The sequence below is a fragment of the Sinohyriopsis cumingii genome, chromosome 15 (genome assembly GCF_028554795.1).
Source record: "Sinohyriopsis cumingii isolate HCF-2022 chromosome 15, ASM2855479v2, whole genome shotgun sequence".
Lineage (NCBI taxonomy): Eukaryota > Metazoa > Mollusca > Bivalvia > Unionida > Unionidae > Sinohyriopsis > Sinohyriopsis cumingii.
In genome coordinates this window covers 93,390,433-93,528,352 of record NC_142975.1, presented here as the reverse complement: position 1 = coordinate 93,528,352, position 137,920 = coordinate 93,390,433, and the positions used below count along the sequence as shown (strand labels likewise).

The following is a 137,920-nucleotide window of genomic DNA, read 5'->3' as shown; positions in this document are numbered from 1 at the left end:
ATATATCAGTCGTCGATTGGATCAGTGTTAGGATGGGCTGAAGTTGCTCCACCGATACTTCCACCAACACCTGATCTAAAACAGTCTGATTTCATCACAGACGAAAATAAATTTATAAAGAAGCCAGAGTAAAGAAAAGATATCTGGGAAAGGGAATAATTCATTACTTTTGGTGACACAAAAATACAAACAGAAAAGCATTGTATTTTTTTTACGACTACGAATTTTACATTAATTGTAAACGAAAGATACATTAATAGTTTTTCAGAAGCAATTATGCCTGAATTTATACGCGTATTTGTTAGTTTAAAAAAAAATTATTTGCTAGCATCACTCACTATTATTCTGATGAATTAAAACAACAAATAGAAACGATGCAGCATTTGAATCATGTTACAGACGATATTGAGCACATTAGTTGGCGAATTTGTGATAATGTGATGAATGCTAAAGAGTATCATGAATATGGACGATCCAAATTCGTTTCAGATAAGGTATTTCTTGATCACTACAAAATAATTGAAGAACAATTAACAACATCTGTAATACCTTCACTTGCAACAGACAAACTAAAAAGGTCAATCAGCGGTCTTATCAACCAAAACTTTCCTAAAATACTTGAATAATGTAGAAAGATAACATCACAGCACGATAACATTCTCAGATACAGCAATGGACAACACGGACAAGTGCGTCAAATTTCACCAGGAATTGTAAATATAACCTCAAAGATCGCGGTCAATCTTATATCTGACGTAATTGATGGAAGATATCAGATAAACACAGAAATATCAAATCAAGCGCAGAAAGGATATATATTATATACCTTTACATCGCAAGTACCAACCGGATATCTGATTGTGCAACATCCGATCAATCCGGTCTATCTACGATGTCATAATCCGCTATTATCAAGAATATATTTCAAACTAACTAACCAATCCGGCAACTTGCTTGATTTACAAAATTAAACTCTGAGTCTGAATTTATATATGAAATCTTAAAAATCTACGATTTTATCATGGAAAAGGGAACATTGCAACCTGAAAAATGACACAGACGCGTGATAGAGATCAGGCACTTTTTTATCTCCCTGATTTTATCAAACGGGTGGATATATTTTTTACTGACAAATCGACTAAATCAGCGAGAGAAAGACTAAAATATGATATACTTTCACTTTCATGTCCACAAATAACTCTAACTTTCATTTTCATTACCACTGACAGTTTCTGACATAATCCTTCTTAATTGTCTTATGCAAGCATTGATTGTCTTGTTTACCTCGTATTCACGAGACAGTTCTAATCTAATTTGTTATCTTGCGAGAGACAGAAAGAGGGACGAATTCCATCACTGCACTTTCATTTACTATAGCCAACGATTGAAGCATCCCCGTTTGAATTTGCTTTACGAACCTGTATTATGATGGTAATGTGTATCCCCCTTCATATTTACGTTATTGTAATGTTTCAAAATCAGAAACACTTTTGTCAGGATTTAGTTCATCAGATACATTTATGCCGTCATGTTTTAATTTTTTAATAGCAGAAATAATATCATTGACATTTTCGTAATTCATTATACAGTATATAATATAGCTTTAAATTATATTTCTCAACTATGTGATATAAAACAATTGTGTAAAACGCAACCTCTAGATTACCGAAGAAAATATTTCACATACCTTTGCTGCTTACACTTCAGTCTAAACTGACTAGGATTTCACGATTCTCCGTCTTTATAGTTATACACATATTTCCAGTGATTCACTTGATGAGTCATTGAGTATTTTCATGATGAGTTTTTGGCGGAATTCACGGAATAATCATTTTAGGAACTTATATGATGAGTTATTTTGGGAACTTAAATGACGAGTTATATTTGGAACTCATATGATGAATTATTTTGGGAATTCACGCTATGAATCACTGGAAATATGTGTATAACTATAAAGACGGATAATAGCGACTTCCTAGTCAGTTTGGACTGAAGTGTAAGCAGAAAAGTTAAGAGAAATATTTTATGTCAATAATCATATAGACATTTAAATTGTGTGATCGCGCCAGCTAATAATTATTAAAAAATTAATCGGTAACAAAGATAACTGCTTAATGAATCTACCGGATGAAAACTTAGCTCGATGGATTTGTCTCCGTTGTTTTTACCAAGGATGTTGTCCTTATCTAACATTATTGGAACATAATAAAATGAAATCCATTATTCATCCTGCTGAGAAAACGATGATTTGGTTATTTTATCTGCTACATATTGAACTCAGCTTAGGCTAATAACAAAATAGTTGCCAGTCGCGTTTATTAACTGAAATATTATTTCTTCACCGGTCTCAGTATTTATGAATTTGACTGCTCTACTCGAAAAAGGTTTATATTTTCCTGTATTCCCACGTGCAGAAGTATCGCTGTGTGTAATAGCTTGAAGGTTGTGTAAAGAGGTATTTTTGGTGATCCTAGTCACTATGTTCAATCACAAGACCGTTTTAGATCACCCGGTGAAAAGTCTCGTACACAAACCTGTGACAGTAATACCTCTTCACCCCAGCGCAGAATGTTAGATTACCAATATTATCAACAGTACCAATTGTTTTTTAGTCGACAGTTTAAGGTTATATCATCACGAGATGCTTTATAATTCTCTCCATTATATAAAATATTATTTGTCTAAAATATAATTTGTCTTTACAAATCTAGCTATAAAATCTACAGAGTTTCTTATAACTTCATGAAGAGCAGAGTCAACGTTGTTATTTTGTTATCATGCTATTGATTTAGTTCTCTAGATCTTTTACCACCAAGTTGCACACACAACAGAGTTTTCCCTCTAACTTCAACACCACACCGTAAACCTAAACTTCCTCTTCTTACGCTTTGTAAATGTTGTCCGTAGAATTCATTTACACAGGATTTGTTACAAGGAGTTGAATACCCTATCATCAGAGACCTACATTGATTTCTTATCTAAGTCATTGTATATATAATATTTTTTATTTAAGTACTTTACTAAAATATAATAGGAAGAGGCTGGGAGATTATCTACAATACAGCCAAGGAAAACTTTGTTTCCTGAATCCAGATTCGATCCTGACAGAATAACTCCTGACTTGCGGAGGTGAGCTCTGGCTGGTCCGACGAATAAACTGATTAATAATATGCGGAATGCTAAAAAAGAATCTCGCGACGACCGGGCATCTCACTTGTTGTCAACATTCAAAATTATACGCGATGACAAAATCATTGACAAAGGTGTCGACGAAGTCATTGATGCTACAATGACCGATGAGCGGGCGGCAAAGATTATTAATTATCTCAACAATCAATGCTCTGTTTTCAGAATAAAATTGATTGTGCTAGCAGAACATATTCCGCTGAGTGGATTATCCGTGACAAACGTGACCCTGTCTTTGCTAATGAAAAAACCGCCGTGCTAAGTAAAAATTCCAAGCCAGGAATGCTGACTGGTATTGATAAACCATATTATGCTCGTGCGTATCCTGTGACCGTGGTTATTAATGGAATGTAGCAGCTAAATGATAACTCCAACATTAATGATCTTGCGCCATTGAGATTTTCAAACTAAATTGTGTTGCCGAACGAGTAATATAGCATGTTACAAACGCGATGCGTGGAAATGGGTTAACGGATATACGACGTGAAAAAATAAACAAATGGGCTGAGTCGGTTAAGGATACTGGAGGAACAATGAATGCTGTCGCCGAGTTAGGAAGTAAATTAAAATTTCCAAAAGAAGTAAAAACGATAGCTGGAGACATTTTATACGAATCAAAGAATAAATCGAAGGGAGCTCCAATTGAAATTATTGATCATAATGCACAAGCCTGGACCAACGCAGTAACAATATTACCACGAGATCGAACAGTAAGAGTTTACCCCCAAGGAAATCTGGGAGGGGAAATATGCTTGATTATTTTTTCGCGAAATAACTAGAAACGATCTTGTGACAATATGGCTATTTAAGAGTTTAGATGATGAAAAATATGATCAATTTGTATGACCTAACGGCAAAATATATCGTAAAGAATCTCTCCACGAAGAAATGAAAAATCTTGCGCATAACTTTTCAACAGAAAATACTGAGCAATTACTAAAAAATTGTTTTACAGTTCCATCTGTTGCAGTTCACTTTGCAAGAGAGAAAACTTCGTGGAAGCCAACATGATTTGAATTTGTTGAAGACGTGTAGCTTTGCTGCTGTGAATATGGACACGGTGGATTGTGGAATACCAAGTATGATCACAACGACGTCATTTCCGTGGATATGGTCTCGTGTTATCATGGACGTTTTCTTGGTTACGGAGAGTGTTCTGGGTATTTTAAAAGATTTTGACACCCCGCACACCAGATGACTAGAGTATCGATAAAAGGACCCCTACCTGATTTTGATCTAACTGGATTCACCCGTATTGAGTCATTCAAGTTTGCTAAAGGTCTTCATCATCTTTGTTATATTTGGTTTGGTAGACACTTGTCAGAATAATGTTGGGCACCAATAGTGCTGTTACGATATATGCTCGATTGTAAAATAGTAACATCGTTGAGGCAATTATATCATACCTTGCTCAGACGGAAGTTGGGTTACCACCACCTGATGAAAATAAAATCGCAAAGGATCCTGGTAGAAGAATATTTGGTAACTTTATTCAATGCGGAGCATATGATCATAAACGACATTATGCACGATTGATCATAGACTATGTTGAATATGATTTTATAATCGCCGATGCATCCAAAGAGAAATGTATTTGTAAGTCGAGAAAATGCTTACTTGTCTAACGGAACACGATTAGATGCAATTGTTGGTTATATTGATGGTGAGAGACCTCAGTTTACTCATTTAAGATCCTCAATGATAGCTTATGTTTGTATTAATTTATTATCGATGATAAATAGATTCCTTGCCAGTGCAGTCAGAGTTGCAAAGGATTCGTTTTATATTGAAAGAAAATATTCAGAATTACTGAATCAGTTTACCGCTCATGATGTATCATGGGGGAATGGAGAATAAAATGTTATATAATTATTCTGAATCCGCAGATGTTGAAATCAAATATATTTAAAAAAATAATCAGACATCAAAATTATCGTCTGCGGCATCCGTACATGATCCACAAGACTGTTTATCTAAATGGAGGGGGTAGTTCTGGTAAAACAATTCGAATGATTGAATTATTTCGACATAATTCAGACTCCATGGACGCTGCGATACGCAATTACAATTCACTCATCTCAGGAGTTAACCATCAGTGATACGCGAGTTTGGATTGTCGATGATCGTGTCAAATGGGTAAACTTAGTTTATCTCGCAGTGTCTCGAGTCAGAAGAATATCTCAGCTGCGGAGAATTGTCATAGACGCTACAGAAACCATAACTGATGTTCTCGATTAATGTCGAGGTGATAGTGATATAGTAAGAAAATAATTAGTGTTTATAAACAAAGTGACCACAAAAAAACGCGACTTTGATCTCGATGTCGAATTTGTCATAGCGCTGAAGCAGCAGCAGAATAATCATTATGCAAGCTTTAGTTGTATAATGTTGCGGCGTATTCAAATAATGATCAAAGACAATTTACCGTGGATATAAACAATAGTAGTCTTGGTCATACACGCGAAAATGTGATGCTGACCTGTCTTGAATGTAATCGACGTAGGGGTGCTAGTTAAGTGATAGCGGTGGTAAATGTGTGTCTTCGGGAATTTCTTGTAACTGTTCACGTGTAAATCCACGTTGAGGAGCAGTTGAATCTAATCTGTTGATTGCGGGTTTACCCGTAGATGTAACCACACTGGAAATGTTATGTGTGGTAATACTCTATATAGGATCAGTCGCTCGTTTTTACCACGTTCAAGTTCACCTGGTTCATATAAATACTTTACACTAACATTACCCAATACTGGTTGTTTTTGTTTAAAACCACATCGTTGTACGGGTGTGTGCTATTTTGTGATCGCGCTAATAGGTTTGATGTTGGTTGTTCGAGCAATTTCATTATTTCATGCAGCTATCACACGTGGTAAACTTTCAACCCATTCGCGAGAATTTTTGTTTTGAATTATTTCCTTCGCATACTGATATCCAAATAACCGCTCAGCAAGTGTTCGATTAAATTGCTCAACAACTGCCTTATCACGATGAATTGCATTATGTCTTCGTCGTATTTTGACGTTATGTTGATTCATCAACGATGGTACTGCACCTTGAAATTCTCTGCCCGGATCAATTTGTGGCAGTTGTGGCCATTGTAGACCACCACGTCGAGAAATTAGTTCAATCGTAGAAGCTACATCAGAGGCTGTCTTTGTTGATAGCGGTTCTGCTTCCTTGTATCTACTTGCAATATCAAAGACTGTTAATGCGTATTTATATGTTAGTCAACGTCTTTGTATTTTAATAGTATCGTGTGGTGAAAATAAAATATCAGCCTGATGAACTTCATTAGGAACGATAACATCAAAATGTGCATACTCAATTCGTTTAGACGGTGGTAGGTAAATTTGTTTAATTGCCTGTCGTGCTAACCATTTTTCAGCAGCAACACGTGTAACATTTGTTGATTCAAAGAGCTTACTAATCGCTGGTCTACCCTTCCATTATATCCTTGTCTATAATTAATCGACTCCATTATAATAATAATCGGTCGGTTAATTACCAGCTCCTAATAAGAGCTTACCCTTCATCGCAGATCTCACCAACCAATTAGCTAATGAGTCTTTGAAAGTTATTTTATGGAATGTAACGCATGAATTAATTTCTGCAATATGTCGCTGCTGAATATCCTTACCTTTATAAGCTACATTATGAGCTTTATCAATAGCGTTTACTGGATACTCTCTGGGTTTTGGCTGATCTTGGTTATCAAGTCAGATATCAAGTAGGGTAACAGGACCACAATAATTATATCCTGCAAGGTGTTTTTCTCCTGGGTATGTTCCCCGTGGTGTTCCAGGTAACTTTGTTAGCTGCACGGCAATATCACCTCCCTTTTTAATACTGTTTGGATCAGGAATACATTTAATTTTTTTGTATCACATCGTTCACACTTACCTGTATCTGCTTGTCGTTTGTTTTTTATTGCTATAGTTGTTAGTCCATTTATGGGGATACGCGCCCTGCATTTCACACAATATAAATCCACTTTAGACAACGACGTACGAAGGGATAATTAGCTCGAAGAGTTGAATCGATTGTTATCGAGATCATAAAAACTAGGACCATACTAACATCCGCCGTAGCAACATTAACTCAAGACAATAAAACTATTGTGAAAAACGTGTGTATATCCGCAATGGGCCTTTGAAACATATAACTAACCGTGATATATTCAAATAATCAAAATACTACCGTACCCTACATTATACTAACTAAACACAAGTATATAAAAATAAAAAAATAAATAACACATAAATACTTTTAAGACAAATTAATAAATAATTAGCGAAACCAAAAGTAAAAAAACACTAAACACTCAAACATGTCCAAGCCAGAACCAAGATATAACACTTCATTCATGAAATATAAATCGGATAGGAGAAAAAACTACCACTCAAACTAAATGACCAAAACCCCAACACCAAACAGGACCCCTAATGCCCCCTTTGGAATCCACCACAAAACTACGCCAAGCAATCAACCCATACTATATAGTGGGAGCATAGACACAAGTCCAACCATCACCACTGACACTTATGTCAGAACATTAAATGTTACAGTCACAAGGCTGCCGCCCCCCCCCCCCCCCAGACGAACTCACCCAAGATAGCTGCATTTCAACCCGCAAGTAGCACTCCAATCTCAACTCCTCCCTTTGTCTCACCCGTCACCTTTTCCCAAATTACACCCGGGTACAGGACCTGAAAATATTGACCTTAAAGACACACTCCCGATTCAAGGTAATGACTCAGCAAGGACAGAAATAACACAAGTCAAACCCTCGATAGACGAAATCAACAAATTCTTTCATTAACATACACAGGAAAGCCACGAATACAATCAAAATTATCAAAACAAACTTGGATAAGGAAACTGATATCCCCACCTAAACCTACAAAATCCAAAACCCAGAAACCAACTAAAATCATACAGCAATATAATCAATCTCAATCAGCAACCGCACAATTTGACACAACTTTAAAACATAAAAAAGTAAGGAACACCAAAACTAAGGACAAGAAGAACAAAGGGAAATGGCAGAAGTCTTGGAGAGTTTTGATAGTCAATTATGTAACACAAAAGTTAAAAAAACAAGTGACTAAACAAAATTACTTATGTAAAGGGAAGCTACCTTTAAAATAACTAAACAACAACACAAAACCCACAACAATCCCACTAACACTGAATAACCATGAGCAAAATTTAACCAAAATAACAATAAACAACACTAACGAAAAGGAATTAAACAGGCAAATCCAAAATCAGAATCCACAAAAACCAAACCATACATTACCAAACCAATTTTAAAAACATCAGACAGATAAACAGGGGATAAATCAAACACCAAACCAGACCCAAAACCTACCCCTGAAACAGGGCACAACACAACGTATAGGCAAAACTTACACCCAATCGATCACACAACTTTTTCTCAAGCAAAATCATTAAATTCCTCAACTTAAACCAAAATAACATGGCAAGCGCACTGCCATGGAGGGAAGTTCTCACTCATAAGACGAACACAAAGTATATAATAATCAGATGCAGCACAGTCCAACAAGTAAATAAGTATAGGGAAATTAAACTAATCGCAAAAACAACTAGAGTTACTATAACTAAACAGCACTAAAATAAAACACGTGAATCAGGAAGCTTACACTAACTACAAACACTAGTACTGAGATCAATCAAAATGCAACCCAAAACAGTACAGTAACAGTATACAAAAAGTCCTCAGGCTGCCCAGAGAACAACAACTCAAAACAATCAAACACCTCGAAGAAGACTTTGCATAGTACGGGTTTAATATAAGCAGGGTATACAAACTCAAGAATTCCCGAAAACAGGAACCACCAATTGCTACAATCGAATTCAATAACACCCATAAAAAACCAATGGTAAGATTAGGTTGTTGTTGTTGTTGTCGTGGGGCTTAACGCCATCTTTCAGCACACGATAGGCTATACATGGCGGCCAGTATTAATGGTGGAGGAAGAACCCGGGAAAACCCCGGAAAGAACCACCGACCCTCGAGGAGCTACTGGCAAGCTTTCTCACATACCCACATTGGCTGAATCTTAGACTCGAACCGCCGCAGACAGGTGAGATGGCAGTGATCCGTAACGAACAGCGCTTTAGACCACTCGGCCACGTAAGATTAGGTACCTACTTAATGCTATACAAACTGGAAGACTAAGAAAACAAGCAACACGTTTGCGGAAACTGCAAATGGTGGGGCCACGTCACTAGCCCTTGCAAAAACAATTCAAAGTACAGCCACTGTGGGGACACGGATAATGGGTGGTCCAAGAGGAAATAATTAAATGCGCTAACTGTACATGACCTCACCACACCACCCTAAGTCATATGAATACCCCCTAAGTACTCGTGGATTTGCTATAGAACAACATAAGGATTCGAACCACACATCATATAAAGAAGCAAGACTAAATATCATTCAAAATCCGAAAACCCCACCCCCACCCCCAAAACAAAGAGAAAAATAAACCAGGAAATCTAACATAAGCAAAACAGCACCACCCAAGCCAAACACACCCGCGACAATAACTTATAGTATGCATTATAATAATAACCAGGCACCCAGGTATAAACGAACCAATTACCCAAATCCACTAGCACACCAGAGGAAAGGAATAATCAAGCCACCAAATCATATAGGTACTCTAAAAATGTTGTCCTCCGGTTCATTAGTGAATGTGCGAATAGCATTGAATAAAATATAGAGAATGATCATGTCTGAATCGACATGACCAATCAAGTGCTAACCAAATTACAAAGCAAACTCTTTAAAAATAAAAACTCGAGATTATAGTAAATAATACCCAAATCATAGCAATAGTAAATATCAATAATCAATATATATTTCACTCAACGTCAATGTTCGATACAGTGGCAATGGAACTACCGCGGGATCATTAAGAATGTATCCGAGCTAATCCAAAAAAAAAATAAACTCAATCAAACCTAAACCTGATATTATCTGACTACCAGAAAACCATTTAACTCTGGCCTTTAAGATCACCCCAACATTACAGCATCCTCAACTGTACATATTAAAAATGAAACAAATGGTAAATTAGAGGGTGGGGGGCTAGCAACATATATTACTGTCTCACTTACAAACACCTCAGCAGTTACCCCAGATCAAAACCAAGACGCACCTGAACAAATATAAATTCAAACCATCATGATTATCATTTGCCAGCAAACTATAAAACTGATAAAGGTATAAGACCCAGGGTGAGATAATCCAACAGCAATCAATCACTATACGAAAATGACAAAGAGGACAATCTTATATGAGGGGGATTTTAACGCCCATCACGTAAGATGGAGCGGAATAATGCAAAACTTGAGGGGAAAACTACTTGAAAAATGGACAACCAATCCAATCTAGTTATCTGGAGCAGGAACAAGATTTGACCATATCAAAGGTGCACTAACAGCAATCGACCTCATCATAGTCACTCCTACATTGGCCCAAATCTCATATTAAGAACTTGATCAAAGCATCACCCATGGAAGCGATCACTTCCCTATCCTACTTACCCTCAATATAATGACACAAACATACCCAACTAACAACATACCAAAGTGGAGGTGTGACAAAGCCGACTGGGATAAATTTAAAATCGCCCTCTCTACAATGACTCTAGCAGATTTTTATAATGATAACATCAATCAATACAATCTAAAAGTAATGAACGCCCTAACTGAGGCAGCTAATATAAGTATACCCAGAACAGGACGACAACTTAAACCCACTGTCCCATGGTGGAACGACTAATGTAAAACGATTTTTAAAAAACTAAACTTAAAAGGGTTTAATCGATTTAAATATACAAGGAACTGCAATGACTTTAGGATTTACAAAGGTAGGGAAAAATAAATGAAAACAATAATCAAAAATGCAAAAGAAAAATTCTGGCAAGTCTTCTGCTCTAACATAAACTTCAAAGCCAACGCAAAACAGGTATGGATCAAGATAAAAGCAACAAAGAGGAAAAACAAGCTACCAACTCCCAAACTGACTGGAAATCTAACCAACAAAGCAAAAGCAAACTGCCTGGTATCACATTTTCCAAGCATGAGCAGCAACTCCACCATACCCACAAATTCCAAGAGCGCAGCCGAAAGATCCACCCTGAACCGATTGTTCAGACTCGAAGCAAGCATCACGCAAGCATTTAATGCAAAACGAAAATGCAATAGACATCTAATTGAAGTATTTCTTGATCTAGAGATAGCATTCGATTTGGTCTTGAAAAATGGTCTTATTGCGAAACTTAATGTATACGAAATAACTGGCCGCATACATAACTGGATAGCAGACTTCCAAACAGATCGGAAGATACTGACAAAAGTAAGGGATCAATATTCATGTATATATAACCCGAAAACGGTACGACACAAGGTAGCGTGCTTAGCCCCACTTTATTCAACATCACGGTAAACGACCTTGACACTAAGATTAACAAAAATAAGGTAGATATATCCCAATTTGCTGACGATAGTGGGATTTGGAAAGCAGGAAATCCAAACAGCAAAACAGTCATACGGCAAATACAAGATAGTCTTAACCAAATAGGTAGGTGGGCAGATAAATGGGGTTTTGAAACATCCAACACAGAAGCCATTATGTTCTCGCCACACAATAGAAATACAATAGAATACCCTAAGCTGCTCATACAAGGGAAAATAATAAAATTTGTCAAAACACCCAAATTCCTAGGAATGTTCCTTCATGAAAACCTAACATGGAAACACCACATTAAAGAGCTTGCCCAAAAATTACAAAGGTATCTAAGTCTATTAAGCAACCTCAAGGGAATTACAGTGGGGGTTCAACCAAGAAACTCTTTTAACAATATATAAGGCACTTAAAAGAGTACAAACATATTATGGATCCTATGTCCATGCATTCGCTAACCAAACATCACTTAGTAAACTAGATTCAATACAATTTAGACGCTAACCGTTTGCACTGGAGCACTAAACTCAACCTCCCTAGAAGAGCTCCAAATACTGACAGGAAAACTACCACTGCAATTAAGAAGAAACGAAAGAATATTAAGATATGCCTTATGAGTTTCGATCCATAAAAAAGACACCCAACCAGGAAAATTATCCAACAATGTAATCACGATCATTAACAATCTGAAACAACAACCACCCGGTGCAAAAATCAATTTATGAACTAACTACAGATCTTATCCTACCCACTTTACAAGCTTAACAATGCTGTTACCCCGACCCAACACCATGGACGGGAGGTAACCCTAATTGTAACACAATAGCCCTTACTTATGGCAACAAACAAGATCACTTACATGGTATAATGACAACAATATTAACCGAGCTAGAAGGAAAATACATAGGGTATACCAAGATATACACCGATGTCTCGCAAATTACAAAACCAAACAACACTGCTGCGGCAATATCAATCCCTGAAACCAATACAGAATTCGGAGCTCGATTACCGACACCTGCCCATTTACACAGCCGAATTCTGGGCCATTATTGAAGCTCTAAAATGGATGCAACTAACAAACACTAGACAAGCAGTTATCATTAGCGACTCCCTTCGCGTCATCAACTCGATTAAATCAAACCACTCCATGACAAGAAGCATCTTCCTGAAAGAAACCAACCACTTAATCAAACAACTGCTAAATAACAAACATATAACAGAGTTCATGTGGGTGCCCTCCCGTATCGGACTAGCAGGTAATGATAAAGCAGACTAAGCAGCTAAATAATAACTCAATGAACCTGACTCCATAGCAATGCGTTCAAGAATTAAAAAAGATCATCAGAACTAAAATCAACAATAAGTATCAACAACAATGGGATAACAGCAAAAAGGGATGCAAGTTATACTCCATACTAATACATACCAAGCCACCACAACTCGTTAGAAGTCAGGATCAGAATATTATCAATAGGATACTAATAGGCAAAACTAAATTAGACAGCAGCTTTGGGAAACATTGGACGATCAACATAAACTTAAATGGCAAATGCCCACATTGTACACTACAAGAAGATTTAGAACATGCTTTTAACACCTGCCATAAGCATGGAACCCAAAGAACTAGGTTTAGGACTAAACAATATAAAATGGGTCCAACCCGACCTAACCAGATTTCCTCAAAGAACAAAACTTAAATAGGAACATTAATTACAAATATATTATAAACTTCCTCACTGGCATTGGGAAAAAAGGGGGGATTTAAACAAAAGTGTATGACCCTCTAAACAATAAATAAATGTCATTCGATTAATCACAACTAGGGTACAGGCTAACAAACTAAATCTAAGGAACAACAAGACCTTATGTTTTTGACATTTCTTAGCGACCCGCATATTCGGTAAAGATATCTTTCTTAACAAAATAGATTTAGCCTGAAAATAACATCATATAAATAACTCTATCCACAAGCTAGGATAATAATCAAAACAAAATAAGTCAAAACCTACCAAAAACTAGTAGAGAGGCTAACAAATGTAAAATTAAGGAATACATAAGAACATATGTCTTTGACAAGTCTTAGCCACCCGAATATTCGGCAAAGATATCTGTCTTATCAAAATAGATTTATCCTGAAAATGAATTGACATCACATAAATAAAACAAAATAGGAACAATTATCATAATTAATAGACAGACTTATAAACCTGAAATTAGGGAATAAATAAGATCAGATGTGTTTGACATGTCTTAGCCACCCGAGTAGTCAGCAAAGATATATGTCTTAATCAAACAGACTTAGCCTGAAAATAAAATAACAAGATACTAATAGCTTCATCCAAAAATCTGGGAAAATAAATCAATCATAAAGATAAACTAGCAAGTACTTAGCACAACCCTAAACCCACACATATAGAAACAAAAAAACTGCAATAACCCTTAATCTAAATCATAAGATAAATTATTTTCCTTTTTTGAATTTTGTTCCTTTCTTTAAACAACAATTAATTATTTTTTCTGGGAACCTTAATCCTACAACACGAAATTAAGGACACTAACATATTTTCCTACTGCAAGGTGAACGCAGGTTATATGTAGTACAACAAAGCAACTTCACTAAGGAATAACCTCTCCTCGAGGCACTAAAAACAATTAGAACATCTAGATAAGACCCACAAAACTAGAATATATAAGGTGGTCTAAAAATCCCAAGACCATCAGGCCCCGCTGCACAAGGCGGCAAAGTCTATCAAGATAGGAAAACTTGCTATAACCCCAGAATTAATACCTAAAAGGAGGTTCAAACACCAATAACCGGCTACACAATGCGGCAACCAAATACCTAGCGAAACTAGTCAGGACCCTAAACATAAGAACATATGAGGTGATCCAACCCCAAGGACCATCAGGCCCAGCTGCACAAAGCGGTGCATCGTTTAGCCTAGAAACGTTTAACTAAGCATGCACAAAACGGTGAACCCAAACCAAGAACCACTCCACACGAATGAGACTCAATATATAAAGTTTAAATAACCCTACACACTATCACTAAGCGATCACCGGTGCGGTACTATCTTTAAAAAAAACGGCATAGAATATCTCTCCAAAAATCCGTCAAGACGACAAATCATTAATCTCATGGCAAGACAGTCAACAAATGTATATCCTGGATAAACCAAGGTGCCTTCCTATTTTGCAGGCTCCTCCCTGACTGAACCTATCTCATAGCCACCCCCGGACATTAAATTAATAAACTTGCATATCACATGTTAATGACATGAAGGGAAAGGCACTTTTTCCTCTCTTCGTGAACATTTAGTTAACCTTCCACAAGGGAATAAAAACCTAGGTGTCACGGTGTAACGTCAGCGTGGCGACCAATCGCTACTGGCGTCACGTACTGCTTGGTTGAAATCTATCGCAGCTAATGCAGACTGAATTGTTACCTTTAAGTCGAGTGTGTGCTGGGTCTATCCCCACTCGAGTATATCCTTACATCAGGTCGCTAGGGTCTATGTCGCCAGTCATATTGACCCAACACCTGACGGATCAATCAAATAGTGCCTTTTATGCACAATAATGGCTCGAGGATGAGGCTCTAATTCCTTCCCCCGGGATCAATTATATAGTCTGCTTATGGACATTGACCATATGTGGATGCCCGGAGTTGCGAAAAGGTCTATAATTTAAAGGATGATGATGGTCCACCAGATTGCTGTATAATACCAATTCCTATTAGCTTGCAAATGGTCTGTTTAAGCCTATGATCAATCGAACACAAAGCATGACTCTGCAGGACTTAAATTACAAACGTACTTACATCGGTTAGAGGTTATAGTTAGGTCAGCATTGCTTCTCTGGTGAGCTGTCATGAGGTCAGCATATGTACCTCTGCCGCCCCCCCCCCCCTTCAAGATGTGAACATTTGTTAAATTTTGGGGGACAAGGGCAATTAAAATTGGACAATTTCATCTGCAGTAATATTGTTAGAACCAGTAAAAGACGTAGGCTTCCAGTTCAAAGTATGCAATGATATTGAATTTGAATTAAAATAAGCATCAATTTGTTATAATAAATGCTTGTGAATAACCTCAGATTTAGCAGGATAAAAATGGAAATAAAAATTTCAAATTTGGGTATTTTTCAAACAAGGCAGCCCAGCACAATACGTCGAAAGAGACCCTAAATAATTCAAAAAGAAGGGACACACAATTAAAATTATGCAAACTGATATTAGAGCGATTAGATGTCATTTACGCACAATACTATCAATATTAGCTGAAGCAAACGAAAATATCTGTTAGTAAATAATGAGACCCGGTTCGCGTCGATCCTTTACACAAAATACCTTAAAGTGAGCAAAGACAAAATTGTGTTATCATTTGTGCGATTCTGATTTTGTTGTTTGTCTTAAATGCACATAAGTAATTTACTTTAAAGTTAGTAACACATGGAAAGAGCAGTTCTTGTTATCCATGTTATAATTATTGTCTGTTTTTTATGTCAAATATTTGTCGAAAGATTAAGAATCGGTCGCCAGCCCTCTGATGCGAATTGTATTCCCAACCATATTTTAAGTGGATATCTCGCTATCCTTTCTACTTACTTCATCTATGAAGATTCCATGGTAGTTATATAATCAACCCCAAATACTAGTGATTCCGTAAAATATGGAAATGACTTTGCTGTAAATTTTTCTAGCCCTCCTCGATACTTCGAATGTTCATTATATTTATTTGTTCGACTTATTGTGTTTAACAATGTTAACTAGTTCATCAGTCGATGAATTCTCAAACAATTCTGTAAATTAAAGCAGTATCATTCTCAAATTTCAGTATGGATAGCTAATTATAATTCATGTTCGAAAACTAATATTCCTAAGGTGGTTGTATACAAAAAATGATATATATAGTTCTACATTCACCTTACTGAAACATGGTCTTGTTTGGAACACGTGCGCAATACAGTAAATAATTTAGCACTTTTGCTTCCCAGCAAGGAGAAAGAAATATTAATGAAATGCATGCTCCACAAACGAGGTACCGAAATTATTGAATTAATCAATAAGGACAACATGATTAATTTGTACCGGATTCTTAGCCACCTCATTCTCATTTTCCTATGTGTAAAATAACGCATAATTAGTATTTAAAATCTACTTACCGTTTCTGTTTTTGCCTATATTTCTTTCATACAAATATCCCTCTTGCTCAGACTTCGCTCGAGAAATAGAACATGTACTTACCTTCAGTTTTATTCATCGAATGTAAGCGTCTAATGTTAAGTTCGTTTCACTGAAATTCAATTTTGATAAAGTCAGCAAACTGTCAGTGGGTAGAACTAGATATTCTCTTGACAATTACTAATAGCGTTGAGTCTATGAAGTCGATAATTACACTTCTGAAGGTCCTGTACTTTCTGAAATCGGTATCTTCGCTCACCAAGATTACTGATCCATCAATCATGTGTCATGGCTTAATAAAGAGTCGGCTTAATAACAATGCATATGTATTATGGTGTATATTGTGAAAACATATACCGACCAATTACGTCATTGTAAGGAAGTACGGGAAAAAACCCACACATGCCATGTGACCTATTCACCCGGTGTTCATAGTCAGGATAGGTCACCTTCCAGTTCATGTTAATTCCAAAACAGAGAAATGACTTTTCAATAAGTATTGCATAGTCCCCTCTTCTTAATTTGAGCGAAAAGTCAAATAATATTTGTGCAGTTTTACGTATTCAAGAAGCATAATAAGGTGGAATTTCCCGTTCCAACATTCATTATAATATAGCAGCTTTGAGATAGTTTTAATGAATGTAACTGAAAGGTGAATATCACATCTTTCATATCTACACTGACAACAAAAAAAAAATCTTCCCGATACCATAAAGTTATATTGATATTTTAAAAACATAAAAATCATTCAAAACGTAATGCACTGTTGCATGTTTCCTTTCAGGGGAATACTTAACTATTATAATGGATCTGTTTCTTGGTGGAACGGAGACTACATCAACCACGATAACATGGGCATCATTCTACTTGGCCACAAGACCTGACATACAAAGTCGAATATTTGAAGAAATCAAATCGAATGTTGGAACGGAAAGACTGCCATCTATCCAAGGTAAGCAGAGCTTGGTTTTATACAGAGGCATTTATAATGGATGTCATGAGAGTGTGCAAGATTGTTATTATTAGCGTACCGAATGCACCGGTGACTGATGCTCGCATTCGTGGTTATCACATTCCAAAAGAAACGCAAATTTTCCCGGATATCACCTCGGTTCTATCGGACCCTGACATCTGGGGAGACCCTGATAAATTTAGACCGGAGAGGTTCATTAGTGAGGAGGGAACACTATTGAAGCCAGATGAATTCATACCGTTTTTCACGGGTAAAGTTTGACTCAGATGTTGCATTTAAACTTTTGAATCATCTCCTTTTGCCTTTCTTCTTCATTTAAACTATAATTGGTTACTAAAATGAATAACTATGTCACAAATGAATTATAATAATGTTAATAATAACTTTAGTCTTAATGTGAGCAAACATACCCAACACGTCCTTTGCTAATCATCGAAATAACAACTCTTATTACATGGTTCCAAAATTTTCTATCAAATCAAAACTTATAATGGTATAACATGAGAATATATATATATATATATATATATATATATATATATATATATATATATATATATATATATATATATATATATATATATATATATGGGTGTGTATTTATACATGTTTTCTGTATCAATGATATACCACGAGATGCATAAATTATTCATTAAAGAAAACGAGGCTTGCCTAGTTTCTCCATGATGAAAAATGTATACTGTGAGCGGTATATCATTAATGCAGCATATATACTATACATATTACTACACATAGCTGCCCTCTATGTGGAGTTCTCTCTCTCTCCCTCTCTCTCTCTCTCTCTCTCTCTCTCTCTCTCTCTTTGGTCAATTTAACTTAGAAACATCGTCGATGACACAAGCTAAAATCCAAGCTAAAATCCTCTAAACTCTTCTTTTTGATGAATTTTCGAGGGTATCTTGCTACGATGTGAGAGACAGAGAGAGAGAGAGAGAGAGAGAGAGAGACGGTCTTAGAACAGTTTCAGATTTAGTTTATAATAGGTTTAAGAAACAACAAAAACAGGAGGAACAATAATAAAGCATTAAATGCGTTACTGTATGTATGCCTTGTTACCAAAACATTTACTGTATATTGTCGGCAGCAATTGCAACTTTATATCATCGTTTATATAAATACTGTAGATAAATCCCAAGGAATGTGTACATCTACAGTTACGACGAACAATATTATTGTATGTTACTACGTGTAAGTTCAGCTTCAAGGTTTTCATTCAGCCTTTTTTCCCCTCTCACTCCAGATTTCTGCATATTTTGTCGTCTATGTATGAGAGGGAGGGTGGAACGGAAAACAGCAGAAATTACAATTAGATTGTGTACCATATTAAATTCATTTAGAAAACTGAGATTATTAATACTTTTTATCGTTATTTTCATACGTCAGTACTGATGAATGAGTATAAATTTATCATCAATCTAGATTCAATATGAAACAGTTGTAAGATTGTTTATATTGCGCTATGGGTAGATGACAATTTGATGTACCAATATTATTGGTATGTTAAACTGTTTAATACCAACACTTTAAAATCCATGTTATTTTTAAAGTGTGTGTGTGTGTGTGTGTGTGTGTGTGTGTGTTGGACAAATGCTGCAAACAGTGTTGTTTTTATTAGGACTCGAAGAAAACAGTAATATTCTGAGCAAGCAACTAATTTACTTGTTTTTCGAATTCCAGGGAAAAGAAACTGTTTAGGCGAGTCCTTGGCAAGAATGGAGCTACTTCTTTTCATCAGCGCTCTTGTCCAGAGGTTTATATATTTCTTTAAGTTCAATTATAATTTGTCATTTTAGCATCCAGTTTAACAGATTCAAGAGATGGTTGATCACAAGCGTTGAATAATTCAAGATCATTTGTTCATCATAGATGAGATCCTGAACAGTGTTATATAATCATGATTCTCTGAACAACGTTATTGCATGATAAGCGATCACTCTCTTGACGTCAACTATTGTACGTAGTGTCATTAAAGGCCTTGTTGAAACATCAGGCTTTGCAAAGGTTTCGACATTTATTTGGTCAATTGCCTTCATCTGGTTAGCTGAAATCTAAATATTTGAAAGTTATCAAACTTGCGCCCCACACAAAATGGCAAGCGTAACTTAAATATCGATAATAAAGTGAACCAGATATATTTCCTAGCTATAAACGTTGTAGCTGTTGCTAGTTAAACATGCCCACACTATTGTCCCTTTTTCAGTCTCCCAGTTTAAAACATGATAACCCGTGATTGCTTGCCTGACCTTGAATATTTCCTCAGTAAAGTTATCTAGATATCCACTTGAAAATATAGTTCATTCTTGTGAAATATTAACTGTTTTGCCCATAATGAATTTTGGATTTCCTCGTGTATCAGTTGTCACAAGGAAATATATTGAAGCATTCATCTAAATTACCCAGGGGTTCTGTAATGCTTTTTCCCATTGTCCCCAAAGCGCCGGTCCTGTATTTCCCATGTTACATTTCCAATGTCCCTAATCGTGCCCACGGCCTTTTTGACAGGGTTTTCTATTGTCCCTAAACAGCCCCTTTCGCTGCTGATGGGATATTCGATATTACTCATGTACCTATACCATTCTATGTTCGGGCTTTAAGGAAGACGTGACGACGTGACGACGCATGTTCAAGAACGTTTTATTGTAGTGTATCATGATATAAGTATGTCCCTGTATTGGGTTTAGCATGTTAGGTTTTGTGTATAACTATATATATACAGCAAGTAATTTCCTCCTTCCGTGTCATATTTTTTTTGTACGTCGATTCTGTCGCCACATAATCGTTGGACTGGGATTTACTTTTGCACCACAAAAAACTTTGTATCAAACATCTTAATTGATTTCTTTCTGATGTTCTCGTCGTGCAAAATTTTTAACATGATGAGATTTTACACACATATCTCGTTTGTTTAGTGATCAAAGCCTCTACAAACCTTTACAGTTATTACTTTTAAGGCCAATTCCAGAACAAACTGAACTGGATTCAATGCAAAGTTTTAGATTTATTTACCATATTGATGCTGAGAGGGACTTGCATATTGATATGCCTGCAATATGATTTAAGAGTGAACCGACAAATTAATGAAAGTCTGGGAAATTGCTGTCCGAATTGACCGAAAATGTTGACAGTATCATCGTGAGAGAAATAGGTTCAAATTAATATATTTCAATCTTTAAGAATGAGCATATTTTTTGTGCACTTTGTGATGAGCACAACCAGTTCTATACATCTTTAACTTCAAAGAGATGACTTTTTTTCTTGATCGTTTTATTGTCAATTTTAACAAATGAAAGAGATGGGGGATCACCAAAGTTCAATCATTAAGATCATTAGTTCATCATTGAGGAGATCTTCAACAGTCTTATCTAATCTATATAATCTGTAGAACTTAACTGCATGATAAGCAGTTGCTCGCGTTATGGCAACCATTGTAAGCAGTGTGGCTAAAGGGATTGTCGAAAATCAGGCTTTGCACAGGTTTCAACCTCTATTTGCTCTTTTGTTCCGTTGCTTGCCTGAAATCTAAAGATTTCAAAGGTATCAAACTTGTACTCCATACTAAAAGGCAAGCCTGTTTTAGATGGAGATAACTAAATGAGACATCTACCTCTGTTTCATATAATGCATGCCTCTTTCAGTTAAATTTGTAACATGGTTGGAAGAAATATGTTAATCAATGATGTCACAATATCCGACAATGATCTAAGATTGTTATCAGGCTTGTCCCGAATGGACAATGCTGCTTGAGGTGATTCACAACTTTTATCTAGATGTTCCATCCATTTCTTTGCTGTCAAAGTAACTGAAAACTCGATGAAGGTGGCGAAGATTGGGATGCAAGTTAACACTGCTTCTTTAAAAATTGTATTGCCATATTTAATCACGAGGTTGTTTCTTTAAAAATGTTTTCCATTTGTCAATGAGTATTACAGGTACACTGAAAACTGTGTGACTCATAGCAAGCAGGTGTGTACCTGTAGACACTGACAGTATATTTTGATGTATGCAGAAAACTAATCAGTAATGGGAATATTGTAGTTCTCAAAATTAAATCATCACTTTGGCGATAACCGTACTCTTGTCCCTGTGGTGATATAAATTTACTGGCACTGATATGTTTCAATATCTTACTAACAAATAAAATTGTTATTCTACCAATTATTTCAACGACATAATATTTTCTGCCGGCTGCACAGTGCTCAGTGAATCAACATATTTATTTCATTTGATGAAGGCTTGTGATTTTTTTCAAGGTCTACAAAATCTTTTTGACTTTGTACGCATCATCCTGTTTGTTCTACAGAGGAATCTTGCTTGTTCAACATGCACAAAATATTGTCCCCGCTGCAGTCTGCCATCATGAAGTCAACAGTATCACACCGGATTACTTGCTTATTTTAACATTTAGGGTGTATTTTATACTCATTATGCAATAAATGCTTTTTGTGTAAGTAGTTTGCAATGTACCCAATAGTTTAGTTTTTCAACCAATACTTTTATTTCCTTGTATAGGTCTACTTTACCTCACCAAACTATGTCTTTATGAAGACTTTTTCTTTGAATATTTCCTTGAAATCATCGTGTATGTCATCTTCTGAATTTTGTTGTTCTCTCTAAGCACACGAGCATTTTGAAACGATGTCTCTCAATATCAAGATACGTTTACATATGCTTGCATGTCAGCACTGTATGTCGCTAAACTGTTATCAACGTGAATAGAATATACTATTTTAAACGGAAATCTTTGTATTGCTTGCTTGTGTAATGTAGGTAGACTGTACTAGTAAACATTCTAAAAATTTGCCATATTTTGTGGTACTGTTTCCTCGGCGTAATTTGCACCAACGGTGGATTAACATTTGTATAATCTCGGGCTAATGCTTTTATATTGCAACAGCCGATTAAATGTTATTTTAAAAAATCAAGAGACGATTTTTTATACTGATCGATTATCTTTAGGCGTTATCAACAAACCATCAAGACATCCGTCTATAACAGGAAGACGATAAGATTACTTAAAAAGCATGAAATGCCACCTAATCACGTAGCTGGGATCAAACCTGGCACGTTTGATAAGATACACGTATTATGTCTACTAATCTATCGTGACTGACCTTGTTTTGTTCATTGAGGTATAAATTTATCTATTTATTATGCAATCTTCACCGTAACAAAGACACCGGGAGGAGTGAAACATGATACTGCACTTGCGCATTGACGGCATTCGTGTATGCATGTGAGAAGTAAATGGTAACCTGAGATGTACAAAAAGCGATATCATGATCACCCTGACATTGGAGGACAGTGAAGGCACAAACTAGAACATTGTGGCTAAATTTACATCATACCTATTATTTGTGGCCTAAGATTAGCATCAATACGTCCAAATTGTATTAGATATGTTTATTGTCTCTTTTTCTCCGGGATATCGAATGCTTTTCTTACGATTAGTGCTATCAAAGTTGTATTGTTGTTGCTGTTGTTGTTTAGCTCAAGATATTCAGGTCAAGTAGTCGCCTCTTACGTGGATATTCCAGGATAGTTAAAAGGAATTTAGTGCATTGTGCATAACAAGAGCTGAGTAAATATGCAATAAAAATCGATTTTATAATTGAAGTTACCTATTGTTTTGTTGACTCATAGTAAGTGCCTTATGTATGTGCAAGTTATACCTTCATTAATAATCCAATTCATCTTATAATGTTTAACCTTGAAGTGATATGAAATGTGTGAAGCTTGCATGCAAATGAATGTATGCGCATTGACCTAATTCAATTACTGTAACATTTACATTTTGTATATTAGCACATTGACCTAATTCAATTACTGTGACATTTACATTTTGTATATTAGCATATTGATCTAATTTAGCAAGTGCTACACTATGATCTCTTAGCAGAAGTATAGACCACATATTCAAATAAAACGCATCCTGTTTTTTTTGTCGTGGCATTTCATGAATATTTTACTTTATTCGGTTTTCCTTGTTTCTTATTTCAGCATATGTGTCTTTTTTTGATAGCTTTAGAGTCAAAACGTGAACAAAATCCAAAGCAGTGTCATATATAAATCCCAACCATGAAATTTGTACACAAAATCGACGTCATTCCTTGACGCAGATTGAGAGCTAATAGACGAACTAAAGACATTAAAGTAGATTACAGTTTAAAGATTCTTCCTTGAAGACATTTAAGGAAGAGATGCTACTCACTCAAATTTGATTTATCAACTTTCTCTCTTATTCCATAAAAAACAACTAATTTATCAATCATGCTAATACGAAAATTGCCACTGTTATATTTCAAAGTTTATTAGTTTTTACATTAGTAATAGAATTAGAACATTGAAGTTTTGATACAACTTTAATGTGGGGCTCCAGAGGAGTTCAGACTATCGAAATATAGTTTATTCAATTCTGTTAAACGTGGAAAAGAAGTAGAAAGGTAATCCATCTATTCACGGATTTGGGAGAAGCATTTTGATGTTTAGAAATTAATTGTTATTGTTATTTATCAAGAAAGAGTTATTTGACCTGAATATCAAAACAATTTATGTAGTCACTGAAAAAGCAAACTGTCCCGATGCATGTGTATTAACATTGAATTCATTTTAAAATGTATCCTTAAGAAATAAGTTTATATTCAGAATCCTTAACAGTCTGAATCATGTTTTTTTTTATATATTTATATATCATTGATCAAATTAATACGCTTGGGTGTTTAACACATTGCAGACATCGTAGTGATATGACTGACATTTCGTTTAAAGCTACGTTAAAAATCTATATCACATCACATCACTAATTTGTGAAAATATGTTTTCGTCTCTAAGTGATTAATATAATAAACAATACATTATGAATACATACGTGCTAAGCTATATCCTTCACACGATTGTATGTAAACTAGCACACACGAGAATTAAAGTTTTGCAATATGTAAAAAGTTAGCGTTGCGAAACTCAAGGCCTAAGTATCTTAAATCCGAATGATAAATAGAAAAGCAAGTAGATGATTATTGGATCCGTAGTAACCTAGAATCATTCAAACAGTGACAGAACCCCATCCCCCACAAAAACAGAGATCACACAGTATTTATATATGAGAGAATAACAGCACAAAGCTTATATAACTCTGTCCACTGATTTCCGTAGAAATCAATGTTATCGTTTGGGACAATTACACATTTTCCGTTCACTGCATGCTCTAGTAAACAAAGCATGTATTTACAAACTGAACGTGACACACTCTTGCAGGAAATAAATTGTATTGCTTCTAAATTAACGCTCAACATATATTTCCACCTCTCTCTCTCTCTCTCTCTCTCTCTCTCTCTCTCTCTCTCTCTCTCTTACTTATCAAGAAAACTCATGCATGGCCTGCTGTATCTATACGCTACGTCAGCGGAACTTTCGAAGTTTAATTCATACCATGGAGTGTCATTTTAATGACTTTATGTTAACAGGCGGAATTCCACTAAACAGAATAATAAGTCAATAAATAAATATTCTGGTTGAAACATTTCTGTTTTTTTTCTTCTTCTACAAACGCGGATTTTCCAGGAAAATCGAAAGAATGCACTTTACTACATTCTCCTGCTAGTGGAATATTATATATAGATATAATAAATGTATGTATGGATGTATGGATGGATAGATGGATGGATGGATGGATGTGTGCGTGTATGCGGATGTTAGATATCCATGTAGGTACACATTGCAAACTATTTTTAAATGACGTGAATTTGCTAATTTCTTAAGTTGTGATAATGCATTAAATAAATTGTACAATTCCCGAAGAGAATATAAATACAGTGAAATAGAGTTTATGTATCAGTATTGAGTATAATAGACAGCAACGTATCTAGAGAGATGTGTGGAGTAAAGTTTTAGGATATAACCGAGTCTGGGTATGAAATGATTTGTAAACATTATACTATGATGACATGCCCTTACAAGGAAAAAATATATGTCTCAAAGGGGTGGAGGAGAGCGAGAAGGAAGTGGAATTAGCATTTAAATTAAAGAGGGGAGTAAAAGTTTGTAAAGGTGGAAATAACAACTTAGCAGAATTGGTGTTTCCGACGCAATGTATGTATTCATAAAAAAAGACTTCACAATAAGTACATTTGTTGGCATTATCAGGTTTTCGCTATTCGACACGACCGATAGGACTCTGAATTAATTTCAACCTCTTCCATCCATTCAAGTGTTTATTCACTTAAAACACATTGTATCAGTATAACACTTGTTGAACGATTACAATGTCATTATTCAAAAGTTCACTGAGCTACCAATATTCATTGGAGAACTCAAATTTCTATCAAAAATTCCACACATTGGTATGGACGTTGATTTGTCCGTTTACGTTCTCAGTCCGACCGTATATTTGACAATATATGAGCTAGTCCGTTTATATTTTCACCCATCAGTCTGTACATGTTTCCATCCTTGTATTCGTCTATAAGTTGGTCTGTCCCTTTGTTCCCTCAGCCATCCGTTCATCAATTGTTCATCCATCCGTTCGCTTTTTTCAGATCAGTCCGTCTGCCAGTCTATCTCTTCGTCTGTACCTCCATTCGTGATGACAGCTGTTAATCCTAATCAAAAAGAGATTCTCCTCTATGTCGGTCTATTTCTCTGTGTTTCTGACCGCTCGTCGTATTTGTATTGATTTGTAGTTTTGTTTGTCTACCATACTAAACATCTGTCAGTTGGACTCGTCAAAAATGTTTACTGTTTATGTTACCTTCAAATGTTTGTTCAATTAGAAGATCTATCCAGTTTTGCTTTATTTATTTGGCAACTTCACTGTTGTACGAAGAAAACATGGTTGTTACACATTTAAACAGATGGAGCAAAATACAACTGCTGTCTATAAATTTGAAGAGGAAGCTTATATTTCATCATTTACGTATCTGCATTGTACCTAACCATCTACAGGTGTACATGTTAAATTACTAACATCGTGGACACACTGTAATAACTGCAAACGTGTACAATAACAACAATACGAAGTCGAACAATTCCAAAATCAACGATAATAGCAATAATAATAATAATAATAATAGATGAAATTTGAAACATTGTTTAAGTGTGAACATACATCATCGAGTCATATGCACAAAGTTTATTATTTGCCATATTCCATGGATTTTGTTTCTCATTCCTTTCCGCATCTTTTTAAAAAAGCGTATATTATCAAATAGATGTAGTGGATTTTTTTTTACAATATCCAAATATGGCTTTGTTGTTCTCTTGTAAAAATAAATTGAGTTCGAGTTTTATAAAATAAGCAGCGGTGTCATTACATGAGCTTGTGATTTGTTGTTGATTAGGTTTGAACCCTTCAATACATCATGAATTTGCCATCGCGGCAAACGCTGATGCGATGAGCCTGAATTCCACTGGGCGACGAACTTTCAATAGATATATTGCAATATTGTACGGCATACATGTTCGTATTCAAGCATATTTTAGTTTAATACAGGCATATATATATATATATATATATATATATATATATATATATATATATATATATATATATATATATATATATATATATATATGTATGTATGTATGTATGTATGTATGTATGTTTGTATACCACATACATTAAAAACAACAGGACATTTAAAATGTTGGTATAAAGCAATCTGATATAGCAATCCTATTGATTTATCAAATTGAGATCCACCCATGGCGTAATAATACGCATATATGAACTTTCTCGCCAACGTCTGCAGTTGGTTCTAGATCAATGATGAATCTTCATACATTAATCATTCTTTACGTATGCGAAATAAATATAACAAGTAAGTAATAATCCCCGTTTCCAAATGAATTCAATGTGGTACATATTTTCATTACAATCATTTCTGCATTTTGTTCCCCCTTTCCCATTGTTGCCAAACGGACAAACTATGCTGAAATATGGGGTGAGTGAGAAAAATAATTTAGGCTGGATTAAAACCTTGAAACAAAAATTACACCTAGTTACATTCAAGAATATGGTTTGTCGCAACGATATCTATGCACTTTCATTGGGATTTTTCTACGGTGTTTATCAATGATACAATATTGCAAACCATGTCGATATTATAAGATAGATTTATCAGTTATGTACACAATACTGTAATGTATTAAAATTTTGTTGTTGTTGTGTCTTAAACATAATATAGGGGCCCCAAGGGGTCTAACGCGCTCTCCATTACGGATCACTGCCATCTCACCTTTGTCTGCGTGGGTTCGAGTATCAGACTCGGCCAATGTGGGTATGTGAAAAAGCTAGCCAGTAGCATCTCGTGGGTCGGTTGTTCTTCCCGGAGGTTTTCCCGGGTTCTTCCTCTACCATAATACTGGCCGCCATGTATATATAGAACGTGTGCTGAAAAATGGCGTTAAATCCTACAAGAATAAACATACTATAATCTTCTAAAAATCGATTATTAATAATTAAATTTGAAAATGTCCAAACACTGACTCTCTCTCTCACACACACACACACACACACACACACACACACATATATATATATACGTTTATCCTTTATACTATCGTTCATGTTTAAATCATAAGTGTTATTCTATTGATTTAATCATTGTGAAGAAAGGTAGAAACTAAAAACTGAAAACAATCAACTTATCAATATGCAAAAGTGATTATGAATAGCCATAATAAACATACAGCTACATTTTGTAGCAGACACAATCTGGAATGTGAGGCGTTCATTCATTCATATATATATATATATATATATATATATATATATATATATATATATATATATATATATATATATATATATATATATATATATATAATATTGTACAATATGCATGTTCGTATTCAATCATCGCTTAGAACAGGACAGGCAATTATTAATAAATGTAACAAAGTAGATGAAGTAGAATATTTAATATAATATAAATTAAAATATTACAATAATAAAAGAATATTTAATATTATATAAAAGACCGAATCCGGTTGAGAAAAGCCACATTAATGTGCTCCTGAATATTTACAATTGCTATTCCATTATAGGCTAAATGGTAATACTCCACATCTGCGATAAATTTTTCAAACCAAATAAGAGATTATTCAAAAACAGTTTCCAATACTCAGGAACATTGCTCTGGAATGGTATTCCAGCTGATATTAAATATGCCCACACTATTTCTTTCTTCCAAACCCAATATCCCAATGGCTAGAGAGATGCTGTTAGAATAAATACATTCCTTTATATGATAGATTTGTACTTCAGCTAATTGTGTTACCCTCTTCAAATAAAGTTATTATTATTAGTATCATTATTATTATATAAATGTTACAAAACGTTGCGGTTATTTTTGTTTATAAAAGTATCTTCGATATTTAGAGAAAAGCAAAAAACAGCAATATTAACCACACTACCTTCCTAAACTAAATTGTTGGTTAAAAATGGATAATATAATTAGGAATGCACGGTTTATTAATGCTGTTTCTAAATTTGTTTTACTAAAGACTGGCGTTAACAACTAATCTATAATATAAACATTCCAACAACAATGCGTCCCACTTTTTGTTCGACAGGCATGTGCACATAGGTGCAATCAATGTCATGGACTGACCAGAATTGCTGACTGTACATTACCATTTCGTATATAAGTCAGTGTTGCTACGGTACGCAGCAGACGATTTGTAACTTCGAGTTAGTCAAGTTGTTCAGTTCGATGTAATGGTGAATGTCATTAGAGATATATGTTGTGAATTTAAGATTGTGAAGATATTTGCAGCTTAAATAATACAAACCTCACCTATTTAATTCATTGTGTAACTCGGATCTGTTCGAATTGTCTTGGTTGTAAATTAACATTGGAGTATCAGTACAATGTCATCACTTCTCTTTGGACTTGATATACTTTCCACATCAATTGGATTCCTTGTTGTTAGTTTTCTCGCAATCTTATTCTTTAGAAATCGCTATCATGGCAAAATGCCCCCAGGGCCCGCCTGGATACCTCTGGTGGGTAATGTGATGGAGCTGACTGCCGACCCCGATTTAAGAATATGTCTAAGAAGGCTACAAAAGAGATATGGTGACATCTACAAATTGTACCTGGGACCCATTCCAACGATTGTCGTCTGTGGTTATGACGCCATAAGAGAGCTCTTCATCAAACGTGGGGTAGAATTTTCGGACAGACCAGCTGCCATACTTCCGACAATAATTCTTAATGGCGGAAAAGGTCTCTCTCTCTCTCTCGATAGATAGATAGATAGATAGATAGATAGATATATTGTTTGATTCATTGAAAGCTAGATGCATACACTAACAGGTCTCTCTCTGTCTCTCTCTGTCTGTCTGTCTCTCCCTCTCTCTCTCTCTCTCTCTATATATATATATATATATATATATATATATATATATATATATATATATATATATATATATGTGTGTGTGTGTGTGTGTGTGTGTGTGTGTAAGGACAGAATAACACATTTCATCGAGTTGGTGAAAACTCGGGATTTTCACGAGTGTCAAGGAAAGTTTATTCTTTATAACATATTGAAATAACATTTTCTTAGGGATCACGAGTTATGTCCGCGGTTTGCCGTTTATGTTTTCCGCGTCTTGTGATTATTCACACAGAAAATCTAAGTTAAATTGCACATCAAGAACAAACAATTCACGCTTTGTTTGGATTTGAACTGTATATAAATCACTTGGTGCTACAGGAAATATAAACAAATAACTCTCATTCACAATTCAAAGTAAAATAGCACTTTAAGAAAAAATAATAATTCGTGCCTTACTTGAGTTGGACTGGATTCGTCTGTATCGGGAAATGGGCATTTTTACATTTTTTACCAAGTCAGCATCTAAGAATAACTTCGATTTTCACGATTCTCTTGTGATCAGCGCGGTAATGAAATTATTTCTCTCCAGTGAAATATTAAGAATATTTTGCTTGGAATGTAAGGTAATTTACGGACTAGTTCAATATATATATTTGTAATTCAATGTAATTAAATCTTATATACCTCGATTTATTTCGTATTGTTCCGGTATGATTGTGTAGATACATGAGAATTATATGTACTGTACGGGCAGCTTTTTCAAATTCTTAAAACATAGAGGGGATTTGCTTTTGCCAATCACCAAGGCATTTAATTTTTCGCTACCATCCATATTGCATGCAAACAAAATTGTCAAACGATCTTTGGCAATCTTACATCCCGGTGCTTATGCTCCTTTGAAAGACAAAAGTCTCATCAGGTAACGCACGCCAGTACAACCCAGTTTCATCGGCATTGAAGATGTCTTTTGGTTGGTAGTCTTTAACGATTTCTCGTAGAACTTCAATTACCCATCTTACAGCTCCAAAGACGTCTGCATCCTGTTTTTCACCGTGTTGTCGTTTAAATTGAATTCCGTTGTGCATTTTACATCTTTTCAACCATCCATTTGTAGCTTAGAAATCATGCAAACCCGAATAATTAGCCAATTGATTAGCTGTTTCAAGAAACAGTCGTCCACTTATCGGAATCTGTCGACTGCGAGCTTGAGCAAACCATTGTAACAGCGCTTCTTCAACATCTTCGGACTTGCCACCTCGTCTGCGCTTCTGAGAAGGATTGCTGTTACTTTGTCAGTCTTCAATGACCTTCTCCTTGTTCTTGTGGATTCGCGAAATCACACTGTGACCAAAACCGAACTCAAGTGCAACAGAGGCATGACTTATGTTGTTCACAACGCATTTTATGAACTCAAACCTTTGAACTAACGTCAGGGATTTACACTTGCGACTAGTCATTTTAGACTGTAAAATAAACGCTCATAAATTCAAGGTTGAACATCCGATGATTGTCTATAGTTGAAATCACGGTTTAGAGCAATGTTTCCCATGCTGTACTATGATTGTTCCCCACGCTATTGCTCCTTGGTGGGCGGGGATATACACGTATCTACCATATCTACCACCTATGGCGTCCTTTACATGTCAGTTATTTACGAAGTCGCATTTACCGGCTTAAATGTTGACTTCTTTGAAGCTCTACTGTAGTGGATTGGCAATAACTGATCTTGACTATACATTGTGCAGTTAACTAGAGTAAAATTGTATTGAATAATGTGCCACGGGCAGAAAATGTATCGTGCTATTATCCCGAGTGTGCATTTAAGCGAAGTGCAGTTATCCGAAATTTGTTCCCATTGAAAAGCATTGGGAAAAAACGGGACCGGCGTGACTATGTGCAGTTCTCTGGATCGTGCAGTTAACCGATGTGCAGTTAAGTGGAGTCGACTGTATTACTAGGATGCCATGAGAGTGTGTCCGATAGCACGGTTGCATCATTGCGTTTTGATGTATGTGTAGACGTGATGGAATATGGACTGATGCATGGAGGCAAATAGGTGGGTGCCGTTTACCCACGAACCTACATTCAAATCGTTGAGTACGAATTAAAAGGTATCTAATCGATACGATAATATTATTGGTATTAAATATTGATTATGCCTGTAATACAAGTCACATGGGTCATGTATGAACATTTACTCATTTTAAATTAAATATAAATTGTTATTTTAAAATTTAACAATAATTTTATGTAAACAAAATCTATTCGATCCAGATTATTAATTGGTCTGCACATGAAATTTCACCACGAATGTTCCAGACGAAAATTATCTATCACTATGGACCTTTAGAACTGTAGCCATAAACTAAACTTGGGTCAACGAAAGAGCGCGTCGAGTGTGATCGTCACAATCGATGGTTTAACGAATTTGTTTATCAGTATGATTAGCTTTCATTGTGACATCAGTAGTTAATGGGGGCTATATAGGGACAAGTCGACTTATTATTAAAATCCCCCAAGATTTATAGGGAGAATGTGACTTACGATTAAAATATACCCTGGGGCGATATAGGGACAGGATGTATAGGGACAATGGAAGTTGAACATGTGGAATTTTAACATGGTTGGAACTAATGAGGAACAAAAACAAGTATCGGGCATTTGTAGGGACAAGGAGGTAAACGAACAGGTGGGTGACGTCACGCTACTAGCTATTGGCAACAAAGTGGCAAGTGGATGACCTGAATAAGTGGTGTTTTAGGTAAACACATGTATAACACTTTTTAAAAAAAAATAGGCAAAAAAGCCAGTCTTTACGAGGCAAATTAGTGGCCCAGAAAATAACTTTGCTTTTCTTCTTCAAATTCCTTCTATTACTCCACCAGCTGGTACTAGTTGTAGTGATTGTTGTGACTGCTATGGAAGTTGTGGATGTGGCTGTAGCTGCCGTCGTACAGGTTGTGGAGGCGTCCTCACCCCAAGCTTGACCTCATACCGAGGCCTTAGCATGAGGTGAGGAAGTATTATATTTTCCTTATCCTTTTCTTTTTTCTCTCCTCTTCCTCCCTCTTCGAATCTTGCAATTTCCTTGATTGCCTCCATGGCAAGCACATCCAAGAAGCGCCTGGCATATTCTAGTTGCACTTGGAGTTCAAGCAATTTTGCAATTATGTTACTCATTCTTTGTAGTTCACGAATCAATGACGGGATGCCAGAGTGACGAATGTTTTCGCGTTATATTTGTGAAGCGCGGACGTGAAGGAGAACATCCCCTGTTAGCAAAACTTACAAACCCACAATAACAGGGAATGTGCGGACCTTAAAGAAACACTCACTCACTTTTTTAATTACAAATACTAACTACAAACAAAACCTGACAGACTATATTTTGACAAGCTACGTAAACGAGCTGCTTATCGACACACTTCTGTTTTTACATAAAACAAAGAAATGAATTGCTTATAGGCACACTTCTATTATTTTAACATATAACAAAAAAAAATGAAGTGCCTGTTGACACAGTTCTATTTTTTAACTACAATTGGAAATTCAACTAGTATCTCTTTTCTAGAGTATTAGGTAGCCCTGAAAAGAGCTGTTTGAAGTCAACCTGAAGTTATGTCAATCGTTTGTCGTATAAGATTGCTTCCACGTTCTGGCGGCAAGCTTTTTCGCAGGATAGGGCCGGATTCTTCGGAAAGAAAAGCAGAACTCTTTCTCGTCTACATGGCAGTCGCCAAATCCTCTGTCTGGTTACTAGTGTTGCTGCTGCTGTTCTCTCTGTTCTCTTTGCTTATGAAGTCTGTACTTCTCCGTCCATTCTTCATTTTCTTTCTTGATTTCTTCTCTGAAGAGCTCTCCAATCAGGTCGTCGGTCACTTTCAAGATTCTGACATTCTCTCTCTTCAGGTTTGGGTATCAGGCTTTGCCTGACACGATGTAAATTCACGTAAGCTTCGTTCCGCTTGGCTAGTGTTAGACACATATTCATAGGAGGATGAGTCAACAATGGATAGTTAGATTAGAGACTGCTTCGCGTTTTATCGCTCTAGCGAGGACACCATAGAAATAATCCCTACAATTCTATTATTTTTTGTTTGGTCGGAACGCTATGATTGTTGATTTCAGGATGAGGGATAGAGAGAAGTCAAAGACCATGTATATTTTTAAAATATCAAAAGACATACACAGTTTGTTTTTAAACACAACATTTTTATTCAAATGACCTTCAGTTAGCAATCAACAATAAAGCAAACAAATTATTTTGTGCAAGGTTGACAATGTTGTGAAGTGAAGTGAGATTTCCACGAATGGAATGCATTGGATCAACGATGTACGCTAAATAAAGACAAAAGATAGCCATCATGGTCACAAATCCAACGATATACTTTGTCATCGTTTCTAGAAGAGTGACGATCAAAATAAGTCACTAAATGTTCTAATGAATATACAAGACTGCGCTGATGAAGAAAATACACACAATATTGTACACACACTATGAAATCTCTGCCTTGTAATTTTACATTATTGATTCGTATCGTCTGGGCATTTCTTATCATAAAGTCTATGATGTCGTCTTCGAAAGGTGGCAATCCATACGGATCGAAATACTCCACACAACCATCACGGGGAACGTATACGTCTGTCCAGTGGGTTCCTAGGAGATTATTGTCATCAATGTTGATGACATAATCTTCATGGTCTTGAGGCTTGCGATGAGGCAGTTCATCTTTAGCACACATGACAGGATTCCAAGAAGCAATGTCCGAACTGAGGTTCAAGATATAATAATATTCCCAGGTATCCATTTTGGTCTTGTTGATTTTTTATACAGGCACTTATAAGTCATCAATTGAATCTGAACCGTTCGCTTGAAAATCTATGACAAGTAACCGTTTCTTCGCTTCGTCTCTCTAAGACAAGAGAGGATCGATGTGACGGATCTCGGGAACCAGCAAAGGAGGAGAGAAATGATCAAGCAAGTCTTTATATAACTGATGCAACACTGCTTCTTTATAGGATAAAAACGTCCCTCGTCGCTGCCTTGGTCTGGAGCAAAATCAAAGGATCACAAAGTGTAACCTTCTGCATAATCCTCATACGTAATACCGTTACTGGTGTTGGTCCCTAACTGTCCCGTGGCTTCGTACAAAGGTTAAGTACGATCTCAAGTATTTCTTCTTATAGTCACTATAGTCAGGTTCGAAAGGTTACGTACACAAGGTTTTCTGTCATCTCGACTGACTTCATTCTTGGACTCATTGTAGTGCTGACACTCAAAAGGATTTTCCGCGAATGTTCCATTTAAGGAGGCATGGCAAACATATCCAGTTCCGACATGGAACAGACGCAATACTCTCGGTGCATCATTTTCTTCCTTTCTTTATTTCTCCCCGTGATTTGTATTTTGTAATCAAAGTCTCTGACAGTTCTTCTTTTCTTAGCTTTTTTTAGCTCTGAGGGTGTGAAGGCCCCTAAAAGGGTGTCTACGTCGTCTCTTTCTGTCTTGTCCTTGCTGTGGCATCAGGGTAGCAGAACTGCCTGACTCTGCACTGTCCATGCCATTTATTGGAGTTTTCGTTGACCCAAAATGTCTTTGCCCATTTTAAGCTTGCCTGCTTTCAAGTAAGCTTTTTTGGGGGTTTCTGTTTATCGATGATGAAACTTTTGAAAACTTCTTTGACGTGTGTCAATTCGGCTTCTTTCAAGGCGTGCAATCCTAGTGTCACCATCGGTTTCAAAACGGAGACCTCTGAACGAAAGGCCGATTTTATCATATCCAATAAACCATCTCCTCGGTGTTGAGCGACTCCTCGGTACACTTGATACGTAACTGATAAATCGTTTTCGACAATGGAGTTTCACCGTGATTTCCCAATTGGGGAACGGACTATTTTGTCCCAGATCTCGGGGTGGTGGGTTTTAAATCCACGGGTGAAATGGGCGTGTTTGGTTTGAGTGGCATCGTCATACGCACGAGTCAGCCAAGGCGTTCCTAACTGTTTGGATAAGATTTGCACTCGCTGTTTATCTCTAAGGCTTTTTTAATCAAAACCGCATAATAAGCATTGAGATTGATGGTTCGATGGGCTTTACTTTGTTGAAACACATTTTGTGTGATGTTAGTGACACTGGCATTACGATGATTCCCTTTGTGCGTAAACCAAAGTTTGATCTATTCTCCGTCTTGTCCTATCATGTCGTCGAAGATGACCATATGTGTTTGACTGGTGTCAGACACAATCTCGTCGTCTTCGCGAGGAATGCCCTCCACAAACACGACGGAACCGGCTTGACTTTCTCGCATGAGACTCTACGCCGATTAGCACTCTTTGTAACACCACACGATTCGCTGAGTTGGACGATCGATCAAATGATGTTTATATTCGATGAAACGTTTGACGAATTCGGTTTTACCTGAACCACTATGTCCGGCAATTAATATATTAAGGGATGGCGAAGATACAAGGCCTCCCAACTGGCACGATATAAGTGTTCGTCGATGACTCTGAAAGTGGAGGAAGGGGGGGGGGCGAGACAGCAGAGGTATCCATTCTGCAGGGAATGTCACTTGTGACACGAAGACAAACAAGGCAAGAGTTTTTATACTTTTTCAGGACACGTTTTTTCACAACATGTTTAAAATGGAACAACACGAAAGACAAAAATACATAAAAGCCAAAGGATGAAGTACAGCGACAAAATTCATATCAAGGCGAGCACAGTGGAATATATACAAATCACATGCTTTTGATGACCAACGTATGGGTCAGTGTGTAATGTTCTTACAGTCTCTACATTGTGGAGAGTCACACAGGGTCCTCCCAGAAAGGTCTTTCGGGAATGTCAAAGACCGTCCTGTCCTGAAGGGAGTGGTTGTCCTCGGTGTCGGGTTCTTCTTCTTCTGACACTATCACTGACACATGTTAAAAAGTTACTTTTTTTTACTGGACACTTTAAGTTCACATTTTTCTTTGAATGTCTAACACATATATCGTCCAGTGTAAACCACTTATTTTGTCCAATCCTCTAAACCTCAACTTTTCCAGTCACGTACATTTCTTTCAGTGAGATTGAGTCATAAACTATACACACATCTCCGTAAGCATCCGGAGGGACTAAAATTTCACGAAGAAACATTTCTTCAGAGGTGGTGAAGTTTGTAAATGAAAGCACCAAGCTTGTAACAAAACGAGTTTCTCGAGGACATTTAAAGGAAACACCATCATGTTTTATGTTTGGTACAGTAGAGAACGTACCGAGCCAACGATGAATCAGGTGTTAAATGAAATCACAGAAGGCACGTGACTAAGAGACACACCACACGTCGCCCCAATTCAATGGACACAGCTCTCGTAATAAATGTTGGTAATCCTCAACCGTTTGAATACTCTGATTGATTTCCTTAACGGAATATGTTGCATCACCACTGATAAAGATGTGTCATGGTAGGCCACTTTTATACCTCCTTTTGTTGGAGACAATATGTGTACTTTCTACGGAGAGATGATTGTACTCTGGTGTCAAATCTAAATGGTTTAGACACTAACTTGCACATCACACTCTGCTCAAAATTTCCCTGTTGAACTAAGCTTATATCGTGTAAAAGATTTTGGTAATCATCTAACTCTTCTTCTGGAATTCGTTCAGTATGACTACCTTGTAGTAAAAAAAATGAGCCACAACAAAACAATCCTTCTTGCCACGTCCAGTTTAAGAATGTCTGATCGCTGGCACACGTTCATCTGAATCAGTCCTCGTAGAGTATTCACGTACCAGTGGTTTAAACTTTGGTGATGTAACGGATGCAATTCTTCATTGCGTTTCACTTGTATTGTGACCATCTCTCGACTTTGCAATGGTGCTGGCTTCCTTGAATGGATCGATCCCTCCGTGTTCAATGAACAGTTTTAGAAACTTCCCACAGCAACACCGAAACATTTCTACGTCGGAATAACATTACTCTCACAATTCTTCCAGAAAGCCGATGGGGTTCGAGGCGTGAATATAGTACCAAGCATAGAAAGCTTCTCGTTGTTTGCTGCGCATGTTGTCGGGGTCGTAGTTGTGAGCCTCGGGTAAATGGGGTATAACAGTGTGTTGATTGGCTTCGGTATTGAAAACGTGCTGAAATAGCCCTTGGCCATTTATGTCATTCCAAACGTTTTTTTGGCTCCATCCAAAGTCACTTTATGACTTTCGGTACTTTATTCCGTATAGTATCTCAAAAGAAATTATCCATCATAGCCCGATAAATTGTGAGACATTACCGTGGCATGGTGATGACAATCTCCATAATGTTGGATGTCCTATTGGCTCCGCATCTTGTCGATGGGGTCTAAGATCCACCGGGAGAAATCGGATAGCGTGTTAGTTCCCTTAAATATTTTTTCACGTCCTCCAGGAATCATGTTACTCTGAATGAAATGAAAAGAGAGAGGCTCTTGTATGCACTTCTCGCATCTTGGATGAGCCACACAGAAATCAGGAAGTGAATGCCGTCTCTTGCATGCTTTCGAAATCGAAAAGAGGAGATTCCCTTTCTTCTTGTTGTCATCTTCTTCCTCTTGCTTGCAATGGTATGTTTAAATGTAGCACTATTGATACGTATTCCTTGTCCACAAGTAGGACACAATCTCAGCAGTTGACAAGCAATTTTCTTATGTGAACCGCGCTACTTTAGAGGTTGTTTGTAACAGGCAGGGCTGATAAAAGTGCGCTGACAAGCAGTACAAAGCACTCATTCATTTCCTTCGTCCAGACAGGATTGACAGGCCAAATATCCTGAACATTTCGATATGCAATGCTGGTGTTGCTCTCGCTTGCTATAGCCATAGTCACATTTTTCATAATAATAGCTGTATCCAAGGAATGCGGTGATACGGGTAATGGCATCGAAACGTTCATCGCGAAATGTTTGCTACGAAACAACAGAGGTCTCCGCACTTCTTGAGGATGCACTTTCAAGGTTTAGAATGGAGCCAAGACTTCTGGCTATTTTTGCCTTTCTGGAATGCAACCGGGAGTCTTTGGATTGTCCTGCTTGCTGTAACAGTTCTTCTGCTTCTCTTTGTTGTTTGGCTCGGTTTGATCTCGAATGTTCTCCCATATCTTTTACATTATGCCTTGTCGTTCTGGTCGGCATACGTTCGTCCAACCACGATGCCACAGAGTAAACACACCCGGTGTTGAATATTGTTAATTTGAGCAAGACTAGTCTTGATGCAGAGAAGGTCGTCCACCAATAACAACAATTTGTGTTGTCCGGTTCCTTTGGGAAGAGACACGTGGGTCTTTAACAGTATCGCTTTTCCATCGGTGATTGTTGCACGTGTTGAATCTTGACATTAATTTGAAAGGAGTTAATTCTGCTGGGCTGATAAACTCGATCCAAACGGGGAACTGCAAACTGTCGTGACGAAAAGGTAGCTTCACGTTGCTGTTTCAGTGTGGTTAACAAAAAATCCCATATATCGCCGATGACCTCTTCTGCTTTCTGCAGCGGTACGTCGGACTAAAACTTTAAACTTCACCGCGTACGTGTAGGCCGATGTTCAAAATGTCGTATACAAGCACTTTTCCGTCGCTCGAATGTGTTAGTACTTTAAAGGCTTTACTGGTGGCTGTGGTGGACTTTGGTTGGGTGTAGACTCTCTGGGTCTGGATTCGAGCTTAATCATGTCATCTTAAAAATCCGTGTTGTGAATTTGAGCCAAGACCTCAGCTACTGCGCCAGGCGATACATCACGTTTCTGCCTGTAACTTTCTTCTCCTTTCTCCACGAAAAAATGCGCTCGTTCCATCTTGACTGCAGAAGGTCATATGACTACATTTTAAACGCTTTGAGTCCCTATATCAATGTCCGACTAGTGTCTTTCATATATAAAGGGTCCATGTCTTCCTTACCAGTACTCATTTCACTCTCGATCCTACCAGAGCGATGGAAGAGCCAACACAAATCGAACTTCTGATCAGAGCTTTAAGAGGTGTCATACGAAAGGTTTCTACAGACAACCCGACGGTTTCCTTCCCCTCCTTTCAAGATAAAAATCAAGATACATGCAATATTTGTAAAAAGAGAGGGCATTGGTCTACATAATGTCCAGATCGTCAAAAAGCAATACAGGTGTCAGAAGAGACAAAAGTCAAGATACCTGTTATCATTGTCAAGATAAAGGACATTGGTCTTCAGAAAACCCTAAGAAACAACAGGAGCAAGAGGAAGAGAGGAGTTCTGAACAAGAAAAGGAAGAGGTACCCTCCCAAAATGAAGAACCATGACAACTCCAGCAAGACAACAAACAAAAGAGAAGAAAAAAAGACGAGACGAACGTTAGGAAGAAGAGGCGAAAAACCTATGAAAGTGATGAAATTCAAATAGGAGAAAGTGAACAAAGATGCAGAAGAAGTCTATGAACTTTTTCAAGTGTTGTTTTGTGAATTGGATTGCAAATTTTGCACCAGAATACACCAGACAGAAAACGTTATTGTCTGTTTGTTTGGCTTTTTTAAATAAGGAACTGCACTCACGCATTCACACACATTTATCATAGGCAAAATAAGGATTTTGAGTTCTAAATGATTTTGGCAAAATGAATACCATGTCTATTCAAGAGAGGTGAGTGGCCTTGAAAAGAACCGTTGGGTGACTACTTTTTAAAACAAACACTCAGGAATGGGACGTAATCAACTTTAACTCCCTTATCCGTTTGCCACGGCCAAGGCCTTTTTCTGGACTTTGAACAAGTCAGTGATATTGTATAAATCACTAGGGTGGATATATCAGGGTTGGGCTGTTTGGGTCGGAAAGATCGTTTTCTATTGGGTCGTATTAAGAAAGTGTGATACATTTGTTTCAGACTCCTTAATGCTGCCAAACTGTATAAAAGTAGCGTCACCGTTTGGCTTTCACTGTTCTTCTTCTCTCTTAGGTTTTTCTTTCTTCACTACTGATTCCTCTTATTCCTGCCGTTCACTTCCTGCTTCTTCTTCTTCTCGCTATTGATGTTGAAGTAGAAATGTTTGTTCTACTTATTTCTGCTACCGTACAATTTTTCAAATTCTTCTTTCTGTCTCTGTTTAAAATCTTTGACGTGTGGTAAGGAAGGAGAAGGTGTCGAAGGTGCAAATATCGGAACAAATTCTTGGGAAGAAGATAGAATATCCACTAAATGCCAATTAAAATCGGTCTGGTCTGGAAGTATGCCTGTGTTGACTTTGTGAACTAATGTTGAATTATCTGCCCTCGTATCGTCGATGCTGTTGCACACCTACTTACCCATGTATAGCGAAATCATCATGGACAATCATCCGGATCACCGATATAAGCATTTACAAAATAATTATTTATGTATGGAGACACGGTTGTCTGAAGCGAGTCCTCATTTACGGTCCAGAAGTCAGAAGAAAGTTGAGGAAGAGAAGAAGACCTATGTGATGCACTCTCAATATATATAAAACATACAATTTAATTATATCGCGAACTACAGTCCTTTCCAGTGCACTGGATTCAGCAAGGGATCTCGTGTCACAGGGATTAATTAAGATGCAACGACAACGAACTAGCCAGATACTAGTTGTGCACTGTTCGCTGCCAGTTTATTGTATATATATATATATATATATATATATATATATATATATATATATATATATATATATATATATATATATATATATATAGTTACCTCTTCGTGTCGTGGATATTGGTGCTCAGTTCTTCAATAAAACTTGGATAAGACTTAATATATGGGTAATATGCGACCCATGTTTGATTTAAAGATCGGCAACCTGGACTTAACAATTAGACCACACGGCCACGTACGTTTACATTATTAATAGAGACAAAATCATACTCATGTTGTGGCCGTAGATTCTTCGTACAGGTTAGATAAATTTCTTATTTCTTTTTACGTGAAAAAAAACTTACGTTTTCCAATCTATCCTTTTGAGAATTCCTAGCTCACGAGTAAATATCAACATTTTTAAAGTGCCTGGAGACTAATGCAGATATAAATAATGCAACAGTGTCTAAACATATAAACCTATACTGCAACATTGTCTAAACCTATAAATTTATAATGCAATAGTGTCTAGACATATAAACCTATAATGCAATAGTGTCTAAATATATAAACCTATAATACAATATTGTCTAAACATATAAACCTATACTGAAACAGTGTTTAAACTTATAAACCTAAAAAGCAACAGTGTCTACACATATAAACATATACTGTAACAGTGTCTAAACATATAAACCTATAATACAACAGTGTCTAAACATATAAACCTATACTGCAACAGTGTCTAAACATATAAACATAAAACGCAATAGCATCTAAACATATAAACCAATAATGCAATAAGTTCTAAACATATAAATCTATAATGCAACATTGGCTAAACCTATAAGAAATCTTAAAGTACCCTTTTAGTTTGTAATCAAGTCAACATTATATACATATATATATATATATATATATATATATATATATATATATATATATATATATATATATATATATATATATATATATACAAACATATATATACATATATGTACATTTATATATATATATATATATATATATATATATATATATATATATATATATATATATATATATATATATATATATATATGTATATATATATATACATATATTGATATATATATTGATATATATATATAGTGGATTTTATTACTGGAAAAAAATGAGTACAAAAACATACCTTTTGGGAGCCTTGGCGAGCAACAAATTATAGCTGTTGAATGATTTGAGAACAACGCTCAAAAAGCTTTTGGAAGATTTGACAGGAAAAATAGAAAGTATGCGACGATTGAGTTTTGGAAAGAAAGACTATCCATTATCCGACAAATATCATCAATTTCATTCAGAAAAAGCACAAATGTATTTATATCAAACGAAGATTCAACACAATATTTATTTAATAAACCTGCAAAACAGTGTACTGAAGTGATTTTAAATACTATAGCATGCATCGGATTCAAAGCCATTAACTTGGATAGCGTTAAAATGTAATTTCTCAAGTGACGAACGTTTTTGTATGTGACCAAAATACAGGAAACAGCATGCGTGCTTTGTTTCGAGTCGACGGAGTGAACACAAAATACATAATATAGATATACGTACAGGCTTTTAGACCAAGACATATTCATATCCAATATCAATCGGATTAGTTTACCCGGACTCTGAACAAAACGCTTCTGGGTTTTGGACTTATTATGTGGAAAATCCTTTGTGCCTTCCCTATGTTTAGCATGTACAGTATACCGTATAAATGGAATTCAAAACAAACTAGGAGTTTTTCATGTTCGATTCTGTAAATTGAAAAATATCGATGTACAGACGTCAATGAAATTCGTAAAACACTTCAGGTTTGGGTATGCGGTATAGAAAAATGGATTGAACATGATTAGCAATCACCAGATTAGCAATAATATCAAATGTGTATATAATGAAGAAAATGATGGGCCAATGATCTTCTACGAAACAGCAGTAATTATATAAGATATATTATGGACATGTTTACAATATTTATGTGACTTTTGTATTACATTTTCCAGAAATATCATGAAGCAAATAAATCCCAGTGTTTATGCTGACCGTTCACGTTATTGTCTCTCTTCCGTATGAAGAGATACTGAAAAGTACTCAGCATATATTAGCGTATTGGCTCGCATATCAATCAGACAAACTGCAAATAGCCTAGATCCGAATTTCCATCACATAACGCACAGGTATATAAGAATCTATGTTGCTTCTTGATCTTGCACTTCTAAAAAGTGCACAGATCCCTCTCCGTTGTCGCAATATTTGACCGCAGGTCTGGGTCTGAGCAGTGTGAGGTTAGATCCAATCTATAAACGAATATATACAGTAAATGTAAATGTAGAAGTAAAATTATAAGTAAATAAAATCGATAATACTCTCTTACATCCTTAGGAAAACAAGGTAGTACATAAAAATATGACGCTTGTGTACTTTGTGTGGAAAAAAAAAATATTTCACATCCAAAGTACTTAAGTTCACCAGAATATGTTTATTTTCTGGGTTTTTGTATTGTTGCTTCTTTGTTTGTTAAAACATTTCATTCATATCTGATAACTTCTTATGAATATCCTATAAATAGTTTTTATAAATTGGTAAAATGAGTTATTTGGGGTAATTGTGGTAGTTCTTCAATCTATTGAGATTACTACCCAGCTTGTATAACCTTAAAAAATTATTCAGATAATTTTCAGTTAATTTAAACAGTAAATTTGTTTGTTTCTAAATTTCAAACCTTAGTAAGGAAACCCGAGGAGACGGAATATTTCGGTTTGTTAGATATGGTTGTCTTCTGTACAGACATATACAACATTTGTTTATCAAACAAAAGCTCAAAGAGTAGTTATTGCTTGATTGTTTTACAGGTATCATAGCAGTTTCTGGAGACGTATGGAAGAACCAAAGGAAATTCATTCTCGTGACATTTAGAAATTTTGGACTTGGAAAGTCCAAGCTTGAAGAGAAAATTCACACGGAAGTGAAGTTCTTTCTATCTGAAATAGAAGGATTCAAGCAAGAGCCGTTCCAAATGATGGCCCCTATTCAGACAAGTGTCGGAAATGTGATTTCGCATCTCGTTTTCGGTGGCCATTTTAGCCACGATGATCCTAGGTTTAAAACACTTATGGATGGATTGAATTCCTTTCTACATTACGTCTCAGCTGGATCTCCAGTTATGTTCATGCCCGTATTAAGATTTGTCCCAGGAGATTTTTTTGGGATCAAAAACCTAAGTCGAAAAATTCAAGTGGTCAAAGACTTTGTGAATGAACTCATTGAGGAACACATGAACAAATTCCATGAAGGAAATATCGATGATTTTATCGATGCTTTTATATCAGAAATGAAGAAACAGAGCGACGGAGAAAAGAATATTTTTACAAGTAAGGAAATATTTAATATTTAATCAAAAAAATGTTACTGTCAATTTAAAAAAATAAAATAACAGTATAAATTAATAACCTTTGTCCTATACGACCAGGTGTACTTCTTAGTAGGAACAATACCATTTATGTACCAGAATAGTTTTATTTCCAGAACATCGTCCTTTATAAGTAGGTGTTCTTTATTCGAAGGTGGTGGTATCCATTACTAGTTGTCCATATTAAGAGAAACATTTCCCTTTCGGAGAAGGAGTTATAATTAAAAGATTAATTATATATGCTAGTGCATGAAGAAGAACACTCAGATGTCAAATCCATTAATGATACCTGTTCTATCTTTCATGCTTGTTCATGGGCGCCCGAAGGAATTCAGCGTTGGGGGCTGTTATTGTTGTTGTTGTTGTTGTTGTTGTAGAGTTTAACGCCATTTTCCAGCACACGATAGGCTATACATGGTGGCCAGTATTAATGGTGTAGGAAGAACCGGGAAAAGCCCGGAAAGCACCACCGACCAACGAGAAGCTACCGGTAAGCTTTCACACATATCCAAATTGGCCGAGCCAGAGACTCGAACCCACACAGACAGGGGTGAGACGGCAGTGATCCGTGACGGGGAGCTCTTTAGACCACTGGGTCACGGGGCCCCTGTAATAAATATAATTTGCATTGTAATGTTAAAAATTTAAGGTCGCTAAACATTCTCACGGTTGTGTCAGTGACTAATTCATTTACGATTGATCACTGAAATAAGAAGTAAAAATATCGCATGTTTCGATTGTTTTATCAACTGTGTACTCTTGGAGTGAATTAATGTGTGTTAAATTTGTCGCATGTACTAAGATTAAATTAAATGATACTTGTTGTTCTACAATGAAAAATATTTACAACTTTACCAAACTAATTCCATCCTGATTGTTGAATGCTTGACACCTTAAATATCGTCAGAAAAATGCCAAGACGAAAACTGTTCATCCTGTGGACTCTTATATCACCTTATTTTGGGTCAATGAAAACAGGATGTCGATTACCTACAGCTGATATTTAATTTACATAAATCGGATGGTAAGTGCGTCAGTAATCAGATTCACGCATGTGAACACGTGTTTACAATCACAAGAAGATGAGGAGACACGTGTTACATTCTACTCAGTTAACAACAAGCATAGCGACAGGACAAAGGCAGTTTCAAAATTTTCATTACACAGAATATACATTAATTAAACTGGGTCGATTCGGGTTGCCGTGTTCGTTATTGAACTAGAACGTGAATGGGCCGACTCTTCAATGCACATAGCGGTCCCGAATTGTTATAATACAATGCTTCAGAATACATATGAATATTCATTAAGCCAGAGCCAGCAAACGAACAATGAGAAATTATACCTTAATGAATATTCATACGTATTCTGAGGCATTGTATAATAACAATTCGGGACTGCTCGGTGCATTCACGTTCTAGGCCAATAACGAACTCGGCCTACCCAAATCGACCCAGAATTAATTAATTTATATTCTGTATAATAAAAATTTTGAAACTGACTTTTTCCTGTCGCTATGCTTGTTGTTAACTGAGTAGAATGTAACACGTGTCTCCTCATCTTCTTGTGATTGTAAACACGTGTTCACATGCGTGAATCTGATTATTGTCGCACTTACAATCCGTATTCTGTAAATTAAATATCAGCCGTAAGTTGTCGACGTCCTCTTTCTTTGAACCAAAATGAGGTGTTCTAAAAGCCATTATTATATGCTCATATTTTCTCCGTTAACTTTACATTGTCAGAATCGTTCAGTATTACCCGATACTGAACTCGCGTGCCAATACACATATAGCATTTACATGCTTAAAGGAACTACTTTCTGTTGTAAACAAACAATGGACGCAGAGGCATGCACTTTTGATTTGTAAGCAAATCATGTACACTCGCGAAAGAGGCGCTTTACGTTGGTTTAAATTTGTTTCTGAATGAACTAAAACAGATGTTTCGTGCACTGCCACATACCAGCTGCTTTGGCACATTCCGCGATAAATTTGTTGATACAATGTTTTGGATTTAGGCTAGCTACATTATACAACACACGGAAGAAAGGGTCTTTACAATTAACATACAAGTGACAAGTCATATTCTGTCTTTCTTAGCTGGTGATAAGAATGGCAAAAAAAAATATACTTACAGTTTTACATCCTGAATTTCCTCGAAATGTACTTTCATAGTTCTGTATATCTGAATTACACGAGCCATGTCATAGGTTCTCAATCTTGATTACAAATTTCGACATTATACTGTAATTTCGAATGTAAGTACATTTACATCCTCCTTACTGCCCTCAAAATGAAGTAAACATTAGATTCCACAGCGTTGTTTTGATAATTGCAGTTGAAAGACTTCATATTTTTTCCACGTTATGATTTCAAACATTCAATGACCGAAACAGAAACATATTCGCAGATGTCAACACGCTTCTCACTCACTTCTTCAATCTCATGTGTTTAATGTGGAATTTTACATATAATACCAGTCCATAATCAGGAAATTTCGTAGAATCAAAAAAAAAAAAAAAAAAAAACCCACCAAAATCTCTTCATTCAAATGGAAAAGTTGTTGCATTGCGCATTCATTCACAATATGACTCCAAATTTCAATTTTAACTAGACACGCCATTTTCTTCCGAAAGTTGTGTCGAGCGCGCGACTAAGTCCAATTTATCTGGGCGGAGTTATGTGCGCAGTAATAATGTGGGTGTTGTGCAATGATGAATATGCGCTTGTGTATTTAGTTTGGAATGCGTCATACATTCAGTTACATTGTTTCGTATAGTGATTTTTTAAAAATATAATTAAGCATTAGGTAGAATAATTTTTCTTAAGCTTATAATAAAAAGGTTACTGCATTACCGTCGCACATGCTCTGCTGGGCGGACGCGACGTAAATACAATCAATCATTTGTATGGGAAAAAAATTAACTCGTTTTGTCGGATGGATATAATGTATTTCCAAGGTCGTGCAGTATTTCCATTCCAAAAACTCGTTCATATTTTTCCATTCAAATGCAGTAACCTATAAATAAGGTGAACATTTTTCGTGTCCACGTTTTTTCTGATGATATTTAAGGTGTTAAGTATTTAACAATCTGGATTGGATTTGGTAAAGATGTAAATATGTTTCATTCTTGAACAACAAGTATTATTTAATTTAATCTAAGTACATGCGCCTACATGACAAAGTTAATATTCAAATTAATTCACTCCAAGAGTATACAGTTGACAAAACAATCGAAGCATGCGATATTTTTACTTTTTATTTCAATGATCAATATCAAAGAATTAGACACTGATACAACCGTGAGAATGTTTAGAACGTTTTATTTTTAACATTAAAATGGAAATTATGAATATTACCACATTTATTTTTTCCGCTTTATTGATCTTTAATCAGGTGATAATCCTATCAAAACTTGCATTGCCGGAAAAGAGTGTACTAATCGTCATGAATATAATCAAACATTTTGAATGAACGATTTACAGAAGTTATAATGATGTAGTGTTTAAACGTACATATTTCCTAGGCCAATTGATACCAGTTATCTTTTAATTGTTAAAATAAAGACTAAAGGTCTGAATTATTCTCAATCAAAGGCTGAATATCAAGTAAGCTGTAAAAAAAAAAACTGTGTTTATATTTCCAGTTCCGACCAAAATACATCACTGAGTAAACAAAGTTAGTATAACTGTCATGGAGACCGAAATTTTGGTACCAAAATGATATAATCTGTATTACAAGCTGTGTTGGAATGAGTTATAGGAACCACAAGCATATGTATACTGCTTTGCACTTACTACTCTTGAACCCTCCACACAATAGTCAGTACTTATGGCTGCATTGATATGGTCATTTCATTTTTTGCGAAAGGGAGAGGAGGAGGACAGGATGTATATCGATTTTTGCGAAGATGAAATGCCGATTCATTTTGTTTTGTTTGTACTCAAAATGCACATTTACAAAAGAAGGCGATTGTTCTCGCGCTTAATGAAACCCATCAAATTTGCATAATCACATGTGTCGAAGGCATACAAGAGTAAATTCAATGATCGCGACTTGAAACTTTGGTCCGAAATGAACATTGTTTGCGATTTATTTTTCAGTACCAATAAGTGTTACAATGATATACAAGATCAATGGTAAGACCGAATTTGTTGTGAGCCAACTCGGTAATGGAGCAAGTATTTAATGTGCAGATTTCATTATTTAATTTGCATTAGGTGATTCTGTAATTGGCCGACTTTGTTACGAACCGTTATGGGTCAAGATCTTCAGTTACCTATTATAACAGGCGCTGACCCGTCGTTGAAGAGTATGGAACCTAAGCCTATATTAACTCAGTGTATTGAAAACAAGCCATGCTTCTCTGGTAAACCCCTAATCTAACATAGCACCCTTTTATTCTGGTTTCTTGTTTTGTTGTTATTTCCATTTTTGTTTTTAATTTTCCTTTTCTTTTCTTTTTTTTTTTTTTTTTTTTTTTTTTGTTGTCTATTATAGCAACATATAATATTTAGATAGGGATACGAGGCATAGGGATGAAGGGATCGACCTCTATTTTGGAAACAGATATGGCCGAGGCCATTATTGAGCTTGCAAAATGACAAATCCACATTTGGATCCTGGGCCCTTCTAGCAAGATTTAATATTACATTTTTGTAGATAGGTCTCCTAATAAACAAATAAAAATCACTATTATACTAATTTGATCCTTTCTTTTAAGTTAATCCTTACATGTTCACATGAATATAATTACACTACATTATAGCATCACGCATATAGCATACAGAGGAATTACATTAACCCCTGGTAAGGATCACTAAGTAAAGCAGCAAGGCATCGAAAAGCACCATGAAAGTACAAACCTTATGAAACAACATATGGTCCTGAACAGTAGTTAGATCATTAATCACAAAAATAATTTCAAAATGTTCTAAATTTATTTTGGTTATTTCAGTAAGACACACAAGGACATACTCTGTTGGGTAAACATGCAGACATACAATTCTTTAAATCTTTCGGACTAACGATCCATCATAGCTTGTCATCTTATCCATAGGTGGAGGGCGCAGAGGGGTCCACACCAATAAACATCTCTTACAGGCTATCTCACCTGTCAGTGCAGATTAATCTCGAAACAGCGAAATGATTCCTTTATAAATAAGCCGATCTCTGAACGTATTGATATAGACAAGGATTTATGTGTGAAAATTCATCCATACACTATCAGATTTTTATAAGTTGTATATTGATGAAAATACAAAATGAACAACTTATCGTCGATACATATTACAAACGAACATACCTTTCCAATGTTTTCAGGACTACGTGGCTTTGGCGATAGATGAGTAATTTCTGACATATAAACATACTTGTAAAAGGGAACATAATTTCTTTTTATGTTTGTCTTTCAGAAGAATATTTAGCGGCTATAGTAATGGATCTATTTATTGCGGGAACGGAGACGACATCTACCGCAGTCACATGGGCTTCATTCTACCTGGCAACAAGACCCGATATCCAAAGTGGGATCTTTGAGGAAATCAAAGCAAGCGTTGGAACTGAAAGACTTCCATCAATGCAGGATAAGCAGAAACTGGTTTACACCGAGGCTTTCATAATGGAAGTGTTGCGAATGAGCAGCATTTTTATTGTAAGCGCTTCGCATGCTCCTGTGACGGGTGTTTCCTATCGGGGTTACCACATTCCCAAAGGAATGCAACTTTTTCCAGACATACACTCGGTTTTGTCGGACCCTAACATTTGGGGTGACCCTGAGAACTTCAGACCTGAACGGTTCGTCAGTGACAAGGGAATTCTGTTAAAACCAGATGAATTTATTCCGTTCTTCACTGGTAAGGCTTGATTGGTATTTTTAAAGATCTGAATCATCCCATTTTGTGTCATATCATTGAACCATGAAGAACGATAACAAATCGATCTTTTCAAATGGTCAAAATAACGACCTTTATCAATCTTGGGTATAAACCTTTATATATCTTAAATAATATTCAAGATAAAATAAAGAACTTAATAAATTGTCTGAGAAAACTGTTTTCAAAAGACACAATTGTATTGCAGGAATCGTTGGTTTGTTGTGTTTCTTTACGTGCATGTATTGGACATTTTGCTGCAAAATGCTTTAGTCGCTTTGCTGGGCAAGCAGATCAGGTTCTACACTGTTATATTAACATTAGCGTTGAACAACATGCAGGTTTAACAATAAGCCTTTTAAAACTTTCTCAATTTCTAGGGAGAAGAAACTGTATGGGAGAGTCGTTGGCAAGAATGGAACTACTTCTTTTCGTCAGTGCTATTGTCCAGCGTTTTGAGCTGATGCCACTAGAAGGACAGATACTTGATATTACAGATGTGGACGGGACTTTTAGAGGCATTCATGCACCTAAACCTTTCTACATTCGCGCTATTCGGAGACATGACAAAGCATGATCACGAACAGTTTCTTGTATAGGTTCAGGATGAACGACTGGGTCTGGATTTCCTATATCACGTTGTAACATTATACAGAGTTATTAAGTTTATTATTTCCTCGTTTTCTATGTACCTCCATTATTGTGACATAATTTATTTGACATGGGGAACCTATTGTCACAGCATGAACAACTTTTGACGAGTTTTGCAGACCATGTGTCCATCAGATAGATGTTAAATGTTGTTTGCATATTCTGAAGTTGAGATAGTTTTGGGCCTTGAGACGGCTACAACATGACAAACTATTAACATGGCAGATAAATGTAGCTGACGCTTTTAGATGCCAAGATTGTATAGCAGTGGGATTAGAAGCGTGAAAATGTATATGCCAAGCATCAGGTCCGATTTTGACATTGATCGAATTTCCACCAGTAACACATACAGTTTGAAAATGTAAAACATATTCCGCATTGGCCATATGATCAATGCTCTGAAAGCTTTGTTATTGTTCTCTGAAGCTAATAACATGCATACAATGAAATTGATAAGTTCAGATTTAGACAAATAAATGGGTAATGGTTCAAAATGATAATATTTAAATCTCGAGAAAGAAAACCATGTGTGAACCTGTCTTGCATTCAATTATTTGTCAGTTTTATGAAGAAATTCATTGCTCAAATCATCGTGTAAACTCACAGCATTCATGCTGCAAAATTAACCTCGGGCAATACCAGTTGTCATTGTTACTACGTTTTCAGTTTTTCCGCCCATTGGACCAGGGTAAACCCATGTTTCTTGACGTTTTCCAACTCTAAAGTATCCAAAATGTCGACGTAGGAGGGAAACATGTTCATCATTAAAGACTGTTATTTCATCGGTGATGAGATCTTTACTTGTGTCTAATCTAGGTTCTATGAACATATTTATGACATTGTAAGCGGCTACTGCTCTATAGTGAATTATTGCAACTAGATTTTTACTAAAGACACAAACGCACAAAGAAGAAAGTTACCAGTATATTTTGTCAAATATTTTTCAAACCGTTTGTGCGGAATCTTCGACATGTCTTTGCCTATCACTTTGTTCGGTTCTCTTCTAATGAAATTTTTTTAAATGTCATCAACCTAGCACTCATTGCAGATTGTGATGTGCCTAGTTTAAAATAATGTATTTCATTGTAGTATGAAGGTCACTTCGATTTAGTATTCTTTAAGTTAAGTTTCTAAACTGTATAAGTTGTGGATCTGAAGCAATATGCTAATCACAAATGTTACACTGCTCAGTAAAACATCCGACAATGACTTAACACATTTTAGCAGTGCTAGCATTTTGAGAAATTTAATATTTTTTCCAATTTTTTTTTTTCGGTCTATTATGACTTCTACTGAGTCATATTTCTGATGTTTATCTCTTTGTACTTTCCATTCGCAATTAAAATGTTGAATTTTAGTTAGTATTCTTCATTTGCTAGATACGTGTGACTTTTGTTGTCGTGCAAAATCAAGCAGTGTCATTGTCCCTACGGAAAAATCCTTGTTCCGTTTAATCAACCTTCTTTATATTGCTGTGATTTCTTTGCTCTTTAATAAAAGACAATTGTCTGAGAGCAGCGATGGTTCCTGCATTTGAAGGTCACGATGTTGTGTATAAAGAAATCCATTAAAAAAATATATCAGATTGTAAATCTTGCTCATGGTCTTGACAAAAACAACCTTAATGTTTGAGATATTTAAAAAAATTGAAATTAAATTTAAGAAACTCTTCAACAATTCTTGCTATCTTTTAAGCACGAACAATGTACGACAAAACTCAAGACATTGCGTAGAGAGAGAGAGAGAGCAATGGTGAAGATTGGAACAAACCAAGAAGCAGATACACTGATACAGCCAATCTAAGGATACTCCGTATGCTAGTAGAGAACTCAAATAATTCAAAAGAGAGATAAATCGGGGAATTATATTTAATAAAAGCGTTAAGATTGAAAATTATCAGCGGAACACACAACTAACAAACGAATTAAATGAATTGCTTCATGAAATGCATCAAACACTATATACACATGAACATAACGAATACTCTATTGAATTGCCAAGTACACACGTGTTGGTTCAAATGAGCTAAACGTTTGGAACTCACATTTTGTGTTTAATGAGTGTGAACATAATCATTAGATCCACTGAATGAGTTTCTTTGTTTCCGGTTATGAATTATCTTGTTCTTGTGACAGAAGGTGATAGTGTTGGTTCCTGCTCACTCGTATCATCTTCCAAATCACTGGAATGTACTTGGACTAACATTTTTGTTAGCATAAGAAGGGTCATTATGTTAGTCTCTTGACCTCTTCTTCTGATTTCACGCTGGTATTGTATATTAGTTTCAGTTTAATTCCAGTATTTAATTTGACTAAGTTGTACACACACTTGCTCATTGTATATATAGAGAGATCTTCTCACCTGAAGATTATACAATTCACTCAGGTTTCAGACTCTGAAGAAGGAGAACGAAGAGTCACAAATCAACCTTCTGTTCAGAGTCCTGCAAAGTAACGAGATAAGAAGATAGATGTAAAGGTAAAGAAACCTGTTATCAATGTCAGCAGAAAAAGCATTAGTCCTCCGAATGTCCTTATAAAAAGATAACATCGAAGAGTAGCGATAGGGTGAGAGGTCTCCGGACAAAGATTAAAAAGCCATACCTGTCAAAATAGGCATGACGTCAAGACAACTGGACTTTTGTGATGTCTTTTAACATTTTCATTGAGATTAACTGAGCTTCAAAAGAAACTCTCCGTATCTTTTTATTAACCCTTTTAACTATTATTACGATTCTTCAACACACACACATACACGCACACCATTAAATCTTGAGGCAATGGGTTGATGTTTTACTTGATTAGGCAGTCACTGAGTAGTTTATGAGTGGCCCTAGAAAGGACAGTTGTTTGTTTTGAAACAAAATCGACTAGTTATCACCAGCTTTAGATGTCCGAGTCCTTTTAAGGATAATGTTTAACTCATACGCATATGCTGTGCCTGCCCTGGTAGTGATGGTAGTAGACGTACCTGCTGCTTGCATCTCAGTGGCTGCGAGAGTGATGGAAAGTTTATAAATTGTTGCATGTGAAGGTTTCATTCTCTTGTGTTCAGTTAAAGACGTCAAATGCACTTGTCTCGTGAACTTTTACTCAGCCAAAATGTCACGCGTACGCTCTCTTGCGATTTGAATACCATTCATTTTAGTATTTGGATATTAGTAAACGCGCATTCTCCATGTTTCCGCAATGCCTCAAGACAACTCAAACGATCCATGGTCTTTTGTACCAGTAAGGCATCGTTTCTGGTACGTTGTTTAATCCAAACTTTCCCATGTATGCGAATGCATAGTGGACTATTATCAGGATCACATAGACAGTATAATAGAACAAAAGAATATGTGTGGATTCAAAAATACATGTATCGGGGTCTTATTCGACGGAAGCACGGTGGAGCCAAGTTTGAGAAAAAGAAAACCAGTCATGCGATACTACTTATGTTAACTTCACTGGTTAACAAAGACCCAACAGCCGTTTCTGATGTAACCAAAATATCTAGAAAAGAGCGATATTAATCTTAGTTGCCAAAACAACTATATGTTTTGTGTATGTTTTATGGCTGTATTTGTTTATTTATGTCTATGTTTGTGACAAACAAATACTTCCTTTAACACCTCTCTTTTCTGTGTTATAGTGTGTTTTGTGGAAAGTATAGTAATGTGTATTTAAATATTTTATATCCTCGCGTTTGATTGTGTGTTTTTCTGTTAGGGATTAGCATATTTCTATGGTTGTAATAATGTGTCTATTTCACCCCCTTCTGTTATATCATTTTCTTGGATGGTAGATGTTCACGTCTGGATTGCAGTCATAAAGCAGGTGTTCAATTGTAGACGTGCTGTGTGTTGAAATGGTTGTTTAAAGTTTGACCATTCCCGTTTGTTCAAATAAGCTGTCGAGCCTTACTTTCTTCGCCACTTTAACACAAATTTAACATACCGGAAACAATGCCACGTTGTCCTTTAAAACACGTTTGTCGATATAATGCCATTCACATACTAAGCCTATGGGGAAAATTTAATACAAGATATCCTGTTTTCAAGTTGAGGTTAACCACATCTAATAATGTTAATATATACCCGCAATACTAAACAAATTAACAATTTTAACATAAGATACCCGCGAACATCCTCATGAAATGAGATCAGCCACTTAAAAAAACGTTCCCATTTACCCAAATGTTAAATCTATGTCAACATTTAGCTTAGGGTTTCTCTTGTTCCTATAGCGCTACTCCAATTTGAACATATAGAGCCATCTAGCATCTGAATTCCAGCTTGTCTCAACCGAATTACTCTCATATAAACCTATGGGCAATGTAAGTTCCCCTATATCCACAATCGGCACATGTAACTACTCAAAAACCTATGTGATCTGTCAGACTGCACATCATTGCCCGCGAAAACAAAGTTTTCTTACAGGTATTGTACGTACACTTTAAAATATCAAGTTCTCAGATAAGTAAACGGTTGAGCAGACGTTAATAGATAGATAGATACATAGATAGATAGATTGCAGTCATAGAGCATGTGTTCAATTGTAGACGTGTTGTGTGTTGATATGGTTGTTTAAACTTTGACTATTCCCGTGTGTTCAAATAACCTCTCGAGCCTTACTTTCTTCGCCATTTTAATACAATTTTAACACACCTCAAACAATGCCACGTTGTCATTTAAGACACCTCTGTCGATATAATACCATTAACATATTAAGCCTGTGGGGCAAATTAAATACAGGATATCTCGTTCGCAGCTTGAGGTTAACCACATATAATAATGTTAATATGTACCCGTTATATTAAACAAACAACCAATTTTAACATAGGATACCACCGAACATCCTGATGAAATGAGATCAACCACTTTAAACAATGTTCCCTTTTACCCAAATGTTAAATCTATGCCACAGTTTAGCTTAGGGCTTCCCTTCTTCCTATAGCGTCGCTCCAGTTTGAACATATGGACCCATCTATCATCATAATTCCAGTTTGTCTCTCGAGAAGCACTACTATATAAACCTATGTGCAACGTAATTTCCCCTATATCCACAATCGGTACATATATCTACTCAAAATCTAAGTAATGTATCAGACTGCACATAATTGCCCACCAAAGCATTGTTTTCTTACACGTATTGCACGTACACTTTAAAATATCAAGTTCTCGGGATAAGTAAACCGTTAAGCCGACGTTAATAGATAGATAGATAGATAGATAGATAGATAGATAGATAGATAGATAGATAGATAGATAGATAGATAGATAGATAGATAGATAGATAGATAGATAGATCAAAATGAAGGTGGATGTAAAGTAATAAATATATAACTGATATATAAATGCATGTATAAACTGATAGCAATATTCAATAATATGGGAAAGTGGGGGTGAGTATTTTATCCTATAATGTTCATTTTGACTTTACCTTAATTGATGGAATCCTGTTCAGATGCATGTTTAAAATAATGTAAATGTTGTTCGAAAAAATCATTATCTATACAGATCATAATATAAGACTTAAACAAAGATTCTTAATGATTACAGTCTTAATTTACAACTGATATATACCGTACATAGGATACAGAACGAACAATGTATTTTCATTTCAATTATAGAATATCTAGAACACCTTGAACTTATGTCACTCTCTGTCTCCCTGCTCCGATAAGTTGTGTGATACAAAATATGCTAAAACATACATGTATGAAGTTTCAAAATGAGACACCTAATACATGAAATCAACGTTTAATCTACAACTTTCATTATTGGAACGGGTAATAATTGGTGCATTGCTGGCAGGTGCATCATGCTTGATTTTATATGGTGTTGCAACACAGTATTTATCTCTTAGGAAGTGTTGTAGAAAAGATCAATATTACACCGCCTACATTCAAAAATAACAACCTAAATGTAATGTACTTTATCAGACATCACATCTATTTAATGCAATGAAGTTGCATATGTTACGACTATATAGCCTTAAACTAAGTAAAAGAAAGAAGCCAAACCACCAATTTTCTTCTAAGCGAAATGTAAAAATTCTCTAAATTACAAAGTGGAAATTTAAAAGGAACTCACATGATCGTGAATTAAATCGTAAATAATCCAATATTTCTAAAACAAGCCCAAAATTATAGAACATTCCAAATGAATTAGAATATTTTTGATGTACCAATACCCTTGAATGGGCTGATATGCCGACATCCGTGATGTATCACGGTATAATCCAGAATGTCTTTGAATGAGTTCAGTATAATCCCAATATAATGATGTACTTTATAATATTAATGGCTTATTTGTAAGTCAAAGCATCCAAAAACAAAATATTTAACACCTTTAAAGAGCATAATAAAATACTCTCTAAAGGTCATAAAAATAGAAAACAAAATATTTTATTACATCTTTTAATCAAGATAGAATTTGTGGTCAAATGTCATAATTTTTGGCAGATTTCATCAATGCAAATTATTTAAAATTATATCGTTTAGACAAACGTTTTGTATAGGAATTGGTAGATGCACTGACTGATGTCCATTGAAAAATATTCGATGTTGGGCAGTCTACTCTGGAAATACAAAGTGCCTTATTATATGCTTGAAAAAAAGACATTAACTGGTTGTAATAGTGAATTGAAACAAGGAAACAATTGAACATATTACTGAGATTTTGAAAAGTTGTTGGAACATCATAACAATACAGAGCATCGGTACATAAGTACATACGATACTACCGGCCATTACTGTCACATGAATATCTTCAGCGTTGGAGATATTTTGAACACCTGTAAAGTTTATTCAGAACGTTATTCATTATGATATGTGTTAGTAATTCTTAAATTATTTAGGATTTAAATTTCGATACCGTAAGTTAATTTTACATTTTCATTTTGTGTTATAGGGAAATAAAGTATTTGTTGAATTGCACCAAACGTGCTCGTTTTCGCTCTTTTCGATTACTTATCTCAACACCACATATACGTACCAATAGTAATACTGGGATTGTATATTATCTTTAAATTCACGTACGAATAACATGTATTATCGTTTTATGTAGACCAAGTTTCCTTTATTATTTTTCTTTGTAAGCATTCCAAGTGTATGTGATACACACTAAATGTTCATTAAATGTTCATTGAGAGGACCAGCAGTCTTAGAATAGCGTAGAATCTGATACCATACTCAATACTTCGAGAATGAACCATTTTGAAAACAATCTGACATGACAACTGTCCTTCCTGAAATTTATGAGGACTTTGATCAACACATTTCAAATTCCACATAGGTACGGTCTTACGCTTACCCCAATAATCCTATATTCGCGGCAAAGTTGTTCTTTGTTTACAACCTTTGATTAAGGTGCCTTTTACAGGTATACAGCTTTTGGAAATTCATCAATAAGACATGTTGAGAGGAAGCACATTAGGTTTATTAGGTAAAGTTTGCGTCAAATTCAGTCAGTAAATAAACATATTATTTACTGAGCCATCAAGTGCACACATATTTAATATTTCTTTTTCTCTAACAATATTATTGATGTCTATGTAAAATGAATCAAAGAAATGAGTCTTACTGATTTGTTATGATAAAGACTTTAGATTACTGTGCAGCTTTTTTCTCGTGTTTGTTTGTTTGTTAAAAACTGGTTATAAATATACGTTAGAACTAATACACTAATTATATATTTCATATTCTATTTATCAAAAAGGCGGTCCACTTTACATATAGTATATGCAGTTTCATTTTTTGTACATGGCAATACGTTCAATCTCACAGTATGCGATTCTGGCTGGACCAAAAAAGCTGTCAAATACTTGCTCATTATTCTCTTCAACGATTGTCTGCGATCTTGAGAAAATTTTGTTACCGCCCTTACTGGGACTGTTTCATTTTTCTATTGCACCTAACGTTTTATCTGCCATATTTTTAAATCGACTGCCCAGATAGAATTGTGGAGAAGAGTTTACTACCGGTTCAATACGGCCCATGTATCAACACATGTGATAACGAAGAGTCATTCTGGTATGGTCCCATGACGGATGTTTCTACAACTGCGACTACATAGAGCTGAACAATTGTTCCGCTAATCTAATCATTTGTTTCATATATATAACCATGTGGTAAAAGCTACACTATTTAGCTTTTGTTACATCATTTAGAGGAGAGAGAGGAGGTGTGAAGTGTGACGTTGCATTCGCCATTCAAACTGTAAGACTTTTCACGACAGAATCCGCCATACAAATAAAGAAAGAAAGCAATGTGGGAGAGGGCCAATGAATGCCGATGATTTATGTAAACTCTCTCTTTGTCTCTGTCTCTCTCTCTCTCTCTCTCTCTCATAGAAGCAACTCTTCATCTCTTATACTAATGCGCTAAACATTAGAGAACATTTGTCTGTATTTTGCTGGAATCATTACAAAATCTTCAGTGCTTCCTGGACGAATTTCTTTTCTGTCCTCATATCTGCAGATATCAACAAAAATAGCTGTGTTTGCATTACAATATTCTCAACAAAGTCATCAGCGTTTCTTTTACCCATTGATATTAAAACGGTCATATTAAAACCACTCTACTCTAAAATTGGACCTCAGTTGGAAATATGCACTTTTATTTAATAGCACTTACCATAACTATTCACATGTGACTTCATAAATACCTTTCTCACCATCCAGACTCACGGTCTGCCTGCGAGAGAAATACGCTTCTGGTAGTTAATTACTCTTAATGTTTGGAAAACTGTTTTGGACTGTTCTGGAACGAAATTATAACAAGATGCAGTAAACGATACTAATTTTTGGGGTGGGGAAAGTTGACAGTGCAATGGCTTATGCAGGAAACGTTACATATCACCAAAACCAAATTAGTGAAAACGGAATTCAATTTTAGGACAAAAACAGTAAGAACATTGGTATAACTGTAAACCCCAAAATGAATAACTTCCAATTTCGTAAGGATGTTACTGCCACTGTCTTATGGCTTGATGGCATGTTTATAACACCAAAATATAATTTATCAAATGTGTAGCTATCAGTTGATATCTTAATACTTTCACAATAGGCTTCAAAAACAGTTGTCAACAGTTACATAAATATTAGTCTATTCTGGTAAAGAATCATCGGGGAAACAGAAAGCGAAACATACTGAATTTTGAAGAATTTATATCTACACAATCTGTCTACATGTTACACAAGCACTCGACAAAATAGATGTCAGTTCAGAAGGGCATACAATACTGACATGGATAACCAGTGGTAAAAGGACATTGTAGACACGCAAACATGAGAAGAATATAACAATAATTACAAAACACATATTGACAGTGAACTATGTTTTGATTTTTAAAAGATGGCGGTCGCAAAGAGAAAAACAGGATATAACATGCACGAAACCTTTTTAAAAATCTTCAAAGAAAGAAAGATTTAAAAACAGTTTCATGCAAAGTAGTCCTACCACAGGAAGGTTCAACATTGGCTGGAAATAGAGAAGTATGTGTACTCTTTCAGGTACTCGGACAAAATAATCGTCTATTATGTAAAAGTTTAGCAGCACGTAAATACTAGATCGTGGAACCGCTTGACTCAAAAGGAGAACAGAAAATGGGCGGGCGCTTACTTAAACCTCATTCATCTATACAATAACACTCATCAATCTATTCGGTTGTTTGACAAATGTTACTTGAAGGACTCCTAAATTCAAAACGTGTGAAGAGTTTGCATTTAAAATTACGCTATGTGCAAAGAGATATCCACTTAAATTTACCGAGGTTTAAACCTACCTCAGACTTTAAATCCTGTGAGATCGTGTTTCTTCAGTCTGGGAGACTAAAAGGGAGAAATGTTGTGGGAATCTCTACCGATCAGGTGCTATCTCTGCACAACAAACATCATGATGTTTATACAGTTTAAACTATTTTGACGATTATGAAAAGGAAAATGCTGTGTAATTGTCAGATGGAAAGGAGATAACTAATATAGAAAATAAGCAGAATGTACAATTCACTTACAATAAATGGCGATATCACAATAGATAGATGGCTATATACAATATTTCAACAAATTTTAATTTATCAATGATTACCAACTCCTATATATGATATAAGAAAACTGTATCAGAAACTGACGGAGGTTGAACTCGTATGTCAAAATTTCTTGATCACGAGAGCGAAGGGAAGAGAAAACGACCTCCATAAACATAAGAGTCAATGAAAAGTTCATGCAAGCATAAGTATCGATGTAGTAATTGCTGCTATTGTTACACCCTTTTCCTTGAATACTTGCAATCTCTCCTCTGGAGATGAATACTATTTTACCACCTCGTTAATATTCGCTTCTTGTCGAACTTATTCTTTAAGTCCTGTTTATCTGTTCATCATTTTGCTTTATTTATAATGTTAAAGTTTCTATATTTAAGCAGTAGCTTCGTCATGTCCTCTTCTATGTCTGTCGTTTATGTTTCTGAAATGTTTTTCTCCAGACGTTTGGGCTAGGTGACCTTACTTGAAGGGTGTTTTCATTAGTATTAGGGACATATTTTAGATATGCATCTCTTCCAACAATTCTCTTAATTCAGTTTCTAGTTACCTTATTCCTCCCTGTTCATATTCTCACGAATTCTGATTTTTTTAAAAATTGTCTTTCAAAACAAGTAAACGTCCTTTTATCCAATCGAAAGAATTTGTACATTTTTCAAATGTCACATTTAATCCCGGAGGTATTGCTAACATTGATCCCAGATCACACTTGTATCGCTTAAATCATCATATTTTACCTCCGTTGACGTATTATGTCACATTTCTCTTGAAATAAAGTGAACGTTTAATCTCATATCAAACATTTTGTCGTATGCAATGTTAATGCTCATCCGAAACGTATTTAGTCTGTTATTTTTAATTTGTTCCGGCATCTTTTCATGAATCCACTTTCAATATCCGTCGCCATAAAAATGATGGATTTCGTTCCTACACAAAAATATAAATTTGGCGTCATATTTCATGCTCAACTTTAAATAATATAAACCCGTTTCATCTTACCCTCCTATGGTATGAAAAGAACCATTGTAATCGTTATCCGAGTGTTTAGTCGTATTATTATGATAGATCGATGTATGTTATGAACCAAATTTCATCATCATCATCATCATCATCATCATCATCATCATCATCATCATCTATCTCTCTCCATCGGTATGTTCGTCTAGTTCATACTTTCACCTGCGTCTTTATCTGTCTTTACTGCTTCCTTCCATTAATATTGATTATCTATTGTTATTATAATCACATTAACACAATATGATGTGCAAAGTGACTACATTTTCTTTGAGAATCACTCTGTAGTTGCGTACAAGCGCATCAGTTCTTTTTCTTACGCGTTAAGCCAGTGTAATTTAAATGTATCCACTATTTAACATACATTTCCAAGTTTATATCATTCTTATGTGCTGGTTGTACAAGGCTAGTACACAAGATACCCATCGAAATTGGAAAATTTAAATACAATTTCGTTCTTTTCACGAAAAATGTATTCATGTCTGATTTACGTGATTTAGTTATGAATAGCCGCCAAATGCATCATCATCAGGATACTTTTTATGTCGGTATGAAAATTTGTTATAAATGCGTAAAACAAGCAAGTTCATTCGGCACGTTTATTTCACAGTCTGAAGATTCCATGAATTCCTTCAGTATAATTTGGCGGTTAAAAGTCTGGCCATTGAGTGATATTTTTACATACACCACCACATCATTACTTCAATAAGAGGATACTTCTCTTTTATCCACTTACTGAGGTAACTGAAGAATTTCAAAGGAACATTTTTAAAACGCAACAGCAATGCCTTGTTCAGAAAAACAATGGAAAACATTTGAAACTCTGGATCAGGTTACTCTGTACAGGACAGTGAATAAGATAAACTACACAGGTGTATTGGCGGAGAGGATTCACAAGGTGAGTGTTGTTGCGTAGACAGGTTGAGGAAATTCCTGGACTGTCTGTCGCCATACTTACTCTATCGTGCAAATGAGTTATCTTCTATGCACCTAATAGATGTTAATTATTTACCATGAACCAAATATTCTTAAGACGACAGTTTGATAAATATTTAAGATTATAATTTTAGCGGTAATAGCAAGTACACAATGAATATAACGTGTGCAGAACATGAATACGAACTTGTTTATTTTAATAATGTAAGCACACAAAGACGATAGATATAAAACACATGTCTAACGTGGTTAGCTCTTAGATACAACTGCCGCAAGTGCAACACCACACGAAAGTAAAATGCACCATTATTGTACACTGACTATCACATTCAATAGAAGAAGACAACCAAGAGAGAGACATGGACACAAAAGGAAGGGTGACCTTTTAAGCCATTAACAGTAATTGCCCAAATAAGTATAGGTGGTCTCTCTGAGCATTCTAACCCACGTTTGATGAAGATCTCACCTACAGCCTGTTAACCACAGAAGATAATGGTTTGTCAGTGTCATATGTACAAGTTGTAGATGTCGCCACATATCGTACGTAACGTTCTAAAGGATAATTGTAAATGTGGGTCACTCTTCGGCTCTGTTATATTACTCACCTGACGGATACGGGCAGACCAAGTAGGAGCGGTGCAGAGTGTACTTTGTCACAATTAGACTGTCTCAAGAATAGGATAGAGAAAAATCTTACAATCAGTAATCCAAGAAACATGGAAAGTATACATCCAAAAGGAGCTGTATATATCCACTCTGCTACTCAACCGTTAATTTATAACTAAGGAAGATCACTCAGTTAGGTCAGAGATACTCAGTGATTTAGTTTGGCGAGTTTTTTTATAATTATTTTAAGTTACAAATATCGCAGCAGTGTTCAATTCACAAGATCTAGTTTCATTAATATTCAACATAAGATGGAAGGAACAAATTAACTGACTCTGAGGACAATCCTGTCTGCTACATAACCTAACAACACTCTCTCGTAAATAGGTCAGCTTGTAATAATGACTCGAAAAATAGCGCATGCCTTTCGACCATTAAGTGGGATGAAGCATAATATCCCGCCCAGTCACATTATCCTAACACCAGGCCTGCCAGTCCTAACATTAACTTTAGTACATCCGACGATTCTACGGTGGGCCAGTGTTTCCCGATGGTTGTATCTACTTTGGAGTTGTCTGGATGTTAGATAGAATAAATGGTGTACTATCAGCCTTTTCCTTGTTTCCATATTTTAGAAGGTCATCTAGGTTTGTTTGCTTAGCCCTTTGGGTTACCCGGTAATCGAGTCTTTTTCGTTGCCTCATTAAATTAAATGTGTAGATAGCAATTCAGTCCTTTTTAGGAATGTTTCATCATCGGAGCGAATGCTGCGTATCCCTAGTGTCTGGGTATATGGGATGTTCCTAATGCAGTGTCTCGGATGACAGGTGCATGGGAAGAGATAATGTTCTTTGCCGGTTGGTTTCAAGTATATGTCCATATGGAGTTTGTTGTCTACCAATCTGGTTGTTTTGTGTCCAGGAAAACGTGGCATGAGTTGGAGGTTTCCGCCGTAAATTGTATTGAGGGATGGAAGTTGTTTGTCTTTGATATTTAATCATCCAGACTTTCTCTTCTATGTCTCCACTTCGTTCCAATATCATCGATATAGCATATTAACTGGTATGGTGAAAGTTCAATCTATGGTAAAAGTTTACCCTCCAGTTTTCCCATAAAAAGTATTAGCTATTCGAAGAGGACATTTTTGGACTCATTTTGATCCCATTGATTTTGGTGGTAGTTTTCTTCATTAAAATCAAAGTTATGAGTTGTAGGACAAGCTCCCGGAGTTGGACTTGGACGTGTGTGGGTGGATTGTCCACAGTTCTAACAAAGTATCTGGCAGTAATGGTTCGCTTGCTTTGCTTTTTATGACGAAATCTACCTGAAGATATGACGATAATTTGTGGACATGTGGTCTAATAAATGATCGAATATATTCTGATATCCTTTCTGTGGGATGCCGTTACCAGAGATTATTGGTATGCCCCGGCTTGCTTGTTTGCTGATTTTAGGAAGAAGATAAGATCTACCTTTCCTTGGGTTTTCTGGGCTTAAGCAGTTTCTCGTTTGCTGGTCTATGTGCCCGATTTGGTACGACTCGTAAAAACAATTGTAGTGACTTTTTGCATACTCCAGTGATGGATCATGGTCTAGTGTTTGGAAGAACTTACTGTAACTTAGTTTGCTAATTGCTTCACTGATGCAATCTTCCCTATTCATAACGACCACAGCGGAACCCTTATCTGCAGGATCAACTATGATGTATGTTCTTTGTTTCATGCGAGTTTAGGGCATCTGTCTCTTCTTTTTCAAATTAGAGTATATCTAAGTATGATTTGTGTGTCTAGAAGTGTCGTTATCAACTGAGTTGAGAAAGGCTTCTAGATTTGCAATTGAACTTTTTTGCGGGATCCAATTATTTTTCTTTATGAATAAGGATTGGTCGCAGCTTATATTTTCCTCTGATTTATTTTTGGCAGCAAGGCAACAATAAAAACAAACTAGTTGAAACATAAAAGAGTTAAAGGTTTAATTCCTGTAGGAAGAGTCATCTAATGTTTTGCAAACATAACCGTTTGTCTGTTTTATTAGATTGTCTTGTCTATGTTTTGTATTGCTTTTGAAAAAGACTGACTCAATCCAGAGCCGAACGTGATCATGCTATGATGTACTCCTACTCACATTAATAAAAAGAAACACTGCCAGCAAAGACTATTCTACGAAATACACATATTTTAGTCACTATAAAAGAACTGCCAGTAACGACTATACTTTGAAATACTCATCTAGTAATCACATTAATGAAACACTGCCGTTAAAGAGTTTTCTATGAAGTACTCCCATAGTAGTCACATTCAGAAAATTGTACGAAAGACAGTTCTATTAAATACTCGTGGTAGTCACATTAAAACGAACTAATCTGTGAAGTTGGCGTATTCTAAATATTAGCAGAAAAGAAGCAAACGACCCCCAAAAAGGTGGCGTCGATCTTGAGGGGACCACCCATCAAGGTACAATTTTGAAATCCAAGCCTAAAATAATAGCAAAAGGATACGTACCGATCAATATTACTGTATGCATTACCACCATTATAAGCTGAATAGAAAAGTACTGGTACTAGTTACTGTTCATTTTGAACTCAATAGCAAAAATACTGTCAAGTGTAGATTGCCTAATGTTCGCTCACTCTGGTCTATTTTGGCTTCAATGGAAAATAACTGGCACTGGTTACTGTTCAGTCTGACCTAATTTGAAAATTACTGTCAAGTGTACATTGCTTGCTTATCATACACTCTGTTCCGTTTTTATGACTTGAATAGAAAGATCTTTTTTCGACACAAACTCGCATATAACCACCATCAATTACATACCCAACAGGTTCTTTAGTCGATAATTCCTGATAACACCAGCTCTATTCGCTCAATCTAGAGTAAATATGCTTCTTAAATCCATCTAGATCAATAATTGTTTTCACCTTGTCCCATTATCTTATGAAATTTTCTTTAATAGCATTTTTTAATGTATCTGTCGGGATATTCGTGGCGTTGTTTCTTTTATTTTTATATGAGGCGTTTGCTATTTCAATATAACTTTTCAGCATTCGATATTTTCTGCCTCCACAAGATACACATAATAATGTTTTCCCTTAATGCACACGCCACAGTTCACGCAAGGTTTTTACCCAGCTCTGCCTCATCGAACACCGGCCATATATATATCTGATAATAAACGCCTTTGTGCAGGACTAATTATGGACCCAGCAGAACTGTAGATACGTCGCGTGGTGTATTGATGTCAATAAATGCGTTTTTACAAGAGGGTACAAATACTGGCACGGTCGTTAACTACTACGATGGTGATTATCTGCAGTTCATTTACTTGAGGTCTTCAATAATTGCATATTTGTCAATAACATGTTATCGATGTTTAACGGATTTCAAATTGACGCTGTTGAGTCGCCAATAGACTATTCACCTGAACTATTCCCCTCAACGTAGACTATTTGAGCTTTAACGGGAACGATTTCCAACTGTGCCGGTTCTACTGTGTTAAGGTTCAGCGGATACACGTAGACAAAATAGTTTAGTCACGATTCCAGGAACGGATACACAAGGAAAGCTAGCTCTCATTGAAAGTGTTCAAGTTTCCGCAGAGTTTATTGAGCGGGCTCTGTCACAACAATCGTCGAGTGATTGTAAAGACGCTATTCGCTCCGCCAACGACTGGTGCGTCTATCCACGTTAAACAAACAACTAACTGGTTATGCGCGAGAATACAAAAATAGTCAGTTTCATTTTAATGTTTAATTTATCATGACTCGGAAACAACGACAAAATGATCACTGCGCCTGCTGTAACAGAATAATGTTGTGGAAACATTTTCTAATGAAGTATGACTATGTACCGAGCGCATAATTGATAATTGTCTCGGCCACACGCGAAAAGTTAGCAATGAAATGTCTTGAATGTAACAGACTTAGGGGAGCGAGCTTCCTCGAGTAACAAGCTTTCTTTCCTAGAGCGAATCCAAACTGGTGGTAATTGTATATATTCAGGAATTACCTGTAATCGTCCACCGACAAATCCACATTGAGGAGCTGTTGAATCTAGTCTGTAAATTGAAGGCCTGCCAGTTGATTTTGCCATCTTGGAAATTTCATGTCTGGTTAGTCCATACGAGATCAGTAGCTCGCATCACCCTCAAGTTCAACAGATTTTTATAATCAGGATGTGTTTTTTCACGATCACATCCGATGGGTTTCATAGCAATTTCACGAGTGACTTCACTGTTGAGCGCGCTTATCACGTGATGTAATCTGATAGCCCATTCATTAGATCTATTCTTGTGCGTACTGATGTCCTGACAATGGCTCAGCAAGTGTTAAATTAAATCATTCAACGATTACCTTATCACGATGTACCACGATGTGTCCACGTCTGATCTTAACGTTATGGTGTTGTCTCAGCAATCTTACTACACAGATAAATTCTTTGCCAGGATTAACCAGTAACAGCTGTGGTAATTGCAGCCCCCCCCCCCACGAAAATAAGATCTTTCTAACGCAGCTGAGACTTACGTTGCTATTTAGTCCATACCGCATCCTCATATGTGTATCTACTTGCAATATTAAAGAATGTTAAGGCGTATTTGTATGTGTGCAGTTTACGTGATGTGCCAATGACGGCATTTTGGCAAAATCAAGATATGTGCGTCAAGATCTTCGTTCGACGTGCTGACATCAAACCTTTCGTACTCGATAGTTTTGGTACGTTGCAAATACATTTGCCATATTGCCTATGAAGGCAGCCAATCTGCGGCAACTGAACGTGTGACAACTGCTGCACCGGAGAGTTTGCTAATGTTTGTTGTGCCCTTCCAATTTCAGATTGGACTATAATAAATCGATTCCATTATTATTAACTATTGGATAATTATGTACCTGCGACCAAGGCTAACTTACCACTCATAGCTGATCTTAGCAACAAGTTTGCGAGTGATTCTCGAATATGTTTATTTTTTATATAGAGTTCACCATGTGAATCAGCTTGATAGGACGTTGATACATATCTTTATTTTTATACGCGACATCATGATTATGGCACGCTTAATCAATCGCATTTACTGGAAATTCATTTGCTTTTGGTTGACATTTTTACGTAAAATGTAGTATTATGAATATTCTCTCTAAATTTACTCAAAACAAGATGTTTTGAAGTAGTACTTAGTTTGTAATGGCTTTTAATACAATGCACACATACATTTATTGTAGAAAACACAATTTAAGGGAATATAAATTGAACAGCATTAAAAATTTGGAGTTTTTTTAATTATTATTTTCATTTGTTTTAAAAGAATCCAACTAACACTGATATTTATTATTTTGACAATACTGAATTACGAATCACGTAATGGTTTTAAGTCTTTGCCACTTTTAATATGTCTAGTAAAAATTTCCGGGACAACTGCATGGAGCAAAAGCTCATCCAACACGATGACTATATTCTTTGCCATTTTGACATTTAGAAACGACAAGTACACGACAGAAGTATTGCACATATTGTGGTTAAATTTGCATATGAATACTGAATCATTGAAAAATCACACGGGTTTGTATCGTTGCTTACAATTTAAGTATGTGGCAAGTACTTAATGTTTTATAGCTCCGTACATGATTCATTCGAAAACATTTTAATGTTAAGAAAATGGCACGGTGTAATTAATATATTCAGTTGCATAACTTTTCAAAGTGCAAATATTAAAGTCGTTATCTCATTTGCCTGTATCTAATTGACCGTGCGCAATTTCATCTCTATAGTTGTCGCCGAGATGGTAAAAACCATTCAGAGTTTGGTATTTCCCTAACAGGTTCAAATATATTTTATTTCAATCTTAATATATATTAGTTTCTTCGATGGACTCACATAAATTCGAACCCCATATTTCTTCACAAGTTTGCCATGTTATTGCTGTTATTGTTATGAGTAATTTGTATTTTCAAGATTTAGGTATTCATTTCCAAAAATGAAGGAAAAGTACTTTGACAAATTTATAAATGACATCTGTTTTTCTATTTCTCCCGCATATTTAAAATTTACGGTCCTTCAAGTTTACGCAAACTTTCCCTTATTTGAAACAAAAATAGGGTAAACATTTATGTAAGCAAATAAACTACACATACAATTCTACTAAAATACATTTCAATTCTAGTTCAAAGATTCATTTTATTAAGCGTGAAGTCCAAATTGTTTGAACGTGATCCAGTTTGATAGCAATAAGTTATTATGTTTGACTGGAATCGACTGACTTATAAATCATAAAGTATGAGCAAACGAAACATTTTCCAATGTATTTCCTGCTGAAAGACGATTTCAAATGCATGAAAAGTTTTAAATAAGTCGACGTTTTACAAATCAAGTATAAAGAATGATATTTTTCAGAGCGTTTATGTTACGTACTTTTAACATTTAAATTTCATGGATCGCCTATTCCTTTGTTTAAATTTATTGTTACATTTCTCCCTGGAAGTAACCCATGTACGTTTATTGCAAGAATGATAACTCTGCAGATATTCTTTAAGGGAGGTAAACAATGTTATCGAACTGGTGACTATACAATATACAGTACCAAATGAATTCAAAACAAATAGGGATTTAAAAATGTTCGATATTTTACATCGAGAATAATGGATGCAAGGTTGTCAGTGAAATAATTTAAACAGATCTGTTATTGACATGTGTGTAGAAATATCGATTCAAAATGTCTACCAAAACACCGTATTAATCAATACAAAATTAAATGAATATGTAATGTGGAAACGTATAGGTGTACAAGCAGATATGAAACAGTAGTCATGCGATAACATATGTAACAAGAACATTGTGAAATATTCATGTGTTATAGTTTATATTATAAAAGAAATATTTCTCGATGCTTATGCAAACATTCCGTGATATTCCTCTCTTCTTCAGTATGGTTGTGAGGAGCATTTACTTCATGCGTGTAAGTTCTTTGTTCCACAGTTAATATTATCAAATTGGATAGACCCAGATTTGTAGCTAGCGTATTCGGTACCAATTATGATCACATACATGAGATTGAACAATTAAAAGGTTAGAGAAGTTAGAAGAGGCTCACACTCAAAGGTACTACAGATTAAACGCAAATGTCGCAAACTACCGTACAATTATTTACCGCATATTCCTGCTTATAAGTAGGTTTCAACTGCAACTTGCTCCGATCCAGATCTTCGCATTTGGTACAGGCAGTTCTCGGTCTATGCAGTTTGTTATAAGTAATCTGTTCAAAAAATATAGAACTGATCACGGTATGTATTGTGTTCAGTTGCACTCGAATTATAAGCAAGTCTATTCGGGTAAGTTATATGTAGAAATAGATATATCAATAAATAAATGACACCACCCTCGCATACGTCATTATAACATTAGCTAAATATATACAAAATCATGTATAAAGCTTAGGCACTTCGAGTGCGAAAAAATGTTTCACATCGACAAAGATGGGAACTTGCCCTTTATCCTGCATCAGTCATCCATGGATTTTTATTCTACAAAAATATTGATTAAGTTTTACAAACTGCATAGCCTAGAAAATAACTTTTAGTTAATTTAAGCAGTCAAATGCCCTGTTTAGGTTGTTCACACGGTCGCAATCATAACGGAAAAGACGATTTCTTATACTGCATCAATAAGTCTCTATCAAAAATATGATAAAATGTCGCTGAATTCCATTCCGTCCAAATGAACAAAACAGTTATTGCTTGATTTCTTTTAACAGATATTGTAGCAGTTTCGGAAGAACGTGGAAGAATCTAAGGAAATTTATTCTCATGACTCTCCGGAATTTTGGATTTGGAAAGTCAAAACTCGACGAAAAAATTCAGGTGGAAGTGAAGCTTTTTCTCTCTGAAATTGACAATCTCAACCGAAAACCTTTTCAAATGATGTCGCATATTCAGACAAGTGCTGGAAATGTAATTTCACACCTCGTCTTCTGTGGACAATTTAGCCACGACGATCCTAGGTTTAGAACACTAATGGATGGCTTTAATTCCTTTGTACATTACGCCTCCGTTCGATCTCCGGTTTTGTTCATGCCCATATTAAGATTCATTAGGGGAGATTTCTTTGGAATCAAAAACATTACTCGAAAAATGCAAGTGGTGAAAGAGTTAGAACTCATTGATGAACACTTGAAGAAATTCGATGAGGGAAAAATCGAGGATTTTATCGGCGCTTTTATTATGGACATGAAGAAGGAGAACGACGGAGAAAAGAAGAATATTTTTACAAGTAAGGAAACAAATTTCAATCTTCAAACCCACACCAAGCTTGTTTTAATATTGAAATATGAAAGAGCAACAAAATAAACCGGTAATGATTGTCGCTTATGAGCAGGTGTTTTTTTAAAATATTTTTTTATAAGGAATAGTATCCTTTAAAGGCAAGAACACGTTTGTTGCACGACGAGTATCCTTTTACACTCAGATGTTCATTAGTATCGTTTGTTAACAGGTGTTCCTTGTTTGTAAGAGGAACATTGTGGTGTATTCGTAGACGTTATGTAGTAGGGTAAACTTTATCCTTTATAAGCAGGTGTTATTTATATAAGAGACATTGTCCTTTATGTGTAGGAGACCCTTTTTATGAGGAACAATGTCCTTATTAAGAATTTTGTACTTTTGGATTAGCGGTGTCATTTCATAGCATGAGTCTTCTTTTTTTAGTAACAACGTCATTTACGAGAGTTGTACTCGAAGGTGAAGCTATATTCCTTATAAGAATGTGTTCTTTATATGATGAACAATGTTTTTATAAGCACGAGTCGTTATAGGGGGAGCAGTTACCTTTATGAAAAAGAGTCTTATTTTAGGAATAACATGTCCTCTATGAACCTGTATTTTAGGGGTCTCTACTTTTTGAGAGGAGCATTGTATTTGATGATCAGGATATCTTTTCTGGAAGAAATTGTCCTTCATTTACATGTGTCCTAGTTAGAAGAAACTATATATGTTATAATAATCAAACCTTTTTAAGGACATTCTTACTTATGCGGAGATTTAATTATATAGGTAAAAAATTGTCTTTTGTAAGCATGATTTCATTTCATAGGAATAAGATCATTTTTATGAAGAAATGTGCATGTTTAAGAGAAATGTTGTCCTTATTGAGCAAGTGTGATATTTAGGAAGTATAGTGTCCTGAATAAGCAGACAGTATCTCTACGCAGGTGTCTTTAGCAGGTTTTACAGTACATGAATAGAACTTACCAACTTCTTTTTGCAGCTCATCGATATTTCTTTCCATTACAAAGATACGTATCATTATGCAACATAGGGCAATTTAAAATATTTGGGGAATGAATTCCCATCTGTATCTAGTATATTAAGGGAATTGAGAACTCCACTAGGTTGACATATGTACATGCCCGTATGGGAGAACATGTCTATAATTTAAATGATGATGATACACTAGGTTAGCAGCTGAGAGGGCGAACAGCCTCTAATTGACTTACTCTTGAATCGCAAAATTAAGACTTCATGAAAATCGCAAAAAAATCACAAATGAAAGGATCGCGGGGGTGACTGGGAATGTCCTGGCTGCACTCTCGTTGCCGTTATCAATTAAAATAAAGTTATAACAAATAATGCCACCAACGCAAGAATCTTATACAGCTAGATTAGCTCGAGAACGGCTACAAGCAAATAAGACATATCATCCGTTGAGAGATGCTGTTAAGCAAAAATTGCAATCGGGTCAAGAATCACAAGTTGAATTATCAACGTGTACAGGACAATAATTTAAGCCTATCACAACAGTTACTAAAAGAGTCGCAATGGCTAGTGAAGGTCTTCTTTCATCAGTAAAACAAACCGCTGAGCAAACTGATAAAAATAGCGGCGAGGGCTAAGAAAACAAAGAAGATTTTACGAGAACTTCCGACTGAAATAGCTGCAGGTCAACCCCTACCGGTTGGAAAGAAATGCAACAAATATTTGATAGCATTGATCAAGTCCGCAAGGAGGTCAGTGATGTAAAGAAACTTGTTACGCCAGAATCAAAACCACCTTCAAAACCACCAGCTCAATTAACCAAAAAGGGTTAGAGACAACTTCAGGAGAATTCTAGTTTGATTAACCCTTACGGATATCAGGTTCGTGATACATTATTACATCCAAACACAGGCGATATTTAGAGAAATTGAAAATATACAAAGAACCTCTAGTAAATACAAGGATAAAATCGCGCAATTTGAGAAAGAAGTTGACGAGATAAAAAAGAAACATCCGTTACAAGGAGATATTTTATCATCAAAGAAGAACTTCATTCGCTCCACCTTGTATTGAAGAGGAAAACTTTTACGATGCACCTGGCACCGATGCTACTGGTAACGGTTTTACGCGAAGTGGTCTTCTTACTTGTCCAAACAATATAATAACAGATTATTTCAAGGCGGTATTATGGATATTAATGTGTATCGGGAACTTATTAATGAAATCGTGGACGGCTACCACAGCGATTAAACGAATAACTATGAAACAAGATGATTATACACAACAACGACCACCGCAGACCCGAGATGGTCAGAGTAGTAAACTCACAATTACCCGTTTACAACTAGTATTACGGAGATGGAGTCGGTCATGTTGTTCGGGGATTATTTACAAGGATAGCTCCCAAATCAGCACGAATCGCAAACCAGTTATCAATGAAAGACATCGACGTTTTTCGTGAAAAAGCTCCTGCTGTAATCAGCGACGGTGCTGGTAAAGCGTTCACTACAATCAAAGAAAGAATAGCCCCATTAATACGCAGACGAAAGGTGGTTCAGCAACAACCAGTAAAATTACCAAGCACCGAAGTTATTCCTGGAAATGTCAGTAAAATATTAAATCAAGCCGCAAATCAAAAACATGCAGATTTGGTAAGACAAAGAGAACCTAGCGAAACAAACACAAGTTGTATTTAGGGAAGTGGTCTTCGTTGGTTTGCACGGTAATCATTTGGAAAAACGACAATACAATAAGATGTCCGAACTCAAATCCGACACAGCATTCAATATGGATGAACCAATTCACAAAGATGAATCCGTGCGTGATTATCAGTTTTATTCTTATGTCGCACGCGTACCTAATGCACGTGGAAGAATTGAATTGCATGTCCATGATACAAGTAGATATTTTCTACCCTTCGAGGCGTTTATTGACTTAGAAGGTGAGCGCGTAACAGATGTTGCCAATACACCATACGACGCCGGGGCTATGGTTGTTTTGTTAATAATGGTATTATGGCGTTATTTGACAGCGCTCCTACATGATTGATGGATAAAACATCGATAAAATTCAGAAGGATGTTGATATTGCCACAACAATAATAGGGATAGCAAGATATTCCGACGATTATTCGAGATCGGCTTGTCCGTCGATGACGTTTTTCAAAGATAACACTGATCATCCTGATTACAGGCAATTTCTTCGAGTACAAGTACCACGAGATACCGCGGTTGCCCCACAACCACCTGGAGCGATAGATAGACCAGCTGCTGAATTTTTGATGCTGCAAAGCACCAACGACGATTACAATCTTGGATTTGCTACGCGTAAAAATGTGCTGAAAGGTAATCGTAGAAGATTTTCTTGCGCGATTCCACTGTCACATATCCTTGGATTTTGAAGAATTGTAAGACAAGTTATCTTTGGAGCGAAACACGCAGTTGTGCTGTACGAGAATGTAACGATTATGATGATATTTGGCGTGCTGGTGGAGCTGCTGCTGGTAAGCTGAACCTGTTTAAACTTTCACTGCTGATGACTTTAATGACTCAATGGGTCGCTGACGAAGAACAATTACTTTCGTTCATGAACACAGGCGGGAAGTCATTGCTGTCATGGCACACAGTGTCCACGGATAGCATTCAGAGACATATTACCGGAGTATTTACGTTGCAAATAGCATCTTACCAAGGTGTTTCTGCACCAAGACACATATTTGTTGCACTGCAAAATAATGATCTGTTGGGTAGTCAAAAACACAGTCACGTGATATTTGACCCCCTTGGAGTCAGTGAGGTTTCTTTACGAATAAACGAAAACAAAGTACCATTCGAAGATATAATCTTGAATATAAAAAATAATAGTGTTGCGCGCGCGTATCATCGATTGATGTCGTATATGGGACATGATCAAAACATAGACACTGATTTACAAATCTCACAGTTGGATTTTAAAACACTGTATCTGATCTATTACTTTTAACTGGATCATCTTGATTTATTCAGACAATATGTCGTTGATATACTCTTCGGAGCTAGAGTAGATCCAGGTGGTGTTAATTACAGAACACTCGCGGTTATACTTAGCGACAAGGCTATGTTGCTTGAAGGTGCTGTGGTCGAATGAAACTTGTTGCCGCACCAGTGGAAAATATGTAACGATTTAAAAACACGAGTATTTTATAAAAATGTCTTACCGCCACGTCAGTGTCAGTCTGACTCTTGGTCAGATTAAAAAACTACAATCTGCCTCAGTGAATAAAACAGGAACCAGAATAACTCTAAAGCACGATCAAATCATAGGCGGTGAAAAATAACTGCCGTTTACAGCGCGTCAACTTAAACACCTCGATAAAGCCACTCCAAAACAAAACTGGAATACGACTTAAACTTTCCTTTGGTGTCATCAGTTACACCGCTAAGACCGGTGGTATCTTTCCATTACTCAATCCATCACAAGCGCTAATAGCCGCTGCAGCCCAGCCGTTGCAAAAGCGGCTGCGCTAGGTGCTGGTGGAACTGCTGCTGTAATTGCATTACAAAAACAACGGGAAAGGGGTTAAGGCTTCCAGGAACTCATCCACGAGGAAATCGTTTGAGACTTCCAGAAACTCTGCGTTAAATTTCGCCGATGCCAAATTTTGACTTACTTATTGCTTCTGAGTAACTAAAAAAATTATAGAGGTGTTTTTATGCACGATTAGTTACCGCAGCGACCAAACAACACCGAGACGGGTATTATTAATCTCAATAATAGTACCGGTTTAGGAACTCATTGGGTAGCATACGCAATTGATCCCCGTGGAATTGTTTAGTTTGACTCGTACGGGTTAGCTCCACCGCATAAATTTATGCACTATGTCTCTGCGGACGACGTCAGACAGAGTGCTAATCGGGTACTCAAAGCTACCAACACAAACATTAACCGATCCACCAATATGCGGCCTTGAGGCAATTGCTGTAATTGGCGATGTATCAAATACGCCATCCTTGCCACCTCGCAAAGTCGTATCTAATTATACAAGTCAACAGTTTGAGAAATCATTAATTTAGATCATAAAGAAAAGAATAATGGTATATATTTATGGAAGATCCCGCGGTGAGACTACTAAGAGTAAAAGAAAATTTGACGAAATACATTTGTCAAATTCCGCGACTAAAGACGAACTCGCTGATATCATGATCCTCTCTGGAGTTGACCGAGATGAAGCTGTTGTTTTTCAGGATAAATACGGCGTTTTGAAAACGAGTAATATCAAATGCAAATATATAGTTCTTAGAGTTATCGGTGCTACCACGGATAACATCCCTGTGTTTACTGACGGAGGTAGAATCAGAGACTAAAATATATCGTGTATAACCATCAGAACTATCATAGATGAAATTGCAAGAAGCATTGCGAATCATTTAAAGATTATCGGCGAAACAATGACAGATGAACGAAGCATCAAAGGAAATAAAAAAGTAGTGCTCAAAGATCCAACATCTGACGAAAATGGCTCAACAATAAAAAATATGTAGACGTTAACTACAGAACCGTTGATGGTAAATTATCCACGTTGCGGGCCGAGTATGATGTTCACGTAAGTACGTTTACAAATCGCCATAGCAACTTTCGAAAATGTAATGACATCGCAGAGGAATTCTTTGGAACTAACTTGAGGGCTGACGTGAAAATCTTTGATATCAAGACGAGCATTGAAACGATTAAAAACCACTAGATGTCTTAAGTTGATTTTCTGATATCGTTAACAAAATTGATCTGATTAAAGTTCCTCACAAACAGATGACCAATAACGTATATACGATATCATCAGGATTCTCAACATGGTCACAGCAAAATAATACTATCAAACATACCACTGGAGTCAGTGGTGCGTACATGTTGTCTGTGTTCAGCGCTGCAAAATTTGGTATATACACTACATATCCCTCGCTGCATTCAACCGATAAGTTTTCCGGGGTTGTGTCTGTTGTGTTAAATAGCGGGAACGAAGAAACGTTTATACTGGAAGCAGCTGATAAAAAATTAACCGCAACATCTTACTGGTGGTGTCTGGAATTTGTAGCTGAAACGCTTCAATTGGTTACTGTGTACAATATAATGGACGATCAAAAATTTAGACATGATCAAGTACGTGAATGGAAAACAGCGCTAAAATCCATCGTTGACAAGTATAAAACGAAAGTAACAAAATACCAAAGACGTGTAGTTGCCATCGATGTTGTTGTATAATCGGTAACTACACTCGTTGCGTCCACCGGCATAGTGTTGTCAGCGCTAATACCATTAACGGTAGCAGTAGCAACAATATGTGTTTCTTCCGCAGCATCTATTGTTGTTGTTTTTAATATTATCGCGAAATAGCTGTCCACGTGCACGAGCACAACATTGCACGGTTATGCTGTACAATTACACACGGCAGCTACAGCGTATTTTAAATTGTCGACGCTGATATCATCAAGCCTTGACAATACGACGATATTATATTCTGAACTGATATAATGGTTAAGACATACAATGAAATAATTGATTTAGATAACCATGATTTGAAAAGTGGGAGCTTAAATAATGACAGAAATACCTTAGCAGATAGCCGCAGAAGCAATTCCGCTGATAACCACGATGATATCATTAAGCTCATTCAACCCTGAATTCAGTATTAATTTTCCAACCGCCATTCCAGTAAAAGAAATCACCCTTGCGCAGTTGCGGGTATAATACAGTTGGCCAATATCCGGTCAAGATCGTTCGGCGGTCTACAATCGAATAATTAGATGGTATTTGCAAATACAAATAAACCAAATAGAACACATGACTGGGTAGTTGTTGGAATAACAACCGGCAGTTGTTAGATCGAACAGATCAATGATGAATTTCAATGTCCAATTAAATCTGTTACGGGGAAAGAATCCAAGATAGCCATAACCAGTACACGAACCAACGTTATTGTCCGCGATAGAGATCAATTAACCGAATTACGTCGTTGATATGTATCAGTCGTCGATCATATCAGTGTTAGAATAGCCTGAAGTTGCTGCACCGATACTTCCACCAACACCTGATCCAAAACTGTCTGATTTCATCACCGACGAAAAGAAATTTATGAAGGAGCCAGAGTACAGAAAAGATATTTGGGAAAGGGAATGATTTATGACTTTTGGTGACACAACAATATCAACAGAAAAGTACTGGGGTTTATTTACTACTTCGAATTTTACATTAATTGTGAACGAAAGATACATTAATAATTTTTCAGAAGCAATTATGCCCGAATTTATACGCGTTTATTTTAGTTTAAAAATTGTATTATACTGTATCACTCAATCGTATTCTGATGAAATAAAACAACAAATCATCGAAATGATGCAGCATTTAATTCAGGTTACAGACGATACTGATCACATTAATTGGCGCATTTGTGATAATGTCATCAATACTAAAGTGTATCATGCCTATGGGTGATCCACATTCGTTTCAAATAAGGTATTTCTTGATCACTATAAAATAACTGAACAACAATTAACAACATCTGTAATACCATCACTTGCAACTGACAAACTAAAAGAATCAATCAGCAATCTTATCAACGAAAACTTTCCTAAAATGCTTGAACAATGTAGAAAGATAACACAACAGCAGGATACCATTCTCAGATACAGCAATGGACAACATGGACAAGGCCGTCATATTTCACCGGGAATTGTAAATAGTACCTCAACGATCGCGGTCAATCTTGTATGTGACGTAATTGATGGAAGCTATCATACAAACACAGAAATATCAAATCAAGCCCCGCAAGGATATATCTTATATACTTTTGCACAGCAAGTACCACCCGGATATCTGATTGTGCAAAAACCAATCAATCCGGTCTATCTACGATGTCATAATCCGCTATTATCAAGAATAAATGTCAAACTAACCAATCCGGCAACTTGCTTGACTTACAAAATTAAACACTGAGTCTGAACTTATATGTGAAATCTTAAAAATCTACTAGTTTATCAAGGACAAGGGAACATTACAATCCTGAAAGATGACACAGACGCGTGATAGAGATCAGGCACATTTAATCCCCCTGATGGTATCAAACAGGTGGATATATTGTTACTGGCAAATCGATTAAATCAACGAGAGGAAGACTAAAATCTAACATAATTTCAAGTTCCTTTCCACTCTAACTTTCATTTTCATTACCACTGACAGTTTCTGACATAATCTTTCTTAAATGTCTTATGCAAGTATTGATTGTCATTTTTACCTCATATTCACGAGACAGTTCTGACATAATTTGTAATCTTGTGACACGGAGAAAGAGGGATGAATTCCATCACTTCACTTTCTTTTACTATAGTCAACGATTGAAGCATCCCCGTTTGAATTTGCTTTACGAACCTGTATTATGATGGTAATGTGTATCCCCCTTCATATTTACGTTTTTGTAATGTTTCAGAATCAGAAATACTTTTTCTCAGGATTTAGTTCATCAGATATATTTATGCCGTCATGTTTTAATTTTTTAATAGCAGAAATAATATCATTGCCATTTTCGTAACTCATTATACAGTTCATAATATAGCTTTAAATTATATTTCTGAACTATGTGCTATAAAACAATTGTGTAAAACGCAACCTCTAGATTACCGAAGAAAATATTTCACTTACCTTTACTGCTTACACTTCAGTCTAAACTGACTAGGATTTCACGATTCTCCGTCTTTATAGTTATACACATATTTCCAGTGATTCACGTGATGAGTCATTGATTATTTACATGATGAGTTTTTGGCGGAATTCACGGCAGAGTCATTTGGGAACTTATATGATGAGTTATTTTTGGAACTCATGAGTTAGTTTGGGAATTCACGCTATGAATCACTGGAAGTATGTGTATAACTATAAAGACGGTAATAGCGACTTCCTAGTCAGTTTGGACTGTAGTGCAAGCAGAAAAGTTAAGTGAAATATTTTCTGTCAATAATCATGTAGACATTTAATTTGTGTGATCGTGCCAGCTAATAATGACAAAATAATTAATCAGTAAAATATATAACTGCTTAATTAATCTACCGGAGAGAACTTAGCTTAATAGATTTGTCTTCGTTGTTGTTTTTCTTTTCAAGGATGTCGTCCGTATCTAACATTATCGGAACATAATAAAATGAAATCCATTGTTCATTCTTCTTAGAAAACGTTGACTTGGTTATTGTATCTGCTACATATTGTACCAAGCGTAAGCTAATACCAAAATTGCCAGCCGCGTTCGTTGACTGAAATATTATTTCTTCACAGGTCTCAGTATTTATGGATTTAACTGCTCTCCTCGAAAAAGGTTTATATTTTCCAGTATTCCCACGTGCAGAATTCTCGCTCTGTGTAATAGTTAAAAGGATGTGTAAAGAGTTATTTTTTTATCCTAGTCAATATGGTCAATAACAAGACCGTTTTAGATCACCCGGTGAAAAGTCTCGTACACAAACATGTTGCAGTAATACTTCTCCACGATTTGAACTTCTTGAAGACGTGCAGCTTGGCTGATGTGAATACGGACACGGTGGATTGTGTAAAACCAGGTATGACCACAACGACGTTATTTCCGTGGATATGGTCGCTTGTTATCCTTGACGTTATCTTGGTTACGGAGAGTGTTCTGAGTATTTCAAAAGATTTGGACACCCCACGCAGGAGATGACTAGGGTATCGATAAACGGACCCCTACCTGATTTTGATCTAACTGGATTCGCCCGTATTGAGTCATTCGAGTTTGCTAAATGTCTTCATCATATTTGTTATATTTGGTTCGGTAAGCACTTCTCATAAAAATGTTGGGCACCAATAGTGCTGTTAAGATATATGCTTGATCGTAAAATAGTAATATCATTCATTGTAAGTGAAGCAATTATATCATACCGTCCTCAGACCCAAGATTGGGAACCACCGCCTGATGAAAATAAAATCGCAAAGGATCCTGGTAGAAGAATAATTCGTAAATTTACTCAAGGCGGAGCATATGATCATAAACGACATCCTCAATGATCGCTTATGTTTCTATAAATTTATTATCGATGATAAATAGTTTCCTTATCAGTCAAGTCAGAGTTGCAAAGGATTCGTTTTATATTGAAAGAAAATATTCAGAATTAGTGACTCAATTTACCGCTCATGATGTATCATGGGGGAATGTAGAACAAAATGGTATATAATTATTCTGAATCCGCAGATGTGGTATATAATTATTCTGAATCCGCAGATGTTGAAATCAAAGATATTTATTAAAAAATAATCAGAAATCAGAATTATCGTCTGCGGCATCCGTACATGATCCAGTATCCCGACACAAGACTATTTATCTAAACGGAGCGGGTAGTCCTGGTAAAACAACTCGAATGATCGAATTATCTCGATTTAATTAAGATGATATGGTTGTTTTAACACATACCCACATACTCGCACGAGTAATGAAATAACGAGGAGTGCGATCATGTACTTATCATAATTTCTTCAGATGGAACCAGCCCGCCAAGCAGTGTACACAAACGTCGACTCCTGATCGAATGGGAGAGAAATATATTCCAAAAATCATCATTAGGGATCAAGTATGCACAGTATCTAAAGATATATTAAAAATGTTTCTTGATTGGCTGTTATTGAAAAATACAGCTGTGATCATGTGCGGCGATCATGGTCAACGATTGCCGTTTGTTGATTATCTCCGCACAGGTGGCTAAAGACTTTTGTAGATTATTACGAGGAGATAACTGATGATCATATATCTATTGATGTAGAATTAAAGGAGTGTATTAAATTAATCAGACTGCAACTGAACAAAATTCAAAGGGAAATAATGCGTACAATGATTTCAAACATTTATATGAACGATTTTCTGGATACATAATCATTTAATAGTGGCAGGTAGAAGGATAGTTCGTGATACACTTCAACAGCGGTTATTTCAGATAGTGATATAGTCAGAAAATAATTAGCTGTTTATGAACAAAGTGACAAAAAAACCGCGACTTTGATCTCGTTGTTAAATTTATCATAGCGCTGAAGCATCAGCAGAATAATCATTTTGCAAGCTGTAATTGTATAATGTTGTGGCGATATTCAATTAATGATCAAAGACAATTTACCGTCGATAGAAACGATAGTAGTCTTGGTCATACACGCAAAAATATGATGCTCACCTATCTTGAATGTAATCGACGTAGGGGTGCTAGTTAAGTGATTTCGGTGGTAAATGAGTGTCTTCAGGTATTACTTGTAAATATTCACGTGTAAAACCACGCTGAGCAGTTGAATCTAACCTTTAGATTGCGGGTCTACCGGTAGATGTAACCAAACTGGAAATGTTATCTGTGGTAATACTCCATATAGGATCAGTCGCTCATTTTTACCACCTTCAAGTTCACCTGGTTCATATAAATATTTTACAGTAACATTACCCAATACTGATTGTTTTTAAAAATCACTTCGTTGTACGGGTGTATGCTATTTTGTGATCGCGCTAACAGGTTTGATGTTGGTTGTTCGAGGAATTTCATTATTTAATGCAGCTATCACACTTGGTAAACTTGCAAACCATTCGCGATATCTTTTGTCTTGAATTATTTCCTTTGCATACTGATATCCAAATAACCGCTCAGCATGTGTTCCATTAAATTGCTCAACAATTGCCTGATTACAATGAATTGCAGTATGTCTTCATCGCATTTTGACGTTATGTTACTTCATCGACGATGATACTACACCTTGAAATTCTCTGTCAGGATCAATTTGTAGCCGTTCTGGTCATCGTAGACCACCATGTCGATAAATTCGTTCAATCGCAGAAGCTACATCAGTGGCTGTCTTTGTTGAATGCAGCTCTGCTTCCTTGTATCTACTTGCAATATCAGAGACTGTTAACGCGTATTTATATGTTAATCGACGTCTTCGTATTTTAATAGTATCGTGTGCTAAAAATAAAATATCAGCCTGACGAACTTCATTAGGAACGCTAACATCAAAATGTGCATACTCGATTCGTTTAGACGTTGAGAGTTAAATTTGCCATATTGCCTGTCGTGCTAACTATTTTCAGCAGCAACACGTGTAACATTTGTTGATTGAGCGTTCCTGCTAATCGATATCAAGTCGGGTACCAGGACCACAGTAATTATATCCTGCAAGGTGTTTTTCTCCTGGGTATTTCCCTCATGGTGTTCCTGGTTACTTTGTTAGCTGCGCGGCAATATCACCTCCCTTTTTAATACTGTTTGGATCAGGAATAAATTGAACAATTTTTGTCCCACATCGTTCACAGTTACCTGTAACTGCTTGTCGTTTGTTTCTTGTTGTTATAGTTGCTAGTCCACTTGTGGGGATACGGGCCCTGCATTTCACACAATATTAATCAACTTTAGACAAAGACGTAGGAAGGGATAATCGGCTCGAACAGTTGAATCGGTTGATATCGAGATCATACAAACTGGCCACCATACTAACATCCGCCGTAGCAACATTAACTCACGACAATAAAACTATTGTGAACAAAATGAATATATCCGCAACGGGCCATTGAAACATATAACTAACCGTAATATATTCAAATAATCCAAATACTACCGTAACCTGCATTATACTAACTAAACACAAGTATATAAAAATTAAAAATTAAATCACACATACATAATTTAAAGACAAACTAATATGTAATTAACGAAACCAAAAGTATAAAAAAAACTAAACACTCAAACATGTCTAAACCAGAATCAACATATAAAACTTCATTCAAGAAATATAAATCGGATAGGAGAATAAACAAGCACTCATACGAAATTGCCGAAACCCCAACACCAAACAGGATCCCTAATGCCCCGTTTGGAATCTACCACAAATGTACGCCAATCAATCAATCCGTACTATATAGTGGGAGCATAGACACCATCCCAACCATCACCACTGACACCTTTGTCAGAACATTGAATGTTACAGTCACAAGGCCGCCCCCACCCACAACCACAGACGAACTCACCCAAGCTAGCTGCATTTCAACCCGCAAGTAGCACTCAAATCTCAACTCATCCCTTTATCTCACTCGTCACTTTTCCCAAATTACACCCGGGTACAGGACCTCAAAATATTGACCTTATCGACACAATCCCGATTCTAAGTAATGACTCAGCAAGGACAGAAATAACAAAAGTCAAACCCTCGATAGACAAAATCGACCAAATATTTCATTAACATAAACAGGAAAACCACGAATACAATCAAAATTATAAAAACAAACTTGGATAAGGAAACTGATATCCCCACCCCAATCTACAACATCCAAAACCCAGAAACCAAGGAAAATCATACAGCAATATAATCAATCTCAATCAGTAATTTGGCACAACTTTAAAACACTAAAAAGTAAGGAAACCATTCATTGCCTCCAAATCTCACGGCCGTCAAAGGACAACAAAACCATAGAACAAGAAGAACAAAGGGAAATTGCAGAACTCTTAGAGACTTTAGATAGTCAATTATGTAACACATAAGATTTAAAAAAAAAAACAAGTGACTAAACAAACATACTTATATAAAGGGAAGCTACCTTTAAAATAACTAAACAAACAGAGGAAACCCACAGCAAACCAACTAACACTGACTAACCATGAGCAAAATTGAACCAAAATAACCATAAACAATGCCAACGAAAAGGAATTAAACAGGCAAACCCAAAATCAGAAACCGAAACAACCAAACCATAAATTACCAGGTCAATCACAAAAACATCAGACAGATAAACAGGGGATAAATCAAACACCAAACCAGAACCAAAACCTACCCCAAAAACAGAGCACAACACAACACATGGGCAAACATTTCACCCCATCATTCTCACAATCTTTACCTCTAGCAAAATCTTTAAATTCCTAAACTTAAAACAAACTAGCATGGCAAGCGAACTCTCACTCACAAACTATATAATAATCCGGTGCAGCACTATCCAACAAGTACATAAGTATATGGAAATTGAACAAATTGCACCAAAAAATTAGAGTTGCTATAACTAAACATGCAGCACTATAAAAAAACATGGGAAGCAGGAAACCTACACTAACGGCAAACAAGTACTGAGATCAATCAAAACGCAACCAAAAACAGTACAGTAACAGTATACAAAAAGTCCTTAGGCAGCTAAGAGAACAAAAACTCAAAACAATCAAACATCTCGAGGAAGACCTTGCATGTCACGGGTTTAATATAAACAGGTAAACTCAAAAATTCTAGAAAACAGGAACCACCAGTTGCTAAAATCGAATTCAATACGCCTCCCACCCACATAAAAAACCAATGGTAAGATTAGGTAACTACGGAAAGCAATATAAACAGGAAAACTAAGAAAATAAACCACAAACCAAGGGTGTGGCCACTTCATTAGTTCTTGAAAAAACAATTCAAAGTACGACCACTGTAGGGAAACGCAATAAGGAATCATATAGGTAATCTACAACTGTGGTGCACGAGAAAAGAAATTAAATGAGCTAACTGTACAGGACCTCGCCACATCACCCTAAATCATATTAATGCCACCTAACTACTCGTGAATTTGCTATATAACAACATAAGGATTCGAATCACACATCATATAAAGAAGCAAGACTAAATATCATTCAAAATCCGAAAACCCCAAATCCCCAAAACAAAATGCAAATTCAAAACTCAACATTACCACCAATCAAATAAAACAGCCCCCCCCCCCAAAAAAAAAAAAATTAAAAAATTGTTAAAAATAAACCAGGAACCCTAACATAAGCAAAACAGCATCACCCAAACCAAACAGACGCCCTACAATACCTTCTAGTATGCATTTTAATAATAGCAAGGCACCCATATATAAAAAAACCAATTACCCAAATACACCAGCACACCAGAGGAAAGGAATAATCAAGCCAACAAATCATATAGGTACTCTACAACTGTTGTCCATCGGTTCACTACTGAATGTGCTAATATCATTGCACACAATACAGAGAATGATCATGTCCGAATCGACATGATTCATCAAGTGGTAACCAAATTAAAAAAAAAAAAAAGTTCTTTACCAATCAAAACTCGACATTATGGTAAACCATACCCAAAATCATAACAATAGTAAATATCAATAATCAACATGTATCCCACTCAACGTAAATGCTCGATACTGTGGCAGTGGAACTGCCGCGAGATAATTAAGAATATATCCGAGCTAATCCAAAAAAATAAGCTCAATCAAACCTAAACCTTACATTATCTGCCTACAAGAAATCCATCTAAATCAGGCCTCTAAGATCACCCCAAAATTACAGGATACTCATCTGTACATACTACTAAAGGAACAAACGGTAAATTAGAAAATGGGTTAGCAACTTATATTACTGTCTCACTTACAAACACCTCAGACGTTATCCCAGATCAAAACCAAGACGCACGTGAACAAACAGAAATTCAAACCATCATGATTATCACTGGCCAGCAAACTATAAAACTGCTAAAGGTATAAGACCCAGGGTGAGATAATCCAACAGCAATCAATCACAATACGAAAATGACAAAGAGGCAATCTTATATGCGGGGGATTTTAACGCCCATCACGTAAGATGGAGCAGAATAATGCAAAACCTGAGGGGAAAACTACTTGAAAAATGGACAAGCGAATCCAATCTAGTTATCTTTAATAATGGAGCAGGAACATGATTAGACCATATCAAAGGTGCATTAACATCAATCGAACTCACCATAGTCACTCTTAAATTGGCCCAAATCTCAGATAAAGAACTTGATCAAAGCATCACCCATGAAATCGATCAATTCCCTATCGTACTCACCCTCAATATAATGACACAAACATACCCAACTAAAAACATACCAAAGTGGAGGTGTGACAAAGCCGATTTGGAAAAATTTAAAATCGCCCTCTCTACAGGAACTCTAGCAGACCTTTATAATGATACCATAAATCAATATAAGCTAAATGTAATGACCACCCTAACTAAGGCAGCTACAATAAGTATACCCAGAACAGGAGGACAAAAACTTAAACCCACTGTCCCATGGTGGAACGAATAATGGAAAAAGATTTTTTTAAAACTAAACTTAAAAGGGCATTAATCGATTTAAACACACAATGAATTGCAATGACTTTAGGATTTACAAAAGTAGGGGAAAATAAATGAAAACAATAATCAAAAATGCAAAAGAAAAATTCTGGCAAGCCTTCTGCTCTAACGTAAGCTTCCAAACCAACGCAAAACAGGTATGGAACAAAATAAAATCAATAAAGGGGAAAAACAAGCTACCAACTCCCAAACTGACTGGAAATCTAACCAACAAAGCAAAAGCATACTGCCTGGTATCACATTGTGCAAGCATGAGCAACGACTCCACCATAACCACAAATTCCAACAGCACCGCCAAAATGTAGAACAAAATTATCGAAACCACTTCTCCGACCTAGGATCCGAAAAATCCAAATTAAATGAGGACGTTACAATAGCAGAATGGATAACTGCACTTGCTAAGAAAAAGGCAACCTCACCCGGAGAAGACCAACTTGCTTATGAAATATACAAACACATCTCGGAAAACATAACCGAAATCATACTACATCTACTTAATAAGAGATGGCGGAAGGGTCAACAACCCAAAAGTTGGAAAAAAGATATCGTCATTCCAATACCCAAACCTGAGAAAAAACCTAAAGACATCAATGCATATAGACGCATATCTCTAACAGATAACATATGCTAAATACTAGAAACAATGATTAATGACGGATTAAAATACCATCTAGGAAGCAACAACTACATTGGTATATCAAACTGTTTTATACCAACAGTTTAATCGCCGTGTTATTTTTAAAGTGTGTGTGTGTGTGTGTGTGTGTGTGTGTGGGTGTGTGTGTGTTGGACAACTGCTGCAAACATTGTTGCTTTTTATAAGGACTCGAAAAAGTAATTTTCTGTGCAATCAACTAATTTACTTGCTTTTCGAATTCCAGGGACAAGAATCTGTTTAGGCGAGTCCTTGGCAAGAATGGAGCTACTTCTTTTAATCAGCGCTCTTGTCCAGAGGTTTGAGTTGATGCCACCAGAAGGAGAGGTAATGGACATTAAAGATGTGGATGGCATCTTCGGTACCACTCATACACGTAAACCTTTCTACATTCGGGCAATTCGGAGACATGACAACGCATGACCAAGAGTTTACTTTCTATTGGATTATGATAGGAGTTGGTTTCTGGACTTATTATAGCATGTTAGGTTTAGTTTATCACAGTATATAGAGTTAGTAATTTTATTCCATTTGTATTATTCATTGTAGCTCGATTCTTCCTTCGCATAATGTTTGGGTTGGGATACATTTTCAAACCACAAACAACTTTTATGAAATGGTTTTCCTCTGATGTTCATGTCCTGCATAACATTGGACTTTGTATATTTTACAGATTTACTCCACTTTGTCAATAAAGAAACACTGATGACCATAGGCATATAAACCTTTACTCTTCTTAGTGTTAAGGACAGATAGAGAATAAACTAATTATGCTTCAACCAAATCTGCAGCGTTTTTTTATACGGAAGATGCGATCGGTTAACAATTTGAAATGGCTCCTGTATAGCTTAAGAGTGAAATGGCAAATTAATGTAAGTCTGGGAAGTAGTTGACCAAAACAAAATTGACTGACATATGTAATAATGTCTTGGTGGAGGGGGGATAGGTTTACATATTTCAATTGTTATTGAATGAGTATGTTTTCTGCTTTAAGGTTGTAGATTACCTGCGTGCTCTATATGATGAGCACAATTCGTTATATATTTCTTTAAGTTCATGCGGTTGACTTTATTATTTGTCATTTTAGCATCCAGTTTAACAGATTCAAGAGATGGTTGATCACAAACGTTGAATAATTCAAGATCATTTGTTCATCTTAGAAGAGATCCTGAACAGTGTTATATAATCATGATTCTCTGAACAACGTTATTACATGATAAGCGATCACTCTCTTAACGTCAACTTTTGTGCGTAGTGTCATTTAAGGTCTTGTTGAAACATCAGTCTTTGCAAAGGTTTCGACATATATTTGTCAATTGCCTTCCGCTGGTTAGCTGAAATCTGAATATTTGAAAGTTATTAAACTTGCGCCACACACAAAATGGCAAGCGTAACTTAAATGTCGATAATAAAGTGAACCAGATATATTTCCTAGCTATAAACGTTGTAGCTCTTGCTAGTTAAACATGCCCACAATATTGTTCCTTTTTTCAGTCTCCCAGTTTAAAAGATGATCACTATTGATTACGTGCCTGACCTTGAATATTTCTTCAGTAAAGTTATATAGCTATCCACTTGAAAATATAGTTCATTATTGTGAAATATTAACTGTTTTGCCAATTTGGATTTCCTCCTGTATCAGTTGTCACAAGGAAATATATTGAAGCACTCATCTTAATTATTCGGTTGTATAGTTGTTTGTATTTGTATAATGTATATTGTCTGTGTTATCTCTGTTCCATTCCTAATTTCCCTATATTGATGATAAGTCCCATTGTCCCTATACAGGCCCAATATCTTTTTGACTGGATTTTCCCATGTCCCTATAAATCGTGTCCCTATACAGGCCCTAGGGTTCTGTAATGCCTTTCCCGTTGTCCCTAAAGCGCCGGTCCTGTATTTCCCATGTTAAATTTCCATTGTCCCTAATCGTGCCCACAACCTTTTTGACAGGGTTTTCAATTGTCCCTAAACAGCCCCTTTCGCTACTGATGGAATATTCATTATTACTCATGTACCTATATTATTCTTTGTTCGGACCTTTCGGAGACCTGACGACGCATGTTCAAGAACGTTTTATTTGTATTGGATCATGATCTGAGTATATCCCTGTATTGTGTATCACTATATATAGAGCTAGTAACTTCCTCCTTCCGTGTCATTTTTGTTGTACGTCGATTCGGCTGCCACATAATCGTTGGACTGGGATTTACTTTTGCACCACAAACAACTTTGTATGAAATATCTGAAATGGTTTCCTTCTGATGTTCACGTCGTGAAAAATGTTTTGACATTATGAGATTTTACACACATATCTCATTCGTTAAGCAGGCAAGGGCTCTATACACCTTTACAGTTCTTATTTTTAAGGCCGACTGGAGAACAAACTGAATTGGATTCAATGCAAAGCTTTAGATTTATTTTCCATATTGATGCTGACAGGGATTTGGATGTTGAAATGGCTGCAATATGATTTAAGAGTGAACCGACAAAGTCTGGGAAATTGCTGTACGAAAAGACCGAAAATGTTAACAGTATCATCGTGAGAGAAATAGGTTCAAATTAATATATTTCAATCTTCAAGAATAAGCATATTTTCTGTGCACTTTGTGATGAGCACAACCAGTTCTATACTTCTTTGAGTTCAAACGGATGACTTTTCTTCTTGATCCTTTTATTGTCAATTTTAACAAATTAAAGAGATGGGAGACCTCGAAAGTTGAATCATTCAAGATCATTAGTTCATCATTGAGGAGATTTTCTAATCTAGATAATCTGAAGAACTTTAATGCATGATAAGCAGTTGCTCGCGTTATGGCAACCATTGTAAGCAGTATGTCGAAAATCAGGCTTTGCACAGGTTTCAACCTCTATGTGCTCTTGTGTTCCGCAGCTTGCCTGAAATCTAAAGATTTGAAAGGTTCCAGACTTGCACTCCATACTAAAAGGCAAGCCTGTTTTAGATGGAGATAACTAAGTGACACATCTACCTCTGTTTCATATATAATGCATGCCTCTTGCAGTTAAATTTGTAAAATGGTTGGAGGAAATATGTTAATCAATGATGTCACAATATCCGACAATGATTTAAGATTGTTATGAGGCTTGTCCCGAATGGTCAATGCTGATTGAGGTGATTCACAAATTTGTATCTAGATGTTCCATCCATTTCTTTGCTGTCAAAGTAATTGAAAGCTCGCTGAAGTTGGCGAAGATTGGGATGCAAGTTAACACTGCTTCTTACAAAATTGTATTGCCATATTTAATCACGAGGTTGTTTCTTTAAAAATGTTTTCCCTTTGTCAATGAGTAAAACAGGTACACTGAATACTGTATCGGTGACTCATAGCAAGTATATTTGTACGTCCAGCCACTGACAGTATATTTTGATGTATGTAGAAAACTAATCACTAATGGGAATATTGTAGTTCTCAAAATTAAATCATCACTTTGGCGATAACCGTACATCTTGTCCCTGTGGTGATATAAATTTACTGGCACTGATATGTTTCAATATCTTACTAACAAATAAAATTGTTATTCTACCAATTATTTGAGCGACATAATATTTTTTATGCCGGCTGCACAGTGCTCAGTGAATCAACATATTTATTTCATTTGATGAAGACTTGTGATTTTTTTCAAGGTCTACAAAATCTTTTCGACTTTGTACGCATTATCCTGTTTGTTCTACTGAAGAATCTTGCTTGTTCAACATGCATAAACTATTGTCCCCGCTGCAGTCTACCAGCATGAAAACAACAGTATCACACCGGATTACTTGCTTATTTTAACATTTAGGGTGCATTTTATATTCATTATACACCAAATGCTTTTTGTGTAAGTAGTTTGCAATGTACCCAATAGTTTAGTTTTCCAACAAATACTTTTATTTCCTTGTATAGGTCTACTTTACCTTACCAAACTATGTCTTTATGAAGACTTTTTCTTTGATTATTTCCTTGAAATCATCGTGTATGTCATCTTCCAATTTTGTTGTTCTCTCTAAGCACGAGTATTTGGAAACGACGTCTCTCAATATCAAGATACATTTACATATGCATGCATGTCACCACTGAATGTCGCTAAACTGTTATCAACATGAATAGAATAGACGATTTTAAATGGAAATCTTTGTATTGGTTGTTTGTGTAATGTATGTAGACTGTACTAGTAAACATTCTAAAAATTTGTCATATTTTGTTGTACTGTTTCATCGGCGTAATTTGCACCAACGGTGGATTAACATTTGTATAATCTCATGATAATGCTTTTATTTTGCAACAGCCGATTAAATGTTATTTTAAAAAATCAAGAGACAATTTTTATACTGATATTCTATCTTTAGGCGTTATCAAAAAACCATCAAGACATCCATCTATAACAGGAAGATTATAAGATTACTTACGCAGTATGAAATGCCACCTAATCACGTAGCTGGGATCAAACCTGGCACGTTTGATAATATACACTTATCTTGTCTACTAATATATCGTGACTGACCTTGTTTTGTTCATTTAGGTATACATTTATCTATTTATTATGCAATCTTCAACGTAACAAAGAAACTCGGAGCAGTGAAACATGATAATACACATGCGTATTGACGGCATGCCTGTATGCAGGTGACAAGTGAATGGTAACCTGAGGCGTACAACATAGCGATATCATGATCACCCTGACATTGGAGGATAGTGAAGGCACAAACTAGAACATTGTGGCTAAACTTTAGTAAAACAAATTTAGAAACAGCATTATTAATTACATTATCGATGTGTACGATAAATATTGCAGTTATATTTTGTATTTAATGTTCTTTGCTTTAATTTCGTAAGTTATGAACAGTTGCTTAGTTTATATGTTTAAACTTCAGATTGGTACATCGCAGAAAAGTCAAGAATTGCTTGATGAATAGAAAAATATCTCAGGAGTAAAAAAGCCATATAGTATGGTCGTGTGCCTTAACAAAACGGAAATAGCCTAAGGAAATCGAGGGTTATGGGTGGAACGAAGTATTTGGAAGTTCCGTACGTTCTCTCTTATATTATGACAGAGAGGGTCCTATGTCAGAACGGGTCATGTGGGGTAATCTAAGGTATTTTTGTCACTCTGTGTGATTTTTTTCCTTTAGAATGATTGTTCTTCCATTGCAAGTTTTAAAGCAAGCTTATAATGCCAGATGGAATGTGCCGAGGATCATGAACACATTGGCAATAACTTCGGAACCTTCTGCAAGTGACCAAAATAGTTGATCTGATGTATGGAAGTATCAGTGTACGGTCCACTACAGGAACACTCTGGAAACCTTCATAAGTTCCATGAATACGATGCTTCAAATATCGTGCCTCACCGAGGACACCCTCTTCTGAGTGCAGTAACGTCAACAGCATTGGAATGCCATGAGGGCCGACATCCACTGTATGTGCAAGTAGAGCTAGGACCCGATGGTGGTATAACTGGTTGGCTGGATCCGGCGACGAGCGACAGCATCGTACGTTTGCCTTATAACCCGCACGATTACGCCGGCGTGAATAATTATTGAGAATTGTTTCCTAATGTGCCTAATGTTGGTACCAACACCAAATAGGCAGTCATTGAACAGAAAATGTTTGATAGTTTTCTTCTAGATTTCTGTCAAGTGCACAAAGTAGATCATTCATGTCTTTCAAAGTTGATCAGAAATTCATCCATGTCTTCCTTTGCCCAGGTCAACTGCAAGTTGTTTACCTTATTTAAGCATAAAGTCGTAGGTATTTGCCGATTCAAACAGTTCGCAGGCAAATACGTTCGTACTGCTGTCCTGTTGGGTGACGACAATGGCACATTGAGGGAGTGAATTATCAAATATCGCCGTGGAAGCAGTACACCCTCTTTCTACATTGCATTTGTGCTGGCTAATAAATGTATGCCATGATTTGGCGGTTCTGTATGTTGAAATGCGAGCCGATGACGACACATATTTACGTGTGTAACACGGCTCTCGCTTTGAAGTTATGTTATATCTTCAGCGTTCAACTGGGACGTTCACCAGTTATTATGTACTTTTGAGAGAGTGAAATATGTACGGTGAAGTTGTTTGCATTTGAAACATGTAAAATGGAGAGAATTGTGGCATACCTCTATGCTATATTAATGTAATGTGGATGATATTTCTTTGGATAATGTACATTTTTGAAATTGTACATGATTTAAGCACACTGCTATTTAAAATGACTAATCCCTTGTGCTAAAAAAATCAGCCTGAATTTGTCTAAAGTACACTGTCCATATCAGCGATTAAAATATAGAAAATGAATTTTGTCAGACTAGACAATACCAGCTTCTAAAAGTGCAATGAATGAATTACCAAATATATAAAATTTTTAAAAAAGTTTTTTATACAATTTACCTCTGAAATTCAGGAAGTGAAAATGACCAAGTAGAGCTAGCACTTTTTTAAACGTGCACATCTGGAGCAAGGCCAAGCTGTATACTCTATAACCCATATTTCACCCATCAATCATACATCAAAATAAAGGGAATTAAAGGTTCTTTGAATTATGCCTAATATATACAAGGTATTACTTAAATAACCAGTGTAACCAGTGAGGAAAGCAGGGTAATTCTTTTTCTTTAAAATTGCCCTATGCAAAATACGAAACTGTTGAGCGCCACCAACACTTGTTCGCGTCTTCTGTGAGTTTGTTTGACTCGTGGAGCGAATGGTACTAGTAGTGAATGGGGGCGATTTAGGGACAATGGGACTTGCCATTAAAAACAGGGTCCCGGCACTCTGGGGACTATGTAAATTTAACATGGGGAATACCATCAAGGCATTATAGGGACAATGGGAATTTAACATGGAAAAGATTTTGGGTCTGTCTAGGGACAATGGAAATGGAACATGGGAATATATTTTGGGCCTGTCTAGGGACAATGGAAATGGAACAGGGGAGAGGGATATAACACAAACAATAAACAACAGACAGTTTTATAAAATAAAAATAAAAGAGTAGGCATGAAAGGGAATCTCTTTTCGAGGCATGGGAGTGGCACTGAAACGGGCATTTGGTTTTATGTTAACATACCATGCTGTTAAAACAGAATGCACCGCATTGGTCTTCTTCTTGTCCTTAAACTCTGTCTTACTTCTGGTCCGTAAATCAAGACCCTCTTTAAGCAACCTTGTCTTTCGACGTATATTCTTCTCTCCCACACACCGATATCCGTCCTCTTGACAATGACCCACGACGATCGGACGTATATGGGTAAGTCAGTTATAAACATCATGGTAGAGACAAGAGTAGACGATTCTATGTTGGTTCACATCTTGGTGACGAGAACAGGTGAAGGAATGAAGTGAACGGCGGTTATTTATAGGGAGAGGGACTATTGAAACGGATTGAGTTCGTTGACCAATCCAAACACGCGTTACAAAATTCAGTCACCCTTTGTCCAATCGGAAGAGAGCAGTCCGTGACGTCACATTCCCTATATAGAGGCACTAGCGTTAGTAGTAAATGGGGATACCCTAGCGACAATGGGAATTAGTATTACAAACACCCCTGGGACAATCTGGCGACAAGGGAAAATTAACATGGAGAAAAATCGTGGGACAATCTGGCGACAAGGGAAATTAACATGGGAATATATCGTGGGACTGTTGAGCGACAAGGAGGGAATTGAACATGGAGAAAAATCGTGTGACACTCTGGCGACAAGGGAAATTAACATGGGATATAGATTTTGGGACTGTTGAGCGACAAGGGGAAATTGAATATGGGAATAAATTGTGGGACTGTCTAGCGTCAAGGGGAATTGAACATGGTGGGATTGTCTAGGGACAATGATGGTAGAGGGTCAAACACAACAGAGACAGAAACATACATACACTAGTACAAGCGTGAGATTTATATATAAAGCATTACGAAGACCTGAAATCTTGCTGGGGTGTTCAAAAATTTGCATAATTGTAATGATGCTATAAATAGCTATAATCAAGGAAATGCTCAACGACAAAATGGATGTGACTAAAAGTAACGTTAAAATGACGAAATTGTCCTAGAATTTAAAGGAAAATAAACATATCCCCGAAAATTAAGTTACAATGGTTTAGACTAAAATGGATAAAATTAGTAACTACTTACAATATCAACTTCTGTGACGATAGTGGATAAATACCTATGTATCTATAATCAGCTGAAATTCCTATGAAATCCCACTATCTATTTATAGCTCCAACTTGTGGGTTTTTCCTTTGGAAAATCCCACTATCTTTTTATAGCCTCAGCTTGAGTGACGTTCCTGTTTATGAATTCTAGTATATATGTATAGCTACAAAATGTGGAAATCCCCAAGTCGATATTTATAGTCTCAAAATTTCCAGCGTCAGTGACGTCACTGTACTGAACACTAGGGGATAAATGGCAACAGTGTTGCAAGTGGCTGACCTGAATACGCGCTACTGTAGGTAGGTAGGTAGAGTGTATCTGATAGGGATAAAGTGAGCTTTATAGGGACAAACAGAGACCAATACACACATACACACACACACACACACACAACATACGCGCGCAGACTCACACACACACACACACACACACACACACACACACAGGGAAGAGGAAAAAACAAACCCCAAAATATACTATCCACACTCGGTAGAAAGAAAAAAAAAACAACCAAATATACGATCTACACAACGTACGCGAACAAACACACACACACACACACACACACACACACACAACATACGCGCGCAGACTCACACACACACACACACACACACACACAGAGGGAAGAGCAAAAAACAAACCCCAAATATACTATCCACACTTGGGAGGAAGAAAAAAAAAACAACCAAATATACGATCTACACACTGTACGCGAACAAACACACACACACATACACAAACACACACAACATACGCGCGCAGACTCACACACACACACACACACACACACAGAGGGAAGAGGAAAAAACAAACCCCAATTATACTATCCACACTCGGGAGGAAGAAAAAAAAAACAACCAAATATACGATCTACACAACGTACGCGAACACACACACATACACACACACACACACACACAGAGGGAAGAGGAAAAAACAAACCCCAAATATACTATCAACACAGAAGGGAGATAATACAAACCCCAAATAAAATATCCACACAAACGTACCCGGACGCATACAAACCCCAAATACACTATCAACACAGAAGGGAGATAATACAAACCCCAAAAAAACTATCCACACAAACGTACGCGAACGCATACAAACCCCAAATATTCTATCCACACAGCGTCGCTAACGCATACAAACCGCAAATATACTATCCATACTCGGGAGGAAGAAGAAGAAAAACAACCAAATATGCGATCTACATAACGTACGCGAACACACACACACATACACACACACACACACACACACACTCTCACACCACAGAGGGAAGAAGAAGAAAACCATTCTACACTATCCACACGCAGTGAAGAAATAACCCTTTATATATATACTATCAACAGAGAGTGGAGAAAATAATCCATTATATTTCATCAACACAGAGTGAAGAAGAAAAAGTTTTTTGAAAGCACCTAAGCCCTCACCTGCAATGACCAACTCTGCCAAACACCTACACCCCACCCACCCCCACTCCCAACACTACAAAACCCATTTAACCCGTTATTTTATGGCATCAGTGTGTGATTTAGGAAACATCAAGACACAAAATGATGGACGAATAGACTGACTATTGTTTACGGACTTGCATGCCTAAAGAGCGTGCGTGAAGGAAAACATCCTTCCATTTCAATTCTAACTAAAACATGATCCAGAGGGATAGAGAGAGGTGAAAGAGCACAATTTCATAAAGTGTGAGTAAAAACAAAACACGCCATCCTTATTATACAATGTCAAGACCAAGAGACACTTACGTTTTCTTTCTGGTCTATTCTCTTTTAGAAGGTAGTATGAAATTTCACATCAGGGCCAACGCATCGGCTCACATTGTCAATTTTTCCATTTCCATGTTTTTACTGGCACAAGTTCTTCATCATCTTCAATTTCTTCTTCTTCTGAATCCCTCTTCTCTGCTTCGTCTTGTTTTTGTTTCTTCTCTTTTCTCGTAGGGCACTCTGAATTCCAGTGTCCTTTCTCCTGACAACGATATTAGGTATCTTGACTTTTGTCTCTCTTTCTTAGACGAAGCAGGTATTCTGGAGACAAATACCCATTTACCTTTGCAGATATAGCAAACTTCATTAGCACTTACACACTTTCGTATGACTCTCATCAAATCAACGACCAAAAGAGTAAGTTTTGTTGCCACTTTCGCATGTGAATTATGCTTTCGTATGACTTTAAGCAAATATTTGACCAGCAGGTCGATCTGTGCTGACTCTTCCATCTTCTTGATCGTTTGAGAGCGGAATGAATACTCTGACGCTAAGACACTCTCCTTATATACATGGACCTGCTGCGTATGAAACCTAGTCAAATGTAATTTTGCAATAAGATGAAACGATTCATTGAGGAAGTAAAAAGCAATGATGTACCGTATCGCCTCACACAAAACCTGAAGTTTTAGTTCAAATCCGTGTCAGCGATTTCGAAGACGACATAACTGAGCTTTAATCAATGCTCTCCAATATGCCACAAAACCACGAGTCCTGATTAACGCCAAAAGAAATTTCGTTCGGTCCATAAAAAATAGTATCACATCTGAGAAACGCAAAAACGAACTTCCAGAAAACTGAGAACGACGGCTTACACCTACAACGTAAATGTGTGAGTTCAAGTAGTGCGTAAAACTTAGTCAAATTAGATTTTTATAGTCAAGACGAAACGATCTCTTTTCGAACAAGAAAGCAGACACCAAGCGACAATGGCGATCCGTGTCACACAACACTTTTCAAAATGTATATTATCAGAGGTTTGTTCTAGCGATCTGCACGGTTAAATTAAATGTTGATGTATTTTGCAATAAGACGGACACAATTTCCATGGGATCGCCCATGGTACGATTGTTCGTGCATTAGTTTAATTTTTAAAAATATTTTTTTATATAAATCGCCTATAGGATAGACCCAGTAAAGCATGGCCATTCTCGTCACTGTCTGAATAGCTACTCAAGTCAATTCGAAGCGAACGCGGTAAGAAAATAAGTATAGCCAATGAAATGGCTTACAACGGGTGATGCATTGTTTTGTTCTAGGGCTGTGTGGCATAATAATCCCTATGTTCTTGCGTTGTTACCATTACAGTGCAGACAGACTGAAATGTGAACTTACAAGCCCTCTTTGTGTGTGTTGTACCATTTCCTCTTACCACATCAAAATACTGAGCGTCACAGTATTGGTTCGCGTTTTCAAGCTGACCATTTTTTTATATCTCACTTAAACATTTCGACATAAACACTCACATCGGTAGAGTCAGAACAGACGTGTTACAGTATTGAGGGGCATGTTATCTTTTCTTTTTCAAACTAATAAATTTGGGGTTTGTATGAAGTAAAGAACCGAAAGTACAGTGAAACTCAAGGATGATGACCCAATCTGTCTGTCTATTGATGCGTGTATTTACTTAAGAAGAAATATGACCTCTAAAACACAAAGAGATACGGCAAGCATGATTAGATTAAACACAACGATGTTTTCCTTCACGCCCGTGTAATTTAGAGTTTCAATCGTCTTTGAAGACAAACTTGGTCTCCTTTTGTAGGGCTTGAAATAATAAAAAAAAACTGAAAAATCTTAAGCACTTTGCTATAGATAATTTCATCAACAGACCAAACAACATAAATACCGTTACAACAATAGAAAGCCTTAAATCTTCCATCAAAAAGAAATGCATGAAAAAAATTAAAGATTAACGATAACTAACCAATGAAACCGAATTTAACAAAGGCAATGACATGTGAAGAAATGCCTCTCACTTTGGAAAGGTAGGCGAATGTACTCTGTCATGCACCGTCAACTTGAAAAAAATTATAAACAGAGAGAAACCTGAATTCAAAATTCAGTTGTTTCTTTTTCTTCAAAATTATTTCGTTTCTTTTTTTTTTTTTTTTTTTAGAACGAATCTAAGCCTAACGTTCATAACCACCTATATATGCTTGGACTTGTCTGTGACTTATCCACAAAACAAGATATACATATTTCTGGTCAAGCTACAAGTGTGTGCGTGTTTTTGAAAATGGCAAAAATTGGATATACAATTTTCTCGTGACACTTATAAAGTGAAGAGTCTGTGCAAGTGTCAAAAGCCAAAGTCATATAAGTTTTGTATTTTGTACGGCTTGTAAAGATTTCTACTTTAGAAAATGTGAAATATCACAAGTTATTATCACAAACAGAAGTGGAACATAGGGGCTTACAAGAAAGAAAATAACCCAGACAGTTGGTGTCATCAAGAGTGCTAGAGACGGTACCCGAACTTGCTTGCCTGCTTACTTGAATTAAAGTGATTTTCGCTCTAATGGAGCATGTATCACTGGTTTAATAACGCACCGCATGATTTTTAATTACTCCTGGGGAAGGAAAGAGAGCCTCATCCCCCAGGCTTTTATGTACTCACAGACTATTTTTAAATTTAGCCACTCAGGTGTAGGACTAACTAGTCCTTAACAACCTGACTGAAAGACTTTAAACATGAGTGGGAATTGTCTCACCACACACTCATTTTTCTGTCCGAGCGTGGTAAAGGAGGAAAAAGGTGCTCAGCAAGACAGCCATGGATGTTAAGTACTCACCAAAACGCTAGCCCGTACTTATTTCAAATCAAGTCCCGTTTTTGCTAATGGACAATAAAAGGTACCAATAATGTGTTAGTTAGTCCTACACCTGAGTGGCTAAATTTAAAAATAGTCTGTGAGTACATAAAAGCCTGGGGGATGAGGCTCTCTTTCCTTCCCCAGGAGTAATTAAAAATCACGCGGTGCGTTATTAAACCAGTGATACATGCTCCATTAGAGCGAAAATCACTTTAATTCAAGTAAGCAGGCAAGCAAGTTCGGGTACCGTCTCTAGCACTCTTGATGACACCAACTGTCTGGGTTATTTTCTTTCTTGCAAGCCCCTATGTTCCACTTCTGTTTGTGATAATAACTTGTGATACTTCACATTTTCTAAAGTAGAAATCTTTACAAGCCGTACAAAATACAAAACTTATATGACTTTGGCTTTTGACACTTGCACAGACTCTTCACTTTATAAGTGTCACGAGAAAATTGTATATCCAATTTTTACCATTTTCAAAAACACGCACACACTTGCAGCTTGACCAGAAATATGTATATCTTGTTTTGTGGATAAGTCACAGACAAGTCCAAGCATATATAGGTGGTTATGAACGTTAGGAATATCCACTCCTTTTTTCAGAAATATCAAAGCTTGTATGTGCATTTTCCCTTTTCCACTCTATATTAGTGCTTAGATTTGTTCCAAAAAAAAAAAAGAAAAAAGAAACGAAATAATTTTGAAGAAAAAGAAACAACTGAATTTTGAATTCAGGTTTCTCTCTGTTTATAATTTTTTTCAAGTTGACGGTGCATGACAGAGTACATTCGCCTACCTTTCCATAGTGAGAGGCATTTCTTCACATGTCATTGCCTTTGTTAAATTCGGTTTCATTGGTTAGTTATCGTTAATCTTTAATTTTTTTCATGCATTTCTTTTTGATAGAAGATTTAAGGCTTTCTATTGTTGTAACGGTATTTATGTTGTTCGGTCTGTTGATGAAATTATCTATAGCAAAGTGCTTAAGATTTTTCAGTTTTTTTTTTTATTATTTCAAGCCCTACAAAAGGAGACCAAGTTTGTCTTCAAAGACGATTGAAACTCTAAATTACACGGGCGTGAAGGAAAACATCGTTGTGTTTAATCTAATCATGCTTGCCGTATCTCTTTGTGTTTTAGAGGTCATATTTCTTCTTAAGTAAATACACGCATCAATAGACAGACAGATTGGGTCATCATCCTTGAGTTTCACTGTACTTTCGGTTCTTTACTTCATACAAACCCCAAATTTATTAGTTTGAAAAAGAAAAGATAACATGCCCCTCAATACTGTAACACGTCTGTTCTGACTCTACCGATGTGAGTGTTTATGTCGAAATGTTTAAGTGAGATATAAAAAAATGGTCAGCTTGAAAACGCGAACCAATACTGTGACGCTCAGTATTTTGATGTGGTAAGAGGAAATGGTACAACACACACAAAGAGGGCTTGTAAGTTCACATTTCAGTCTGTCTGCACTGTAATGGTAACAACGCAAGAACATAGGGATTATTATGCCACACAGCCCTAGAACAAAACAATGCATCACCCGTTGTAAGCCATTTCATTGGCTATACTTATTTTCTTACCGCGTTCGCTTCGAATTGACTTGAGTAGCTATTCAGACAGTGACGAGAATGGCCATGCTTTACTGGGTCTATCCTATAGGCGATTTATATAAAAAAATATTTTTAAAAATTAAACTAATGCACGAACAATCGTACCATGGGCGATCCCATGGAAATTGTGTCCGTCTTATTGCAAAATACATCAACATTTAATTTAACCGTGCAGATCGCTAGAACAAACCTCTGATAATATACATTTTGAAAAGTGTTGTGTGACACGGATCGCCATTGTCGCTTGGTGTCTGCTTTCTTGTTCGAAAAGAGATCGTTTCGTCTTGACTATAAAAATCTAATTTGACTAAGTTTTACGCACTACTTGAACTCACACATTTACGTTGTAGGTGTAAGCCGTCGTTCTCAGTTTTCTGGAAGTTCGTTTTTGCGTTTCTCAGATGTGATACTATTTTTTATGGACCGAACGAAATTTCTTTTGGCGTTAATCAGGACTCGTGGTTTTGTGGCATATTGGAGAGCATTGATTAAAGCTCAGTTATGTCGTCTTCGAAATCGCTGACACGGATTTGAACTAAAACTTCAGGTTTTGTGTGAGGCGATACGGTACATCATTGCTTTTTACTTCCTCAATGAATCGTTTCATCTTATTGCAAAATTACATTTGACTAGGTTTCATACGCAGCAGGTCCATGTATATAAGGAGAGTGTCTTAGCGTCAGAGTATTCATTCCGCTCTCAAACGATCAAGAAGATGGAAGAGTCAGCACAGATCGACCTGCTGGTCAAATATTTGCTTAAAGTCATACGAAAGCATAATTCACATGCGAAAGTGGCAACAAAACTTACTCTTTTGGTCGTTGATTTGATGAGAGTCATACGAAAGTGTGTAAGTGCTAATGAAGTTTGCTATATCTGCAAAGGTAAATGGGTATTTGTCTCCAGAATACCTGCTTCGTCTAAGAAAGAGAGACAAAAGTCAAGATACCTAATATCGTTGTCAGGAGAAAGGACACTGGAATTCAGAGTGCCCTACGAGAAAAGAGAAGAAACAAAAACAAGACGAAGCAGAGAAGAGGGATTCAGAAGAAGAAGAAATTGAAGATGATGAAGAACTTGTGCCAGTAAAAACATGGAAATGGAAAAAATTGACAATGTGAGCCGATGCGTTGGCCCTGATGTGAAATTTCATACTACCTTCTAAAAGAGAATAGACCAGAAAGAAAACGTAAGTGTCTCTTGGTCTTGACATTGTATAATAAGGATGGCGTGTTTTGTTTTTACTCACACTTTATGAAATTGTGCTCTTTCACCTCTCTCTATCCCTCTGGATCATGTTTTAGTTAGAATTGAAATGGAAGGATGTTTTCCTTCACGCACGCTCTTTAGGCATGCAAGTCCGTAAACAATAGTCAGTCTATTCGTCCATCATTTTGTGTCTTGATGTTTCCTAAATCACACACTGATGCCATAAAATAACGGGTTAAATGGGTTTTGTAGTGTTGGGAATGGGGGTGGGTGGGATGTAGGTGTTTGGCAGAGTTGGTCATTGCAGGTGAGGGCTTAGGTGCTTTCAAAAAACTTTTTCTTCTTCACTCTGTGTTGATGGAATATAATGGGTTATTTTCTCCACTCTCTGTTGATAGTATATATATAAAGGGTTATTTCTTCACTGCGTGTGGATAGTGTATAATGGTTTTCTTCTTTCGCATATTTGGTTGTTTTTCTTCTTCCTCCCGAGTGTGAATAGTATATTTGCGGTTTGTATGCGTTAGCGACGTTGTGTGGATAGTATATTTGGGGTTTGTATGCGTTCGCATACGTTTGTGTGGATAGTTTATTTGGGGTTTGTATGCGTTCGCGTACGTTTGTGTGGATAGTTTATTTGGGGTTTGTATTATCTCCCTTCTGTGTTGATAGTATATTTGGGGTTTGTTTTTTCCTCTTCCCTCTGTGGGTGTGTGTGTGTGTGTGTATGTGTGTGTGTTCGCGTACGTTGTGTAGATCGTATATTTGGTTGTTTTTTTTTTTCCTCCCGAGTGTGGATAGTATATTTGGGGTTTGTTTTTTTCCTCTTCCCTCTGTGTGTGTGTGTGTGTGTGAGTCTGCGCGCGTATGTTGTGTGTGTATGTGTGTGTGTTTGTTCGCGTACGTTGTGTAGATCGTATATTTGGTTGTTTTTTTTTCTTCCTCCCGAGTGTGGATAGTATATTTGGGGTTTGTTTTTTCCTCTTCCTTCTGTGTGTGTGTGTGGGTGTGTGTGTGCGTGTGTGTTTGTATGCGCGCGTATGTTGTGTGTGTGTGTGTGTGTGTGTGTGTGTGTGTGTGTGTGTGTTTGTTCGCGTACGTTGTGTAGATCGTATATTTGGTTTTTTTTTCTTCCTCCCGAGTGTGGATAGTATATTTTGGGGTTTGTTTTTTCCTCTTCCCTCTTTATGTGTGTGTGTGTGTGTGAGTCTGCGCGCGTATGTTGTGTGTGTGTGTATTGGTCTCTGTTTGTCCCTATAAAGCTCACTTTATCCCTATCAGATACACTTTACCTACCTACCTACAGTAGCGCGTATTCAGGTCAGCCACTTGCAACACTGTTGCCATTTATCCCCTAGTGTTCAGTACAGTGACGTCACTGACTATAAATATCGACTTGGGGATTTCCACATTTTGTAGCTATACATATATACTAGAATTCATAAACAGGAACGTCACTCAAGCTGAGGCTATAAAAAGATAGTGGGATTTTCCAAAGGAAAAACCCACAAGTTGGAGCTATAAATAGATAGTGGGATTTCATAGGAATTTCAGCTGATTATAGATACATAGGTATTTATCCACTATCGTCACAGAAGTTGATATTGTAAGTAGTTACTAATTTTATCCATTTTAGTCTAAACCATTGTAACTTAATTTTCGGGGATATGTTTATTTTCCTTTAAATTCTAGGACAATTTCGTCATTTTAACGTTACTTTTAGTCACATCCATTTTGTCGTTGAGCATTTCCTTGATTATAGCTATTTATAGCATCATTACAATTATGCAAATTTTTGAACACCCCAGCAAGATTTCAGGTCTTCGTAATGCTTTATATATAAATCTCACGCTTGTACTAGTGTATGTATGTTTCTGTCTGTGTTGTGTTTGACCCTCTACCATCATTGTCCCTAGACAATCCCACCATGTTCAATTCCCCTTGACGCTAGACAGTCCCATGATTTATTCCCATATTCAATTTCCCCTTGTCGCTCAACAGTCCCAAAATCTATTTCCCATGTTAATTTCCCTTGTCGCCAGATTGTCCCACGATTTTTCTCCATGTTAATTTTCCCTTGTCGCCAGATTGTCCCAGGGGTGTTTGTAATGCTAATTCCCATTGTCGCTAGGGTATCCCCATTTACTACTAGCGTTTGTGCGCAGTCAAGCCAAGCGACACAATGAGCATAAACATGGCGAAAACTCAGAAGACCATGAATTGGGGTGCACCGACCGTGGAGACTACCCAAGGGAACCCGGAGTTACTTCCAGAAGAGGTAAACTGGGATTTTGTGGATTTTCTTTCGCAAGAATTTGTTCCGGAACCAGTACCTTTGCCACCTTCTCATTCTTTAACACATGTGGAGAATTTTAAACAGAAGCAAAAGGAAGAGGAACAGGCTTTTCTCCTACATCAACAGCAAGAAGAAGAGGTAAGAAAAAAAAAGAAAACAACAAGAAGCAGCCAAGAAACAAGACGGTGAAAGTCAAACCGTGACGGTACTGTTAGACAATTTTAGCGGAGTTAAGAAGTCTGAAACAAATCTATCAGACTTCTTTATTACGACCGAAGGGAAAAAGACCTTCCAGAGCTAAACAACCCAACCCTGTGACAACACCAACCATAAAACCCTTAGTAATTTCTACCAAAAAATCATCATCATCATCATCATCGACACTACGCAGTCCAGAAGTAGGCCTTGGCCGCGGCAAAGGCTTAAGGCGGTTAAAGTTGATTGCTTCCTAAGTTTTGTTATTTAAAACCCACCAAGACTCAAAGGCCCTTTGCAGGGCCACCCATGTCTCTCGAAAAGAGATAGTATTTCAATAAAAATCAATTAAAACTCAAAAACCGATTTTATTTACCCTGGTGTACGTGTGGATGTGTGAGTGTAGATTCTTATTCTAAAAATTGTGTGTGTCTGTGTGAGTAAGGACAATCGTAGCAAGATACGGGATAAAATCTATATAATGACGATATTAGAGATTTTCGTTTGGTTTGTTTCCATCCCACAATATCTATGGACTTACGAACGATGGTTAAAGTTAAGTCACACCGACCAAAGGATGTGTGTGTTTGTGTGTGTGTGTGTGAGAGAGAGAGAGAGAGAGAATTGTAAAGGAAACCGACCACACAGAGAGACAGACAGAGAGAGACAGAATTTATGGTCGGTGTTATTGTTACTAAAACAGAGTAATCACTTAGATCAACTGTAAATATATTAAAATATTTTAATTACCTCTTGTTGGTTCATCATTTCGCTTAGTTTCTATTCCGACATTAACTTCCAGGACTCACGGTACTAATTCCACTCCAATGGTAAACATATGGAAACACTATCATATTCAAAATTCAATAACTTAAAATTTATGGGTGCTGATAATGACACCTTTTTTTCGTGCACATCTAACCTTGGTGCAAGCTTATGTGTGGAGAACACCATATGACCCGCGGCAATTTGTTTACATACATGTGCATGAAACACGTGTTATTGATTCTGCACCAAATGAATCAGGTGCTACTTTCATTATTGAGTACTCCCGAGTCAAGCCTGTAAAAATGCTAAAATTGCATCAGTAGAAATTTGTCAATATTTTTTTTACATTACACATAGGATAAGCTCTCAAAAGATATTTTTCCTAAAATTTTAGTTTTCATTATTAACCAATTATGGACCACCAAACCTGTAAATACTCTATTATTTCTTCACCCATTTCTAGACTGGTTCACAGTTCTTCCGTATAATTAGTACCGTGTGTCCTATAACCAGATTTAATTTTTTTTTAAAAAGTTGTATTTTGCTCCTTGATATTAGAGCATAATTGTAAGAAAGAATTGGCCATGCTTGTGCATGGATAATAGTGCAATAGCATTTTATGTGATACCAATATCTGTAGTTAAATTGCATCCGCATTACATGTTGCTGTGTTGTATTGTACTTATTAATGGCTTATTCTTGTTATTACAATAATTGTTTTCTGCCTTTGTATCTTCATGTTATCTTTCTATGGCATGCATGCTACACAAAAGAAACACAAGCATGCTGACATCAGCAAGTATGACATCACAGGGTATCAAATTACATGACGCACTGTATTTTCATCTCTCACTGGCTATAAGACAAGTTTTAAATGTTTTAAATTTCAAAATTGCATTTCTTTTCTTGCTGACTCTCACAGAAATAACATACAGTGCATCCCTATTCACATCAATCAAACAAAACAAATAAGTGTGCCACATGACAGGTCAAAATGATACAAGGCCATTGCCCTTTTGTGACTAAAACAAATACACACACCCATGAAGCATCAAGAGATACTGATATTCCAAACTTATTTAAACTATCATCACATGTGATTCATGACCCCCAAATGTTAATAAAAAGGTATAAAAGCCAAGGAAGAGTTCCATAAGCTGTATTATACTGAATAATTAAATAACATAGTGCTACATTTTAGTATAAAACTATGGGGAAGGGTGAATAAGCAAAGAATAGACAGAGTAATTTCTTCAAGCCTGGTAATGTTCCCCACAACAAAGGGGTGGGGGGGAATGTGTATCAACCCAAATAACACATCAACATGAGGTATGTTACATAAGGACATCAAGAGACAAATTTGAAAAAGCTACCCAAAGTTCCTATAATGCTGACATTGATGTTGGAGACAGAAAGTGTATACACAAACTGTTACGACTCAAGCTGTTAAGTATGCTGGAGGTGGAGAAATGTGTGAAAAACTTTGCTATGCCAAGACAAGTTCATGTCTCTATGCAATATGCAGACACTAATAAAAATTGTCACTGAATACACTACTTGTTAAATTTAAGTAATAGAATTGAATTGCATATTGAAGTTGTCTGATACATAAACATATACCTACATTTACCCAAAGCTCATAAAAAGTTAAGAAAAAGTCTAAAAATCATTACTGTGGCTGCTTTCCACTATAAGCAGTGTTAAATTACTTACTTTTTAATATAAAGCTGAAAAATGCATACATTATTGAAGAAAGAGAAACAAAGCAAACATTGCAATCACTCAATTACAGTCAAAGGGGAGGTAATACACCTTGATTTGGCAAACCAAATAGCAAGCTCTAATTTACAGCTAAATGATTCCTTACTATTACTTGATGGTAAGAACAGAGCAATGTAGGTTTTATAAATAGCTTTTGTTTCAAATATGAAACCATATTTCTGACATGAAGCTTGTTTTCATTTATTCACAAAAACATATATGGTGAACAAAACACATATCACTTAGTGCACGCAGTAATCAAATGCTGAGATTTGGAATAATGTGTTCTGAGACCACAAGTTGCAACACCCTGAGTATGAAGGTTTTCTATCATGGGACTTGGTACATGAAGAAAAAAGAGATCTGGTTTGGTGGGAGAGAGCAGTATGTTCACCACGCAGTTATACATCAAGAATGTTTCAACTGTATGAAGAGAGGTTGGGGAAGAAAAACTGCCTGTGTAAAGAATGCAATACAGATAGGACTTTTGCAGAGTTATATTTGGAATGAAGGGTTGAAAACTATTATTTTAAGTGAAAATATCCCTCCCTGCTCCCTCAACAAAAGGAATGCAGAAAAGTTCCAATACTGTTTACCCAAAAATGTAATGTACCAATATGAGAACCATGCTGAACATAGAATAGGTGTCAAGGAGTTTAATTCTAGGATAAGAAATAAGACCGGTATAATTGATATTCAATGTGACTCGACATATAATAATTCAATTTACAGGTTGAGGCAATGCAGCATGTGCAGTTTTGTGCACAGTCCTTGTTTTTACAATGTTCTCTGCTTTGATCTGCTGAGTGTGTCTCTAAAGTTAAATGATCAGTACTGATGCATAAGTGATTGTGACATAAGTTGGTTACATATAAAATCTCCCCCACCCCCACCCCCTTTTGGGGAATTGTTGCATGTGTTAAATGGTATTTAACCATATAGGCCAATCTATGGGTACCATCATATGAAATTCTGCCATCAGGCCATACTATGCTCTTTTCCCTATGGCCTGAGCTATCTACTTCCTCTCTCCAGTGTATAAAACCATCCCCATCTGTCTTTTGTATAGAATTTTTCTCCAAAACCACATTCAAACCATGATAAAAAGACTCCATTATGATTGTCATATGTAAAAACCACCAAATTGATACCCTGTATGCACGTGGTAACCATGGAAACAGCAAACTCCTATTATGGTATAGGTCGCATATAGGACTCACGGTACTAATTCCACTCCAATGGTAAACATATGGAAACACTATCATATTCAAAATTCAGTAACTTAAAATTTATGGGTGCTGATAATGACACCTATAATTTTTCGTGCACATCTAACCTTGGTGCAAGCTTATGTGTGGAGAACACCATATGACCCGCGGCAATTTGTTTACATACATGTGCATGAAACACGTGTTATTGATTCTGCACCAAATGAATCAGGTGCTACTTTCATTATTGAGTACTCCTGAGTCAAGCCTGTAAAAATGCTAAAATTGCATCAGTAGAAATTTGTCAATATTTTTTTTACATTACACATAGGATAAGCTCTCAAAAGATATTTTTCCTAAAATTTTAATTTTCATTATTAACCAATTATGGACCACCAAACCTGTAAATACTCTATTATTTATTCACCCATTTCTAGACTGGTTCACAGTTCTTCCGTATAATTAGTACCGTGTGTCCTCCATCCGCCGGTACTTGAATTGCCAAGCTTTCATATTAATGGGGTAGCTAACCATGTGTTTGTAGGGCTCTACGTTTATCATTAAAACCATCGTTCATCTTTAAATCATAAGTGTTTATTATATTGATTTAATCATTGTGAAGACAAATAGAAACTATAAACTGAAAACAATCAACTTATCAATATGCAAAGGTGATTGTAAACAGCCATAAAAAGCATATAACTACATTTTGTAGCAGACACAATCGGGGATATGAGGCGTTCATTAATTCATATATATATATATATATATATATATATATATATATATATATATATATATATATATATATATATATATATATATATATATATATATATATATATATATATATATATATTATTAATTATTAATTAATGTAAGAAAGTAGATGAAGTAGAATATTTAATATGATATAAATTAAAATATTGCAATAATAATTAGAATATTTAATATTATATCAAAGACCGAATCCGATTGAGAAAAGCTAAATTAATGTACAGGATATCCAGTTAGTGTGGTCCTGAATATTAACAATCGCTATTCCATTATAGGCTAACTGGTAATTCTCCACATCTGCGATCGATGTCTACCAAACATTATAAAATTTTCAAACCATATAGGAGATCATTCAAAAACAGTATCCAATACTCCGTAACTTTGCTCTGGAATGGTATTCCAGCTGATATTAGAAATATCCATACTATTTCTTTCTTCCAAACCCAATATATCCAGTGGCTAGAGAGAAGCGGTTAGAATAAATAAATTCCTTTGCATGATGGCCTCAATGTAGATTAGTTCTTCAGCTAATTGTGTTACCCTCTTTAAAAAAGTCATTATTATTATTATTATTATTATTATTATTATTATTATTATTATTATTATTATTATTATATGAATGTTACGAAACATTGCGGTTATTTTTGTTTATAATAGTAACTTCGATATTTTAAAAAAGCAAAGAACAGCAATATTAACCACACATCCTTCCTAAAAAATAAATTGTTGGTTAAAGTTGAATGATGTCATCAGGAATGCACGGTTTATTAATGCTGTTTCTAAATTTGTTTTACTAAAGACTGGAATTAACAACAACCTAAAATATAAACATTCCAACAGCAATGCTTCCTACTTTATGTTCGACATGCATGCGCACATAGGTGCAATCAATGTCATGGATTGACCAGAATTGTCGACTATACATTACCATTTCGTATATAAGTCAGTGTTGCTACGGTACGCAGCAGACGATTTGTACCTTCGAGTTAATGCACTTGTTCAGTTCGATGTAATGGTGAAAGTCATTAGAGATTTATGTTGTGAATTTAAGACTGTGAAGATATTTACAGCTTAAATAATACAAACCACACCTGTTTAATTCATTGTGTAACTCGGGTCTTTTCGATTTATTGTCTTGGTTCTAAGATAACATTGGATTATCAGTGCAATGTCTTCACTTCTCTTTGGACTTGACATATTTTCCACATCACTTGGATTCCTTGTCGTTAGTTTCCTGGCAATCCTATTCTTTAGAAATCGCTATCATGGCAAATTTCCCCCGGGGCCCACCTGGATACCTCTGGTGGGTAATATGCTGGAGCTGACTGCCGACCCGATTTAAGAATATGTCTAAGAAGGTTACAAAAGAGATATGGCGACATCTACAAATTGTACCTGGGACCCACTCCAACGATTGTCGTCTGTGGTTTTGACGCCATAAGAGAGCTCTTCATCAAACGTGGGGAAGACTTTTCGGACAGACCAGCTGCCACACTTCCGATGATAATTCTTAATGGCGGAAAAGGTCTCTGTCTCTCTCCCTCTCGATAGATAGATAGATATATATATATAGATACGCTAACACGTCCCTCTCGATAGATAGATAGATAGATAGATATATACGCTAACACGTCCCTCTCGATAGATAGATAGATAGATAGATACGCTACCACGTCCCTCTCTCTCTCCCTCCTTGTTGTTGTTGCTGCTGCTGCTGTAGGGTTTAACGCCGTTTTGCGGCCAGTATTAATGGTGGAGGAAGAACCCGGGAAAACCCCGGAAACAACCACCGACCCACGAGGAGCTACTGGCAAGCTTTCGCACATACACACATTGGCTGAATCCGAGACTCGAACTCACGCAGACAGAGGTGAGATGGCAGTGATCCGTAACGGAGAGCGCTTTAGACCACTCGGCCACTAATGGCCCCTGCAACGACTGAATAACTGATATATTTCATCGAGTGGGTGAAAACTCCGTATTTTCATGAGTGCAAGGAAAGTTTATTCTTTATAACATATTGAAATGACATTTTCTTAGGGATCACGCGTTATCTCCGAGGTTTACCGTTTATTTTTTTGCTGCCACTTGTGAGTATTCACAGAAAATCTAAGTAAAACTGCACATCAAGAACAAACAATTCGAGCTTTGTTTGATTTGAACTGTATATAAATCATTTGGTGCCACAGAAAATATTAATAAATAACTCTCATTCCCAATTCAAAGTAAAATAGCACTTTAAGAAAAAATAATAATTCGTGCCTTATTGGAGTTGGAGTGGATTTGTCTGTATCGGGAAACGGGCATTTGCACCACTTGGCTAAGTCTGCATCTAGGAATAACTTCGATTTTCACGATTGTCTTGTGATCAGCGCGGTAATGAAATTATTTCTCTTCAGTGAAATATTATAAATATTTTGATTGGAATATCAGGTATATTTGTAATACAATGTACTTAATCTTATATACCTCTATTTATTTCGTATTATTCCGGAATGATTGTGTAGATAGATGAGAATTATTACTAGGTTGAAATTACAGTGTGTCTGATACGCACGAGTGCATGTAGCACCGACTGGTGTTGCTTCCTTGTGTTTTGATGTATGCGTAGACGTAATGGAATATGGACTGGTGCGTGGAGGCAAGTAGTTGGGTGCCGTTTACCCGCGGACCTGGATTCAAATATCCGTATAGTACGAATCGAAAGGTATCTAATATGTACGATAATAGAATTGGTGTTAAATATTGATTATGCCTATAATAAAAGTCACATGGGTCATGTATGCATATTTACTCATTTCAAATTAAATATAAATTGTTCTTTTAAAATTTAACAAAAAATTTCTGTAAACAAAATATATTCGATCCAGATTATTGAATGTTCTGTACATGGACTTTCACCAAGAATCTTCCAGGCAAAAGTTATCTATCGCAATTGACCTTTACAACGGTAGCAATAAACTAAACTTGGGTCAACAAAAGAGCGCATCGGGTGGAATCGTCACAATCGAGGGTATTACGAATTTGTTTATCAATATGTGTGATATCAGTAGTTAGTGGGGGCGATATTGGGACGAAACGACTTGCCATTAAAATATCCTCCCCCCCCCGGGCGATATAGGGACAAGATTTATAGAGACAATGTGACTTATGATTAAAATATACCCTGAGGCGATATACGGACAGGATGTATAGGGACAATGGAAATTGAACATGGGGAATTTTAACATGGTTGGAACTATAGAGGAACAAAAGCAAGTATTTGGCATTTGTAGGGACAAAGGGAAAAACGAACAGGTGGGTGACGTCACATTAAAGGCTTTTGGCAACAATGTGGGAAGTGGATGACGTGAATACGTGGCGTCTTTGGTAAACACATGTAGAATACTAAATAAAAATAGAAAAAAATAGGCAGGAAATCAAATCTTTACGAGGCATATCAGTGGCCTAGAAAAGAGCCTATGGTTTTCTTCTTTTGATTCCTTATATTACTCCACCAGCTTATTATTTTCTGCCCTACACTCTTTGCCTTCTTCTTCTGATTCTTTTCCTCATTCTGCTTTTTATTTTCATCCTCCTCTTTCTTCCTCTTTTCATTTTCCTCTACCTTTTCTATTTTTTCATTCCACTCCCTCGTTGGTTTTATGTTCTCTTCATCGTCCTTTTCTTATGTTTTCCTCCTTTATTATTTCTCTTCACATTTCCTTTGCCTTCCCTATATTATGTATCTCCAATTCGAGACGGTGGTGAGTATAGCCATAACAATCCTCCAATCTCACCAATATTTCCTCCACCATCCCAATAGAACAAATCATTTATTGCAGCTTTATAATTTTGTCCAAATGATTACTACCCATTTTGTTGAGTATTCAATGTTGATTGGAGGGAATTACGAACGCTTGATTTTATTTATGTCTAGCACAGACGTGAACTAAAACATCACTTACACTCACTTCGCATAGTATCTACTATCCACGCAACCGTACGGGAATCCATACAAACACAAAATCTATTATCCACACACGAGAAGAAGACGAAAAAACAATTTCAAATATACTATCCACACATGCTAAGAAGAAAAACTAGCATTAGCTATCCACAAACCCTAAAACCTACTATCCACACACGAGGAAAAAAAGAAAGAAAAAAATCACACAAATACTATCCACACACATGAAGAAGACAAATTATATACTATCCACAAACCCCAAAATATGCTATCCACACAAGGGAAGATGGTAAAAACCACATTATCTACTTTCCATACAAACGTACGCGAACGCATACAAAACAAACACACACACACACACACAGACACCCACACCCACATAATCAAACCAGGAAAAGAGTGACTGTTTATAGTCACACTTCTCCACATGCACACAAATTGGCACCTTTAATAGTCTCTTTTCTAGAGTATTTGTGTATCCCTGATAAAGGTTGTTAATATGAACTCCAGATGCACCTGATTAATTGTTGCACCTATCAGGCCGGACATCACAGACACATCGACGGCTCTAATCGTTATTCCAGTTGATTTGAGTAGTCGGAAGCTCAGAAAGGGGATGAGTAGCCTGATCGTCCAGTTGTCACTTTGTAAAATAGTGAAGACTTTCCTCCTTCTCCAATGCCACACCCGTGGACGATGAGGTTGCGGTGATGGTAGTGGCCGCGGTGCTGGTACTGGTTGCAGTGGTTGTTGTGGCTGCTGTGGAAGTTGTGGATGTGGCTGTAGCTGACATCGTATTGGTTGTGTAGGCGTCCTCACTTCAGGCTTGACCTCACACCGTGAGGAATGATTAATTTTTCATTATCTTTCTTTGTTCTCTCCTCCTCCTCCCTCTTCGAGTCTTGCACTTTCCTGGATTGCCTCCATGACCAGCAAAATCAGGAGGAGCCTGGCATATTCCAGGTACATTTAGTGTTCATGCAATTTTTTAATTATGTTATTCATTCTTTGTAGTTCACGAAACAACGACGTGTAGCCAGAATGACGAATGCTTTCTCTTTATATCTGTGAAGCGCGGACGTGACGGAAACATCCCCTGTTAGAAAAACTTACAAGACCCATATTATCACAAAAACATGGAAAGGACGGACCATTAAGAATCACTCACTCACTTTTGTAATTACAAACACTAACTACAAACAAATTATATTTTTTCATTAAACAAAGAAATGAAATGCTTATATACACACTTTTAAAAAAAAGAAGAAAATATTGAAGTGCTTATAGACACACGTTTATTTATTTAACTTACTAACATACAACTGGTAATTGAACTAGTATATTTTCTAGAGTATTGGGATAACTTTGAAAAAGGCAGTTTGTTGTCAAGGTGAAGTTATGGCAATTTTGTGTCGTCTAAGAATGCTTCCACGTCCGGCGACAGCCTTTCCCACAGGATAGGGCCTGCTTCTTCGGAAAGAGAAGGCTAACTCTTTCGCGTCTATAAATCCTCTGTCTGGATCATGTTGTTGCTGCTGCTGATCTATCTGTTCTCTTTGCTTCTGAAGTCTGTATTTATACGTCCATTCTTCACTCTCTTTCTTGGGGCCCCGAGTGGCCGAGTGGTCTAAAGTGCTCACCGTTCCGTATCACTGCCATCTTACCTCTGTATGCGTGGGTTAGAGTTCGGTTTTGCCTGAAGAGCTAGGTCCGGCAATTAACATGTTATAGGGATGGAAAAGATACAAGGCCTCCGACTATAGCGATATATGTGTTCGTCGATGACTTTGAAAGTGGAGGAAGAGGGTGAAGAGGGTGTAGAGACAGTAGAGTCTGCCATACTGCAGGGAATGTCACACAGTATCCTCCCAGAATGATCTTTCAGGAATGTTAATGACCGAACTGTCTTGGAGGGGGTGGTTGCCCCCTGTGTCGGGTTCTTTTTTCTTCTGACACTATCAATAACACAGGCTTAAAAGTTAATTTTTCCACTGGACACTATAAGTTTACCTTTTCCTATGAATGTATAATACAAATCTCGTCCAATTAAACCACTTCTTTTGTCCAAGCCTCGAAACCCCAACGTTTCCAGTCACGTAATCTTTTCAGTAAGAGTGTAAGGCATAAACTATACATACGTCTTCGTAAGCATCCGGAATGACTACAATTTCACTTTAAGTCATAAACTATACACACATCTTCGTAAGCGTTTGGAGTGACTAAAATTTCACAAAGAAACATTTCTTCAGACATAGGTCGTGAAGTTTTTAAATGAAAGCGCAAAACTTTTAACAGAACAAGTTTCTCCTGGATATTTAAAGAAAACGCTATCATGTTTTTTGTTTGGTACAGTAGAGGACGTGCCTAGCCGACAAGGAATCGGTTGGTAAATGAAATCCCAGAAAGCAAGTCATTAAGACACGCACCATTCGTCGACCCCGATTCAATGGACACAGTTCTCGTAGTAAGTGTTGGTAATCATCCACCGTTTGAATACACTCGTTGATTTCCTTCCACGGAATATGTTATATCACCACTGATAAAGGTCGTGGCATGGTTGGCTATTTTTATATCTCTTTATGTCAGAGGCAATAAGTGTACTTTCTACACAGAGATGATTGTACTCCAGTGTCTAATCTAAATGGTTTTGTCACTAACTTGCACATCACACTCTGCTCAAAATGTACCTGTTAAACTAAGTTTCTATCGTGTAAACGATTTTGGTAATCCTCTAACTCTTCTTCTGAAATTCGTTCAGTATGTCTACCTTATAGTGTAAAAAATGAGTAACAACAAACCAATCCTTCTCGCCCACGTCCAGTTTAAGAGAGTCTGACCATTGGAACACTTTCATCTGAATCAGTCCTCGTAGATCATTCACGTACCAGTGATTTAAACTTCGGTGACGTTACTGATGCAATTGTTCATTGCGTTTCATTTGAATTTTCACCGGCATTCGTTAAATTCGTTATCTCATCTCCACAGTCAAATAACGAATGTTCACTTGTTAAGTATCCATCCACAGATTACTGAGGTTGTTGCACTAAAAGTAGATAGTGACAATCCGGAGACCATTGAGCATGTTCCAGGTAGGCCGAATATTTCTGTCCCCGCTCGTGATGTGACACACCGCTACTGAAGCACTGGAATTGATCTTCTTTGCCCAAGTAGAGAAATCCGGCTCTGGCTAATTCTTAGGAGGTAGGTCCTCCCAGATAGTTAGGTCATTTTCTTTGGAACGTTCGAAAACAACTTTCAAAGTTGCAATATTCAGGCAAACGCATAGGGAACTAATGCTTGTCTTTCACGGCCTCATTTAAATGAGGATACGGTGAAATCCGCAGGAGTTTACTCCTTTTTGGATGACATCCGTAGGGTGGTAGGCTCATGGTTTCACGTGGAGGATGACATCCAAATTAAAAACCAGTAAAATGTTCAGTAACGAGTGACATCTCTTTCGTATCCATCAGGATTGAAACGCACAGCATCACTTTCCATGGTAGGTATAGTGGTAGTAGTAGTCATAGCAAAGTCGCCATGATGTCCTGCTGAAGTAGTCGTAGCAAAACTCCCATTAGGTGGTACTGAATCGCTGCTGTTACAGCGTTTGGCATCGCTCTCATCACAAGGCACAGCATCGCATTCAACTTGAGAGTCATCCAGCTTGAATGATATCTGTTTAAAAGTATTTATCTTTCTCACCTGAAGTTTCTATTCACAATGTACAACCTTTCTTCAAAGTTTTCACCTTTATACGCCGACCAATATCGCCGTGTCCGTATGGCAAAGTAAAGTGGTTGGGAAGCCGCACTCCTTTATGGTACACGATTCGATACATGTGTGGGTAAACACGTACAATCTTGTGCGGTTCGTAGGTGGTCACTTTAAAGTTTTCATCCTCTCCAGACTGCAAGGCTTCTTTCAACGCGTTAAAGTTCACCACACGAATGGTGCCATAATTGAGAGTCAATCCTTTCACATTTGCTCTCTCTGTGCACTTTTCCTTTTGGTTCCCGGTAATTGTAACCGTAATTTTTAGGACCGCTACTTGCAAAACTTAGAATCATGTTATCAAGGTGCTCGCCCGGCCAGGAACCTAAACGGTCTCATTCGATGTCAGGGTGACATTGACCCATGCGATCGATGTAGATGCAATTGTCCGTGTCACAACACAAGGCCGCGATCTCCTAAGTTATAAACCTTTGTACAATATTAAGCGAGTATGTGCTGTCACTTAAGCCGCAATGATGACATTTCCAAAATCGTCGGCTTCTAAAAAGTCGAGTTCTTCTTCTTTATTGTCTAACATCAAGTCCTCACGAAGGACATCCACGTGTTTTATGTATTTGGTTTTGTCGTGAATCATCTGGAAGTAGCGGGAAGGTTTTGTCAAATACTCCGTCTTTGGTCATTGTGCCAGATTTCCCCATAAGTAATTTAACATCACTTTGGCAAACGATCGCCGTCCTTCGTTTTCCTCCACGTGGGCTAAAGTGATGCCTTCCTGCTCCCAGTATTTAGCTCTGAATTTCTTTTCTGTTTTGTGAGAGTGCCGCCAGTATAAAAAAGGAATCCACGTAGTCTGCGAAAATGCCTTTCTGAGTCTCGTCGCCCTTGTGTTATAGTTCTGACTTGGGAAAGCAGTAAATTTTGTACTCTTCTAACATTTTGTATCCCAAATACAAATCTTTGAACAATTCCACGCTGACACATGTTCCCGTCAAGGAGCGTTCTTCCTGGGTGTTCTGTTGAGGTCGGTATTGTTTGCACGCTTTGTCACATGTATGGAACAAGGGAAACATCAGTTTTCGTTTGCAATCGTGAGGTAAAATTGTATGGTAGAAGTCAGAGGGTGCAAGACTTTGCACTTGATCAATCCTTCGTATTGGCGAATGTTGTCGAGGTCAGTGTGATTCGGTCGCAATTGTGGGTGCCCTGCGGAAAGGTGACAATATTTGCTCACGTAAGGATACAATGAACACAAGTCCAAGTATATGATTTTTTATCCTTTCTTCCCTTCGACTTGGTACAGCTAAGAGGCCGCATGTGTCCGTCCACCGTACAAACTGTCCCTCGGGTTCAGTGGGTCCACCAACCTGTAATTATCCTATGCGTTTAAACTCGGGATCAGTTTTCAAACGGTGATCGTACCGTGTTCCCACATTTCCACCACTTGGTATCCTTGCAGTTCTAATTTCATGCACCGCAGACAAGTGGCCTTGTACGAGTCTTTCATGGTACGTTGTAAAAACTGGTTTTTAGTGTCACGTTGAAAGTAGCAAAAAGGACATCCGTGAAAAAAGCATTCGTGAAACTCATACAAAACCTTGGGGTTTTACTTGTCCCATCCTTACATCGAATACCTTCCGATGGTGTTTTGCCTGATGTGTTGCGGGCATGTCAAATCAATTTGTTTTCCTTCCTTGTGGCACAAGTAATGTACCCATCATAGGGCTCTGAACGAGTACTGATTTTTGACAAAGTTCGTCGTTTGGGGATTATGACAGCCATGGTATTTTTGGGCATGAATCGTTGGCGGTACACTAAGGAACATGCTTTGGCAATGGTGCTGGCTTCTTTCAAAGGATCGATTCATCCGTGTTCAATGAACAGTTCTCGATCTTTTCCACAGCAACGCCGAAAAATCTGTACGTCGGAACAACATTACTTTCACATTTCATCCTGAAATCCGATGGGGTCCGAGGCGTGAATTTAGTACCAAGCGTAGAAGGCTTCTCGTTCTTCGGTGCCATTGTTGTCGGGGTCATAGTAGTGAGCCTCGGGTAAATGGGGTAGAACAGTGTGTTAAATGGCTTCGGTTTGATCTATCACGAACAAAGTGCGGAAACAGCCTTTGGCTATTTCTGTCATTCCAAACGGTTTTTGGCTCCGTTCAAAGTCACTTTAGGACGTTCGGTACGTTGGTCCTTATAGTATCTCAAAATAAATTGTCCATCATATCCCGATAAATTGTGAGCCATTACCGTGACATGGAGAAGGCTATCTCCATAATGTTCGATGTCCTCTTGGCTCCACATCTTGTCGATAGGGTCTAAGATCCACCGGGAAAAATCGACTAGTATGTTAGGTCCCCGAAACATTTTTTTACGTCCTCCATGTCCTCCATGAATATTGCTGCAGTGAGGGAAATGACCAGAGAAAGACTCTTGTATGCACTTCTCGTACTTCGATGGGCCACACAGAAATTAGGAATGTGAATGCCAGTCTCTTACATGCATTCGAAATCGAAAAAGATGAAATTCCCTTGTTGTCATTATCTTCCTCTTGTTTGCAATGGTATGTTTTGATGTAGCACTGTTGGTACGTATGCCTTGTCCACAAGTAGGGCACAATCTCAAAAATTGACAAGCACTATTCTTCTGTGAACCTTGTGTCTTTAGACGTTCTTTGTAACAGGCAGGACTGATAAAAGTACGCAGACAAGCAGTGCAAAGCACTCGTTCATTTCGTTCGTCCAGACAGGATTGTGAGGCAAACTATCATGAACATTTCGATCCTCAGTGCTTGTGTTGGTCTCGATTGTTATAGTCATAGTCACATTTTACACAATAATAGCTGTATCCCAGGAATGCGGTGATACGGGTTACGGCACCGAAACGTTCATCGTGAAACTGCTGCTTCGAAACAACAGAGGGCCACCGCACTTCTTGATGGTGCACCTTCAACGTTTAACTTGGAGCCAAGAGGTCTTGCCATTTTTACCTTTCAAGAATGCCACCGGGTGTGTCTTTGGATTGTCCCGCTAGATGTAAAAGGACTTTTGTCTCTCTTTGTTGTTTGGCTCTTTTTAATCTCGAATGTTCTTCTATATATTTTCCATTCTGCCGTGTCGTTCTGGTCAGCATACGTTCGTCGAACCACGATGGCACAGGGTACACACATCCGGTCTTGAGTGTTGTTAATTTGAACAAGGCTATGCTTGATGCTGCGAAGGTCGTCCACCAATAACACTTTTTTATGCTGTCCGGTTTTTTGGGAAGAGACACGTGGGTCATTAACAGTGTCGCTTTTCCATCGGTGATTGTTGCACGTGTTGAATCTTGTCCTTGACTTTGGAAGGTGTTAATTCTGCTGAGCTGCTAAACTCGATCCTAACGGAAGACTTCAAACTGTCGTGATGAAAAGGAATTCTCAAGCGATCGTCCCCTATGGCTTCAGGTTGCTGTTTCAAAGTGGTTAACAAAGAAGCCCACACCTTGGTTATAACCTCTTCTATTTTCTGCAGCGATGCGTAGGATTTGAAATCTTTAAACTTCACCGCTACGTGTAGGCCGAGGTTCTAAAATTTTCTAGATGAGCACTTCTCCGTCTCTCGAATGTGTTAGTACTTTAAATGCTTTACTTGTGGCGGTGTTGGACTATGCCAACATGTCTAAGAGTAACGTCACCGTTTGACTATCACTGTTCTCCTTCTCTCTTAGACTTGTTTCTCCAATGATGATTCTCCTTCTTGTCGTTACGCTCTTTCAGCTACTTCTTCTCGCTATTTATAATGAAGGAGAAAAGCTTTTTCTGCTTATGTCTGCTACTGTACAATTTTTCAGATTCTTCTTTCTGTCTCTGTTTCAAATCATTCCCGTGTAGTAAGAAAGGAGAAGGTCGTGAAGGTGCTAATACCCAAACCAATTCATGTGAAAAAGAGAGAATATAAACTAAATGACAATTAAAATCTGTCTCTTCTGGAAGTATGTTTGTGTTGACTTTGGTAGCTACTGCAATGCCATCGCTTCTCGTCTCCACGGCCGGCGTACCCAATCCATCGTCTTCTTAATTACCGTCATGTTTGAAAGCTATGTCGCATTGATTCTCTGCGCACAGATGCTAGCGCACCTATATAGAGAATGTGACGAAAAAGTCAGCTCTCTTAGGATTGGAAGACAGACTCCTCACTGTAACTCTACCTTGCAATGCGTGTTAGGATTGGTTAAAGAACTCAATCTGTTTCGATCCGCTCTTCCACTATAAATGATCGCAGTTCACTTCATTTCCTTCACCTTTTCTCGTCACAACATGTTGACTTATGCTGAATCATCTACCCTTGTATCGTCGATGCTGTTCTGCACCGACTTACCCATGTATGCAAAATCATCATGGACACTCATTCAGATCACTTATACGAGCATTTGGAAAATAATTCATGTCGAGAGACAAGGTTGTCTGACGCGAGTCCTCATTACGGTCAAAAAGTCAGAAGAAGTTTGAGGAAGAGAAAAAGACATATGCGACGCCCTCTTTGTTAATGGCATGATGTAAACAGAAAAAGCAAAGGCACTTTTCAGGCCCATTTTATTGCCCAATAAAATACAATTTGGTCCTTCTATTGTCCCATCCATGTTAAAATTCCCAATGTTCAATTCCCGTTGTCCCTATGCATCTTGTCCCTATCTCGCCCGAGGGTATATTTGAATGCTAAGTCTCATTGTCTCTATAAATATTGTCCCTGTATCGCCTCAGTTCGTATTCTAATTATGTCTCAGTGTCACTATATCGCCCCCAGTAACTACTGACATCACTGCGCGCGACTTTCAATCCTGATTGTACTAGATAACACGTTCTGGTTAATTTCGCCCGGAAATGTCGACGTAATTTAACATAGCGTTTCCCGTATGCACCTATCGAGGCGTCTCAATAATGACCTTCCAAAGGAATATGGATGAAAACCAATCCAAATAAAGTGAATACCTGCAACTTCAAGGTATGTAGAAACAAATTCTAAAATGTAACCCCGTTAGTGAAATAATTGGTGTTGATTGCCTACATGTACAATAGTATTATCAAGCACCTACCTGTATAATCCAGGGTTAGCACTTTTCGTCCTAAATGGTGTATATTTATCTCTCACTCTCTCTCTCTCTCTCTCTTTCTCTCTCTTTCTTCATATATATATATATATATATATATATATATATATATATATATATATATATATATATATATATATATATATATATATATATATATATATATATATATATATATATATATACATATATCAAGAATACAAAATACACGGCGAACTACAATCCTTACCAGTGCACTGGATCCAGCAAGGGATCTCGTGTGTCAGAGATTGAAATATAATAAACTGACAACGAACAGTGCAAAACCAGTTAGATACTAGTATATATATATATATATATATATATATATATATATATATATATATATATATATATATATATATATATATATATATATATATATATATATATATATAGTTCCTTCTTCATGTCATGGATATTGGTATTCAGTTCTTCAATAAGATAAGACTTAATGTATGCATGATATCGGACCCATGTAGGATTTAAAGATCGGCAACCTGGACTTAACGATTAGACCACACGGCTGCGTATGTTTACATTATTAAGAGAGACAGAATCATACCCATGTTGTGCCCGCAGATTCTTTGTACAGGTCAGATTCATTTTACATTCTTTTTTACGCGGAAAACGTACGATTTCCAATATATCCTTTTGAGAATCATTAGGTCACGAGGAAATCTTAACATTTTTAAAGGGCCTGGAGACTAATGCAGATAGAAATAATGCAACAGTGCCTAAACATATAAGAAATCTCCATGTACCATTTTTGTTTGTAACCCGAATTAAAAGCTTTTACTCAGTGATGCATAAGGTTTCATGTCAGCATTGTACATATATGAAAAGTGGATTTTATTAAAAGAAAAAATAAGAGTAATTTTCTATACCTTTTGGGAGTCTTGGCGAGCAACAAATTTTGGCTATGTAACCATTTGAGATCAACGCACATAAAGCATTTTGAAGATTTGACAGGAAAAATAGAAAGTATTCGACGATTGAGTTTTGGAAAGAAAAGCTATCCATTATTCGACAAATTTCATCAATTTCGTTCGAAAATAGCACAAATGTATTTATATCGAACGAAGATTCAAAACAATATTTATTTAATAAACCTGCAATATGATGTACTGAAGTGATTTTAAAATACAATAGCATGCATCGGATTCAACGCTATCACCTTTTATTACGTTAAAGTGTAATTTCTCACTTGGCTATCTTCTATTATGTGAACAAAATACAGAAAACAACATGCGTGCTTTGTTTCGAGTCGACGGAGTAAACACAATATACATAATGTAGATATACTTACAGCCCCTTACACCAAGAAGTATCACATCGATTATGGGTTTTGTATTTATTATGTACCCCCTCCTTTGTGCTTTCCCTATGTTTAACATGTACAGTATAAAGTATAAATGAAATTCAAAAGAAACTAGCTTGTTCGATTCTGTAAATTGAAAAATATCGATGTATACGTCGGTGAAATTCCTAAAAACTTCAGGTTTGGGTATGCGAGGTGGAAAAATGGATTGGCCATGCTCATCGTTTCCAGATCAGCAATAAAATTGAATGTGTTTATAACGAAGAAATGATGGGCCATTGATCTTGTATGAAGACCGCTCCGGTGGCCTAGTGGTTAGAGCGTCCGCCTCGGATGCGGGAGGTCGTGGGTTCGATCCCCGGCCGAGTCAAACCAGATACTTAAAAAATGATACTAACAGCTGCCTCGCTTGGCGTTCAGCATTAAGAGGTTAGTGTTAGGACTGGTCGGCCTGGTGTCAGGATAATGTGACTGGGTGGGACATCATGCTACATGTCTGCGGCATGATGCCCCAGTGCTAGACATCACTATAAACTGCCACACTGCAGACATCTTAGCGATATGACTGAAAAATTGTTAAAGTTTCGTTAAAAATCAAAATCACATCACATGACATCTTGTATGAAACAGCAGTAATTAATTAAGATATATTATATACATGTTTAAAATATTGATGTGACTTTTGTATTACATTTTCCAGAAATATCATGAAGCGAATAATAAATCCCAATGTTTATGCTGACCTTTCACGTTATTGTGTCATTTCTGTACGAAGAGATACTGAAAAGTATTCAGCATATATTACCGTATGTGCTCGCATATAAATCGGACAAACTGCAAATAGCCCAGGTCCCGAACTGCCATCACATAACGCACCGGTATATAAGGATCTATGTTGCTTCTTCATCTTGCACTTCTAAAAAGTGCACAGATCCCTCTCTGTTGGCGCAATATTTGACGGCAGGTCTGGGTCTGAGAAGTGTGAGGTTAGGCCCGATCTATAAGCGAATATAGGCGGTAAATGTAAATTTAGAAGTAAAGTTATAAGTAAATAAAGGCGAGAATACTTTCTTACGTCCTTAGGAAAGCAATAAAGTACCAAAAAAAATATGAAGCCTGGATACTTCGTGTTGAAACAAATATTTCACATCCAAAGTACTTAAGTTAACCAGAATTTGTTAATGTTCTGTCTTTCTTTATTTGCTTCTTTATTTGTTTAAACATTTCATTCATATCTAATGGCTTCTTATGAATATCCTATAAATAGCATTTAACTCTTTTTAATATGAGTTATTTGGGGTAATTGTGGTAATTCTTCAATATATTGAGATTACTATCCAGCTTTGATAAAATTAACAAAATATTCAGATAATTTTCAGTTAATGTAAGCAGTAAAACAACATGTTTGTTTATTTTAAACCAACGGGAGGAAACCAGAGGAGACGGAATATTTCGCTTTGTCCGATATGGTTGTCGTCTGTTCAAGCATATATAATTTGTTTATCAAAGAAAAGCTCAAACATTAGTTATTGCATAATTATTTTTTACAGGTATCACATCAGTTTCTGGAGACCTATGGAAGAACCAAAGGAAATTCATTTTAGTGACACTTAGAAATTACGGACTTGGAAAGTCCAAACTTGAAGATAAAATTCAAACGGAAGTGAAGCTCTTTCTCTCTGAAATAGAAGGATTTAACGAAACGCCGTTCCAAATGATGGCCCCTATTCAGACAAGTGTCGGAAATGTGATTTCGCATCTCGTTTTCGGTGGCCATTTCAGCCACGATGATCCTAGGTTTAAAACACTTATGGATGGATTCAATTCCTTTTCTACATTACGTCTCAGTTGGATCTCCAGTTATGTTCATGCCTGTATTAAGATTCGTCCCAGGCGATTTTTTGGGGATCAAAAACATAAGTCGAAAAATACAAGTGGTCAAAGATTTTGTGAATGAACTCATTGAGGAACACATGAACAAATTCGATGAAGGAAATATCGATGATTTTATCGATGCTTTTATATCAGAAATGAAGAAACAGAGCGACGGAAAAAATAATATTTTTACAAGTAAGAATATATTTAATCGTCAATTTAAAACTGTTATTGTCAATATTAAGAAAGGGAAAATAATAGAATAAACTAATAACCTTTGTCCCATACGAGCAGGTGTACTTCTTAGTAGGAACAATACCCTTTATGTAAGGCAGAGTTTGTTGTGAGCTGACTAGGTAATGGGCCAAGTATGTTACGTGCAGATTTCATTATTTAATTTGTATGAGCGGAATCTGTGATGGGTCGACTTTGTTACGATCCGTTATGGGTCGAGATCTCCAGCCTGTTATAACAGGCGCTGACCAGTTGTTGAAGTGTATGGAACCTACGCCTATATTCTTTTTTGTCTATTATAGCAAAATATCATATTTAGATAGGGATAACAGTCATACGGACGAAGTGATCGACCTCTGTAGTGGAACCAGATAGGGCCGAAACCATTAGGGAGCTTGCTGAATAGCTATCAGTCACTACAACATTTGGATCATGGGCCCCTCTAGCAAGATTAAATGTTACCTTTTGTAGATAGGTCTCCAAATAAAATAATGAAGGCGAATCTTATTCTAATTTGACCCTTTCTTTTAAGTCAGTCCTTACATGTTCACAAGGGATATAACTACAATCAATGCCTTATAGCAGCATGCATATAGCATACAGAGGAATTAAGTTGACTCCTGGTAAGGATCACTAAGTAAAGCAACAAGGCATCGAAAAGCACCCATGGAAGTACGAGCCTTATGAATCAACATATGATTCTGAAGAGCAGCTAGATCATTAATCACAGAAATAATGTTAAAATTTTCTAAATTAATTTTGATTTTTTCGGTAAGACACAGAATACATACAATTCTTTAAATCTTTCGGACTGAAAGGTTCCATAAATGCTTGCCACCTTAACCATTGGTGGAGGGCGCAGAGGGGCCCATACCAATACACGTATCTGACAGCCTATCTCACCTGTCGGTGCAGTTTAAGTTTGAAACAGCGAAATAATTCCTTTATAAATAAGCCGACCTCTCAACGTATTGATTTAGACAAGGATTTATGTGTGAAAATTCTTCCATACACTATCAGAATTTTATAAGTTGTAAATTTATGAAAATACATATAACAAAAGACCAGACCGTTCCAATACTTTCGGGACAGCGTGTCTTTGGTAAAAGATGAGTAATTTCTGACAAATAAAAATTACTTGTAAGAGGGGATATACTTTCTTTTTATTTTTGTCTTGCAGAGGAATATTTAGCGGCTATAGTAATGGATCTATTTCTTGCGGGAACGGAGACTACAGCAATCACAGTCACATGGGCTTCATTCTATCTGGCAAAAAGACCCGATATCCAAAGTCGGATCTTTGAGGAAATCAAAGCAAGCGTTGGAATGGAAAGACTTCCATCAATGCAGGATAAGCAGAACCTGGTTTACACCGAGGCTTTCATAATGGAAGTGTTGCGAATGAGCAGCATTGTTATTATAAGCGTTTCTCATGCTCCTGTGACGGATGTTTCCTTTCGGGACTACGACATTCCCAAAGGAATGAAACTTTTACCGGACATACACTCGGTTTTGTCGGACCCTAAAATTTGGGGTGACCCTGAGAACTTCAGACCTGAGAGGTTCGTCAGTGACAAGGGAACTCTGTTAAAACCAGATGAATTTACTCCGTTCTTCACTGGTAAGGCTTGATTTATGCTTTTTTAAAGTCTGGATCATCCCATGTTGTGTCATGTCATCGAACCATTTGATTACATATTAAAACGCCTATATTATATCTTTGCAATCAAAATTAATTGTAGTACTAATCATAGCTGAAGAACGATAACAAATCGATCCTTCCAAATGGTCAAAATAACGACCGTCATCAATCTTGGGTATAAACCTTTATATATCTTTAATAATACTCAAGGTAAAACAAAGAACTTAAAAACTAGTTTGAGAAAACTCTGTTTTTAAAGGACACATTTATATTGCAGGAATCTTTGCTTTGTTGTGTATCTTTATGTGCATGTGTTGGACGTTTTTCTGCAAAATGCTTTAGTCGTTTTTCTGAGCAAGCAGATCAGATTCTACACTGTCTACATTAACGTTTTTGCGTTGAACAGCATGCATTTTATCAATAATCCTTTTAAAACTTTATCAATTTCTAGGGAGAAGAAACTGTCTTGGGGAGTCGTTGGCAAGAATGGAGCTACTTCTTTTCATCAGCGCTGTTGTCCAGCGTTTTGAGCTGATGCCACCAGAAGAACAGATACTTGATATTAAGGATGTGGACGGGACTTTTGGTGGCACTCATGCACCTAAACCTTTCTACATCCGCGCTATTCGGAGACATGACAAAGCATGATCGCGAACATTTTGTTCTATAGGTTCAGTATAAACGACTGCGTCTGGATTTCCTATATCACGTTGTCACCATATATAGAGTGATTAATTTTATTCTTTCCTCGTTTTCTCTGTACGTCCATTATTGTATCATATTATCTTTGACAAGGTGGACCTATTGTCGCAGCATAAACAACTTTTGATGAGTTTTGCCGACCATGTGTCCTTCGGATAGATGTTGAGTGTTGTTTGGGCAGTCTGAAGTTGAAATAGTTTTGGGTCTTGAGACGGCTACAACATGACAAACCATTAACATGGCATATAAATGTAGCTGACGCTTCTTTATGCCAGGATTTTATTGCTGTGGGATTAGAAGCATGAAAATGTATATGCCAAGCATCAGGTCCGATTTTTCACATTGATTGAATTTCCACCAGTAACACATACATTTTGAAAACGTAAAACATATTCCGCATTGGCCATATGATCGGTGCTATGAAAGCTATGTTATTGTTCTCTGAAGCGCATAACGTGGACATAATTCAATCGATGCGTTCAAAATTACAGAAAAAATTAGTATACGTTCAAATTTGAAAATATTTTATTCTCGAGAAAGTAAACCATATGTGAACCTGCCTTGCTTTGAGTTATTTGTCAGTACTTTGAATAAATTTATTAGTCAAATCATCGTGTAAACTCACAGCATTCATGCTGCAGAATTAATCTCTGGCAATACCAGTGTTACTACGTTTTCAGTTTTGCCCCCATTGGACGAGGATAAACTCATGTTTCTTGACGTTTTCCAACTATAAAGTGTTCAACATATCGACGTAAGAGGGAAACATGTTCACGTATACACATCGCAACGAATAAAACATAGTCATATATTACACTCTACGCTTCATTCTGTTCAAGCGTTTGGACTTGTTTGTTGTTGGTCATAATGCCCACTTTAACATAATAAAGAGAAAAAGCACACGAGAAAATGTTCAATCATCAAAGATTGTTATTCCATTGGTGGCGAGATCTTTACTTGTGTCTAGCCTAAGTTCTATGAACACATTTATGACATTGTAATCGGCTACTGCTCTATAGATAACTGTTGCAACTAGTTTTTTTTTTTTTACTAAAGGCACAAACGCAGCAAGAAGAAAGTGACCAGTATATATCCTTTTGTCAAATATTTTGTCAAGCATTTCTGCACAATCTTCGACATGTCTTTTCCGATCACTTTGTTCGGTTGTCTTCTAATGAATTTTTTTTAAAAATGTTATCAACCTAGCACTCATTGCAGATTGAGATATGCGTAGCCTAAATGAATTTATTTCATTGTAGTATGTAAGTCACTTTGATACAAGTTAGTAATCTTTCAGTTCAGTTTATAAACTGTATTAGTTGTGGATTTGAAGCAATATGCTTATCACAAATGTCACACTGCACATTAAAACATCCGACAATGACTTACACATTTCAGCAGTGGTAGCATTTTGAGAAACTGCATATTTGTTACAATTTTTGTTCTATTCTGTCTCATATGACGTGTACCGAGTCATATTTATAACGTTTATCTCTTTGTACTTTCCATTCTCAATTAAAATTTTGAATTCCATTTCGTATTTTTCATTTGCTAGATACCTGTGACTTTTTTTGTCGTGCAAAATCAAGCAGTGTCGTCGCCCTTACGGAGAAATCCTTGTCCCGCTTTAACAGCCTTCCTTATCTTGATGTGATTTCTTTATTATTTAATAGAAGACAAATGTCCGAGAGTAGCGAAGGTTCCTGCATTTGAAGGTCACTATGCTGTGTATAAACAAATGCATTAAAAAAAAATATCGGATTGTAAATCTTGCTGGTGGTCTTGAAGTGAACAACCTTGATGCTTACGATATTAAATAAAATGAAATTAAATTTAAGAAACTTTCAACAATTCTTGATATCTTTTAAGCACGAACAATGTACGACAAAACTCAAGATATTGCGTAGAGATAGCAATGGTGAAGATTGGAACAAACCAAGAAGCAGATACACTCATACGGCCGATCTAAGGAATAATCCGTATGCTAGTAGAAAACTGAAATAGTTCAAACGAGAGATAGATCGGGGAATTATATTTTATAAAAGCGTTAAGATTGAAAGTTATCAGCGGAACAAACAACTAACAAACAAATTAAATGAATTGCTTCATGAAATGCATTAATCACTATATACACATGAACATAACGAATACTCTTCAGAAAGGCCAACTACACACTTGTTGATTCAAATGAGCTAAACGTTTTGGAAATCACATTTTGCGTTTCACGAGTTTGAAGATAATCTTTAGATCCACTGAATGAGTTTCATTGTTGGCTTTCTGAGCTATCTTGTTCTTGTGACAGAAGGTGAGGGTGTTGGTTCATGCTCATTCATATCATCTTCCAAATCACTGGAATGTACTTGGGCTAAAATGTTTGTTAGCATATGAACGGTCACCGAAAGTCATTATGTTAGTCTCTCGACTTCTTCTGATTTGACGCTGGTTTTTTATATTTGTTTCAGTTTGATTCCATTATTTCATTTGAGTAAGTTGTACCCAAACTTGCTCACTGTATATAGAGAGACTGTCTCACCCTAAGAATATACAATTCACTCAGGTTTCAGACTCTGAAGAAAGAGAATCAAGAGTCACAGATCACCCTTCTGCTCCGAGTCCTGCAAAGTAACGAGGTAAGAAAATAGATGTAAAGGTAAAGAAACCTAATATCAATGTCAGTAGAAACGGCACTAGTCTTCCGAATGTCCTTATAAAAATAGAACAAGGAAGAGTAGCGATAGGGTGAGAGGTCTCAGGACAAATAAGAAGAAAACACACCTGTCAACATATGCATGACGTCAAGACAACTGGGATACAATGAAGAGGAAGAACTCACGTCAGTGAAGAAATTGAAAATAGAGATAGGGAAAATGGGCTTTTGTGATGTATTTTGACATTTTCATTGAGATTAATTCAGCTTCAAAAGAAAAAATAACTCTGTATATTTGTATTGGCCCTTTTAACTGTTAATACGATTCTTGAACACACACACATACACGAACACCATTAAATCTTGGGGAAATGGATTGATGTTTACGTGATTAGGCAGTCACTGAGTAGTTTATGAGTGGCCCTAAAAAAGACATATGTTTGTTTGTTTTTGAAACAAAATCGACTAGATATCATCAGCTTTAGATGTCCGAGTCCTTTGAAGGACCATGTTCAACTCATACGCATATGCTGTGACTGCCCTGGTAGTAGACGTTCCTGCTGTTGCATCTCAGTGGCTGCGAGAGTGATGGAAAGTTTATAAATTGTGGCACGTGAAGGTGTCTTTCTCCTGTGTTTATTTTATTTATAGACGTCTAATGCACTTGTCTCATGAACTATTACTCAGCCAAAATGTCATGCGTGCGCTCTCTTGCTATTTGAATAACATTCATTTTAGCATTTGGCTATTAGTAATAGCGCATTCTCCATGTTCTTTCAATGCCTCAAGACAACTCAAACGATTAGTGGTCTTTTCTACCAGTCAGGCATCGTTTCTGGTGTGCTGCATAATCCAAACTACCCCATGTATGCTAATGCATAGTGACAATTATCAGGATGACATAGACAGCATTATAGAACAAAAGAATATGCGGGCATGCAAGAAAACATGTATCGGGGCCTTACTGGACGGAACCACAGTGGAGCCAAGTTTCAAGCGATACGACTTATGTTAACTTTAATGGTTAACAAAGACCCAACAGCCGTTTCTGAGGTAATCAAAATATCTAGGAAAGAGCGATACTAATCTTAGTTACCAAAACAATTCTGCTTTATGTTTGTGACAAAGAAACACTTCCATTAATACTTCGCTCTTTTGTGTTATATTGTGTTTTGTGGAAAGTATGGTAGTGTATAGTAGTGTGTATATATATATTTGATATCCTCGCGTTTGATCGTGTACTTTATTTGAGGGATTAGTACCGTATTTATAAACACTTTGTACTTTCATCGTGTGAGAAAGCATATTTTTATTGAAATGTGTCTATTTCACCCCCGTCTGTTACATCCTATTCTTGGATCATGCATGGATAGTACATGTTTACGTCTGGAATGTAGTCATAAAGCGGGTGTTTAGCTGTAGACGTGTTGTGTGTTGAAATGGTTGTTTAAACTAAGTGACAGAAAGAAGTGAAACCACCTATCTTCTTACATGCGAAATGTAAAAATTCTCTAAATTACAAAGTGAAAATTTAAACGGAACTCACAGCATCGTGAAATAAATCCTACATAATACACACTTTCTAACACAAGTCCAAACGTATAGAGCATTCCGAATGAATTCCAATATTCCTGATATACCAATACCCTTGAAATGGCTGATTTGCCGACAGCCGTGACGTATCACGATATTATCCAGAATGTCTTTGAATGAGTTCATTATAATCCCAATATCAGGATATAGTTTATAATGGAAATGGGTTATTTGTAAGTCAAAGCACTCAAATATAAATATATTTAACACCATTAAACAGCATAATAAAACTATAACTCTTATGACGTCATCAAATAGAAAACGAAATTAATTTTTACATCTTTCAATCCAGATATAATTTGTGACCGATTTCATCAATGCAAATTATGTATAATCATGTCGTTTAGATATACGTTTAGTACAGAAATTAGTAGATGTATTTACTGATGTCCGTTGAAAAATATTCAGTGATGGGCAGTCTACTCTGGAAATACAACGCGCCTTATAATATGCTTGTAGAAAGATATTAACAGGTTGGGATAGTGAATTCAAACATGGAAACCATAGACTATATAATGTGATTTTTAATATAAAAAATATATCATAACAATACAGGCCTTTGGTACACTAGTACATTAGAGATTACCGACCATTACTGTCACATCAATACCGTTAACGTTGCAAATATTTTGAATACCTTTAAAGTTTATTCAGAACTTTATTCATTATTATATGTGTTAGTGATTCTTAAATTATTTATGATTTAAATTGCGATGCCGCAAGTTATTCTTAATATTCACTTTGTGTTATAGGGAAATATATTATTTGTTGAATTGTACCAAACGTGCTCGTTTTCGCTCTTTTCGATTACGTATTTCAATATCACAGAGACGTAAAAATAGTAATACTGGGATTGTATATTATCTTTAAATTCACTTATGAATCACATGGATTATCGTTTAATTTAGACCACGTTTTCTTTATTATTTTTCATTGTAAGCATTTAAATTACATGGGGATACACATTTAATGGACTTCGACCATTACATTTTCATTGAGAGGACCAGCATCCTTAGAAATGCGTAACATCTGATACCGTACTCAATACTTCGAGAATGGACCATTTTAAAAACAATTTGACATGACAACTGTCCTTTCTGAAATGTATGTGGACTTTGATCAACACATTTCAAATTCCACATAGATACCGTCTTACACTTACCCCAATAATCCTCTATTCGCGGCAAAGTAGTTCCTGTTTTACAACGTTTGATTAAGGTGCCTTTTACAGGTATACAGCTTTTCGGACATTCATCGTGAAGACATGTAGAGAGGAAGCACATTAGATTTATTACGTAATGTCTGCGTCAAATTCAGTCAGTAATAAACGTGTTATTTACTGAGCCATCAAGTGCTCACAAATGTAATATTTCTTTTTCTCTGACAATATTATTGATGTCTATGGAAAATGAATCAATGAAATGAATCTTATTGAGGTGTTATGATAAAGACTTTGTATCATTGTTCAGCTTTTTTCCCGTGTTTGTTTGTTAGATAATATAGGTTAGAACTAATACACTAATTATCTATTTAATATTCCATTTATCAAAATGGCGGTCCATTTTACATATAGTATATTCAGTTTCATTTTTTTACATGTCAATACGTTCAGTATCTCAATATGCGATTCTGTCTGGACCAAAAAAAAAATGCCAAATACTTGGTAGGTATTCTCTTCTACGATTGTTTGCGATCTTGGGAAAATGTAATTGCCCCGCTTACTGGGACTGTTTAAATTTCTCTTTTGCACCTAACGTTTTGTCGGCCATATTTTCAGATCGACTGCCCTGAGAGAATTGTGGAAAAGAGTATACGTCCGGTTAAATACATGTCAACACATGGGGACGTTACTCCGTGTATAGATTATGCTAAGAAAAATGATGTAAAGCCGCAAGACAAGAACAACAGAAAGTAAAATTAAAGGTATAGTTTAGTTGATAGTGAGTATGAGGGTATGGTGAATTTAATGTCTGTAGCACCGATTCCACTATGTTCAGAAGCGTAGTCTAAATATTAACAAATAAAACTCCAGCTTGTCCACAGACGAATGTAGACAGAAACCAGACTAAATTCGGACATACTTCATTCAACTACTATACATTTAGATATTAGAAGTGGCTATACTTTCCCATAATGTGATCACGAATAGTCATTTTGGTATGATCCCATGAAGATGTTTCTACAACTGCCGCTACGTACAGCTGAACAATTGGAAATAAATTTTCCTCTAATGTAAAAAAATGTTTCCATATATATAACCCAGTGGTAAAAAGTTATACTATTTAGCTTTTATTCCATTGTTTAGAGGAGAGAGAGGATGCGTGAAGTGTGACGTTGCACTCACCATACAAATTGTAACACTTTTCACGACAGAATCCGCCATACAAAGAAAGAACGAAAGCAACGTTGGAGAGGGCCAATGAATGCCGATGATTTATGTACACTTTGTCTTTCTGTCTCTGTCTCTTTCTCTCTCTGTCTGTCATTGAGGCAACTCTGTATCTCTTATACTAATGCCCTAAACATTAGATACCTTTTGTCTATATTTTGCTGGAATCATTACAAAATCTTCAGTGCTTCCTGGACGAATTTCTTGTATGTCCTCATATCTGTAGTTATCAACAAAAATAGCTCCGTTTACATCATAACATTCTCAACAAAGTCATCAACATTTCTTTTACTCATTGATATTAAAAAAGTCATATTAAAACCACTCTACTCTAAAGTGAGACCTCTATTGGAAATATGCTCTTTTATTTAATATCAGTTACCATAAATATTCACATGTGGCTTTATAAATACCTTTCTCACCATCCAAACTCACGGTCAGCCTGCGAGATAAATACGCTTCTGGTAGCTAATTACTCTTATAGTTTGGGAAACTGTTTTGTACTGTTCTGGAACGACATTAGGACAAGAGACAGTAAACCGATACTAATTTTGGGGGTGGGAATAGTTGACAGTGCAATGGCTTATGCAGGAAAAGATGCATATCACTAGATGCCTAATTAGTCAAAAGGAATTAAAACTTAAGACAAAAACAGTAAGAACATTGGTATAACTGTGAACCCAAAAATTAATAACTTCCAAATTTCGAAAGGATGTTAGTGCCACTGCCATACGGCTTTATGGCATGTTTATAGCACCAAAATATAATTTATCAAATGTGAAGCTATCAGCTGATGTCTTATTAATTTCACAATAGGC

General features: G+C 36.5%; 1 protein-coding gene across 1 annotated transcript; it reads left to right on the top strand.

Annotated features, from left to right (window-relative positions):
• Positions 1 to 29,568: 29,568 nt before the first annotated feature.
• LOC149782327 (uncharacterized) lies at positions 29,569 to 131,032 on the top strand. Its single transcript, XM_089935114.1, has 11 exons — positions 29,569 to 30,017; positions 34,082 to 34,104; positions 40,810 to 40,813; positions 44,636 to 45,154; positions 50,610 to 50,848; positions 51,449 to 51,501; positions 72,037 to 72,551; positions 89,547 to 89,696; positions 127,785 to 128,090; positions 129,310 to 129,750; positions 130,223 to 131,032. The coding sequence occupies exons 1-11, from the start codon at positions 29,726 to 29,728 to the stop codon at positions 130,417 to 130,419; spliced, it is 2,739 nt and encodes a 912-aa protein (XP_089791240.1). The 5' UTR covers positions 29,569 to 29,725; the 3' UTR covers positions 130,420 to 131,032.
• The last annotated feature ends 6,888 nt before the right edge of the window (positions 131,033 to 137,920 follow it).

Bases quoted from the DNA above. Each gene is read 5' to 3' on its own strand.
- LOC149782327 (XM_089935114.1), top strand. From the start codon at position 29,726: ATGTCATCACTTCTCTTTGGACTTGATATACTTTCCACATCAATTGGA. The intron at 30,018-34,081 runs GTGGGGTAGAAT...GTCACTTTCAAG, and splicing joins AAGAGAGCTCTTCATCAAAC to ATTCTGACATTCTCTCTCTT. The intron at 45,155-50,609 runs GTAAGGAAATAT...TTTGTCTTTCAG, and splicing joins AGAAAAGAATATTTTTACAA to AAGAATATTTAGCGGCTATA.